We start from the raw sequence: 126,679 nt of genomic DNA, 5'->3' as shown, positions 1-126,679 counted from the left end.
TGAATAGATAGTTAAGAAGGTAACAAGCAGGATATGACAACACTACACATAAGACAATCTTAAATGTAAAAAATCTCATCAAATTCACAACACTTGTTATATGAAATCGAAGTATAATGGTTCAAATAGAACTATAATAAGCTCCCTGCCTTTAAATATATCTCTAAGATTGGCTCCTCGACTAATAATATAAATGTCAAATGTCAGGCTCCCTACCTGAAAATATATCTTAAATATAGGATCCCCCGACTAGTAATAACAACATCAACGTCAAGCTCCCCGCTTGTAAGTAAAAAACCAATGATAGGCTCCTTGACTAAAGATAAGTCATAGTGCACCAAAATTAACACCTAATCTTGTTAGCTGTAGTATTCTCAGAAACTATTTTCCCAAAACATTCAAAATTTAAATTCACAATTTGTTTTCATAGAAAAACATCCCCACTAACTTCTCTATCATTTTCCCATCTCAAATCAAACTAATGATTTAACAATGAAGCAATAATATCCAAACCATAGAGTTTCCAAAATCCATAATTTGATAACCTCAATTTTCTAAATCACCATACCGTAACAGATTATGCATTTGTATTTATAACAAAACATATTATCATGTCCCTTAAAAAATATATTTCAAGTAAATAGCTTCATAAACATTCACTTTGTCTTCTCTAAAAAAAAATCATTCACTTAGTGACATAAAGAGGTACAATAACAAATGAATCATGTAAAATAAGAATTTTGAGAAATAGTTTAGGACTTGTTACAGTCCCCATATTTACTCACAGACTTCCTAAGATGATAGAGTTGAGGTCAACAGCCGAGACGGGTGAGGTGTACGCGAACAATCTAGTGTATTATAAAATTAAATTAGAATCCCAAAGAAAAAAATAACTATAACATTTCTAAATTTAAACATGTCCACAGATACAATTCTCACTTTCACTATTTAGAATATCATGTATCCATAATTTTTTGGGTCCATGTGTTGCATTTCTGACTTTTCTGATTCATCTTTGAAGCTTTGGGTTTGGCTGCTATGGTTTTTCATTGTCCCCGCATTCCTTCCCGACTTCCCGTGACTAATTTTTCCACCATTCGTTCCAATCGAGCAATAAGTCTCTCTTGTGGGTTAAATCGGGACTCAAAACGTGCTTCACAACCTTCACTATTATGAAGGATGCGGTTGGCTGGAATCTTTTGATAAGTAGTTTTTCAATACATTTTAAATGGGTTGCCAAATATTTTTTTATGGTTTTTAATAGTTAGAAAAATAATTGTCACATCGTTATTTAATTAATAGAAACTCAATCAAAAGAACAAAAACCAAAATAACAAATAGATTAAGCATCAATGTCAGTCATAAAAATTTAAAAACTAAAAAAAAAAAGTTGGTGCAAGTTGAAGGACTATAAACATAATGTTGTAAAATATTTTTCTTTTTCCATTAAAGTGTAGTTTGGTGCTTTGCATATGCACTGTTAGCGGAACCTAAGCCGCACTATTAACCAAACCTGATAGAACTAAAACGTGCAGTTGTGCTATATCTTGAAGATGCACGGAGAAAAAGACATGCATGGTAGAAGACAATGAAAATAAATGATACTGAGTAAATGGCTTTTGATCAATTGTTAGAATATATATGTTCAATATATGATTCTACTTCAAATAAAACCATTTATATATTTCAATGATTCAAACACAAGCTACTTGAAAACTCAAAACTATAGTGTTAGATTTCATCTTAAAATCAATTGACACTAAGTGAAGTTGTCCTATAGATATATAAGTTGCATCCCAAAAACTGAAGCAAGCGATATAGGACTTCCTAACATTTAGAAAAATCAAAGGAAGGTTGAAGTCCTCTTACTCAAGAATTGAGCAATGACTAACGATACTATACATTTAAAAACTATATCAATGTAATAATCATAATCCATGCGTACAAATATCAAAAACCCATAAAAAATACCAAGCTTGCAATATAGGACAAAGCCAAAAAAGAGAACTAAAATTAAATAAAACATAAGAAAATCTAGATAAATTTTGGGGAAATCCATATAGCACCTATGTTATAAAATGTCCAAACAAATATTTATAAATTGCAGCACTTCTTAGAGCCTCAAGCCAGCCAATGTGACTACTTATCAAAGTTGCTACTCTAGCTGAATTGCTATAGCACTAGCTAGGTACCAGCCATTTTAATCAATTACATCGAGTTACTTTCATGGTACTCAATTTTTTGATACAGTGCAGTTGCAACTGCAACATGGCATGGTCTACTAATTGGTTTCTTTCTCTTTCCTCTTATTTCACGTCGTTCTAGCTTATAGCAATTCTTTGAACCTTTTGTTTATGACTTGAGGCTGCTTTGGCTCAAGAACCAAAATGCATATTTAGGCAGGTTCAACAAATAGTGTATCCTGTGTCATTCACTGGTTAGTCAATTGCAAATATTGAAAAAGGCAGAGGAAATTAATCCCTCCACGCAGCTAAATGTTCCATCAAAAGACATCTTCAAATTAAGGAAAATTAAATAATAATGTGAAATGATATTAATATCATACTCACCCCTGGAAAAATTGCCCCTAAAAAGTGATATTTGCTGCTAGTAGTAGATAAGATTATAGTCTGTGGAGGGAGTTCAATTTTTGCACACTGCATAAATATATATGTAATTTTAAAATGATTCTTATATATTATAACATTCATTTATATGCCGCTAAATAAATTTATTCCATTAATAGTTCAATTTTTGTAACATAAGAAAATCAATTTCTATATATATGACTCACCAGATTTTTACTCTTTAAACGATCGTATAAGTTGAGATGATTGAAATGAGTTATGTGAAAGAACACATAATCAATAGGTCCACCAAGAATCCTAAATTTAAAATGTTATTAAAATATTTATAAGATTTTTTCATAAAAGCAAATGTTAATTAAGAAGACAGCAATAACATTATGTATCATAAAATTACTTCATTGTATAGTTAACCGCATTTGTGGGTAAGAAGAGGACAATCTCCAGCCTAGGCCCCCATTCAGCAGTAAGCCTGCAGTAACCAACAAAAATCAATAATTGAGTTAGGGAAAAAATGTCACTAACGGGATCACTCATGCCCAAATTTTTAGATTGAACGCACAATAATATAGTTCAACACTTATTACCTAGCAACCACTACTAACACCCAAGGGTTAAAAAAAAATGATAAAACAATCTCACTAATAGATACTCTCACACAAGTGATTATATGCCCCCACTCTAACTTTCTTCTCTGGCTCTGATCGGTGATTCATCTTTTTCACGTGAGCCCTTTATATAATAAAGGTTCATGGCTCTATTCACGAATGAGACTTAGTGAATCTTAATTATCTCATCTCTTTACCTACCTTTCATTATAGTACGCAAGTTCTCGAAGAGTTTAGGTACATTTTACCACGTCTTCGAATGTACCTCTTAACTTTCCACTACTGCATTTATTTCTAAAATTGAATTATTCTCTCAACAAATTAGTGTTTAAACAATTACTCCAGCAAAGAGTCTTGTAAAGTAGTATTCTAAATTAAAGAATATTATACATTTTTTAAGTTAATTAACATGTTTTAAATAACTATTTTTTATATGCTATTTGTTCTTTTTCATTTTCATTTTTATCCTTAGCTTTGGCAAATGTTTATTTTTGTAATTAACACACAGCACAGTTAATAATATTTTCGGATTTCAATATAGATTCACTTACGTGACAGGTGATGTTGGTTTCCTCACAACCTGTTTCACAAGGAAAAAAGAGGGAGAAATTTCAGGTACTTAGTAGTCAATCTCATAATTGTTATAATGCCAAAAAAAAAAAAACTCATATAGCAAATAGACATTTAAGCCAAGAAATATTTCTAGCTTCAACAATAAATTAAGATATCATACCCTTGCTTGAGTAAGGGAATCGTCATTCAAGTGAATTCTTTCAACCAAACTTCCCTACAAGCACAATAGAATATAATTATATCGTAAAAGCATCTCTATAAATCATATAAACTAATATTACCAAATTTAATATTAATTAAAGTAATATAGATTTCTAACAACATATTTACCTAATCATATATTTAAGTGCTATATGGTAGGACACAAATTGCATACAATATAACGTTTAAGGCTGAGATTTTTTAGATGAAGTTTAATTATAATAATAGTTCAAAAATATATATATACACAATGTGGTTTGATGGAAATAACGATTTGTTTCTTTTGACGAACTATTTTTTGTAACATTTATCAATTCCCTATATTTAATAATGATAACAAAATCCAAAATTAATAAATCTACATCTTATAGAGGACATCACATAACATGTTGCTTCTTACTAAACTATCAATAAATTTAATATATAAAATTTTACTTAAGCATCGGTGATAATATATAAGTATGAAAGAATAATTAAGCAACTATATTGAAATAAATATTTATTAACATGTACATGCCTGATATTTATTTATCTTAATATGGTTGGAAAGAAATCTTATCTATGTCATATCACAATCACAATCTAATTCTTTTTAGATATTTATATTTATATTTAGTTAAACCATGTTGGATGTGCAATGCTATAATTTGAAAATCACTAAAAGTATAATGCAATCAGGATTGAACTGAAAGTCATGGGAAAATTAACTATACCTTTAGAAGATACACAAGAAAACAATTAATTGGAAAGAAAATAGTACATAAGGACATGTTTGGATATTAAGTATGAGTGGTTTTGAGATCGCTGCTCTAGTGGAAAAAATTATATGTTTCAGGAGAAAAGCTCTCAAAAACTATCAAAAGAACTTTTAACATTTATTCAAACAGGTTATAAACAGGTTAAACATGCATACATAGTTAATGTTAACCGTGTCTGCACAAATCTTGTAATCCAAAGAAATGTAAAGGCAGAGATGGTTTAGGGTTTATCACTTCAATTGTTTGTTTTTCTTATGTAATTTTAAATAGGACTTCAATCAAAGAACTGGAAAGTCATTTTGTATTTTGTAACACACACATATATATATAAAGGACATAATGGATATATATACATTATGTTTTAGAAATTATCAGAATAATGAGACAAGTTAGTTAGTTTACCTCCCAGGCATGCACAAAGTTTGGAAAGTCTGAGAGAGGTGGTGGGCGAAGCCAAAATTTTCCTTGATTATGCTGAGGCATCATTGCAGGTATACCTTGTGGACCAATCCCAGTCATTAGGTATGGAATGTACCTTGGAAATTGTTGGTAACTACTGTTGCTGCTACTGTCGTAGGGAAGCATTGGGAAGCTTGATTTTGATGAACATGATTGAAACTGAGTCAATGGGTTTCCTGTTGTATTTGGAAACACAGAATTACCAAATGAAGTGCCAATTTGAGGAGGATCTTGTGGATCAGTAGTTGCTAACCTAACTGTTGTGCTAGCACCAGCAACAACACTAGCATTAACAGTACTAGTGCCAATTTGAGGAGGATCTTGTGGATCAGTAGTTGCTAACCTAACTGTTGTGCTAGCACCAGCAACAACACTAGCATTAACAGTACTAGTGCAACCAATACCACCAACACTAGCACTAGCACTAGCACCAACACTTGTACAACCATAAGGATGCACTGGGAAACTTGGTGATTGAAATTGAGTGAATGCTTCAGATACAACTACCCCAGCTGCAGGTGGAATTGAAATGTTCATTTCCTCTAATGAATTTGAGGTCAAGAGAGTAGTTGAATTTCTGTCATTGGTTACACTATGTGCTAGCCCCTCCACTGCTTTAAGGACTTCCAAGGAAATATCATCTAAAGGAATTTGCTCATTGTTCTCTTCCAATTTCAAAATATCATCGTCATTACATAGCCGTGCCATTAAATCATCATAGATATTCTTTGGCTCAGAGTTGGTGGGAGAAGGAACATATATCTCATTCATTGTTGCTTGTGGGATAAGCGGGTATAGGCTACTTTCAGCCTCCTGAACACAAAAAGTATATGAAAAATAAATGACCAATGCCCAAAATAGATTGAAAATGCAGTAAAAGAATTATAACTCCTTGAAGGTGAAAGAGGAAAAAACACCAGCTGGAATTAATTATTCTCTAAAGTATAATATGTTGTTTTTGGTTTCTTAAAATATTAAAAAATATTAGTTGTAGTCCCTATAAAAAAAATTAATATGCTTTTTGTTTTTACATTTAGTAAAAGTGGTGTAGTTTTAGTCCTTCATCAGGAACTGATGAGGACATGTTCAAGAACAAGGGCAAGGATCCATTTGAAGGACTTGGAGGACCTATGACAAGGGCTAGAGCAAGGAAAGCCAAGGAAGCTCTTCAACAAGTGCTGTCCATACTATTTGAATACAAGCCCAAGTTTCAAGGAGAAAAGTCCAAGGTTGTGAGTTGTATCATGGCCCAAATGGAGGAGGACTAAATGACACCACTTTGTCTCAATTTTAGAGTGTTTAGTTTGTCTAAATAATGGCTCAATCCTTGTAAAGTTGGCTGACCAAAAATATGTTTTGGGTTAATCAATTAAAAGGGCTTTAGTTAGGTTTAGTTCAAGTTGTAATTAGGGCCCAATTGGCAACCTAGGCATCAGCCTTTTGGGAGACCAAATGGTGGCTGACTTGTTGGCTGTTGGGGGTGACTTTTGGTTGCCACAATTTCAGTTACACTCAGCCATTAAGTTTTTTTTTAATTCCCTAGGTTAATGGCATTAAGTTATTTTAATTCTAGGTTAGTGGGTCATTACTAAAATCTGTTGTAAAGTTTCTATATAAGCTGAACCATTTTATCAATAAACACAAGTTGAGTTTTATTCAGAAAATTAGAGTTTATCTCTTTTATCTTAGTGAGAGTGATTCTCCTAAATTCTTGAGTGATTCAAGAACACCTTGACTGTATCAAAGAACTTTCACAACCTTTGTGTGTTGCCCTCGCTGGAAAGAGTGATTCTTTCCTTCCTTTCATCATCACCCTTGTTCTTTCAAACCACAATTCCAAAAAATCCACCTCTGCCCAGAATTATCTCGTGACCATAACTCCCATTTTACGCACTCAAATTAAGTGATTCTTGAGCCTAAATTGAATTTCAAAACGAGACCTTTCACCTCGTTTTGGAATCACCTCATTTGGAGCCCTATAGCTTCAGTTATTGTCATTTCTATATTTCTGTCCAGCCACCACTTAACCTACGTTTTACCATCCCATTCATCCATTTTATGCCAAGAACCACCTTATTAAGACCCACGAAATTAGCCACCTTATTTTCCATCCTTTCCTTAATCAATTTCCGCATTTTCCATCAAGGTTTAATCCTAGACGATCCTAAGTCAGCCCTTGTGCCATGTGGGTTCATATCAGGAACTAATTAAAACCACATGTTGATGAAACGTATTAAATTTTTATATTTAAGAACTATAATTATCCTTTTGAAATATTTTGAAGGTTCAAAAAAACATACTTTACCTTTATTCTACTAAATAAACTTTAAATTTTAGAAAGCAGAAATACGTACAGGTCTAACATTTTGGATACCCTCCATGGCTTGCTCTTCAACGATCATGCTACTACCCGAGATTAGGTCCTCTGAAAATATTAAACAAAAAGAAAATATAAACAGCAGGAAAAAATTGCCAAGTAGTAATGATGTGATACAGGGGAAACAGATATTAAATATAAAAATAAAAATCCATAATTTCAATACTAATAAATCATAAATAAATAAATAAAAAGTAACTTTTGATCTTTTTACAGAAGAATGTTATTACTACATTATTTATAGCTACATTCATAATTATTAAATCATTCTCCTCTATATGAGTATATGTACTACAAAAGAAACAAACTAATAAGAGGGTTTTTTCAGAATAAAGGAGCAATCAAAGTTATTTTACCATGGAAAGATGATCAGAAGAAAAGTAGAAAAAAATTTGATGACAAACACACATATTAAGAGATAGAGAGAGAGAGAGAGAACCTTGAAAATCGATGGGGAAAGGTATGGGAAATGTAGTTTCAGTCATTATCTTGCTTGATTCTAGACTCCTTTTTGAGGGTGAATCCATTGTTCCTTTATTTTTTGTAAGAGAGATTGATTGTGTGCTTAGCTTCTTAAAATTTCTTGAGAGTAAATCAGTAAACTGATGAATTCTAAGTCGGTGTTGGGACTTGGGAGTGTTTACCATCAGAGAAACGTTATATAAAGTAGTGACATCAACTTCTTAATTGTTCTGTAAAAAAAGTTAATAAAGTGTAACTAACTTGAGGATTCTGATGCTGTGCAACCGAAGCTTTTTTCAATTTCTTTACCTCTCTCTACTATTACTTCATTTCTCATCAGTTACTTGATTTGCTACCTAACAAAATTTCATTAATAAGTGCACAAGTTGCATGGGAGTTATGAGTAGATTATAGGATTATTTTGTTGCTTTTATTAACCCTTCAATAATAAATGTGAGTGAGGTGGGGTAAGGGTAACATAGTATTATCCTAATTTCATTTATTTTCTCAATTTCCATAATAAACTAAATAAGGGGAGAAGGAATTTTAATATTATTTCTTCTCAATTTACACTTTATTTTCTATCAAACCAAACAATTAAAAAAATCCACCATATTTTATTTTTTTTTTAGGAAAAAAACTTGTATCATTTCATTCATAATAAAAAAATCAATAATACAAGTAGAAATGGAATCAAATAAACGATGACAAGAAAAAAACAATCTCAACTCTCTTACAAGACATGAGCGACATGATAAAACTACATATTATCTACATCTCTCATTTTCATTTTTCTACTGTTTCATATTTCCATTCACCTTATTTTTTTTCCTTTTATTAATTAATATTTTTGTTTTAAAAATTTTGGGGTGCATAAACAGTTGAGTTCAGAGAGAGTCTAATTTAAAATTTTATTTTGAGAGTCGCACATTAGGGGAAAAAAATTATTTTGAGAGTCACACATCAAGAAAAAAAAAAGTTATTCATATATACATGTCAACTATCACTCATGGTATTGTCATGTGTGATTTACGTGTATAATGTCAACTATCATCTAGGCAAATATCATATCACATAAGCACGAAAGTTAATTTTTTAAAAAAAATTAATGATGTGACTAAAGTAATAGCCAAATTATCTTTTCACGAACACAAATGACATTCTTATACTTTTAAACACCGAAATGATCATAAATTACACTTTTAAATATCAAAGTGATAATTTACTCTTGTAATTATTATAAAGTTACTAAATATTTTCCAATGAAAATTAAATATAAACACGATATCCATAGTTGATAGTCTATACATGTTAGAACGTTTTATAAAAAGAATTAATATTGACACGTGACCTTCTCCATAATTGTAAATAATTCATTCTTTGTTAATTTTTAAATTTTAAATTAAAAATTGATTTACATGTGTATCTCTTATTATGATTTATCATTATAGTTATTTATCTAATAATATAAAATAAAATTGTGAATCCACTTACATGTTTAGATTACACGAGGCGTCTCAAGAGAGACTTTCAAGTTTCAAAACACACATGTCAACTACATACAAATTCAGATAACATTGTCATGATATGATGCTCATCAATGTTTAACTCGGTTAAAAACCTTCTTTTTTTCTACACAATTTCGTCATTAATAATATACTATAAATTGAATAACCAGTCAGTACTATAACCATATGAGGAAATAATCAATCAGCATTAATAAGAAATTATTTCAAATCAATCTGCATAAAGAATTAAAAATAGAATATACAATTTGATTAGTTGAATACATAAATGTATATAATAAGTATAATTTAAATATATATGTATAATTTCATTAATATATAAACTTAAATATATGTAATTAAGGTAATTGTTCTTGATTTTGCTCTTAATCAAGGTAATTCTCTTGATTTCGATAAAACTCAAACTAAAAAACTGTGTTGTCTATATATTATAGATGATGGGTTTAAAGCTTGCTCCCAGGCTCTCTTTAGTATGTGGCCTTGCAGATGTCACAGGAACAATCTTTATTAGGCTTTTGTAGTCTTCTTTTTTCCTTCACCTTTGTGTCTGTATATGTATTTCTTACTCAAAAGAATTTAAAAGAAATGTCTGACATCAAAGAAATGGTTGACTACTTATTACCATTTCATATATAAGATTTTCTTATTTTACTGAAATGCCAGATATGTATGTCCATACAGTGCTCAAATTTTACTATAAGATCATCATGTCAAAGGATTATTAAATAAAACCAATTTTTAATTATAAAAATCAATTTGATGTTTATACACTAATTAAAATGTTGACAACTAAAAAATAATCTGAAAAGAAATGTGTTTTCAACAAGCTCTTTAAATAAGATTTTAATTTTGTGGTATTTTATGCTTATGATTATATTTTTTTGAAAGATATTTAAATGAGATTTTAGTTTGATAATTATTATATTTTAACTAATAGTATATATTTACCAATTTTTATATTAATTACAGTATGGGTAACAGATAAGAATACAGCCGTTTAGGTACTCAACTACTGAAAATAATACGGGTATTAAAGTTCTATCCACATGGACATGGGTTTGGGTATGAGAATTCTTTTAAAGTGCAAGTAAAGACAATAATAAATAATAATTACAAATATTATATACGTTAATCATAAATAATTTTAATACAAATTTAAAATTGATATATTTAAAATATTTTATAAAAATATTCATAAAAAAAAGATTTAGCCCGTGTCATACACAAGTCACACTGTTCTTTACAAAGTAAACAATCAATCATATTTTACAAATTAAGATTGATTAGGAATAAGATCCACACTGAAGTTATTTAATTAGGAATTAAAAATTCCTTCCACATAATGCTCACTTTTTTAGTAAAAAAATGATATTTTTTTCAAAATATTTTTATATTCATTTTCTTAATTAAGAAAAACGACATAAAAATGATTTGATTGCATTTGCACATAGCACAAAATTAAATAACTCTTCTAAGGGAGAAGTTCTTTGCATGACTCTTTCAAAAAAAAAAAAAGTTCTTTCCATAACTAAACAAAATTAACTGATATAATGTTTTGTCGTACTCGTGGACTAAACAAAACTAAACATAATATAGATTTTTATGAATGCGAACATAATATAGATGATGGGCTAATAAATTGATTATATATTTTATAATTAATACTAATTTTGTTTATGGGTTAAATTGATGTATTTTTAATGTTAATTGACTAAACTAATGTTAAACTTTCTTGAAGGAAGAAAATGGTGAAACTTTTATCCTTATAATAGAAAAAATAAGCACAATTATATATATATATATATATATATATATATATATATATATATATTAATCTTCTGTTTTGTTTCTTTTTTTCTATCCCATTTATTTTATTTTTCTACTTCTTTTCATCAAATTATTTATTACATTTTTTTTTTATCTCCCTTCCTTTCACCCTCTTTTACTCCAAAACAGTGTACACTTTTTCTAAAAGAAAAAAAAATTAGTTTACAGTGGAATTGAAAGAAATGATAAATTTATTTTTTTAAATAAACTTTGCTTGGAACATGTGAACAACCTTTCAAAAAAATTAATTAATGAAACAGAAATTCAAGTCATTTTAAATTTTTAAATATTAAAAAAAGCATTTATAGCCGACAAATATGATCTAGTTGGTAAGAATTTAGAGTCATTTCACAAGCACGTGATTTGAATCTCACTCTTGATATAATAACTATATTGATGGGATTTGAAAGTAATATTAATGTTATATTTTTTTGAATTTTGAAACATGCCGTGATTGTAATGAATTTTTTAAAAAAATTTGAAATAAAAATAAAAGAAAAGTTATGAAAACTTTAATAACTCTTTATGTTTGTCACATCATATATTTATTTTTTTTATTTATGTCAATTTTTATCATGATATTATTTACTTTTGTAGTAAAAATATCAACTTATGTATTTTAATTTATGAGTTTTGAGAATCACATAATTTTTTTAAAATAAAAAACTTGGAATGAAAATAAAAGAAAAATTAAATTGACTCTAATGAGTCACATCATGTACTTTTGCAATAAAAATATTAACTTATGTACTCTAACTTGCATTAAATGAACTCTCGGAATCAACTTACATAAACTTTTCTTTACAAAATGATGTCTCTTTTAGCTTTCGTTCTAATATCATTAACTTTTGCAATAAAGACATTGGGTTTTGTATTTTGGATACATTAAATGAGCTCCCAGAATCAGCTTATCCAAACTTTTCTTTAAAAAAAAACTTTGATTGTATTTTTTATCCCAATTTTTTAATTTGGTAAATTTACTCCAACAAATTAATTTGATATATTTTATCCTTAATTTTTAAAAAACTTACAAATTTCACTACCAATTGTTTATCAATTAATAAGCATAAAAGTTGGGGTAAAAATTTTCAAAATAAAAAATAAAAATTTAGGGGTAAAACTAAAAATAAAAAGTTGGCGCAAAATTCGCCAAAAAAATAAAAAAATAAAAAAAAGTTGGGAGTAAAATACTCAAATTAATTTATGCTAAAATATAGTTTTTGTCTCCCTATTATTTTTAATTTGTGATTTTGGTCCCCTTTTTCTAATCGAAATTTTTTTGTCTCCCACTTTAAAAAATTTACAATTTTAGTCTCCTTATTTTTTTAATTGAAACATTTCATCCACTACTTTTAAAAAATTTACAATTTTTGTCTCATTGGTCAACTTTAGACCGTTAACTATGTACATTTAGCGACATGAACTATACACACTATTTGATAAAATGTCACGAAAACATATTAATAACATTCATTCATATTTATCAAAAAAATGTAAATGTCATCAAAAAAATTTAGTAACATTTTTACTAAATGTTAGATGAAAAAATATGCTAAAAATCACATATTTAATAGTGTGTACTTAAAATAATTAATGTAATCAATTAATAAGTTTTAAAAAAGTAAATAACTATATTGTCCTTTAAAAAAATTATTTAAATCATCGGTGACACAAATCCAAGTTTTAAGACACTAATTAATTTAAAATAGGGTATTAAATAAAAAATATACAATTATGTATAAAAATAAATTATTAAATTTAAAATGTTAGTTATCAAATTGAAATTAAATATAGAATTAAATATTTAAGGAGTATTTAAATTCAAATTAAAGTCTCATTTAACCATAAAATGTCAAATATGATTTACCAAACAGAAAATTAAACATTTTAAAGATTTAATTTATGTCAAAATTATTACCACAACCACCAACATGATTGTCACCGTTACTAACCCCACCATTATGATTATCGTCGTCGTCAACATTGTCACCACTAATATGATTATCACTATTGCCGTCGTCAACGTCGGTGACAACAATGATAGTGACACTCATGTTGATGGTGACGACAATGGTCATGGGAAGGACTTGGTGGTGGTGATGATTGTATGATGATAATCTTAACTTAAATTAAATTTTTAAAATATTTAATTTTCTGTTTAGTAAATTTTATAAAAAATTTATAACTAAAATGAAATTTTAATTTGAATTTAAAATATTTTAATTTTGATCTTTGATTATAATATAACTTATGAGAATCACCATTCTCATTCTCACATAAAGGATACCTCTCATATAAAATGTCATTTTTCTCTCTATATATGTAAAGTAAATAAAATAATATATACTAATTAATAAATCTAATAATATAAGATATCATTAATTGTATATTAATCTTTTTAATAATATTTGTTGACATTTATTATAACTTAACCGAAAGAAATGTATGATAAGAATTATACCTTTTACGCTAAAAAAGAATGATATATTTATGGCTTTTTTCAATTGTTATTATTATCTGGACGGATTGTTTTTTTTATTATTTTAAGTCTTATTTATCTATCTATATTGATTATTAACATTATATTATAAACAAATTTATATATTAAAGATCATTGTTATAAAATTTTATGATTTTTAATTATTATTATGATTATATTTGATGAGTTTGTTTTTTTTTTTTTTGAGATTATTATTGTGAGTTTTGTTTGATTGTTATTGAACTTGTGAGACTAAAATATCTTTCAAAACTGTAAAAAAATATTAAGAGTTATTAATACATGTACTTCTTTCTTGTTACATTTAAAATTAAAATAAATTTTGATTTTATGTGTAAAATTAATAAATAATTTTATAAAAATTTTAACTTATTTGTTAGAAGTTAGATATTTAAATAATTAAAAGTAAAAAAAATTCTAGCCGGATGGTTTCCTATATCCATCCATTGGTACAATTATATGGAAATAATCAAAATGTAGTTAAATATAAATTGTTCGAAATATAAGTATGAGGTGAATTAAAGTATTATATTAGATAAGAATGAAAAGATTTAAGCATAATGAGGATAAAATTCATAATTTTAAGTCTTAAGATTTTGAGTTAAAATATAATATTAAAATAATTTAATTATATGATTATTCATGATCTTATCGGTATAAATCTCTATTGTCTTTATCTCTTTTTATTTATCTAACAAAATTAATTTAAGGATACAATATGGTTTGTTAAATGAGTCAATATGTAGTATATATTTTAGGAAATAGTAAAAACTAAAATAGGAATAACTAAAATGCAGTTAAATATATAATTAAATATATTTAAACAAGCTTAAGCACAAAATGTGCAAAACACAAGTCCAATATAAAATGTGCAACGACATCATGAAGCCTACCGCAAAATGCACCCGACTTGATGAATAAATAATAAATTTAAGTTGATGCATTATTGATATAAAATAAATCTTGAAAAGGGTTCTTATCAAATAATCTTGATCCCTTAAAAAAATAAAATAATCTTGATACCTTATAAGAAAATCAATAGTTAACAATAAAAACACCATCGTAAATTGTTATTATTGATATACACGCAATCTTGATCAACTATTAAGGTTATTTATTTTACTCTTTATAATGAGTTTAATGCTCATATTTATATAAATCAAAATTAATTAATTATATATATAACAAATTGAAATAACAACTTTAAAATTTTAAAACATAATAATAGGGATGCACGGATCAACACCTAGTGAGAGAAATAACAAAGAAATATAATAGGCTTTTTTTGGATTATTTAGTCCGATAGAAATAAAAGTGAATTCAAAAGAAATAATCTTACTTGGTTTAGAAAGAGAAGAAATAATAAGACTATATTACCCCTACTCCTCATAATCACATTTATTATTGAAATGGTTAATTAACATGGACATCAAATCCTCTAATCTACTCTCTCTCTCCTTACCTCACCTCACCTCTCATACCCCATCTCCCTTCAAGTAACTGATGAGAAATGAAGCAAAAGTAGAGAGAGGTAAAAAAATTGTGAAAGAAAAAAAAAAGCTCCGGTTGAAGTGCATCAGGATCCGCAAGTTAGTTTCTTTCTATTAACTTTTTCTGAAGGACAATGAAGATGTTGACGTCACTACAATAAACAAAACCCGAAGAATAAGGGAAAGGAACATGAGAGTAACGTTTCTCTGAGGTAAACACTCCCAAGTTCCAACATCAACTATAGAATTCATCAGTTTATTGTTCTACCCTCAAGAATTTTTAAGAAGCTAAGCACACAAGCAATCTCTTCTCCAAAAAGAGGAACAATGGATTCATCTTCAAAAACAAGTTTAGAATCAAGCAAGACAACGACTCAAGCTACATTTCCCATAACTTTTCCTATCGATCTTCAAGGTTCTCTATATCTAAATATGTGTGTTTGAAAAAAAAAAAATCCTTTTATTCTGATCATGTTTCCCTGGTAATTAATAGTATAACTTGTGTTGCTCCTTTAATAGAACTTTAATTAATTTGTTTCTTTTACGCGGTACATATAATGGGGAATAATTTGTTTATGGATATAGCTATAACGAATTTAGTGGTACAACTATTTTGTCAAAAGCCATCAAAGTTTCAACTAATTTTTTTTTCTGTTTATTATTTATTAATATTGAAGTTCTTGTGGATTTTTTATTTAGATTTCTGTTTCTCCTATATATCGTATTAGTGACTCACTACTAGGCAAATTCCTCTGTTGCTCATATCTTTTCTTTTTGTTTAATATTTTCAGGAGACCTATTCTCAGACCTATTCCCGACTAGTAGCATGATCATTAGGGACCAAATCATGGAAGATGTTCAAAATGTTAGACCTGTACGTCCTATCTTTTTTAAAAAAAAAATTAAAGTTGTTTCTGATAAAATAAGTGTAAAATATGATTTTGTCATTCAAAATATTTTGAAATGTTAGTTTTAGTCTGTATAAAAGCTTAACACGTTTTTAATTCCTATATTTAGTGAGAAAATACCTGTTTTTAGTCCAAAAAAAGAATTAAAATCACATCACTTTAAATAAATGTAAAAATCATGAATGTATTAAATTTTTAGAGACCAACATTCTTTACTCATAGAATAACTCAGTTATTCTTCCTCTTTTACCTTGAAGGAGTTAAAATTCTCTTACAAATATTTTCCGTCTATTCTGGGTTCATTGTTTATTTATTTTTCACAAACTTTCTGTGTTCAGGACTCTCAAAGTATCCTATTTCCGGTTATCCGGCAACAAGCAGCAACAAATGAGATGGAAGCCTATGATGATTTTATGACAAAGTTATGTAATGACATTGACAATGATATTCTTCAAATGGGAGAGGACAATTTCAAAGACCTTTTATCAGATGAGCCAATTCCTTTAGATGGTGATATTTCATTGGATGTTCTTAAAGCCATGGAAGCTGGACTAGGTCAAGAACTAGCAAATACTGATACAACAGGAAACTCACTCAATCAGTTTCAATCACCAGTTATTCCAGTGCATCCTTATTATGGTGGTGCTAGTGCAAGTTCTGGTGCTGGTGTTGATGCTAATGCTTTTGTTGCTGCTAGTGCTGGTGGTATTAATGCTAGCTTTGGTGTTGGTGTTAATGCTAGTGGTGGGAACACATCAGTTAGATTAGCAACTAACCCACAAAATCCTCTACCAGTCGGTGCTACATTTGGTAACTTCATGTTTCCTAATACAACAGGAAACACACTCACTCATTTTCAATCATGTTCATCACCACCAAGCTTCCCTGTGCTTCCTCATGCTAGTAGTAGCAGCAGTAGTCACCAACAATTTCCAAGGTTTCAATCATGTTCATCACCACCAAGCTTCCCTGTGCTTCCTCATGCTAGTAGTAGCAGCAGTAGTCACCAACAATTTCCAAGGTTTCAATCATGTTCATCACCACCTAGCTTCCCTGTGCTTCCCCATGCTAGTAGTAGCAGCAGTAGTCACCAACAATTTCCAAGGTTTCAATCATGTTCATCACCACCAAGCTTCCCTGTGCTTCCTCATGCTAGTAGTAGCAGCAGTAGTCACCAACAATTTCCAAGGTTTCAATCATGTTCATCACCAAGCTTCCCTGTGCTTCCTCATGCTAGTAGTAGTAGCAGCAGTCACCAACAATTTCCAAGGTACCTTCCGCAACAAATGACTGGGATCAATCCACAAGGTATACTTGCATCGATGCCTCAGTATAATCAGGGACATTTTTGGTTGCGTCCACCATCTCTCACGGATTTTCCAAACTTTGTGCATGCATGGGAGGTAAACTAACTTATCTCATCTATAATATATATATATCTGTGTGTGTCCAGTCAACTGGTACACGTGTTGCCCGGACACAAAACTGAGTATTTTTTTTACACTATTACTTTCTCTTTCTCAGTCAATCACTCTCTCGATCACTTTCTTATTTCTTTTAAAGCGTGCATTAGCACAGATCCCACGCTAGTTATTTCATAAATGAGCAACATAGTATATGCTGTGATAGTTTCTAAAACTTAATTGGGTGGTATTTATATCCTTGTCCTTTATATATACTAATTTATAAACTACATATATTTGTCAATTTATTTGTTACAAAATACAAAATGGCTTCCGGTTCCTTGATAGAAGTCCTATTTGAAATTACCTAAGAAAAACTGATTGAAGAGATAAGCCAGACACCATTTCTGCCTTTACATTTCTCTGCATAACAGGATCTGTACAGACATTATTATTATTATTATTATTATTATTATTATTATATATATATATATATATTATTTTCTTTCCAATTGCTTGATTTATTTTGGTCTATCATTTATTTGTGAAGAATTTATCCTATGTTGTGGCTATATATAATCTTCTAAATGTATAATTAAAGTTAAATTAGCGATCGGTTCAATCCTGATTGCACATTATACTTTTAGTGAGTTTCAAACTCTCATATGATATGATATACATAACATTAAGCACAATTCTTTCTTTCCAATCATGTTAAAGATATCTTAATAAATATTGGACTTAATATTGCAGCTTAATTATACTTTCATACATATATTTTTTTCATCAGTGTTTAAGTAAATTTTATATATTAAATTTATTGATAGTTTAGCAGTGAAGGAACATGTTATGTGATGTGCTCCATAAACTACAAATATATTAATTTTGGATTTTGTTGGATTGGTCCTACATGTACCCTATCTATCACTATTAAATACAGTACATGATCAGGTAAAAAATAGATTATATCAATAGAAATATATATTGCTTTAGTTAATATTAAATTTGGTATTATCGATTTACGTGGTTTATAGAGATGCTTTTACAAATGAATTATATTCTTTCGTGCATGCAGGGAAGTTTGGTTGGAAAAATTCACTCTTATTGCGAATTCCTTAACCAAGCAAGGGTATGATATACTTAAGTAATTTATTGCATGCCGAAGAAATCTTTCTTGACTTAAATGTCTAATTTTTTAGATGAGATATAGCATAAGCAGCTTATATTTCTATTTTTTATTTGAGCAACTTGCATTATAATAATTATGAGAATTGACTACGAAGTAGCTGCGTTTTTTTCCCTCTTTTTTCCTTGTGAAACAGGTCGTGAGGAAACCAACATCACCTGTCATGTAAGTAGATCTATATTTAAATCTTAATTTTTCTTAATTGTCCTGTGTTAATTACAAAAATAAACATTTTTGAAATGCTAATGAAAAAAATAAAAAAATATCAAAATTTATTTAAAACCTTTTAATTAACTAAAAAATATATATTTAATATTCTTTAATTTACAAAGCTAGTTAGCTAGACCCTTTGCTAGAATATATTTTAGAATTTTCACAATAAAAATCCAAAAATACACATAATTGTTTAAACTCATAATTTGTTTGGAGAACAATTCAATTTTTCAAATAAATGCACTAGTATAAAGTTAAGAGGTGCATTCTAAGAGATAGTGGGATATATCTTAATTCTTCTAGAACTATAGTAGCATAATGAAATGGTAGTGGAAAGTCAGGAGTTGCATTTCAATAAGTAGCGAGATGTATCTTAACTCTTCCAGAACTTCGGTACCATGATGAGATGAGACAATTAAGATTCTCCAAGTCTCATTCATGAATAAAGCCATGAACCTTTACTATATACAGGACTCATGTGAAAAAGACAAATCATCCCAAGCAAAGCAAGAGAAGAAAGTAAGTTGTGATCACTTGTGTGAGAGACCCTTAGAGTGATATATAATTTGGAATAAGTTATAATTCTTGTAATCATATTTGATATAGGTAAAAAATGTCAAACTACATTAATCATTGTGTTTACATTTAAAATCTTTTGGACAAGTTAGTGATATCTTTTTTCCAACATAACTACTGATTTTTGTTTGTGATTGCAGGCTTACTGCTGAGTGGTCGGAAAGGCTCAAGATCGTTCTCTTCATACCCACAAATGCTATCAACTATACAATGAAGTAAGTTTATGGCATATAATGTTATTGTTTTTTTTTTTAATTAACATTATCTTTTGTGATGAAATCTTATACATATTTAATAATGTTTGAACTTAGGATTATTGGTGGACCCATTGATTATGTGTTTTTTCACATAATTCAATTCAACAATCTTAACTTATACGACTATATGATGAGTAAAAATTTGGTGAGTCATATACATGAAAATTGATTCTCTCATAAATTTTACCATGAGAGAATCCTTTCATGTTCGTTATTGACTGAATGTATATATTTAGTTCCATATTAATGTATATTCTAACATATATATAAGAATCATTTTAACATTGCATCTTTGTGCAGTGTGCAAAAATTGAGCTTCCTTCACAAACTCTTATCTTATCTATAACCCAAAGCAAATATCATTATTTAGGAGCAATTTTTCCAGAGGTGAGTGTGGAAGTCAATATCATTTCGCATTATTATTTATTTTTCCTTAATTCCAAGTTGTGTTTTTGTTGGAACATTTAGTTAGACGTGGGAGAATTAGTTTCCTATTTTTTTTTCAATATTTGCAAGTTGACTAATCAGTGAATAACGCAGGATACGATATTTGTTGAACCTGCCTAAGTATGCATTTTGGCTTGCGGGTCAAAGCAACCCTAAGTCATGAACAAAAGGTTCAAAGAGTTGTTGTAAGCCAGAAGACCCTTCAAATAGTCAATGAACCTTAACAAATTTGTTGATGCAATGAAAAAAAATAAACATATCACATAGGGCTGATGGAAACTGTTGTTGGTGAGAACATTGCAGGAGAGAATAAGGTGTAAAGGAGAAGAGTGAAAGATAAGGAAGAAAATGGTTGGCACGTGTTGTAGCAAGGCGAGCTAGAGGCAACAACTTTGCATAAGCTGACACATTGGTTGGATTGTGGTTTTAAGAAGTGCTTTAATTTATAATTTTTTTCTTAAACATTTTATAAAATAGGTACTATGGATTTTTTCCAAAATTATTCTATGTCTAATTTTTGTTATGCTTTATTTGATTTTATTTCTCTTTATTGGCTATGTCATGTACTATCTATCTTAGCGAATAGGGTTCTGAACTTTTGGTATTTGTACATGTAGGCTATGATTATTAAGAGCTCTTCTACCTTCTTTTGATTTTTGTATAGTTTTCAATTAGCCGGTGTTTTGGATTGTTGAAACATGGAACTGGTTTGATTAGAATCATATATTCAATATATTCTTACTACAAGAAAAATGATATATGCCTACGGAGACTTTTACCTATAGACATAAATTATTGTAACTAAAAGTCAAAAAATACTTATACCTATTGTTTGTCATAGGTAAAATTTAAAGATTTGTACCTATTATTATTTGATATAAGTAAAACTCAAAATAACTTCTACTTACGATTATTTGGTGTTGGTAAAATTTTATAAAACTTACACATATGGTCCATTACTATAGATAAAATTTAAAAAGTTTCTACCTACAAATACCTACAAATACATAGTGTAGGTAAAATCCCATAAAATAAATCCATATTAAAAATTAAAAAAGTTGCACCTACGTTTGAAACGCACTCATTCTTTTCTCCCACGCACACAAGCAACGAACCAAGTTCTTCTTCCCTGTGATAAGATCGCACAAATTTTGAAACCCTAATTTACTACATTTTGTTTTGGACCTTCATCTGAATCATAAAAATCAATCGCATCGGAGCCCGTTGCGGCGGCTCGGGCTTTCTCGACGAAGGATTTCCCCTCCGTTGTTGTTCGGGTGGACAATTTTAGCTGCGTGAGGTGTTACGACAGCATTAAGATCCGCTCTAACAACGACAGAGCAGTGTGACTAAGGGAGAGAGACAAAGAGATAGCCGAACATGGTTCGAGTTCTAGACCAATGACACCAGTGGTCCAAGCCTCCGAGGTCGACGATGCTGAAGTTTGGAAAACAGAGGTTAATCTCCCCCCCCCCCCCCCCCCCCCGCCTTCCCCTCTCTGATTTGGTTTGGTGGAATGTTAAGGTTCATTCTAATTTGCGTGTGGTTGAAAAGTGAGTTTGGGTTTACTGGATGGGGATGCGGTGAGATCGTTGTTTGCGGTTCGATTAGGTGTTGCTTTGTGTGATTTCAGGGGCAGTTCGTGTGGCTTATGAACTTTACATAGCTTGCTCCCGTTTTATATAGTACAATTGTAAAGTGAACATTTGTGGTAGTTGCCCCTGCTCTATTTAAAACTAAACTTCATATTGTTCTAAGAAAATTTATCAAAGACATATGAAATCTTAGAAAGCATTTTGTAGGGAAGTTGTTTGAGATGTTTCTAACTTTGACTTCAATTTTAAATTGATAATTTGGCTACATTGTTCTTTTATTTTGACAATAAAATATCAAATGAGGATGAACAACAAATGTCTAAAAATTTGATTTATGTAGCTGCACTTTTCATTTGATAAAGCTTTGTGTTTTAACTTTTACCTCAATTACGTTGCTACTTATGTCCCTGTTTGAATTATGTATCGATGCCAATCATTCATGTCCCTATTTTTTCTTCAAGAAATTTCAAGCTATATATATGTTACTTTGTTCCCAACATGCTCTCTCAATAGAGCATGAACTATTTTTGGGCGATTTTGATATTTCACACGCATGCTGGTCCTGGGGGTTATCTCCAATATGTTGTGTACATTGTAACTTCTCTTGGATTTGTGCACTAGTCCTTTGATGTCATTGTTGATGGCATTGAGAAATGCATTATCCAGGCCCATGAAAATCTCAGCCTAGGATCAATATTTGTCAATAAGGGTAAAGGAAAAAAATTGCATACTTTTCTTCTTTCCTCCCTAGGCTCTTATGCACAAGTACAATACATGCATGCAATCCAACATCCATAACTTTCATATCAATTTATTTTACAGATGGTAGTTTTGCATATTGTTGAATCATGTTAGAAAAGATTTAGAACTACAAGAATCAATTTTAGTATTACATTTTGTGTAGTCTTTTTTAAAGTGCAAAGAAGGCTATTTTTGTGCATTATACTTAATTTTGATCAATGTGTATAATTGATCTTATTTTGTGCATTAGTGGATTCTCAATTAGTTCTCTTCTTGTTGTGATGATGAGACACCTTGTCCCTACTGATTTGACTATTGGCCATTTTTTTATGTTATCTGCAAAAGGATTAAGCTCAGTGCAGAGAAGGCTATTTTTGTTTTCATCAAAACAATCTGCCTCTAATTGGTAAGTATCCAGTCATGCCAAATGATTTTTTTTAACCTTTATAGCAATGATTTTATGTACTAAATCCCTTGTTGTTGCAACTGCATTGATGTCTACTATTTATGAAGAAAATAAGGATCAAGATGGCTTTCTTTACATGACTTACAGTGGAGAGAACACTTTCGGATCCCACTAGGCATAATGCATGTTAACTTCTGTAAATAGCTCCCACAAAATATAATTTCTCTACACCCAATTGGTTTTCAACATTGAGCTAGGTGGAATCTTAATTTATGTCAGTGTTGTGGCCAACACAAGAATATCTTTTCAAAACTTTATGAATCTTGCATTTTGAGCAAGTTTGAATCCAATTTCTCCCATAATTTGAAATTAATATATGCAACTCAACTTTTTTAGAAGCACTTTCATTTAACTCATTCATAAATAGAGGTACATAAGATAAATTCAACTTGTGAGAGAAGTTTTGCTAACTGTATCTCCTTATTTATTTTTCATTTTCTTACAAGTGCTTATTGAAAAACTTTTCCAAACTAACTTTATTAATTGTTTTCTTGTGTAAATAATGGATATTTTCGGGTGCTTGGGCCATCCGTAGTTTCTTTATTTTGGTCATTTGTCCTACGAGACTCTTTTTACATATTTGGTTTGACCGTAGTTGTTTTAAATGTTTATCAGGGGAGCTCAAGGTGGGTCTAACACGGTGTTGGTGGCTTGAGAGATTAGGAAGCAGTGCAGTCAAAAAGCATTCTATGGACTGAAATTTATTGGCAGTGAATCCAATGGCCTTGTTGTCTGGAACAAGGTGCAAAGCAATTTCAATAGTTTATTTTTAGCTGTATTTTTTTTATTTCATGAAGAGTTTTGGATTATTTGTGAAAAAATTGGGCTTCATCCTGTTGATTAATTGGACCTAAATTTAATTAGAGTGTTTTGAACCAAAAGGGTAAAATCTTCTAAATAAACTAAACTCTAAGGTTTAACAAGCTTAGCATAATGGGGTTGGGAAAAGTTAAGAGTGGGATGGTTAAAACACCCAAAACTATGAAGGTTGTTGAACTTAAAAGTGTGTTTGTCTTGTCTTTCTATTTCCCATAGTAGCATTCTAAGATGAATTTGAGCTTGCTCTTTTAATAGGCCTAAATGTCTTCTAATTAGTATGAGTGCAAGTTGTTCATTAGATGAATCAAGATGTTTAGTTGAAAGTGAAAGTTGTCCATGTACTGAAACACGTGTTACTTTGATGTTTACATAATTACTATTTTCTTACCTCTTGTCTTGCTAGCTACCGGAAAGCATAAATTACATAAAGAAGCTAAGAATACAATAGATACTTGAGCTGCAAGTGGTAAACCAGAGGCGAATTTCTCTTCTATGGTGGTGATGTTGAGCTACAATTTCTGCAAGTTCGTTGAGAAGAATAAAATTTACAAGCATAAAGACAAATTCTGCAGAAAGATCATCTCAGACGGATTGTTAACCCTCAGATACGATGCTTCAATTTGCAAATCTTGCTGGGAAAAATCTCCCCTATATCCTGTTGGTATTGTAATTTATCTATTTCACTTTCTTCTCGTAGTTATGAATTTGAATTAGGTTAATTAATTGAGTGAAAAGTGAAATCAACGTAAGATTTTGTTGTATTTAGGGATTTAATTTAATTGATTTTGTGCAAGGGAATATGAATATATAGATCTGATGATGGGGAAAGAGTGAATTCTAATTGACATTGGAAGCTCTTCACAGTATGAGAAAACTAATTGTTAATCTTATTTGCAATAATTTTGCTTTGATATGAAATTATTATGAATTAGTTCAAATGTTTCCTTCAATCAAAGGTTAAACTTGGCAGTTATGTTCCTATTGATCCTCTGCTGAAACTTTGAGCTCTTAAGCCACATTATATAGGCAACTTATATTATCAAAAAAGGTGTTTAAATATGTCAAGTTGTCAACCACATGTAGTACTTGCAAAGGCATTTTTCTCTTGAGGTAACAAGTGAAATCTTCAATGAGAAATTCTTCTGGAGGCGAGGTAAACAATTTCTAGAATGTAGAATTCTTCAGCTATTCAGTGATATATAATAAATAGTTCTAAATGTTCTTTGACACAAATAGAAAATAAATAAATTAATAAAATTGGTTTAGCTGCATAATACCAATTACCAAAGCATGTTAGTTATCAAATGCTTACTGTCCAATAAATGATTAATATTTTCTTTTTATACTATTATCCCCTTATCTTGTATCATGTGGTTATTAGCTGTTAAGTTTGGATGCAGAGCTTTCAGCTTTGTTACTATGAATTGTGTAAGAGATTCACATCAGTTGAACCAGACAATACTAGTGAGTGAGCACTTTGGAGATACACTGAATTTAAAATTTGTTACTATGAACTGTGTAAGAGATTACTGGACCTATGATTCAAAACAGGAGATTGGTTATGTTGGACTTAAGAACTAGGGAGCTACATGTTATATGAATTCTCTACTCCAAACTTTGTACCATATTTCTTATTTTTGAAAGGTTGGGCATTGTTTCTTTTATTGTGTTTTCCTTCTGAAGTTTTATGTTTTTACTAGATAGTAACAAGGAAGTTTGGGTTTGGGTCCTGGATGTCATATTTCAAAATCAATTTATAAAAAAAAGGCAATGGTCATGAAGAAGGCTAGTGCAAAGGGCCGGATCATGATGATATTGGGTTTGTTGGTGTTGTTCATTTTCCTCTTTATCTTGGTTTTCTTCAACTAGTCATTGAGAAAAACCTTGTCAATGCTCAGTTTGTACATGTAAAAAGACCTAAAGCTTCTGTGAAGATACAAGATTATTGAAAGATTCAATGTTTAAAAAATGAATGAAAGCCTCTTTGGTTTGTGAAAGGCAGTACAAAATTTTGATTATGATTAGAAGAGAAGCGATGTACTTGGAAATATCATAAGAGAATTTTGTTTTATAATAATATTAATAATAATTTGGAAACATAAAGCATCTCAATAAATAACGAGCAATGTGAGTTTTTTATTTCGTGACTTTTACCTACGATTAAAGCCTATAAGTATAAGTAAATGGTTTGTGTCTACAGTCTTTCAATGGTAGGCATAGGTTAATGACTTTTACCTACAACTGAATGTTGTAGGTACAAGTTAATATTTTTACCTACAGTTAGATGTTGTAGATATAAGTTAATGACTTTTACCTACGCGCTTTGTGAATTGTAGGAATCATATACAATGATAATTAAATATAATTGTAGGTTAAAGAAAATCTGTAGATAAAAATTCTACTGACAGACTATAATCTGTCACTGTACGTCCCCTCAAAGTTGACGGCCAAAATATCCGTAGGACAAAGTCTTTATTACATTTACCTACACATTTTTAACATCTAGTGATAGTTTTTATCCGTAAGCATAAATCATTTTTCTTATAGTGTCTAACAAAATAAATTGATGAACCCATTTAATCAGCATCACCATGGAAGTCAAACATAACTTTATTTTCATTTTCGTCTACCATGCATGTCTTTTTCTTAGTGCAACTTCAAAATGAAGCACAACCACACGTTTTCATAATTTATCGGCCTTTCATTTATTCTTTCTTGTACTCAACGCCAACACACCCACATCAAACACTCGAAAAAAGCTTGAGATTATCCCACTTGTCCTCCATTGGGTAGCTTCAGGAACCCATAAATTTGAAGAGAGAAGAGAGAGATGTTACGGTAACCTTCTAGTTAGTTTCAAGACAATGCATAAACATAGAATCCGATGATTGTACCTATGATGATCCGATTTGTTCAGAGAGTGGTTTCTCTTTGAGGATCTGTGTTTAATGTTATGGGCTTGGTGATTTGGATCTTACATTGGTCCAATTTTCTACACCAAAATATAAAATCTTTAGTTTTATCTTTAGAAATAGTTTAATTTTTATATATTCATGTATCAAAAAATTAATAAATTTATCATGCATATTAATTTATAATTAAATAATAATATAAAAATTCTTTACTCTATAAATATATAAAAAAATATTTCATTTAGAATTTAATTATAATACATTGATATCCTCTTATACTTTATTATGTATGTAAAAAGTTTATACTCATTGTACATTAAAATTAAACTCATGTTTTTACGGGACATCAGTATAACTAAAATAAATAAATTAGTTCTTGTTTTAGAGTAAAATAATTTTCTCTATAACTTTAAAATAATTTTAAAGTATTTCCTAAAATAAGTGTAATAAGAGTATGTTTCAAATTTATTTTTTATTTTGAATATTTTTATAAAAGGTAAAAAAATAGGGGGGAGATCATTCAAACTAAATAAAAATAATTAATATTTTTATAAATAGTTGTAAAAACAAACATTTTTCAAATTATAAATATAATAAAAATGTTTAATTACATTTTGAGCCTTAATTGCATTTTGTGGTAAAGCCATTGATTATGTGTTCTTCCACATAACTCATTTCAACATCCTCGGCTCGTATTGTTGTATGATAAGCAAAAAATTTGATAAGTCATATATGGGAATATTCTCATGTTAAATTTTAACAAAATATTTTTTACCTACTGTTGGCTAAATGGATACATCTTTGTGCAGTGTGCAAGCATTGAGCTCTCGTCATAAACTGCACTTAAATGTGTTTTCTAGTATATAAAAATCATGTAAATGTTACATCTTTGTGCAGTGTGCAAGCATTGAGCTCTCTTCATAAACTGCACTCTTAACTACAACCGACAACAAATATTACTTGTTAGAAACAATTTTTTCAGGGGTTCATATGATGCTAATATCATTTCATATTATTATTATTATTCTTAAATTTCAAGTTGTCTGTTGATTGAACATTTAGCTAGACATGGGGATTTAATTTCCTGTGTTTTATTCAATATTCACAATTTGTCTAATTAGTGAAAGACACATGATACAATATTTGTTGAACTTGTCGAAGTATGCATCGTGGCTCTCGAGCCAAAGCCGTCATGAACAAAAGGTTTAAAGAGCTGTTGTAAGCCAAAAGGACACGAAATCAGAGGAAAGAGAAAGATGTTATAGAGGGGGGAAATGAAAGCAAGGGAAGAAAATGGTTTCCACATGGTGCTATAGCAAGACGAACTAGTAGTAGCAAGGCTTGTGGCTCTAAGAATTCGTCTAATTTATAAAATTTTGTTTGGACAATTTATAACAGGCACTATGGTTTCTTTTTCTTTCAAAATTTATCTAAATCTGGTTATGTTGTGTTTGATTTTAGCTCTCTTACTTTGATGTCATATACTGTCAATTCAAGCAAATATGTGTGATATTTTTATGGGTTTTTGTTATTTGTACAAATAGATTAAGATTATGGCATTAAGGTTTTTAAGTAGTATCGTAGTCATTGCTCGATTCTTGAGAAGGAGCACCTCTAACTCTGATTTTTTGTACAGTTTCCTGTTCACTTATGTTTTGACTTTAGAGGTTATGTTTGACACAACTTAATCTTGACTTATAAGTTACTAAGTTAAAGTAAAAGAGCTTAAAATAAAAAGTAAAAATTGTTTGTTAACTTTTATTTTTTTATCTTAAAACCAAATTAGCACATATAATGATAAAAAAAATAGTACATATAATAATCTTCATAGTTCATACACCATACATCTTCTCAGATTTTATTTTGTTTCTTATGTGCAATTTACGGTTGTGGTTCCAAAGTTTCCGCGTTTCCAATTTTTCATGTATTTTTTTTACCAGAGGTTTTGGCTTTGGGTGAAGATCTTAGAGACAAAGAGCATGGAATGCTGGGGCACTATTGAAAACAAAACAAAGTAAAGTGAAATATGCTGTAACAAGAATCGAAGAGAGTCGTTAACAAAATAAGCTCCGCTTAAGCTTTGTAAAAGCTACTCTGACCAACTTTTTCTAAAAGCTACTTTTTATAAAATTTACACTATAAAATAAGTCACTTAAAATTTAAGAACTTTTTTGTAAATATTGTTTGGGAATGCTTCTTTTAAGGAAAAAAGAAACTGAAATTAAGTTGGGCCAAACACACCCTGAATCATTGAAAAATATGGGATCGGTTTGTTTGAATTAGAATAATGCTATTGCCATATATTCAACAAATTGCAAGAAAAAAAATTGATCAGAACCCTCACATCAAAAAAAAAAATTGATCAGAACCCATTTAATGGCCATGGCAGTCAAACATTAATCATTTATGTTCATATTCCTCTACTATGCATGGTTTTTCTTAGTGTATCTTCAAAATGAAGCACAGACGCAAATTTGAGTTTTATCAGATTGAGTTAATAGTGAGGCTTTTAAGACCTTTCAAAAGTATATGTAAAGCGGCAAATTACTCATTGTTAAAGGAAAAATCTTCTATTATACAGAAATCACTGTCAATGGCACTAGAAACAATTGTCTCCAATTAACTTTATTAATCAAATGTAGAAAGCCTCTAACTTGGAGGACTACATCAAAAAGTAAAAAAACAATGATTCAAAACCGGGAGGAGTCCTCTAACTCATTCAATCTCTCATCCTTCTTCCTCTTCAATTCAGCCTCATAATCTCTCAGCCTTTCATTCATTTTCTCCTGTACTCAACACAAGTATACCCACATCAAACACTTGAAAAAAGAAACAATCTTTGAAGAGAAGGGAAAAAGGGTTTCAGATTATGCTACCAACCCTCGACTGGGTAATTCAAAAACCCATAAATTTGAAGAGACAGAACAAGCAATTGAGAAGAGAGTGATGCTATGCTAACCTTGTAGTTAGTTTCAAGGCGGTGCATGACATAGAATCCAAGGATGCCTCCAAAGATTGTACCAGCCATGATCCGAATGTAGCCCCATTTCTGAGAAGCAGTTCTCATCATCATTGTTCCACACTTGATTAGTTCATAGAATGGTTTCAGGATCTGCGTTAAAGGCTATCATGGGCTTACTGATTTGTGACAATTATACTTAATGTATTCTAACAAAACATGGAAAGGCCTGTAATGATGTTTATAAAGAGATGAAGGACTTGATTGAATTGTAGAGTTTCAAATTGGGATCAAGTATTGATGATGTAGATGTAAATTTGTGATACTACATGGCATTCTCAATCAAAATTTTATTCTGTCATACATATGTGACTGTTTTACTTACAGTATAGTCTAAAGGGACATAAAAATCTAACTTAGGAACAATGAATTGAATGAAACAAGTGAGTAATAATGTTGAAAGTTCAAATTGCAGAGAGCCAGAGATAGATATAGATACCTGGCAGAGAATGTGAAACGCAATGAGGACGAGAGAGGCGCTTGCAGAGATAGATACCAAACAACTGCGAACCCTAGCAGAGATCTATATGAATAAAGTAATTTTCTTTAGTAAGGAACAGAATTCAATTTGCTGCATCAGGAATTGTAGCAAGGGATAACAGAGTGAGTGGTCAAAGAGAGAGAGAGGAATGGACTGCGACGGAAGTGCAGCGGAGGACGGAGAACTAAAGATGCGAGACTGCGATGAAAGGGTAGACGGAGAACTAAAGATGCGAGACTGCGATGAAAGGGTAGCGAGTCTGGTTCAGGATTTTGATTATTAAATTAATTTTATTATACAAAGTAAATGAATAAATAAATAAAAATATCTAAAATAGTTAAAATTTTAAATGAAACTGAGCTAACAACTGCTCATAAGTTTGGTTCCGGTCGAATACCAGTAAAAAATATAAGTTTGTATTAGAGTCAAGCTATGAACTCAACTCATTTCTACACGTTTTTTTTTTTCTGAATTCTCATTTAGTGTCAACTATCCCTACTCTAATTTTATTTATTATGTTTTAATATTTAATCTTCTATACTTTTGTAGATTTAATTTATTGTTTTAAATATACTATAGCAATGTGTGTGCGCGCACGAATTTATGCATAACATAACTCCATATGTAAGAGAGACTACATCATTAACATCTATCAGCATGATATTACACGTCCAATTATTATCTTATCTTTATTATCACGTGTTACAGATCATATTTGATGATATTAAAGCCTATATCTTCAACATGTAAGAAATATAATGACTTCAATGATTATTATGAAATCTTCTCATCATAGATCAGGCTAATATAAATATTATTTAAATTATTTGGGTTTGTCATTACCATCATGAACTAATGCTCATAATATGTCTGACGAAGGGAGAAGGAGGCAGAGGTACAGGAGAGAAGGTAGGTAGGTATACCGTTGAGGGGTGCAAGAAGCAATGGCCCGCATGTTAAACTCGGGGGCCCATATAGAAAGATGTGGTTTCTGCGTCTGCGAATGAGAAAGAGGACGATAAAGGTGGAACCAAACAAACAAACAAAACGAACGAAGACAGCGAAGGAGCTACGCTGCGAGATTTAGAAATTGAATCCCTAATTTCGAGGTTCCGACTCCTGTGGAGTGATCATATAGCGAATTTTGTGTTAGCGAATCAATTTGCAGAGTAAGGAATAAGGATGGGAAAAAACCAAGCCTACAAAGCTATGCAGAGAGCCAGGCTCGGCGGCGCCTCCGCCGGCCCCGACGAGGTTGAAGACGGCATGGTTTGTACCCTTTCATACTAACCCTAACCCTAACCCTAACCCTAACATTTTCTCATTTCATTTCATATCCCCTATTCTCTGTCTTCTCACGGATCTCCCTTCGCGCTACGTAACCCCCAAAACATTTCCAATGAAGAGTTTCGCACGTGATTATAATAAAAGTGTTCGTGCTGGATTTTACACTCTTGGACTGTGTTTGGCACGCAATTTACGGTATTCTGGAATTGATTTTCATCGCTAACACTTGACAATCTCAAAATTACATCAATTTGTGAGTTGCCGGATGGTGCGCCTCAATCTCAATTTCAAAACTTTGCTAGCTCATATTATATTGGGAACTCTTTGATTTTAAAGCATCGTTCCTCAACACGAAGTTTAGGATTTTCTACTTTAGTGTGATGTCTAAAAGCAAGCATTGGAAAAAGATAACTTGTGCAGCCATACATTAAGCTCAAGCTTGAATCAAAAGTTGTAGCACTTTTTCCTGATCTTTTATTTTAATCTATTTTCTAAAAAATATTAGTTGTTAATGGAAGTGAACCTTTTCTATACCATGTTCAAGATTTTAAATTGCAGTTGCAGTTGCATTATTGCTGTATTACTTGATATTGTGAGAAATTGCGAAGAAATGCAACCAATGCAGTCACAACTGCGGTTGCATTGTACCCACGAGTACACTTCACAAACCTTGACTTTGCGGCTTCACGGTCTGTTTTTTAAAACCCTGATACTAAGTGAGCAATGAATTAACAATTGATACACATGGATGTTCTGTTATCCAAGAATCTTACATAACTATTATGGATGTTCTGGTGTAGAATTTCATAACTAAGGTGTATGAGTTTGTTTGAAGGGAACACTTGCAACCATGGTCTTCATAATTGGCTTCCTGTATATATTATACCATAGGATTAAAATGCTTTATAATGCTTGAATGCTGCATCGCTTTCTTTTTTACCCTGGACCAATATTGATGAGGACTGTCGCAGGTGGATGGTTCATTTCATTCACCAGAATGGCATGCAGCTCGTTTGGCTAGCCTTAACACCTCTCACACCATTACCTGGGAGGAGTACAAAATGAAGCAAAAGGTAATCTTCTGAAAACCTTGAATGCTCTTTCTCACTGTACTTCTTAATCAGAATTAATTGATTTAAAAAACATCCATTGTTTGCTGCTTAATCTTATCCAAGCTACATACTCTTTTAGCCTTTTATTATTTCAATCCATGTCATTTTTGGTTTGAATTGTGCTTCAATTATATCATTGTTTTAGCATCTATGCATTACTATCTCTGTTTATATTTTACTGTCTACTGTCTAGAACATACTCACATTACTACATGCATCCTCTTGCACCTTGCTGTGAATTTGAGGGGGTTTTGTTTTCTCATCATTCCATATGCTCTACTCTAGATTTCAGATCAGATCAGTCCTAAATCAGTAAATTGCGTCTTATCTTTGTCCCATTTTCCAAAACAATTTTGTTTATCTTTTATTTCCTTCTCATTTTCATTTCATCATGTTTTTATCATAAATTTTATTTTATCATTTAATGTTTCTAATATAGTAATTAGATTTTGTTGAACAACCCTGCAATGTTTTGTCATTTGTACATGTACAAGAAGTATTCATTTCCTCATCGTAGTGAAATGGTTATATTGTGCTCATGTGCTGATGTAAAAACTAACATTGCCTCACTGGGGAGGTTGAATTTAGTTCTTTTACTTAAAAGTGTGAAATATTTTCACAACTGAAAAACTTATTACAAATTGTTAAATATTTCTATATATTATTATGATAACATGTTTTACAGATTACAATCTTAAGAATTTTTCTTTACAAAAATAATTTTTTTTACTTAAAATTAAAATATATATAACTTGAAAAACATTATAAAGAAAATATAATTCATATGTGTATTTTTTTCTCCTATAAATATGATATACTATATATTTTTTCATTAGAAGTTATGTTTTTCCTCTTCTTTTTGGTTTCCTTTGTGGATTCGTCCATTTCAACAAATTAAAGGGTATGAGAATATTATATTTTTCTCTTTTGTATGGCCAAATGACAGAGTGCTTTTTTTTATATCGTAGTTGTCTTTACTATTTATTAATACATTACAGTAACCCCCTTATTAGGGATCATTGTTAGACCTGTTAACTTTTTTTAGGGAAAAATTCCAGTAACCTCCCCAAAGATGTCATATGAAACTCCCTTGCTTTTTAATTTCATACGGGCAATGGCTACCCTTTCAACACAGTTGACTTTCGGTTGTGTCTATATTAACAGTGTTAATGAACAAGGGAGGTCATTGTCATGTGATGATAAACAGTACAGATAGGCGACTGTAATGTTGAAAATAAAGAGGAAAGTCTTTGTCATTTGGCCACACCATAACTAAGAGCAAGCATCTGTAGCTAGCTTTAGTAGCCACTGGGAAAGCAATCCATTAAGGACACTTGCAATCTAGCAGCTAAGAATTTTTTATCTTTCTCATTAACTAATTAAGGGGCCATCAGGTACAATCTTATATGCTTTTTATATATGAATGTTTAAGTCACTCCCTGGTCCCCCAAAAGCTATTTCAGATCATTCTCATTCCCAAGGTAGATATTTTATTATAGCATCTTTTTGGTGTGGCTAACATTCTGGATTTGCATTCTTTCCCCAGTTTACTAGTTATTTCCTAAATATCAATGCTTGTTATTCCGTGTGTCAATTTTCTTGGGCAATAGCAGTGTTTGTTTGTTCTCTATATCATACATTTGACTTCATTTGTACTAGGAAGAAGAATTGAGAAAAGGGGAATTGGAAGCAGATGCAGATAGGATGATGAGAGAGTACAGAGCTCAACTAGATGCTGAAAGGGCTCGTAAGCTTTCCCAAGGAAGAAATCACTCTAATAGTAAGTCTAAACATGTGAAAGGTATGTCTGGTAAAGTTGCCAAAACTTGGTTTGTTCTGCTAGCACTTTTCCTGATCCCAGCTTCTAATGAGACTGCATATTCTAACTTGCAGATAAGAGGGACAAAATTTCAAAGAAGCACAGCAGCAGAAAGAGAAAGGTGCTTTTTAATTTCCAAGACATTTATGTTTTTCTGGAGATGAAATGAAAAGCTTCATGTTAAGTTTATGGTTTGGTTTGCAAATTGAATAATGGTGTAACTATCTCTTTAACTTCTGTAACTAAAAACTAGTAACTAACTGTCTTTGCAGTTCAAAAAAAAAAAAACTAACTGTCTTTGCTTTCAGTTTTCAGCAACCATGCTTTTGGACTAAATATAGTGTAGGTATAAGTTGTTTGCATTCATGTTGGAAATTTTGAGGCTTTTGTATCTTTTGTTTTAAATTTTTGAAAGGATAAAATACAAATAATACCCGGGATGTTTCAGTCATTTTCAACTTTAATGTATAAAATTTTTTTGTAACACCCCCCTCTTCCCTGAAGTTATATAAATATGAGTTTCGGTGTTCCATAGTGCTAGAAGCGAGTCAAGCAAGTTGAAAAGCTATGTGACCTTTCTTCTAAGGCTCTTACTGAGTTACTTCTCACGTGACATATAGAACCCACGCTTCAAGAAGGTTGTGTTACAAAATAATCTTGTATGAAAATTGAAAATGACTGAAACATCAAGGGGTTTGGTTGTAATATACCTTTTGTAATATCTTTTATCACCTTGAGGTTTGGACTGAAGGTTATGATGAAAATGATTATTTTTTGGTTGAAAGAAGTTGATGTCAGGTTTTACTCTTTTCTTTTTTTCCTTTGAAGTTTAAATGGATTTAATTTAAAGTATTCCTTTTCTCCCAACCATTTGCTTTACACCGATGACTATGCCTTAACATTAACTTATCTAAGTGTGAGTCTGACTCAAGTCATTGGTTAAAACCTTCAATTTATTTTGGAAGTGAATAAATCACTGTTTTTAATTGATCTGTAGCTACTGTTGGCTTGTTTATTATTTTGCATTAAACCAGCTTTATGTTAAATTACCTGACTTTGGTTTTATCTTGAATTATTGGATGAAAGATGTCAATGAGCCAAACAATGTTGATTGACACTTGGTTTATCCGTTTGTTATGAACGTAAAAAGTTTTATGCATCCTCTCATTACCTCTACTCTTGTAGCATTCAAGAAGATCTTCTGCATCTAGCTCCTCTTCGTCATCCTCAGACTCTTCCAGTAGCGATGAAGAAGAAAGAGGGTCAAGAAGATCCAAGTCCAGGTCCAAGAGATCAAAGAAGGAAAAGAAGTCCAAGTCAAGAAGCAAGGATGCTGGAAGCGCTAGTGAAGACGAGGGTCCAGTTCGCCTTTCAAGATTCTTTGGGAACGTCAAGAGTGAATAGTGCTTGAATACTTGGTTGTGTATCATAAAAAAATCATTTTATGCAAATAGTAAATTATGGCAAGCTTTACTTCTATGATCAACGTATTCTTTCTTTACAGATTTGTAATTTTGTATGTCATTTTGTATTCTCTTCTCTTTCAAAAAGATTATTTTGTCTTTGATTAATATGTGTGAGATGGAGGCGCTTTTGGGTTTTGACGTCTATAAAGTAAATAGACTGGCTGTGTACGCACTCTAGGAAAAAAAAAATAGGCAATATAGCAATAGTTTCAGTAATTTGCAATGGTTGATTACTCTATACTTGCTTCATTTTTTGTTCAAGACGTGTTTATTTGCATCGTTTTAAAAATTAGACTGGATAAGTCAATTCCACTGGTTGGATGGAAACGAATCGGGTCACTTGGTTACAGTTGAAGTATACAGGAAATTAGGGAGATAAAATAGTTGGTCAAGAATTAGTCAAACTGGAAATGATTCAACCCCAAAAGGTAACTTCAACGCCTCAAGTTTCTAACTTTGGTTCTAACAGTGTTCTCAATGACAATTTTCTATAATCAATCAACAATGTCATTGAAGGATAAATGACGACAAAAAATAAACGTTTTAAATAGAGGTTGCTCAACCACCAAACTGACTTCCATATCAATCAAGGTCTAGGCTTAAAATCACCCTAAAAGTTCAACCAGTGAAAAAAATCAGAGAACAAATAACAGATCAATTTTTTCAATCAATCTTTTCATTTGATTGCTTTTTTTTTTTAGTTTTTCTTAGTCTAACCATAAACCAGCATTCTTTTACTTCGCCGGTTAAACTTATTTTTAATTGTTAAGATAAATGTGTTAACAAAATTATACATGTAAGCAGAACAAATAACCTTTAACATGGTTATGCTTCAGAGAGAGAGAGATGACTTCAAATCCATAAAAGCACAAATTTGAGACCAAGAAAAGATTTATCAGTTGGCTGGAGCCAATGAATTGGACAATAATAATATGAAGCAAATAAGCCAATACAAATACCTTACGATTGTTCCAGTCTACCAATCATGTCTCTGATGGAAATAATTCAACTCCAAGATCATCTGGTTTCAGATGATAGATATATATACACAATGAAATCCCTTGATCTATGGACACAAACATCACACGATCCAAATCCAATGACAACAAGACTATCACTACTACTGCTGATACTCAGGGTTAAATGCTAGAGCCTCTCGGTATATCAGTTCTTTCATCTGTTCCTCCGTCAAAGCATGTTGTTCAAAGTCAAAGTTGAAGGGAGTCATGCACACTGGTTCATCACTGATGTCATGCAGAGATGTCAAGTACGGGTGCGCCAGTGCATCTTCAACTGCAAAACCAGCCAAACAAAGGAATGTAAGCACTAGTACCAAGTGCTAACCCTCAATTAACAGCATTTGGCATTTCATTTACAGGCTAATCCTGACATTTTCCAGTATTTGTCAATCATAATTGGAAATAAAAAATAATTATGGACTTGAAAGTCCGACTAGGAAGTGATGTTTCAGTTTAGCAAGGAAAGGGAGAGAATTTAATCCATTAGACTGGGTGAAGTGCAGGATAGAAATTGACATGATCAAGAGATGTCAAGAAACAACTCTGAAAGTATTGTTAGAGATCGGTTTTCTCAAAGGGATTGTCATCCACTCTTTCCTCTGTTTCAACAGTGTTGAATTCCTAAGATGAAAGGAAATTTGAATAAAAAAGAAGACAAGAAGGGAGTGCCTAGATAGAGGCTGCAGATGTGCTGTCTCTCTGTACAGAGCCTCCCAGAATTGTGTTTTCCTAAGTGTCAGATATGAAGCAAGGCTTCCTTTGGTACGCAACTTACAATTATATGCAAGAAATTGTGGGAACTTAACAACTATGCTCTAAACAAAGTCTCATTGTAGCTGAGAATTAATGAACATTTTGGTTTGTCCTTTACTTAGCAAAACTATGTAAAGTCAACCAACCACATATAAGTTGGTTCTCATTTCAATATTAAATTCTTGAAAATTTGTGTTCTAATTTCTATTCTCTTGGATTGCAAAAGCATTCAGTAGAAGAAACCTATAGATATTAGATATTGATCAATTTACAAAATTACTGTGCTTTATAAGGGTGAATTTGGTTTGTAAACCTGTTTTCTATTTTTCTTAGTAATTACAAAATGCTAAATTGTTTTCACTTCTTGATTCAAAGATTTGAAAGGATATAGTGGAAACATGTTTTCACCATTTCCTGTACAAATCCTGAAAAAAGGAAACAGTAAAATAGGGGGCAGTTTTGTAATTACTAATGAAAAAGAAAGCAGAAAACATTTTCACAAACCAAACTGGCCCTAAGTTAGCCATTTCCAAAACACTGATTGAAGCTACAAAAACTGCTACTAAATATTGAAATAGATATCATAAACTGAACTTGTAAGTTGTGACCATGCAAATACTAGTGTACAAAGCCTAACCAACTAAACAGAAGCCACACCATATTAGTCGATAAGCTTAGCCAAATGTAAGAAAAGTAATATAGGTTTGCAATGTCACACGTTGAGTGAAAAAGTTGAACAGATAAAATCATGCACAAACAATTTCTGAAAGATATATAGTATAAAAATCAATACAAATGTAGCATCTCAACAGCAAAACTAAAAGTGTGATAAGGTAGATGCAAATTGTCAACTCATGATTGATGATTTGCATAGATGACTTTTAACAAGTACTTGTGGTGTCAAAAAGCATAAAATTGTAAAGTATGCATATTGATATTATTATATCATCATTAACCACAGAACACAGAGCCTCAAGCAATGAAATCTTACCAGTAATCCTTTTTCTAGGATCAAAAGTTAACATTTTTTCAACAAGATCTATAGCTTCAGGATGGACATGTGGAAACTTTTCCTGGAAAGATTGACAGCGGTAAAGGGGTAGTTGCCTAATGTATCTCTTAGCATTTTCATTCAGGAACCCCAAATCAGCCTCTGATGGGGTGCCAATCAGCTGTAAAGTAAGAAGCATATCTGTTATATATTGATTTCAATGCAGACTGTCATCAAAGATGAACTATAGATCACAAGGTTAGAAAAAGAAAACATAGCAAAGCAAGTGCAAATTTTGGCATGAATTTCATCATTTTGGTTAAGTGTCTGACTTTACTCAAGTATGGACGTAATATATTGAAACTTAACCTGAATTATACTCCAGAATGACACTGCCATAGAATTTCAATTCGCTTTAATAATGCATTAGTTCCAAGTCTGGCAGGTTAATCATTTCAACCATAAAAACAAATGTGAATCAATAATTCTTGAACTTCTTCAAATAATGAAGACTTCTAAATAAATTACCTCCATAAGTAGACGCAACTGATGCACATGATCTCTGCCAGGAAACAAAGGCTTGCGATCCATCAGTTCCATGAAAATACAACCAACAGACCATACATCAATTGCTGCAGTGTAATCAGAAGAGTTCAACAGAAGCTCTGGTGCACGGTACCATCTTGTAACAACATATTCAGTCATAAAATCAGTTTCAGACGTGACACGAGCCAGTCCAAAATCACAAATTTTTAAGTCACAGTTGGCATTCAGGAGAAGGTTGCTAGGTTTTAAGTCCCTATGCAGAACATTGGCAGAATGTATGTACTTCAACCCACGGAGGATTTGATACAGAAAATACTGTGCCAAGAAAAAAGATTGTTGTCAAGGATAAGATTAAATAAACTCACCAAACAAAATAAAAAATGAGACAATTATCAAATCCTTTCCCCAAGTCATGAAAGATGAAACTCAAAAACTCCTCTATTACCTAGTATCTCAATTTACAGTATTAGTGCAATAGGATTAGGATGTGAGAAAAAGCACTGAGCAGATTTGGTGAAGGTGAAGGTAAAGGTAAAGACAAGAAAAGGAGCAAGTAAAAGAGAAATTTCTCCAAAGGCATCTTAATTTTATACCATCATTTTAAAAATATGTACCTGACAGTGCTCCTCTGATAATCCTTGGTTTGAACGAATAATTTGGTGAAGGTCAGTGTCCATCAACTCATATGCAATGTAAACATCATTGAATATCTCCCTTTGAGGTGGTGGCACTATATCCCTGATTGCAACCACCTAGACAATAATTAAAATAGGCAAAAAAAAATTTAAGAATTTCTCCTGATGCTCTGAAGCTGTGGCAGATCCCATCACAAAGCTATTTGGGAACCCCCTCTACCTGTATTTTTCCCCACAAAATATAAGACATATATATGATTTGTACAGGCTTTAAATGACCTAAGGATGAACACCTTTTTGTTCGTTATCGGAACTACAACAAGACAAAAAGGAGCAGCCATGCAGTAAGTGCAACGTTTTTAACCGGAATTGTAGAAAAGCACCTCCATGTCACAAATAAAACAAGTAACGCGTGTAACATGTATCTTAGGAAGCATAAATAACCAAATGCCAAATCAATTTAAGAAAATAAAAATTGCATTCATTAATTAATACAGGACAGAAATGGAAAAGAACTGCATCAAGATTCATGATAACGCAACAAACTAATAAAAAAAGTTGTGCAAGGGTATCAAACAAACCAAAAAAAAACAATTTTCCTTTCGTACACAACTCCGACATGCCCTTAAAGCGTTACGAATTACCATCCTGCAACTTGGCACCTTTGATTGCAACTTATTGTCGCTGTTAATAAGTTCATTACCAGTAAGCTAATGCAAGTATGCCACATAAAACTAATACAGGTGCAGCATTTTGATCTCGAATCACGATGTCGCCTACAATGTTTACAACCCCCCAGGCCCCCATCATTGAGCAATCATCATTCATTACCTCAAACTCAAAGTGTTTCACAGCTGAAAAGGAACAAACAAACACACTGTACGGACCAAATGGCCATTGAATTTGAAGCCTTCACACACAAAATCAGAGGATCTAAAGTGCAACAACGGACAATTACATCACACCACACAACAGAGAAGAGATTGAGATTCAGTTCACACAAAACCAAACCAAAAAAAAATACTAGAAACGCAATCATCATCATTCATTCATCATCACTCACTAACGTTTTCATGATCCATGTGACGAAGCAGCTTGATTTCACGGAGGGTCCTCTTTGCATCAATCTTGTTATCAAACGCATTCGCAATCTTCTTGATGGCAACGTGCTCATTCGTCTCCGAGTTCAAAGCCGAGCTGTTCACACAAAAACAACACAAAAAACAACCCAAAATTTTTCCATCTTCCATTCCCAAAAAAAAAAAAAAAATAACATATTTTCCTCAAAATTTCCAAAAAAAATATGCGACAGAATCGAAAGAGAAAAAAAAAAAAAAAAAAGCGAACTTGGGGTTGGATTTGATTCGAAAAGGGGGAAAGGCAAAAAGGGTAAGCGAGTACCAAACGATGCCGTATGCGCCTTTTCCGATGGGCATGATGGGTGGCTTGTATTTGGCGGTGACTTCGAATATGTTTCCGAATATGTTGTATTGGATGAACCTGCCACCGTGGCTCAGCGTCGCCGGAATATTCTCGATCCCCATAGCCATCGCTTGCTGCGGCGGAGGCGCCGCGTCGGACATCACGGTGTCGGCCGGCGGAGCAGCTCCTCCTCCTTCCATTGCTCTGTTTGTTCTCTTCACTCTTTTAGTCTTCTGTCTAAAATTGAAAGAGAGAGAATGATAGATAATGATTATTACGATGTGTGAATGAATGAATATATTTTATTTATATGAAAAATGTTTTATGATGATGAAAGTGGTGGTGACGGTGATGCAATGAATCCGTGTTTGTTGTATATGAAAAAAATAGGATTAGAGAAGCAGAATAGGAACCTGATTTGTATGTGTTTGTAAGAGGTTTTGGTCAAACAGATCTGTACTCTCTTCTTTTTCTCTCCTAACTTCTGTAAAAACTGTATCTCTCTTCTGTCAACCTTTTTTTGTTTTATTCATTTGTTTTTTTTTTCTTCTTCTTCTTCTTAATTTTCCCCTTTTCCTTTTTCTTATATTTTTTTCTACACAGGCATTTTTTAAAAATTAACAAAGTAATCTTATTTAAGTTACAATTAAATATTTTTTTATCACTATGAAATTTTTCTCAAAAGGATCGAGTTCGGGAATGACTTGTTGGTAGCTACGGTTAACCATTGAATATGAATATTTGTTTATTATTATTGTTGTGCAATTGCAGCAATAAAATTTGAACCAGGAAATCTTGTGTAAATTATGCAAAATCCCTCACTGCTACTAGATGGATCTTATGGAGACATATAAACATCTTTTTAATAAAGATCTTTTTGAATCTTAATTTACACTACTTTATCAGAGATTAAACGTTCTTCACCTTACATCTTAATCATCAAAAAATATTCTACATGCTTATTTGGTTAAACATTGTCTTTCACCAATACTTTCCTTTTATGATTAATTTTTATTGGATGAGTTAAGGCAGGTGTTATTTAAGAAATAAAAAATTTACTAAAAATGTAATAATTAATTAATGTTTATTCTCTAATGATTAGGAGTATTTAGTAAAGTGCATTAATGCTCTTTATTTATTGTTTTTTAAAACACTCATTAGTAAAATTGTATGTTGTTTTTTTTTTTTGCATATGGTAATATTTTTTTGGTACATAATTTTATTGATTAAATATATTAAATACTTTTAAAATTTAGAAATGCTAAATGTTTTCTAAATTCAAAATATTAAATACTTTAAAATTTTAAAATATTAAATGTTTTTAAATTAAAACTTTTAAATGTTTTTAAATTTATAATTATTAAATGTTTTTAAGTTTACAATTATTAAATGTTTTTAAGTTTAAAATTGTTACTAAATGTTTTTCAACTTTAAATTATTAATTTTTTATTCTGTTTACAGTCATTAAATTTTTAATTGTTTTGTTTCAATTTAAATTGTATTAAATTTCTATTAAAAATATAAAATGATTCTGTTTTTTTTAATGTTCTTTTTTAAATTCCATAATTAATTCTACAGCAGTTAATAAATGCTTTTCGGTACCTTTTTAGAGCAAAACTTAAAAACTTTGCAGATTGGGCATTTCCATTTCCATTGTATACATTTCCTTTTGTTTTTACTTTCTTTCTAAGACTGGAAAAAAGCGGCAAAATAGATACATCATTTAAAAAAATTTCATTAACTGTTTTCGCAATTCACTCAACATTTCGGACTTTTCTTATGCTGTCATAAAAAATAGTTATTTTAATTAATATAGTTACTCTTTTAGTTATACAATGACAACTTTTTATTTATATGGTAATGTACATTATTCTAAAAATTGAATAAAAAAACATTTACTAAGAAAATTAGATAAATTAGTTGAACTTGAACATGTGTATTATTATAAATCATATTGGAAGGGTAATATTTATTTTATGAGCACTCATGATCTCCAATAAAAATTATCATTATTTTTTATAATAAATATTTCATATCAATATCATTACCCTAGCAAAAAAAATAACAAAAATATGATAATCCATTAAATGTATGTTCATTTCCATTAATTATTTAAAATTATGTTAAACTAACACCTATTGTAATTTTAGGTAAATATTTATAGCTATACTTGAATTACCATTATTTTGTCGTTGGAGAGTACTTAACAAACTTTTGAATTAGAAACTCTTTTCTATATTTTATTCCCGTGTTGTTGGAGATTGCTTAATGAACTTTTGTATAAGAAACTCCTTTATATCTCTTTATTTCAATGTATTTTTAGTTGAATTGTACCCATAATTCAAACATGCATTCTTTTTACACACAAAAGAAAAGTTTAATTAAAAAGAGTCATAAAATGAAAACACAAATATATCTTATAGGTTATTCAACTAAGATATCCCAACAATCAAATACTCATATTTATCTAATAAAAGACTTTCTCACTCGAATTTACTCAACCAATACATATATACATAATAGGTATTCGATTAAGATGTCCAATCAGACCAACTAGTAAGAGTTATGTCATGTCGATTCATATATTACGATAATAAGAACACATTATTAAAGTACATAATCACAGTTAAAGATGAATTACCTAAAATAATAATCACCCACCAAGGCTCATAAGGTCCAAGACCCACCAAAATATGTACAAATAAGTACAAGATTCTCAATGTAAACATTGTTCACTCATTTATTATTTATATTTATTGGTCTCAGCTCAAGACTTTACAATCATTAAAGTATTTTTTGCAAGCATCCCACCTTTGAAAGACGTATAAACAAACATTGATACAACATACTTTTGACGGTCAAACATGCACTTTATACTTAGTCTTATGATAAGGAATTGATTTCAAATTTAAATAATATTTACATTAAATTAAAAATTATACTAAACTTTATTGATAACTTTCTTTTAACATAAAATATTCAAACATAAAATTAGTATATTTCAAAATCAGTTTTATAAAAAAAACAATATTGCAAAATAATTACTCGAACATACACTAAGTTAGAAGAAAATGCTACAAGTACACTCTTTTAACTGAAATTTATTCAAAATTATAAATTATGTGAGTCTCACTCCTTATTTAATAATTTTATTTATAAATTTGTATTTTTTTAATCAATTTCAATAAAAATAATATATGAAAAGAAGTGTGTTGCTATTTGTTAATACTCCACAAGTGAGAATTCTTTTTTTTTTTTTAACAAATATGTAAAAGCTGCTTTGCTTGCACTGTTGTTGATTTATAAAACCAATACAATAAGTGGTTAACTGAAAGCTAAGTTTAAATATAACTTTTTTTGAAGCAAGATGAATTCACCGAGAACATTTGTTGTAGTCAATATACTCCACAAAAAAAAGATTTTTTTCTCCATAGTATTTTTTTAGAGGGCTATATAGTTTTAGATATTAAATAATCTTGATTGTTGGCATTAACTGTATCGATTTCTCTATCAAATTATTAAAATTAAATTTCTCTTCATTTTATTGTGGTATAAAAAAATTGAAAACACTCTATTTAATTTTTTGTTGTTTAAATTATATTTGAATTAATAAATTCATTGAACATCATACGGGTGTTTATAAATAACTATAAATTTTGAAAAATTTAAACACAAAAATATATTTGCATGATCATTTTTATTTCCAAATGTTAAAAAATAAAATATAGATATTTAAATTTTTTTGGGTAAAAATCATTAAAAAATTGTTGAAATGGTATTTCAATAAATATTTGCAAATGATATTTTAATTAGTTAATATTTGTTATGTGATGCGTGACGTATCACATTAACAAGTATTAACCGTTGATTACAATTAAAAATTTATCAAGGCTCGAAATGAAATCAATTCCCTTCAAAAACTTATGAAGGCTGAAAATGAAATCAATTCCCTTCAAAAACTTATCAAGGCTGAAAATGAAATCAATTCCCTTCATTCTTTTCTATATTCAGTAAAAATAGTTGAAAATTAGTTAGAAGTTTAATAACTAACCGAGAACAGAAAGTTGTTTATTTGTTGAAAGTTAATAGATAAAATTTATTAAATTAATTTATTGAATTTAGGATTAACCATGTCTAAAGGTGCGATGAGATAGAGTCACCACTAAGAACAACCCAATCTTGTTTTAAAAAATATGGTGGTATAATAGTTTTGTTATATTTTTTATGTTTTTTTATAACTAAATTAAAATTATTGTTTTATTTCAAGTTTTTTATTCAAATTAAGATGTGATATGTGATTGGTTATGTTTACAAATTCACATTGAATGAATTGTCAGGTTACGAGTTCATATTTGATTTATTTTTTTAACAAAATGAGAAACATAAGCAAAAATTCAAATTATAAAGGAATAAAACTAAATACTAGTATAATAATAAAATAAAATAAATATATGCAAGTTTTATCAAAAGTTGTTGAGACAAGTAGTTTAATACTTAAATTCCTTAACTAGATATGGAAAATTAAATTTGTTTCTAACTCATCATTATGTTATTATGTTCGTCTTATATATAGATATTTATGTTATCTAATTTTTTTTTGAGAATAAATTAAATAATAGATGATAATATTACAATAAATTGAATAAAAATGTGATATATTTTTTTGAGATTTATTAAATTTATATAATTCATTTAATATAACAAAAAAATTTATTTTTAAAACTAAATAAAATAAATATTTTAGTGATTTATTATTTTGTATATCAATAAATGATCATAAGTTGAATTCCTATTAAAACACTTTTATTTTAAAAAAAAGAAATTATTTTTAATAAAAACCATGTATCTATATTTTTATATAATATGTATTTATATTTTCAAATATTCTAGTATATAATGAAATAGTTTATAAATATAAAAGAAAATAAATATGTTTATATGATGTTATGATATAAATTTTAATTTTATTTCAATTGAACCTACAAGTTATACGCTGGTTGAATTATATGAGTTGAGAGATTGAATCATCTAATCCCAACTCAACTAGTTTTAATGAGTTAAGTAGATTAATTCCTCAAATTAAACTCAATTTAACCACCCTTTTTCCTTCATGGAATTTTTAATGTCAAATTAGTTATTTTTTTACATTAAAAGTTACGATTAAATTGGTTCTTTTTTTACGTTAAAAATTATATTAGTCATTAAATATTATAATTCAATGATAAAATAATTTTGAGGACCAAAATGAATAAATAGAGATTAGGTGCATGCTTTTTTATTATAATATTTTTTTAAATGTAACGTAACGGCCGTTTGCTTAAGATGATTATGCTTTTTTATTACAGTATTTTTTTTAAAATATAACGTAACGTACATTTAGCTTAAGATAATTTCTTAACATTTCTCTTCGTAATGTGTGCAACAATATTTTAATGAGTAATCGAACACAAGCTATATAGTATACTTCTTATTCTTCTTCTTTTTTTAAAAAGAAAGCTATAGTATACGGTCAGTTTTCCCAGAGGCTTCTAGTCTCTTTAATGTTATTCATTCACCAAAAAAACTACTATCGTAAGCTTTTTAATTAAATTAAGGCTATGCTTGGTTTTTTTTTTTCCTTGTATTAAAAGCTTAAGTGAATTGGATTTCAGAAATTTATTATGATCAGGGCAGATTTCACTGTCTTACGATTCAATAAGCATGTATTTATATATTATCTATCAATGTCATTTTGAGATATGAATTTATTTGTTATCAACTTTTGTTTGATTCTAAAGAAAGAAATAAGTTATTAAAGACGAAAATGAAGAGGATAGGCTCTAGGCATTAAATTTAATTTTTTTCCCAAAAATTTGACTTTTAGGCGAAAAAAGTTGATTTTTTAGACCGAAAAATCATTTTTCTTTGCTTTTTAGACAAAAAAAATCAATTTTTTAGGCAAAAAAATGATTTTTTTAGGTAAAAAAAATTGAGTTTGAGTTTGTACAAAACGATGAAACTTGCATGGACCCACACAATTAATTTTAGTGACATATTTGATTATTCCCAAAAATGTATTTATATATGAAAATGTTTGACTAAAACTTTAATTATGCAGGAGTGAGATTTGGATTGCTTTTGCAAATTTAAGGTGTGTTTGGTTTGTATTTTCATTTTTTGTTTTCATTTTCTGTTTTCATTTTCTGAAAACTGTGTTTATTTTCAAAAGATTTGAATTCTGAAAACATGTTTGATTTGATTTTTTGTTTTTTGTTTTCATGAAATAAAAATACTAAAAATTTATGATATATTGACTTATTGTCTTTTTGTATTTTTAAATTTGCTTAAAACTACATTCATTGTCACCGCAATTTCATTTTAACCAAAATGAGGTTTCTGTCCTCAACTGAAAATACTGAAAACGAAAATTTATTGTTTTTATTTTCTAGTTGTTTCCTGTTTTCATTTTCACTGAAAATATTTTCAGAAATCAAACCAAACACATTTTCATCACCGTTTTCTGTTTTCAGTGAAAATGAAAACAGAAAACAACCAAACCAAACACCCCCTTAATTTGCATACTTAAGTTTTACCCAAATTTAAGTTTGTAAGTTTTAACTTAAACATAAACTAAGCGTGCGTTTGGATTACAATTTAAAAAGATGAAATGTAATTGAAATTAACTTTGTAAATTGAAGTTTAATTAAAAGTAGGTTTAATGTAAGTTGATTTTTTGAGCTTCTACATCCAACATAAAAGAAAGAGAGGAATAGCTTTGGAGTAAACTTCAATTTTGATGAAAGATACATTCAATTTAATTGAAAAAATAATTTGTGAATCACATGTGTGACTTAGGTTTTTTTTAACAACCCTCTCATGTCCAGCACTTTATGGGTTTGGTGCATAAAAAACAATAATAAATGACCCCCTTTTTTTATTAATCTTAATTATGATATCATTTTAAGATTTTAGAATTTAAATTTAGGTATAATTTAACTTTATATAAATTAATTCAAAAAATGAAAATTATCCCTCATTTATATATTTTAATTGAATTTTATTTTTAACTGAACTTAGATTTTTCTCAAGAATATCCAAAGCATATATTAGTTTCATCCTTGATTTTTATCGAGGTGGGGTGATGGTGATATTTTGCGTTGTGTATCCTGTTATTGAAGATGCATTTTGATAAAACTTTTATGCTGAAATACTTTTACAACATCACTTTATCTTAAAAAATATATATTCATACCTAAAGTAAAATGTATTTTATGATTTGACGTGAATATTTATGCAAAACACTTAGATACAATACTAAAGGTACTATGGCTGATTTTCTCTAATTAAATTTGAAGTTTCACCCTAATAATATATGATGATATTTAATGCATTCTTTTATTTGCATATTACTAAGATGAAATTTTAAATTTGTTTGAGAATAGCACCAATAATCTATGATACTGTATCTAAGTTTTGTCCAATATTTATATAATATACTTGGATAAACTTTTGTGGTAAAATACTTTTACAAAATCACTTCATTTTTTTTAAAATACTGTGTAAAGTAAAATGTATTTTACGTTTATTTATATAAAAAAATGTATTTTACGTTTTGACGTAAATATTGAAGCACTTTTTTTTTCAGATAAAAAGTGTTTTAAAATTGATTGAACACAAAAGGGCACTTTTTCAACCAAATTACACTAAAGGACATGAACGTAGTGTTGACATTGTTCCCCTGAGGCCTATCCTGATAAGTTGGAAACTTGGATATTTTTTCCCACAAACGTCTGTCTTTTGAATTGTAAAATATATTGAAATAAATTTTATCTCTCGTGGTAACTTTTTTATACACACAATTAGAATCTGAATCTTAATTACTATATTTTTTAAAAAAATAATAATAATGTATTAATTATATGATTTTTTTTCGCAGTTGAGAAAATTTATTTTAAAAAAAATTAATATTCAACATTTATAACAAGAAGAAAATTTCCAGGTGACTAAGGCACGTGCCTGCACGTTAAAACATTGGCATGGAAATTGAATATTTATTTGTTTCTTACTCAATTTTCAAGCAAGATGTGGCATCATGAAAGTGTATCAAGTGGAAAAATAATTGTTTGAATTTAGAGGAATTAATAAATTATCAAGATTAGTCTCCTTTTTGAAGTATTTTAGATTATGTTTTATTTACTATTTTAGAATAATATGTTGCTGTTTGTTTGATTTATTTATTTGTTTTTACTTACATTATAAGGACCTTATTGCTAGTTTATTTTAGTGCACCGTCGGTGACCTAATATAGGCTAGCTTTGCGACACTCTCGTAGGGCATGAGCTAACGGAATATTTTAATATTTAGAATGCTTTTAGAAATTTTTATGTGAAGATTATTTATTGTGTGTCTTATTTTTCTTTTTACCACTTTAAGTAATGCTATTTTCTTTTGTTATGAAAAAAAAATACTTACTGCATTCCTTTCGTTATAAATTATAAATTAATAATATATGCATAAATCCACGTAAACACGTGAATGACAACTTATAAATTTTTATTTCTATTTCAAATTCATAAGAAAGGGTCACGCATTCATCATTCATAAATTTTTTAAATTGTTCCTTGCAAAATTGCAATTGAAGAGAAGAAGGAAGAATCAAGTATATATATATGTAATTGCATCCCCTGTTCGAGTAATATTTTCAATATGATATTTTTTTACTGGAAACATAGATTATTCAATATAATAAATATAATGACATAGGATATATGTAATTACTTAGGCAGTTAAACTATATGGAGTATTTTTTTTATATTTATTTATATTGAATAAATTCAGAATCAGTGAAGCACGTGCATCGCACTAACATTTTTCGCTAAACCCTATTTGGTTCCTTTACAATCATGTTGTCTGAGAGTGCCACCTTTATGAAAAGCAACAAGTTGTGGTTTTCGAAAATATCAATGAAATGGTTTTTTTTTTTCCTCCTATCATTTGTTTTCTAACTAAACCAAACAATCCATTAGCAATATATATATATATTTTTTTATAAAAAGCCAACCCAAACCCTTAAGTCTTAATCTATTGCACCTCGTTATTATTTAAGAAGGAAAAATGTGCTGACCCCTTATAACATCCGGTATATTCCCTTAATTTTAGTCCCTAAAATTTTTAATATAAGATGTTTTAGAAATTTAAATAAAATCTTTAAAAAAATATTATTTATTTGATTTTTTTTTAGTTTTAAAAACTAAAATGATGGTGAGATTGAATGCGGCTATCTTTTACATTCTCTGCCATGTTCTAAGTCATAAATTTAGAGACTCATTTACTCTAAATAAAAACAGTAATGCAATACTTCAATTATTTATCCAATTGGAGCAATTAATTTTCCATATTTTTCTTTTAATTGGTTTTAATTGCAGGTGAGAGACACATGACATCGATTTATTTATTTATTGATAAAGCATACAATAAATTCAGTTTAACACTATAAGAAAATCAGTTTAACACACTCCAAAAAAACAGTTTAACACTTTTCTTCATAACTATTGATGAACCAGTGGCTACAACATATTTTTCCCTTTTCTTTCTAAGTACACCCTCCTTTCATTTAAAAAAAAAAAAATCAAATTACTTAATTTTTCCTTTTCAAATCTCTTTCTCTCCCTCACACTCTCTCTATCTCTCTCATAGCAACAACACATACTCCCTCTTTTCATTGAACTCCTTCCTCCCTTCAATCTAATGTTCTTGTCTCCTTTTATACCTCTCTTGCTCCAGTGTTCCTTTTTTTCCTCCTCCAAATTCCAATGCAGTACCTTTAAGTTCCCTCTACTTTTCTTCCTTATTTTATTTTAACTTAAATATATTTTTAGTCTTTTAAATTTAGATAATTAATTTTTAATCCTTCAAAAAAATTATTTTTATTAATCCCTCAAATTTTCAAAGAAGTATTTTTAGTCTCTCTTTGTTCTTTAATACTTTATGGTGATTTTTAATTATGAAAATTTATTTTTTTAATTCATTTAAAAAATAATTTTTGCAAATTTTAAACTGTCAAAATATTTTACTTATATGATTTGGTGGACGTTTTTTACATATTCCACCAATTTTAAAGAAAAAAATAAAAACATAAATGGAGAATTGTTATGACTTTTTATATATCCTTATAGTTTTAAATTATCACGAATTACTTTAAATAAATTAAATTAAAAAAACATTTACGAGAGTATAAAATTATCACAAATTATGACATCATTAATATCTCTCATTATATATATATATATATATATATATATATATATATATATATATATATATATATATATATATATATATATATATATATCTTAAATTTGTCTAAATTTGTTGCAGCAGAGTCCCTCTTAAAGTGGTCCAGCTAAAAGAATCGGTATCTATTATATACTTTCTCCGCTTCAATGCTTCACTATTGAATAATTTTCCCTTTATATAAGATTTTTTAATGGTCTCAGTGTTTTGCTTGAAATTTTCTGGATTTTTTTTTAGTAGTACAAAAAGTACTTTTCAAAACACAAAACATTGTTTGGAAAGTATTTTTCGAAACTCAATTTATTTTTAACATTTCAAAAAATATTTTCTAGAACACAAAAGCAAAATAGTTTTCGGAATATTAACAATAAAATTGTGTTTTTGTTGGAATGTTAAAAACATAATACTGTTTCAAAAAGTGCATCCCAGACTAATAGTTATGTATCAACATTATGGATATATTTAAATCAATTGTTTGACGTTTTATTTCTTCTTCAAGGAGGACTTGGCCACAAACCAAACAAGATAATCAAACTAGAAATCCTTAAAGAGAGAACACACAAATAAAGTCCTTCTTTAATAAGGTGTGTAACATTTAATCGGAGGAGTCTTTGAATCTTGAAACATTAATTCCAATGTTCTTGGAGTGGGAAAAAATCACTACCCACTCTACAATTTTATTTCTTTCATGATAGCATCAGGGTGAAAAGTTATCTCGCAACTTTATCGACAGGATATCAATAGATTCAGTGCATTTTTTTTATCTTGAAATAAATAATTATTTTTATTAATTTTTAGAGTTTTTTAAATTAATTCTCTCACAAAAATCCTAACTATTGGAGTACAGTGACTTTTCAAGACAATGGATCCTTTTTTTTTTAGATGTTGACATAATTGATCTTAGTAAAATATAATAATTTTGGTAAAATGGATTTTATAAAATTAATTTATTTTTGGATATGATATTTTAAAAATGAATTGAAAAAAAAATAATTTTGTTTGATCAGAAAGGGAAAATTGCTACCAAAATCAATTTTATCCAATGGAAAAATTAAAAGAAAAAAATTATGATTTTTAAACACAATTCTTCTATAGGGAAAAGAGTAGTTAATTCTCCTAACTTTAACTTCTTTGAAACAAACACCATAAATTTTAGTTCTATATATATTTTTTCGTTTACTTTATTTATCTTTAGTTCTATAATTTTCAGATCAATTAGGATAAAATTAAAATTAAGGGTATCTATTTATAAAATAGATAAAGTTTTAGGAGTGTTGAGTACTCCTTTCCCTTAATTTTAAAATAAAAGGCTTTGTTTATATAAATGAAACTCATACATTCAGTATATATTTGGATTAGCATTTTCAGAATTAATTTTTGAATGAAGTTAATCTTGGTTTAAATTAATTTTAAAATAAAGTTATTTATGTTTAGATGTTTTTATTATAAAAATAAGTAAAAAAAAATTGCTTGAAGTTGTTTCAAATCAAAATTAATTTTAGACTTAAAATATTCTGAGACCAAACATTTATTAAAATCACATTAACTGAATTACCAAAAAATAAATCACATTAACTGGTACTTCAATGATTCAATAAACTGCAAAATAAAGAATAAACCTTTCAAATATAAAGTAAAACTTCACTATGCATTCTTACCTGTTTTAATTTCCAAAGTATCAACACTGTCTATAATTCGTATCAATGGCCAATAAATCATACGAAAGCAAGAGTTACAATTATAACTGTTGTGGTTCAGATTCCTTGAGATGAAGATCTACCATGTGAATGCAGGCAACACATAGGAAGGATAAGCTTCATATTTGGTTGCAAGTGATTGCACAGAAGATGAATCTGCAACTTCTCCAAAACCATGGAGTCCAAGTTCAGCAGCGTGAATCCCGCCAGTGATAAAAACGGATTTGATTCCAGCAGCATTAGCACCCTTAATATCATGGTGGAATGAATCACCCACAGCAATACACTCAGAAACATCTGTCCCAGCCATGGCAATGGCTGACTTGTAGATTATCTGACAAATCTCAATTGTTACAAATACAGTCAAGAACATGGAATATGGATGGATATGCCAATGCAACAACAGAGCTCACCAAATTTTTTAATACAAGCATAATGTGAAAAATTTATAGCTGCGGATTTGAATTATGTTGAATTTGATATTTATGAGGTAATTAGCTTAGATAATTTAAAACTGTGAATTTACTTTTGCATGTTAAGAACTTAAGATTGCATACACAATGTGCACACTAGTACTAACAAGATACAGATAACTAGAAAATCCTTGAGGGATTAGCCATGCTGCTCAATAATTTTGAAAGGTGACACTTGAATTGTGTTTACTTTAGTAAATTGACAGTTTTAGGTTAGACTTGAACTGTGGATCAGACGATGAAGTCAGTCATGGAATAAATTGACAAGTTGATAAGTGCAATACAGTCTAGGTACTAAAAGCTTAGATTACTCATAGAAGAAAACAACTATTAAGATGGAATTAATAATTCACACAGAAACAGTTCCATCACCTCATCAGGTTTGCCCATCCATTTTACTTCACCCCCAAGCTTTTCATATTTAGCTGCCAGTGTACCTAGTAAGTTAATACACAGCAAAATATTGGTATAAGGTGAAACTAGAAAGAAGGAAAAGAAGGAACGTAATCAACAAACATGTGACATGATACTAATAGAAATGCCATCTAAAGAAAACTTGTCCAGTATCTTTAGATGAAAAAGTAATACTTTTAGTTACCATTTACGCATTAACTTTTAGATTTGCTTAAAAGGAGAAAGGAGAAGATAATGCAAATTCACCAGGCATCACACGCAAGTCTCTTGCTTCAACAGTTACATAATCTGGATTGGCTACTACCATAGGAATTCCTTTAGCAGCACAAAGCTCCAATATCTTCTCCATGTCTTCAAGTTTCATTGAACGTGCAGTGCCATCGGCATTCCCCAAGGCTTCAGTACCATGAGCCAAAACAAATTCAGCTTCTTCAACATTCGCCACAACTCGCAAGTCTAAGCCCTAGATGAAGTTATTCATATGCTGTAAGATTTTGAAGCCCTTGATGTATATTATTCTCTGCAATCACCTTTACATTATATAACTCAATTATTTTATATCCATATATCTTTGCCATATTACTGCTAATTGAAAACCATTTGACTTTGATTTGGACAAAAATGAAAAAGACCTCACCGATCTCATGTTTAGGGAAAATAAAAAACATGTCAATTCTTTCAATTCCTTCAATCAGTCAAGAAGAAAGGAACCCTTTAAAAGCAGACTAAATGATACTACTATAAACCAGATCACTCCTTAAATTTACAAGAAAGCAATTACTGAAAGAATCATGCCACGTTATATTGCATAAAGCAATATTATTTAGGAAATAGTAATTAGATAAGACTCAATGAGTTGAGTTTCTCCGGTAAGTTAAAATCAACTTAATGCAATTTAACTTTTATAGAAGCTTTCTCATCCAACTTATGGGAAAAGCTCAACTCAGTTTATCTTCTTAATTTCTTCTCCTACAAAAGCTAATGAAGAAGTTTATCCTAACAGAAACAAAGTGAATATGGTTGAATATCAGAATTCAAGCTAGAATCATTGCTGCTCTACCCACCTCAAGAGATATTGCTCCCCGGCCATTCCAGGTGAAATGAATGCAAGATCTTCCCAATGTTGCAAACCAAGGATCATCTCTCCTGTTTAAGAACACAACAATTTATACATGAGGATGGAATTGATAATTGAACATGGAAAGCATATGCACATGTTGCACAAGTAAACAATTCCTCATAAGCAAAAAGTACCAAATGCAACAGAAAATTTGTAATATGATTGCAATTAAACGTAGCAAGGAAACATGAATTATGCAGTGAAGAATAGAATTAAAGTTATTGGAAGAAACTCAAAGGAAGGTAGGATCGTTCAATCAAAGTCATGTAACAATCACTATTGCTCCCACGAAAAGGAAACAAGAGAGAGATAAAAAAATGTTTTTTAGTCCTCGTACTTTCAATAAAATTTGGTATTAGTCTCAATATTTCATCTTTGCTCATTTTGGTCCCTAAACTTCAGAAGAAGAAAAAAACAATGGTTTTCGTCCCTGATCAAGGACGCGATTTTCACCATAATGAGAGACGAAAACCACTATTACTACCAAATTGATCAAAGTTAAAATTCAGCCAACTAAAACTAAGTTTCACCAAAAGTACAAGAGTGAAAGTGAAAACATATTTTTACTTCAAAAAAATAACCTTTGCAAGTACTGGTGAGTTAGTTCTCCACTAGTGATGGCTCCGAGAAAAAGAGAGGCATCAAATCCAAGACCCTTCACTTTTTCAATAGTCACTGATGAACGTCTCGAGGAGTTGCTTATGATCACCATTTTAGCACCCGTCTTAGCTATATTTTCTACTAAGAAAAGTTGAAAAAAATTAAAACAAAAGTAACATCAGTATCATAGTGGATACATAAGACATAACATAGGATGGTGTCTGTAACAAGAGAACCAAAAATTTAAAAATTTAATAATAAAAAAAAGGTTAAGTGTAGAAAGATAAAATACTTACAGGTTGAAATGGCACCGGGGTAAGGTTCTTTTCCGTCGTGGAGGACTCCGAACTGGTCCAACAACCATCCCTGCATAGTGTTTGTGACATTATTATTATTATATGATAATGTTATTTATGTTGTGTGGGTATGAAGTGTTGAAATCCTATGAGGGGGGGAAAGAAAAGAGGGACCTTGAAACGACGCGTTTCGGCGAGTTGTCGGAGACCGTTCAAGTTCTGAAACTGAAACGGACGAATCTGAGGGGGCGGAACAGAGCATTTGGGATTCATTTTTCTGTGTTTCGCTCTCAACAAACCTCTGTGATAGAAATTTTATTAGGATGGTTAATCTAACCAATCAGTTTGTATTTAATAGAATATATTATTAAAACATATGATGCTTAAGGGGGGAGAAAAATATTCTCCCTTTTTTGGATTGAATTAGATCGCTCAGATTAGGTTAACAATATTGGTAGAATATCTTATCATATATTCTGTCACTCTACTCAGATTAAATTAGACTATGTGATTAAGAATTTAAGATGTAGTACCAGTCAAATTTGATCATCTCTACTAGAGGTCAAATTTATCCTTTCATACTTGAAACAAATTGAGGAGGGGATGAAGATTAATAATGATGACTTTAACATAACAAAAACAATACTAATTTTTGTTTCATTCTTTTTCTTTGCTTTTAGGCTAACGCCTAACTCCATCTTATATATACCTTGTTTTTGTTTGTGTTTTCTAACATATCTCACTTTATTATGTTTTGAGTTTTTGATATATATTAAAAGTTTTATTTTTAATTACCGGTATATATTAGAAGAATAATTAAGGTAGTATCACACTATCACTTAAGTGAAGGTAGAAATTCAAAATAAATATTTTAATTTATCAAGAATTTAAAACAATGTTTTTTTATCAAGGACTCAAAACAAAAATTAGGTATACATAAAGGATTTGACCATGATTTTATTTTAGGCAAATGCTAATGAATAACTATTATATTTGGTAAAAACTAGTTTATAAGCACAAGATAATCTAACTTAATTGATTGAGTAAAGTGTCTGAGTATCGTAAGGTTGAAATTCTCACCCATAACAAAAAAGTTAATAGATAAGCTAGTTGAAAGCTTATAAGATAAAATATGATTTTTATTCTTATAAATATGGAAATGTTTAAGATTTGTTCGTGTAAAATTTTTAGTATATTTTGCGTCCTTATAAAATAAAAATTTGTTATTTTTTGGTCCAAAAGTAGGATCGAATAAATTCAAACCCACGATGATGGTTTTTTTACATCTATTATGCGTATAACTCATGTAAAAAAGAAATACATGTAGATTTGGATATCCAAACTTTGATCTTGGGTTTAAAAATTACACATTTTAATTTTACAATACCAAAAATATACTAAATTTTTTGCAGGGACAAATTTCGGACATTTCTATATTTACAACAACGAAAAATATATTTTAACAATCTTATAAGCTAGGAGCTATAAAGATATAAGCTTATAAAGTAATTAATTTAATTGAAAGTGTTTAATAAGATTAATGGATAAACTAGTTGACGAATATCAAAATGACATAAGATAACATAATTAATATTTCTAATATTTAAATTTATTTTTAATAATTTATGATCTTAAAAGTGGGACAATAATTTTGTATTATAAAAGAATAATAAACTAATATTGTTTTAAAATCAATTTTTTAATAAACTAATATTGTTTTAAATCAAAATTTTCCTTTTTTTAACAAAGTAGAATTAAAAGAAATAAAATTATATTTTTTTAAAATCCAATTTTTAATATTTAATTTTTTATTAATAATATTATTTAAAAAAAAAAGATAAAAATATTTTTTCTTTATAAATTTATTTTTTTTTACCAATTTTTGTTTAATGACCAAATATTTTAAATAAAGGTAAAAAAATGTATGAATTCATTAAAATAAATAGTTTAATACTAAACAAAATAATAGAAAAAAAGTTGAATTCCAACTTTCATGATAACTAAGAAAATAAATATGACATGTAGTATTTTGCAACCATGTTAAAATAAGTAAAAAGGTTTTAAAAATTGAATAAAAGGATAAAAAAAATTCAAATAAATTAGTGAGAATTATGGAAAATATCGTGTATACCATCTCGGGTTATTTTGGTGAGGAAAATATAAATTAGTAACAAATTTTGTATGAATAAAATGTTTTCAGAGACAGAGTTTGAACTTATATAATGACTAGTTTTATCTTTCCGTTGCCTTCAAACGTCTAAAAAGAAGTCGTGCGGATGACTTGGTTCAATTGTAATCGATACTTATATGATCTCTAGCAAAATCTGCGATGTGATGTGATGAAAAAACAAGGAACTGTTCCCCACCCAAACCCAGGTATTTTCTTGATTTTTTTGTTTCTTAATTTGATAAATGAGTAACTTAGAATGGTAAATGAAACCATATACCTTTGTAAACGAGGCCATTTCACTCCAAAAAAACTGTCAAGCTAAACGGTCTTATTCAATTGAACAGTGATAGTAATACAACAAGAATATCAACCAATTGTAAGTGATTACAATAGAAAGGTTAAACATGTGGAAACTATTCTGATGCAGGAGGAGGAGGAGGTGGTGGTTGCTGTTTATTAACGGACTTCCCTCTCTCTCTTAGCCTGGCCACTTCTTCTTTCATGGCTTCTTTTCTCCTCTTGCTAGCCAATACTTTAGCCTGAACACCACTCACATTCGGGTCCTTTTTCTCCGTCGGTGGTGGAGGCGGTGGACGCCTTGCCGCGCCACTTGCACTTTGCTCATCACTCAAACTCAACCCCAACATTGCCGCACCACTCAACCCCATCAATGTCCTGCATACAACAAGATTGCAATGTCAATACACCATCCATCATGTCATGTCATTACATAGCTTATTCAGTTTCTTCAATTCAATTTTGATGTAGTATAACAATAATGATAACAATCAAGGTTTTAATTTTAAATAGCGTTCCACATCCACAACCGTAATTGCAGCCTTATCAGTTGGATTTTTCCACAATTAATAATATAAAGGTTTTCTGACTCACCCAATGCAACCGCGACGGCAATTTAAAACCATGATGACAATGTAATAAAAGTTTATTAATTTCAAGAACTTCTAAATTATTATAAAGAAGAGATACCTGCGACGAAGAGAGTGGTTGTCAAGGGGAGGAGGGACTTGATCAAGATCAGAAGAGATGGAAGAGGTGTGAGATCGTTGAGATTGGTGGCCAACGCAGCACACTCTTGGAGTTGGAAAGTAACCATTTTTCCAAGAATGGAGGGGGCTCTTGCTCTTTCGGGCTCTCGGGGAGAGAGCTGTTGCAGCAGTGGCAGGAGTTGGTGTCAGCAAATGAGCCATTGGTTCCTATTCTGAAATGAAAAACAAAAACAGAAGCAACCAGGAATAGGCTATGTTTGTTGATTAGAAACAAAAAAGTTCGAGTTTTGGTGGGTTATCTCATGACACGAAATATAGGAAAGTACTGGTAACGTTAGCCTGGACAGGAACAAGGAGTGGATATTGTTTTGAATAAGAAAAGTGTGTGATCTGACTGTGGAAATTCATTGGCTCATTCCAGATAAGGTTCCATCGCTTTGCCTACGGTGGACCCTCCCCTCAGTAGGCTTTTTTGCTTTGTATCTATTGTTACACGTTTTTTTGTATTGAAACGAAGCATATGCTTTTATGGTGCCAAACCATTATTTAAAAAAGCTCATTAAAGATCAACAACCATATCCATTTTCCCGCAAGAGGACCATGAAGATGAAGAATTGAAAAGGGTACATAAATAATATTGAAGATGACGAATCAAAAATGAAATCCACCCTTTTGGCAAACTAAATAACATTAGTAATGTTGTTCCTAATAGAATAATCCTATAAATACTATCACATCAATGAATGAACTTTACATACCATAATACAACATAAATGTGAAAAAGTTTACACAATCAATCAATATAATACCCAATGTACTGAGACGTGTAATTAAACTGCTCCCAGGCTAGCCCATTTCCCAAGGTCATATGGATCAGCATAGTAATACACCTTAATTCTATTAGACAAAGATAGCCCTGCTGCCAGAGGAGAAATTCTAGTGCCAGAATCATCTTGTTCTGATGGGTCATCCGTAAAAGCTGCAACATCTCCAAGTAGTTTGAAGCAAATTCTGCGAGTTTGTATCTGGCTAGAGAAATCAAAGTACATCGGTGTTCCAGCCCTGGCCTCTGGTAATCGGTACTGACCAATGGTGACCATGCTATGGTTTTCCTGAAATCAATCAAAGACAGTAGTCAGGTTTTAGCCCATAGAAGATGAATAAAAAGGAATAATTCAGATTGCTTGTGTGTGTGTGTAGGTGTTACACATGTAATAAAAAAAACATTCATATGATTTTATTTAACAGCTTAAGTTTACAGAATAGTTGGTTCATAACACGAAAGAATTTTAGCACATTTCTATTGGCAATTGCAAGAATTTTATTTAAAGCCTTTAGTGAGCGAGAGGTTTAGAAATAAATTCTAATCGCCCCTTTCTAATAAAAAATAAAAATGGAATTTTAGCACAAAGTAGTTGGACCATGAACCCATGCATTATCTATGCCTCAAGCCGCAAAGCCCAAAGGCTCATGCACAAAGGGGTTTGTTAGACATGTAATATAAAATCATTTATATTTCTTCACCTAACAGCCTAAGATTTTGGAATTGTTGGTTTATGACAATAAATATTAGGGGCTAGAATTTAGAAAATATTTTAAAACTTAAGAATTTGAACCTTTTAGCCTTACAAAACAAAATTTTCTATGAAGTGTAACTAGGAACTAAAATACAACAATGAATGAACGATTTTTCTACTAGTTTAAATAATCAAGTACACAATGCCCTGCTAGGCAAATGGAAGTGCAATCTTTTAAACCATCAACGGGAACTTTGGACTAAAGTAGTGGAGTCTAAATATGGAGGATGGAGGGGATTGGAGGAAGTAGATAGGGCAGCCAGCCAATCGATATGGTGGAGGGACTTAAAAAGGGCTGTACGTCAATCATATCAGGGTAGGAGTATACAAGATGGATTTAGATGGAAGGTTGGTGTTGGTGATAGAATCAAATTTTGGGAGGATAGGTGGATAAGTCAGGAGGTATCATTAGCAGAAAAGTATCCTAGGCTTTACCTCATCTCATCGCAGCAACATCAGACTATTCAACAGATGGGAGAACACAAAGATCATGGGTGGGAGTGGCACTTTACATGGAGGAGAACACTGTTTGACAGTGAAATAGACTCGGCTGTCAGTTTCCTTGGAGAGGTTGAAGGAAAGACCATACAGCAACAGGGAGAAGATTATTGGGAATGGATTGGACACCCATCAGGTAATTATTCTACTCATACTGCATATCAGCTGTTATGGGAGGGGGGAGTAGCTGGAAGTAAGGAGGAAGTCTTTGAGGAATTATGGAAATTGAAGATCCCTAGTAAAATAGCTATATTTGCGTGGAGATTATTTAAAGATAGATTGCCAACAAAGAAGAATTTGCAAAGGAGACAAGTGCAGATCACGGATGCATCATGCCCTTTTTGTGGATGTATGGATGAGGAGGTTTCCCATTTATTTTTTCATTGCATAAAGATTCAACCTGTTTGGTGGGAGACTATATCCTGGATGAACATCAGCAGTGTGCTTCCATCAAACCCTAGACATCATTTTCTCCAGCATTCATTTGTGCAAGTGGAAGGTATAAGAGTCAAGAGATGGCAAAGTTGGTGGATGGCTGTAGTTTGGTCTATATGGAAGATGCGGAACAAAATTATTTTCTCCAATGAATCTTTCAATGGTAACAAGCTATTCGACAATGCAGTATTTTTAGCTTGGACCTGGCTCACAAACTTGGACAAAGATTTCAAGCTTCCCTTTAACCAATGGTCAAGTCACATCCGAGAGGGATTTTTGTATTAGCATACAATAGCTCTGAGTAGGATTTGTAGCAGATATCAGATACTTTCATATGTAGCCATACTATGGTTTCTACTCAAACTACATTAGTTTTATTTTGGAACCATGAGTATGGACCTAATCTATGTATTTAGTGCCTCTGGTACTTCTTTTCTATCAATATATTATTATTTTTGCTGATTAAAAAAAAATGCTACTCCGGGTATATAAAAGAATCAAATATGGCAGTGCTTTGTGAATTAAACCTTGATGCCTTTTATCTTATTTTAAAATTCATTTCACATATTATGGCGCAGGTGCCAAACAACCATGGCAAGAAACAAAATTAGGCGCACAAAATCAGAGCTCTTGCAAAACATAGCAATTCATCGAAGGAGAACCTCCATGGATATACCTAGGCAAGAGAAAAGTAACAGAAGAAGTATGATAATGTTCCAGTAAATACCTGGAGAACAGATACTTGAATATACAATACAGCTGGAGTGATGTATTTGTCATCCACAAGGGATGGAAAATTTTTGCTATGTGCATCCGAAAAAGGTGAATGGGTAACCCGAGGCTTGATTGCACTAAAGGCATCAAGACGAAATCCGGCAAGCAAGGGAGAAGCAGGAGACAGATACTGCTCCAGGACAAGATCATTGCCCATCAATCTTTCAGCCTCAATTGGAACCTAAAGAAAATAAGAGGCTAATCAATGTTTTTTGAGATGGAGATAACTTCAAAAACAAAAATGGTTATCACAAAAGGATTAGGCAAAAATAACATTGATTTTACCTTGAATCTATTAAGCTGTGGAGCTCTTTCCAACCACCCTGTCATGGCCATCTGGTCAGAGCTTTGTTGTGGCTTAAGATCAACTTCCTTCCTAATGGGGCTTCCAACCACTAAAATCCTCTTGGCATGAAGACAGGGTTCGCTCTCTGCAGATCCTCCAAATGAGGCCCGTCGAGTTTCTTGTGCAAAAGGGTTCTCATCCAGAGACAACAGATTAAAGTCATTTCCAATATTTATAGAACTTGAACCAGGTCGCTGAAGGCGTAAACTTATCCAAATTATGCGGCACCGAACAGAATTCTTGAAGGGAAACTTCACATGTCTAGGCACTTTATGCTCTGTTCCTGACTTTTCAGGTCCATTTAATTCTGAGGAAGCTTTAATCATAGATTGCAGATCCCATTTTCCCATTAATGATCTTTCTTCCTTGTGTATTTTGTTACTTGCCCAAATTTGCACCTGTGCCAACATAATCCTAGAGTTAAATTCTAAATTCAATGAACAATAAAAAGAAAAATAAAGTACAAAGCAAATGACAAATAGATACTTACAATAGGAGCATCAGCCATAGAGTAGCCACATGGGCTGACAATCAATATAACCCCACTAACATCAGAAATATTGCCAAGGACAATTCCAAATTCAACAGAGGAGGCAATAGATGGTGCTTTCCAATATGATAGCCGCAAACCAGAATTTAATGGAGCAATCAATGACAAAAATGGAGCAGAATCTGTTGCTGTTTCAACCTGCATTTGCATGGTTAATGGTTATAACATATATAGGTTGCAAAAATGGGACTAGACCTGCATTTGGAAGACCAAAGCCCCCCCCCCCCCCCCCCCCCCCCAATGTAGCAAAAACATCTTTTCTTTTTGCTACATCATAATTCCAACATAAATTAACCTCATAATGCTTCACTTTACATGGAATTAGTACAAACAAGAGGATAATCAAAAGCCATAACTGATTAAATCACTGATAATGGTTCAATATTCATGTTAGAAAGCTTCCAATATAACTATAGATAGGTTTACTCTGGTATTTGCTAGTCTTTTAAGTTTTTATTCTAGGCAGCATGGATTGTATTATTTATTTACTATGTTTTCTGAATATATCACTTCAAAATCATTAATTCAGCTCTATTGGTCTAACAAAATGAGACTATTGGAGATCCCACATTAGCTAGTGATATGACCAAAGATGTGCATATAAGTGGAGGGCAACCCTCACCTCACAAACTAGTTTTGAGGGGTTGAATTAGGCACAAACCCAAATTCTAAGATGGCATCAAAGTCTATCCTAACGATTGTCGTTAGGCCTATTGGGCCACCCATTATCAGGCCCTCAACGGACCACCCGCAGATGTCCAGTCCAACAAATTTCACGCTCGGGATGTCTAGTCCTAGTCCTTGGCGTGAGGAGTGTGTATTGGAGAGTCTGCATGGATTAGTGATATGGCCAAAGATGTGTACATAAGTAGAGGGCAACCCTCACCTCACGTCGGTTTTCTGGAATTGAGCTAGGCCCGAACCCAAATTCTAAGAGATCATGTAATCCTACTCAAGAATTCAGCAAAAAAAAAGTATATACACAATTCTTTCAAATTCATGGTTAAAATATGTGATTCCTTGAACAGAAACCTAAACCCTAAGTTCTTGTGTTAGTTATATGAATATCCAATGCCTTCCTTCCTTTTGCAACAACTGATTCATCAACGAATCATCAATATTAAAATCATTAGATAATGGGTATTAAACTCATCCATGCATCTGTTGATATAAGTCATATATCATGGATTAAGCACATTTTTGGTAGATGCAACAGCATGTGGCTTGATAATTCACATGAAAAATTAAAACAAAATGCAGCAGGCCCAAAATGAAATATATAAGTTAAAAAATATACCGGGTGTAAAAAACTGCCAAAAGGAAATTCAGCCAGGGATTCATATCCATTCAGTAACAACTGTACTGCTTTGCCAGCAGACTTGCTATCAGAGAACCGATTCTTTTCTAGATGGCAATCCCAAGATGATCCAATGATTTGCTTCAAAGCATTGTAAGCAGACTTTTCAACACGTTCTGTTCTTCGTAAGCTAATCAGAACCCTCACATAGTCCAAAATCAATGCATGAAGCACAACATCCTGGCAGCACCGTTTACAAATTATACCATCCCGAGCTAATAAACGATTTACAGGTAAGTCAACTTGGACCTCTCTTGAATTATATCCTATAAGCAGAAGTGCCCCCCTCCCAGCACAGCAAACTCTGCAAACCTTCCTTTCGCATTGAGAACACAAGAATACAGTTTCTGAAGCTCCAGCAGATGACATTGTGTTAGATGAATGAACTTCCTTTCTAATTTCAGCACGCACCTCGCACTTACCCCCAGAACATGTTTCCCCAATTCTGATAATATTCCAGAAATCTATTGGATTATCATCAACAGTCCCAAGACCAATAGCACCAACAATTTTATCTTCAAGAGAAGCTTCTCCAAGCAGGGCAAGATTGCTTGCAACTTTAGATAATCTTCCCATGTAAGCTTCATCGAGCAGTGTATTAGGATTTAAGGTTGCTGGATCCATTCCAACAGATAGCAGGGCTCTATCCCTTTCAGCAGCAGAAAGATTTAACTTAAGGCGTTCAATCTCAAGTTTAATGGCTTCAATGAAGTTGATTTTTCTTTGCTACAAAACATAGTCAAAATACTTCATGAATTAGATTTAAATTGAAGATATTAAAAGAACAATTACTTGTATATTCAGTTCTCAGCCAAGCCATCCCAAGGGAACAGGTGAATGATAACTATTGAATCAAGTTCAAGCAACTGATTAACCAATCACTATTAACCAGTTCCCCAACATCTTAGTTTGGCTTGACTTATCAGGAATTTTCCCATTTTTGATAAAGAAATTTTATAAGGGAGAAATCGAGAAAGTATGATTCAGAAGAAGAAAAAATCCTCTAAAACAGATGAAAAAAAGACAACATATGAAAAGAAGGAATCAATCATGCATCATGGCAGCCAAGTCTCTATCCATATGAAAAACAGAAACTCCCTTCAAATATCAATGAGTACTAGAGAGAAGCCCTAAGCACAAACCATATCTCAAAGAGGGTAAACAAGAGTTACATTTATTCAATTTTTCTCATAAATATATTAAAGTGAGGAAGACAAGGAGTGTTTCAGGCATTTTAGTCCCAAAGATTTTAAAAATCTTCTGTTAATCCCTAACTTTGCAAAATGTCATTCACTTTAAACTTTTGTGGGGCAAAACAATAGAGAAAAATAAAGTGAAAAGAACTAAAACCAATCACTTTTTCAAAGTCAGGGACTAATGGAGGGTTTTAAACTCTTAGGAACTAAAATGCCCGATCTATATAATCTTGATTCTTGAGAACTAATTTAAGGGGTTTACTTAATTAAAAAAGTAGAATGAGATTTCTTTCTTATCAAGGAAAACAATAAAAATAAAACAGTAAAATCGAACAAGCTTGTCAGTGCAATAAAACACTCCAGTCCCTCTGCAAATCTAATAGGGAAGTTCCCTTCCAGAGCTCATAAGCAGAGCACCAATAGAAAGTCACATAAAACCATATCTAACTTTCCACTCCAACCAAAAATACACCAGAGAACTACAAAATCTGCACAGCACCACAAAATATTGCCCTCCTAAGTCCTAACCTCTCCAAAACTTATAAATTAACCAATAAAAACTGCTCCAAATTCAATGGAAACACTGCATTCAAAAACACCAAAAAATTTAATCCAAACAAAAGTGACTGCATTATGATGCAAAGACAAATGTGAAAATTGGCAAATAAGATGGTGATATTTCCTACATGGAATCTGATCAAAAACAAAAAATTTGAATTCCTTTTCCATTTTGCTACCCTTTATTATTAGAGGGAGCATAGATAAAGAAAATATTATGTCATGAATTATCTTTGACGACAACAACAATAATGGAATAATTAGTATAGGCAACATTCATCATGATGAGAGAAGAATGTTTTGGGGAAAAAGAAAGTTCATATAAAATCTAGGGGTTGATCATATTGGATGGGAAAAACAATAAAATATATAATGCTTTGTCTCGACAAATTGATAACATACCAGACTTGGCCCTGCAAGAGTTTTAAGGCACTTTAAATATTGTTCAGCACTACTATCTGAATGTCTGGCATCTTCTGATGAAACTTTACCATCACTTTTGGCACTATGGCTTTCAACACTTAGGTCCAAGAAATCAAGTGGGTCACTTTCCTGGTAGACAACATTTTCAGTAACTGGTTGCGCAAGTGGGTGCGAAAGTGGGTCCTCCCCAGACAGGAGGTCAATGAAAAGGTCAGCAGAAGTGCCTCCTTGTATGGGTGGTGACACTTTTTCTGAGGATGAAGAGTTAAGTGGATTCGTATCTGAACCAGATAAAAAGGGATTAAGCTCCTCTTCAAACTTCTTGACATGCTCAACTAATCTTGTACCAGGGCCTTCATTAGTAAATATATCACTCCAAGGAAGAGAAACTCCAAGGATTTCAATCTATAGCACATCATCATACAGCAGCAATTAAAGATTTATGTAACCCAAATTTACATGCATACCTTGAAAATAGAACTAGAAGAATAGAAAACTAACTGAATAATTAATAGGCACAAGAATGAAGAGAGCATGTATGCAAGAAAAGCATTCAACCATTGGTCTGTATTAGAGTATTGTAAGAGAGCTGCAGTTATTCAACTGCAGTCTCAGGTAGCCTACTCTAGTTAGTTTGTTCTGGTAACAAGTGGAGGGAGACTACAAATTAAGTGGCATTTCTTTTGGAGCACACATCCAGATTAACATTTTCAAATTTTAATTCCAATATCTTGACATTTCAGAAGATATTTCTGCCTCATCAAATTGAAAATTGATTAGTAGAAAAAAAGGAAACAATGAAAATATGTTAGTATTATATCATTTTAGAAAGGAACGGATTTTAATTATTATTGACATACAGCCAAATTTAACACCCACAAACAACAATTCACTTAGCTAGAAAACTTTACTGCCAGTAGTTAACAAAAGGGGCAGAAAGAACCAATAAATTTTAATTTCAGTCATGAATTTTCACCCAATACATTATAACCAAGAAGCCTCCAAATGGATCTAAGTCATATTTACTAATGTCATACAAAGAGAAGGATGGATATTTACAACTAAAAATAGTTAAGTTACATGAAGAATTTCAACCTATACTTACTGATTATCAACTCACCAATTCAGTTAAATTATGCAACATTTTTGCACTGTATTGGCTTTTTTAAGTTGCAAGACAAAATAGAACATTCATGCAACCCACATTGAAAATTAAAGAAAATGCCAAAGAATATTATACTTAGTCAAGCCACAACTCATCATCAAGTTATGAAATTGTCCAAAATATCTACCTCGCCAAGTGTTAATGGTTTCCTTCCAGAAACAGTTGGATAAAAGGTTAGCGCAACTACACGAGTAAGGAAATCCCACTTTCCCTCGAGTTCCTCAAAATCATACAGTAATGATAAGGGTGATGCATCTTGGGCATGTAGACGAGAATTTGCTCCAGTTATAGCCATGTCTTCAGCATTAATTGCCCCAGGTAAGGGTATTAAAAGGTTGGTCCCACTCGCACACTGTGGTATAGAAGCACCCTGCCAATAGATGTCAGACAGATTCAGATGTAAGAACTATATATAAATATATAAATAAGCTTCATAATAAATTACCCGTCACTACAGCTACACAAATCATTGCTTCTTAAAATTAAAAAATATATTATTTTATATTGAAGCAGATATCACATTATGTAAATCATAAAGAATTTAAACAGTCAAAATAATAATTAAAAATTGAAGATGTCTTTCAAACTGTTACTGTTAGAAACTCTTATGTTTTTGCGCACAACATAATGAGCACAAGGCTTTTTCCTATTTAATAAGCATGATTAAGACCAACTCTTTCTGCAGTATTATGCATACATGAATAATATGAGTTGCAAGACATAATGAGTGCCAAATACAGACCTCTAAGACCAGTTTAAGCCCATCTAAATGGCCTCCTGTCCGTACATCAACTGTTGATGGATAAGTTGAATCATCTGCACCATGGGATATTGTGAGAAGAAGCTGACAAACATGGCAAGGTTCACCAAGATAAATAAAGATTTCAACTACATCTGCAGGTTGTGGACAAATCTGTGACAGGAAAAGGTATAAATACTTTCATAAGAAGAGATTCATAAAAACTTCAGGTAAATATTATTGATAAATTCATATATGATAGAACAGTAAAAAATATTTAACATACCCAAACTTGGCCTTTTCTTTTAAAACTCAGAAGGCTAGCCTCACCACCAGAAATAGGAAATAAGTTTGCAATTGGTTTGAGAACAAAACCGGACGGCCGAGACGGTACCTACAATGATCAGATAGCTTAGCTATTGATAACCATTTGTCTATTTCCATTGAAAACCACAAGGTTTAAAAGTGTCAACATTAAAATAATTCTACTGTATTAACTGGCATTACAACTCAAAACAGTTAGCAGACATGAATTTCAGAACCATTTTTATTTGTTTTGGGAGGTTCCTTATCCTCAAAATCAAGGGAATTATCTGTGTACAAAACAATTACCTGTTATTTTTTATTATACAGCAGTGCCTAAACTCAAATTACCTGATGACACTAATGCAAGAGCCTGTATAGCTCAATTCGATGCACCTGTAATGCCTGAAAACGTGCAAGGTGCAAAGTCTATCATGGAGATGGTGAAAAAAAAATTGGAAAAAAAATATTCGAATGTGAAGAAGATTGCATACAGGAAAATGAAAAAGACATAAGAAAAACTTTGTATAGTTGGGACATGAGGCATCCCGATGAAATCTTTAAGCTGGGATTCAAACCAAAGTCGACAAAACAGAACAATGAAGACTATTACGACTTAACCAACTTTGTACCACAAGAAATGAATATAAATCATTTAGTTCTGAGAGAAAGTTGGTTAGGTTGTAATAGTCTTCATCATTTTATTTCATGGACTTTGGTATGAATCTCAGCTTAAAGATTTCATCAAAATGCCTTGTGTCCCAAATATACAAAGCTTCTCTTATATGTCTATTCCATTTTTCCTGTATGCAACCTTTTTCACATTCGAATATTTTTTCTTCCAATTTATTTTTTCACCATCTCCATGATAGACTTTGCACCTTCCACGTTTTCGGGCATTACAGGTGCAATGAATTGGGCTATACAAGCTCTAGCATCAGTGTTATCAAGTAATTTGAGTTTAGGCACAGTCGTATAATATAAAAAAAAGCAGGTAATTATTATGTGCACAAATAATTCCCTTGATTTCGAGGACAAGGAACCTCCCAAAACAAATAAAAATTAGAGACATCGAGATGCCATATAAATTAAGTTATTCTTAAAAGAGAAAGATGTGATTCAGTAACTAACATGAAATTAATTATGAAACTGCAATTGCTAGGCACTTGATGTATGAAAAAGAAACAGAAAGCCATCACTCAGTTAACTTTGACAGTTGGCAAGTCACATACATGCAGAGGTTGAAGGGAAATTGATGGAAGATGCTTGAAAAGCCTCATTCCAAGAAACATTTCTAATTGCTTTTGACGAGAGCTATCCACAACTGCATTCTTATATCTTCTTTGCAAAGTGATTTTCACATTCTGTGCAGCAGAAAACTGTTTAAACTTTCCTCCTGTATCTTCATTGAATATGCTAAGTATTTGGCTGTGCATTGCTTTGGATCCAGTGTAAAGAGTAGCATGAATATCCCCAGCAAGTAGAAAAAGGTCAGCTAGTTGAGATACAGGAGACAAAATTGTTGATCTCTTGAACTCCTCAAATGTCATATCAAATCTCTTCCATGGTTTATCAGGACATGGATGCATCCATGTGGTGGTTCTTGTATTATGATCAATATAATATGTTTTTCCAGTCACGGCATCAGAACGCTTTTCCCACCCAGGTGGCAGTGGAGCAATATATCCACCATAATTATTATTCATTGATTGATAACCAAATGCCAGATCACTATCAAGTGATATCCCCAACCGTCTACATTGCTCCGTGAATACTTGGAGGCAACCAAAAAAACTAGCAGCATTGGTCCTATCCAGAGAATCAGCACAGTTAAAACGTACAATCCCATTTTGATTTGTTCTTAAGCAGAATGCACCTTCAAAACCATCATTGTAGATAACTTCACCTCTACAATCATTTATTCGTTGTCGTGAAGGCAAATAATCCCCTTCAGATATACCTATGGATACAGTGGGTGCTTTTAGAAGTTTCCATAACCCTTCAATTGTCATCTGTTCACCTTTTAATTTTACACTGGCATGCCAGTCATAGTTTATCAAATGGACCCGAGTATTAGGAAGCTTTCCAATTGATCTAATAAAGTTTATAGACTCCTCGAAATGTTGAACCAAAAGGGACTCAGACTTTCCTTCTCCATTGCGAAGCAAGTTAATGCATACAATGGGAACCAAAGCTTTTCGGTTTGAATTCTCACCAGCACGTATATCCAGATTACGAGCATCATATCTCTTACTCAGTCTTTCATAATACTGTACACTTCCTTTATAAGGGTCACAATCTGAAACATAAATTTCAGCTTCTGCAGCTGTGATTTTCAGTTCTGCACCCCACCAGATAGGAATAGTGCCTCTTCGCCACACATATCTGTTGAAAGGTACACTTTGACCTGCTCGTTTGGGAACCCATACAAGTTGCTCACACTCCACTTCATTTCCTGTAAAATGGAACCTAATAAACATTTGGCATGTGGCAATACTAAGGCACATGAAATGATGGTTATCAAATCAAAACAGAATATAGAGTGCATAAATGAAAGAAGCAGCAAGCAAAAGTTACACTACAATAGGAATTAGGATGAAATAAGTGATTTGGGAAATTGAATAAAGAAGATATTAATGCATGCCAACAGGAAGCAAAAAAAGGTTCTATTGAATAAATAAAAATTAGTAGAGCTACTGAAACCATAATGAACATGATGCTAGCAATCTTATAAGTCAATCACTCAATTCATTATAAGATGGAAAGTGCCTTCCAAAAAAAAAAAAAAATTATAAGATGGAAAGTCAATGATAGTTATCTTCACCGGTACTGAAACATGAATTTAGCCCCCTTGCTAAATATCGAGTACCCGGGTGTAGTCTGCTCCGACGAGCTGTAAGAGCAACAACACCTTCTAGTTGACCCGAGCTTCCAAAACTTCGATATTCTGCAAACCCCTACACATCAAGACGAAGTGAGACAACAGAATGCACATGTGATTTTACATCTTAATTGCTCTATAAATGTACTCTTTGGTACAGCACTGCTATAAGAAAATAGTTGAGCCAGAACCAGAGCCTGCAAAAGCTTGGAGGAAGAAAAGAAAACTGATAGCTAACTAAAAGAAACTAACTGACAAGACAAGACACACTAAACCATCAAGATGGTATATCAAATGTATGTCCACCTTCATGATTATCATTACCGTTGTATGGGGATTTGAATTCTAAAATGTAAACAAATATAAACACAATTTTTGCTTCCAAAAAGGCATCATTTGTCGCATTGGTCCATTAAAAGCTCTTGCCTATACAAATTGTCCAACGCAACACTGCAACAAACGCCAACTTTCAGGAAGCAAACTGTAAAACCCATTCATTTAGATCCTTTGTCATCATGACACAATAAGTCATTGGCTCATCACTCATCATCTTCGTAACAAATTTACCTCTCTCGGGAACCAATTTTCACAAACAAAAACTCTCAGCTAGCAAGGTAACACAAGTAACCAAGGTTTTAAAAGATGGTCTGCAACTGCAATTTCAGTCACAAAATCAGGGTTTTTTGAAGTGCCTATGACCACAAAGTAATCACAATTGTCAGCAGTTTTCTTCAATATCAAGGAACACGACAAAACAGTGACCATAACTGCAATTTAAAACCTTGCAAATAACGTAAATCATAAATTGCATTGGACTCCCGAATTTGGAGTATCCTACTTTCACAGGGTTCAATTCACAGGTTCAACAAGCAATTGATATTTCAGGATCAAGTTCTACTACATTCGCTCTAATCAGTTTCCTACATTAGCTATGATTGCGACAAAACAACTGCAATTTAAAATCTTGCAAGTAACATAAGTCATAAGTTGCAATTCACATAAGCAATAGCAAGTGATATTTTCCAATCAAATTATACTACATTCACTCAAATTGAAAACAGAAGAGATCACAGAACCTGCAGTAGCGTGACACAATGCCGCGGCAAGCCAACACCAACAAACGGAGTAGATAACCACGCGTTCCAAACAAACTCCTGATCCGGTTCATTCACCGGCATCCTGCTCGGAAAAGGCCGCGTAACGTCCCTCGTCTCGCAGAAGTAATGCTTCCCGTCGATATCAAGCTCCGTCAACTCCTGCACGTTCTTCACCTCCCCCTTCCCCTGCGCCACCGCATTCTGCAGCGGAATCCTGATCCACTGGCTCTCCGCCACAGTGTACACGCACCCGCCGCCGGGAAGATTCGGAACACTGGCGATGAGCCTCGTCGCAACGAGGAGCAGCGCCACGTTTCCCAGCGCGGCGTAGCCTAGAATCGCCCTCGCGAGCGTCCTGCTCTTGCTCGCGAAGCGCGATCCATTGGTGATGAAATCCAAGGCCTCGCCCTGCGATTTGAAGAGATCGAACCCTAGCTTGGCCTCGTGGCGGAGCGCCCCGGTGGTCGGATCGACGTAGATTACCTGAGTGTCGGTTCTGGTGCAGAGGCTCACGATGATGAAGACCTCGTCGGAGTCCAGCGTCACCACGATCACTGACGTGTCCCTCAAAGCACCTGAAAATTTGAACGAAAGAAGGAACGAACACGAATTAGGTTGAAAATTGGGAAGTGAAAGTGATGAAACGGAATAAGGTATGGATCCAGCATTGCTTGGCTTACCCGGTGATTCCATCGGTTTGCGGTGGTTGAATCGACGGCACGCCGCCGCTCATAAACGGAATCTGTTCCGGTGATTGATTTGATTCCGAGTTCCGACCCTTAAATTCTTCAACTGAATCAAGGTCGTGACCAACGCTGATGAGTATTCCCTCGTTTCAGGCGACCTATTTTATTTTATGATAAGGAAAAAAAAATAGATAAATATTATGGATAGATTAAAATGTAAATAAATTGTTTGATTTTTTTCGTGTATAATTGCAGTTCAAGAGTAGAACTAGAACGCTGATTTCATTTTGTTTTTGGACGACAAGCATGAATCGATCGGATAAGTAAGAAAGTTCTTCCTTCAAATACATTTAACACATTGATTTTAGACTTATGATAAATAATTTATATTATAATATAATGTTATTTAAAAAAATTATTGAAATTTAAGTTAGAACTAAAATTATTAAAATATTTTTATTTTTAATTGTTAATAATTTATTTGAAAATTTTATTGAAATTTAAGTTGAAATTAAAAATATTAAAAATGATAAATTTAAAAAATAAGAAGTTAACAAAGTTTCTAAAAACACTTTCATAAAAAAAGATAAAAAAAACACTCTAATTTAAAATAATTGTTCTAATTTATATAAAGAATGATAAATAATGAATAATGCAATCAAAAATTGATATATAATAAGATTATTACTTTTATAATAATTATTTTAAATATTATTTAAAAATGAATTTTAATCTATTGATATTATATGATTGTATAAAAAATGGTTGACACTATAAACCTTAATATATTCTCGGGCATTGCACGCATCACTATACTAATTATAAAAATTGTATAATTTATCATTATGTTTGTTAATACTAGCAAAAAAAAACCACGAACATGTATGTATCAGTATTTCTATATTTTTATTTCTTTAAGTAAAACTTTAATTTTGATTTTTCTTTAGAGTTTTTCTTTTCATACTTGAATTCTAGAATAAGAAAATGATGAAAATAAAGAAGAATGATGTTGTAAAAAAAACGAAGAGGGATTTTTAATTGCTGGAGGAAGACCTGTGACTAAAGTAAGATCCAAGAGATTTTTCAACAAGACTTTTACTATTTACACTTTCCATTTTATTAAGTACCCTTTTTCCTTCTTCTTCTTCTTTTTTATCAATCACACTTTGTTATTCTCAACAAATCTTTTGTATCTACCTTAATAATTTTTTGTACTGAATAATTTGTGAGGAACCATACAGAAAGGGTCCAAGTTGCATGTGCTAGAGTTTTCTTTGTTTGACCTCCTATTAATTGATGTAGTTTGTTTTATTAAAATGTGTTAAATGTATGACTTAATATATTTTTGAGTCCAACGTTTAATTAAAGGGATCTAATTTAGGTTTTGGGAATCACCATGTATTTATATGTTTATTGGGTCAAACCCAATAGGCAAGTTTGTTGAGTTTTTGTGTAGGACCTAACATCCATGATGGTTATATATTAGGTTATGTGTTTATTTAAAGGAATGTAGGATCTCCACTTGACTTGTATCCTCTTTGACGATTCATAATTTCATCAAATAGTTGGTAAGTAAAAGAGAAAAGATCAAGATGAAGATCTTATTCATGAAGTATACACTTGTATGCGTGCTTTCGTGAGCTCAAGTCATTATTGTTGTAAAGGATATCTTGAAGAGCTACACAATTTATGAGCATTTTGTGTGATTATTTAGGTGTTCTAAATTCTAGTATACATCATATATTCTTACAGCATGCTCTAAAAAAAATGTGGCTACAAAATATATATTAGCACAAATTGACATTCAGCATTAAGACATTTCATTCTAAGCATCAGTATGGAAGATTCCTTGCCAACAAAAATGCAAAGGCTGCATGGGTAGCAAGACAATTGCTGGATAGGTTGAAGGCAAATCCTAAAATGTTCATCAGTGAAGTAGTTAAATGATATCATTAGGACTAGGTTTTCAACTGACATTACTTCAGGCACTACATTTAAAGCTAGACAATTGGCATTGCAAATGATTGAAGGGGATGAAGACCAATAATACAATATGTTATGGCAGTATAGTAAATAGCTGACAAAAGAAGGTAAGCCAATATATGCAGAATAAGGGTGGACAAACCTAGTTTAAATGTACTTCCCAGGTTTGACAGTTTTTATGTCTGTTTTGATGGCTGTAAGAAGGCTTTTAAGCAAACATGCAGAGCTTTCATTGGGCTTTATGGGTGTCATCTTTAAAAACAAATATGGTGGAAAAGAAAAGGGTTTAGAAGTTAAAAAATAAAGAAAAATAAGAGTGACAGAAAAAAAAAGTAACTAATAATATAAGAATAGTGGAATTTTAAAAAGATAAAATTGTGTAAGAGTTTTTTTTTTTTAGCTATCCTTATATTATAAACCATACATTATTTTTATATAATTTTTTAATAATTCTGATATTTATTAAAGTCACGTGACTTCTTTTTTTTTTTTAAGTAAAAGTCATATGACTTTTCTTACATTAAATATTTATAACTTTTTTATTCTAGTTAATTTTAATTTAACTTGATTTAAAATTCAAATCTCATTACATACAAATTGGAAATACATGTTTTATTTTAAATAAATTAATTTATGATTTTATTGTAATTTTAATCATGTTCTAATTCAAAAATTATTTTTAAATTTTCACACATCATATTAGTAAATATATGATGTGCCTTTGTCTAAATAATTTATATCTATAACTTTTTCTTCAATTTTAAAAGTCACACGCACGCGCGCGCATATATATATTCTTATGTTAAAAACAAGATTTTCATTATTAAAGATAAGAAATCTACTGTTTTCTTTAATATACTTTTATTATATTTTTAAATTAAAAATTTCCATACAATATATAGTTAAATTTATTTATTTATTTATATAAATACATTTATACTTTGACAACTCTGCAAATGTGAGCCATATAAAAATGCATTTAAAAAATTAATTCTTGAATTGTTACATAATATACCAATTGTAAATTGAAATAATAACTTCAAAATTATAACATTATTACTGACACATAAAAATTATCAGTCACACCTTCTAGTTTTTTTTTTTTACAGAAATTAGTAACATCTTTAAAATAGCATTATTGAAAATTAAAATAACATTTTTTTTAAAGTCATAATTTGAAAATTAATATATTTGCTTACAATATTACAGTTTTAAATTATCTCATTAAAAAATTTCAAAAATATAAACTTATTAAGATTATTTTAATAAAACTATACTAAATTTAATTCTTAAAATTTATTTCAAGGAACCAAGGGTTATAACTAGTATAATAGTAAATGACGGAGGCTTATGTCGTTATATACAAATTACAGAGGCTTTTTTGATCAATCACAGAGGCTTTACTTATGTTTTGTTCCCTTGGTTATTTAGGAAAACGAATTAGTATTATTTATAACATTTCTAAACTGGAATTATTATTTCAGCAACAAATATATCTTGTTTCGTTTTCTAGTTCTGTCAGAGATGTTGTCTTTTTATTATGGAAAAAAAATATTTTGTCTGTTGTTTAGAGAAAAAACGATTGTCTTTTTATAACATAAATTCTTATTATTATACTTTTATATAAAATAATAAAATTCAAATAAAGAGTGTGACAGTAAAGAATAAGACGAAGGTGATAAAATTACCATAGTAGTAGAAAAAAATTGCGTGTTGTGTAGGCATGTGGGTAAGTTGGTTTGGGTCAATTTTGTCATTTATCATAGCCAAGTTGTGCCTTTGCCTTGTGAATAGTCACTTTCTTCTATTTGAAACCCATTTTTTCCCATCCACAAACGTAGGAGAGAGCAACTACTAAAGGGATAAAATATGACTACTATTAGTGATGATCAGTGATTAGTGTGATTAGTGCGTGCGATTCATTGTGTTTGTGTAGTAGTGAGTGACTTTGGGTTGGGTTTCGTCTCAACTCAACAAACGTCGTCGTTCTCCCATTTCCAATCTTTCTCCAATGGCTTCTTCTGCTTCCTTAATCAACTCGTTGACTTGCTCTTCGCCTGCACCCACTCAGCACTGTTTCGCCTTCACCCGCACCACCGCCACCGCTACCGCCACGTCACTGAGACAATTCAACAGCCACCGTCCGCCCCCACTCACCACGAGGATCTCCTCGTCGCCTTCCACCGTTGTCTGCAAAGCTGTCTCCGTTAAGCCCCAAACCGAAACCGAAGGTCTCAACATTGCTGACGATGTCACACAGGTCAGTGGAAAAAAAAATCTTTGGTTTTTTTTTGTTTTTGTGATTTCGCTTATGCGTGAGAATTCAGGGTTAATTTTTTTTTTGGCTGCTGACGTGGCGCAGCTCATAGGGAAAACGCCGATGGTTTACCTCAACAATATCGTGAAGGGTTCTGTGGCCAATATTGCTGCGAAGCTTGAGATTATGGAGCCCTGTTGTAGTGTCAAGGACAGGTGAGAAACTTCAATTCTTAAGTGGTGTGTGGTTTTTAACCGTTTTGAATGACTTTGTGTGATCCATGTCCTAGTGGCATAAGGCTTCCTTGTCGTCGTTGTTGTGGTCCTAGTGAAAAATGTTCGTGTGCATAACTTTTTAACAGTTTAGGCTATGTTTGGATAAAAGTTTGAAACGTGCTCTTGGGAATTCCAATGTACATCCATGAATTCCAAAGTAGGAATGAAGTGTGGATTGAAGTTGAGAGAACTCAAAAGTACTTTTACTTTTAAAGTAACATTTTTTCCCTTCTCTATTTGTTCATTGGAATTTGCAGAAGCACTTAGTTACTTTAGAAGTAAAAGTAATTCCTCTGGTGTCAAATATAAGAAAAAATAAATCGTGGCACACTAAGAAAGTTAGTTAACCACATTTAATTGCATCAATTTTAATTATAAAGTATTTTTTTTTCAACTTACCCTTCAAAGGAACTTGATATCAAGGATAAAAATGAGTCATTGAAACTAACACCTCAACTAAACGAAGGGTGATTTAGAGATAATAGTATTAAATAAGGTAAAATTAGTTGAAATTTTCTTATATGTGAAAAAAAATTTCTTATATTTGAGACCAGAGGGAATACTTTTGAACTTTTCAAGTGACATTTAAACATACACTTAATAGAATACACTAATGGTGGAAAACATTCTTGCACTGACATCCAATAAGAATTGACCATTTTACTATGTCATCTTATTCATTAATATTATGTAGTGATAAGATTAATTTCTATTGGATGGCTGTGCAAAATTATTTTAGACCAACAATGTAATGTATATAAATTAAACACATCTTTTAAAAACATGAAATGAACTGAAAACAATGTGTCATTTTTTGTGACCAGGGAATCTTCACCATATACTTTTTTAAACATGCTCTTTGAAATGTGGCCTGTATGTGAGGTAATTAAATTGACATTTTGCCTTTTGGGAAGATGGACCAATACCAAAGAGTGTACCGCTGACATTTCTCTTGTAATTGTTAGTGAAGATAGAAAATGAAAAAAGAAAATATTTCCTTCAACCAAATAAGCCTGAAAAGTTTCATGTGGCAAAGGCAGCTGATTTGATTTTGTTATTGATTTCTTTGCTGGTTTTTATTGTTTCTGTTGTTATTTGTTAGGCTGACTTGACAAGGATAGCTTTACAATAAGTATTGGATATTAATATGGATGTACATATAACTCTTTATATGGCACAAGTAAAAACACTTAATTATGTATCTACTATTAGGTGATAATTTCAGTTATTGTTAGGTATAAACTCAAAAATTCATTTATGTTATTTGATCACATAAATTTGCATATTGGAGGTTTATTTTTTGAGCCCGCATAAGTTATTTGGTCACATAAATTAGCTTATTGGAGGTTTATTCTGTCTCTAGTATTTTTTTTCTTTAAATGCTTTCAAATTTTCATCTTGCAGGATTGGTTTTAGTATGATAAATGATGCTGAGCAGAGAGGAGCTATAACACCTGGGAAGGTAAAAATTATAGAAAGCAGATGCAGATTTCATAGTATGTGTAATATGAGATTTCCCTATAATTCTTGCTGCATGTCAACCATGGCTAATGCAGACCACCTAAACAATTTATTGTTCGCATGGTTGGCATTTTCTATTTAGGTATCAAATGGTTTTATGGTTGATCGTTATGGACACACCAAATTTTTTAAATGTTCTTAGCAATATTGTTCTAGAGCCACACCTGTAATGCATAGCAGGCATTAATTGTAGCAGAGAATATTTTTTTGTCAGAAAATATAAATTATAGAAATAGTATCTGTACATAATTGATGTATATGGTTTATTATGTCCTTATGTATATACTCTTGGGCTACACCCTGGCACTGCAGCTCCCTGCTTGACTATAAAATAAAACTTATCATGCACCTTGTTAATCACTTATGCATATTCAAGCCAAAAAGTCGTATCACTTATCATTCTCTGTCTTTACAGGTACTATTCTCTCAAAAACGAAATAAAATCATCAATACACATGCCTTTTGTCAAGAAATTATGCTTGCATGCTTTGGAGCATGTTGTGCTTTATAATGTGACTGCATATGAGCAATTTTTTAAAATGTTGTGAAACTTTATATGCCCTAATCTGAGTTTAAGTTGGTTATATGTGTTTATTATAAACTATTTCCTGTGATCAATATGACATGTTACACAACTTTGCTTGGATATTTACAATTCCAGAAATATAACTTAGTCTGGACATTTTGGCAAGTCAAACTCTTTGCTTTGGGGTGCAATGAAGCAGTATTGTTCCTTTACTTTGATGCTGCATCTATGTTGGGACCATTATGTGGTTCTTTTGGAAAAGCACACCATGATCTTAATAGGAGCTAGTTGAATTTTGTTGTGATTTACTTTATTTCAGATTAGCTTTAGCCAAATAAATGTAATGCTGGTTCATAATTTTTTGTTATTCGATTTAACTTGTTTCTCATGTGCATTTCAGAGTATATTGGTGGAACCTACTAGTGGGAACACAGGAATTGGTCTTGCCTTTATAGCAGCTTCAAGAGGATATAAGCTAATTTTGACAATGCCTGCTTCAATGAGTTTAGAAAGACGGGTTCTTTTGAAAGCATTTGGGGCCGAGCTTGTTTTGACTGATGCAGCAAAGGGCATGAATGGAGCAGTACAAAAAGCTGAAGAAATTTTAAAAAGTACCCCCAATTCATACATGCTTCAACAATTTGATAATCCTTCAAATCCTAAGGTAAACGATAACACCTTATTCTGTGTTTAAGTGCATGAATCCTATGTTCTTGGGAATGGGAACTCATGCAGGGTGCACCATTATCTCCAGCCTCCAGGTTAGGCCCGTGTGTTGTACAACTCCACACTGGTAGTTGATACTTCTTTTACTTATCTTTAGTTGGAAGTCTTGCTTGAAACTGTAGTCACAAAGTCCACATTAATTGAAATGCAAAAGTAAATTTTCGCTTAAAGATAAATGCATTTTGCTCCCGCTAAAGGCACCAAATAACATATAAAGCCCATTGCCACCTCACTTTGTCCTCAGTCCTCCATTTTCTTATCAAGCCCATAAACTTAATTAGAAGAAAATGCTCATAGCTGTGACTATGAGAGCATAACCAAGTTTCCCAAGACATATCAACAAGCCTACTCCAAACACCAAAGCCCTTATGTATCTAACAGCTGCACAATGTATTAGGAAGTCTATAGCCATTTATGAAGTGTAGTATCCCATCACACAGACATACAACTATTCAGAGACAATATATTGTTTGGTTTGTGCAGCTGCAACATCTCATTATTGTTGATTCTAGGAGAACTGTTCCTCAAATGAATGACCTAACTTTAGAACTCTAGCTGGCAGAAACTAGGATTTCATCAATGTTGCTAGTGTTAATTCTAGTAGGAACTGTTTTTCAAAATGAATGATCTAACCTTAGAACCCTAGCTGGCGGCAATGAAGAGTTCATCAAACCCATTCTTGGGTTACTTTCTCCCAGGGGATGATGACCTTTGTAATGTTTCTCACAATAAACCATTTCAAATTACTTTCACTGTTTCACATGCACTTTAACATTGGAAAAAGCATAATTTCAAACATTTATTCACTTGCTTTTACAAACTAGTCATCTGTCAACAGTCATTTTTACTATTGATTTGATGGTATTTAGTTGTGATAAAAAAATGAGATGATTTTTTTAATATTAGCTTCTCTCTGTCTTTTCTGCCCGTGGTCTTTTAGAGGAGTTTCTTCTCTAATATGCAAAGGAACTGCTTGGTTCTTTTGATTTGATGTGCTCTGTCTCTCTCTCTCTCTTTGTGATTTCCCGTTGTGTCCTCTATTGCTCTAAGATGATTCCTGATCTTCCTTTTCAGTACTCTTTCTTTCCCTTATTGCATTCTTCTGTTTTAAGCTTTCAGCAACACCTTATCATGACAGATGGTACACACACACAAGGTTAAAGTTAGTTACAGGGTTCTCAGAAGTAACAAAGTCATCCAGGCAGTTTAACTTTTTTTGAAATTTCGTCTCCTTAGGCATTATTTTCTAAGATTGCTATAGAAAAGAAAAGGGATTGGGCGAATGATCAAATTGTGAGCCAATATTGTACACCCCCTTTGCATTTAGTTAATTTCAAATTGATTGAAATGTCCTACATAGATAGCATGGTGTGCTGCCATATGATCTGATATATGAAGTTGGATTCAACTATACAGGTTCATTATGAGACAACTGGCCCGGAGATATGGGAAGATACTAGAGGAAAGATAGATATTTTAGTTGCAGGAATTGGAACCGGTGGAACTGTTTCTGGAGCTGGCCAATTCCTAAAACAACAAAATCCGAAAATACAGGTACATCATTCTCAATGGCATTGTCAAACCTAAATTTATCTATTATCAATCAATATAATGACGTAAAGAAATGGTCCATACAATAAGTGTAAATGAATCTATATACTCAGTATACTGCTCATGTCTTATCATCTGAAGCATAATTTTGTTTGGGAAAGCTTTCTACTTTGTTGGGTTCCTTTAAGCATTTTTTCTTTATGTATCAGGTTATTGGCGTAGAGCCTCTGGAAAGCAACATACTTACAGGTGGAAAGCCAGGTACAAAAACGGAACAAGTTTCTACAAATTTCAAATCCAATATGTTAATTTTAATTTCTAAGTTATATCTTTTTTCTTGCGGAACCACAGGACCTCACAAAATTCAGGGTATTGGGGCTGGTTTTGTGCCCAGGAATTTGGATCAAGATGTGCTTGATGAAGTTATAGCGGTCTGTTCTTATGCTTTCCTGTTGTCTTCTTCTATTTGTTATAATCCAATGTTTTCTGTTGTTTCCTAAACTGAGTGTTTTAAAAATGTGTTACTAATTATTTCTAAAAGCAACTATCCGAACTTGTCAGATTTTGAAATTTGAATCATTCTGCCTGATTCTGTTGTATGGATTTCTTCTGGCCAACATGCATGTATTATTATCACGACAAGTGCTCCATGTCTACTGACCATCTGTAAACAAATTGAGTGAGAGGTGATATTTTCCCTCTTGTCATTTGCATATTGATGTTAGTCTTGAATGAAATGTCATTGCTATATCTCAATCCCCCCAATCTACTTGAAGTAGCTACTAACAGTGCCTTAATGTTGTTTTATTTCCTATGCTTGTATTTTCCTTGTCAAATAAATGTAATGAAGAGTTCATTTTTACTTTCCAATTTTGCCATGTGTATTTCCTTGAAGTTTCAGATTCTACTACCATTGTACAGCTCTGGACCCCTGTGTTAAAAAGGACTAACGAATTTTATTGCTGTATATTTTGTCTGACTATTAAAATAGGAAATAGTGTTTTTATACATTGCTGGTATCTTTTATGTTTCCTTCTGATTGTCTTGCATGCATACTTGTACTAGTTAGTTGAATTTTTCACATGAGTTAATTGTCATCTGTTCCTGAATTTTAATGATCTAATTTGTCAATTGTTTCATGGCAAGCCTTGTTGGTATTCACCTTTGTGGCTTACACACACACATGTGAATGTGGTGCACTACTATATGTTGCACATATCAGAGATTCAGAGAATACAGAATATCTTTCACGGACAGGAATGAATTATGCAAAATTGATGTTGACATTTTGCTTTTTATGTTTGCTTTACCTCTTTAAGCATTTGCTTGCTGTACTGGCCAATAATAAACATTTCTTGATACACTGGCTTCTTGTTTCTAAATTCTTGTGATTGATTCTCTTAATTCAGGACCAGTATTTGCACATTTAAAAACTGGGTTCAATTGGACTATTGTTATGCATGTGATAATGGGGACCGCCTGACCTGGATAAATATTGAATGCCTACATTTTCTTTGTCTGTATTATAATTAATCTTCCCTTTTGTTATGAATTTGGCAGATATCAAGTGATGAAGCAGTTGAAACTGCAAAGCAATTAGCACTCCAGGAAGGCTTGCTGGTTAGTCCTTTATGTTCATCTTCTCAACTGTATGCGTGATTTGAGTTTCTTAATGTGTTCTGGTGTCCATATCCTATGCACATACAATCATGCACAAGATAATGGCATTTAGCACCCTCACCATATATTAAATAAAATGTCATGTTCATGAATGATCCTTCCCACACCCTATTGTGAAGGGCATAAGAACTTGTGTTATTTAGCTTGCATGTTAGGATTTAATTTTCTTCAAATCTTGTGAGACTTCAACTCTGACACCAATGAAGAGTTTGTATATGCTGGCTTTATACTCTGCCTCTCATCTGCTCTGCTAACTTCAATTGGAAAACAGGTGGGAATTTCTTCAGGAGCTGCAGCTGCAGCTGCTTTGAAGGTTGGAAAGAGGCCTGAGAATGCAGGAAAGCTTATTGGGGTAAGATCAAAATATGCATATTGCCTACGAAAAAGATCAAAATCAATACATAATAATTGTACAAAAAATTTAATCCATTTTGGTTCTGGAATGAGATGGATCTTTGCTGAATTTATGAAAACATCATACAAATGGAGTTCTCATTTTACCAATCCGATCATATTTTAATTTTTTTCTTAGCAACCTGACCTTCAAAGCAAGGTCTAGGTTTTGGCTCTTAAGGGAAAGTGTGCAGATTATGTCTTATCCACTGGTTTATGATGTTATTTAAGTATCCAGTTGCTTGCATAGTAGCACACTGTTAATTTTCATCCATTTAGTTTATGGAAAATGATAATTAGTACAAAAAGATGTATGTACGAATCCACATGAATTTTAAATAAGGTAAGTTTATTGAATTCAGCTAATACTCTCTCTCTCTCTTGCTTGAATTGTTATCCATCACTTTGATTTGTTAATATTAAATTCATAAAAATTTGCACTGCTACATTTCGTACTAAATAGCACCTCTCTTAGTTTATACATGGTTATCTTGTCCTATTTGTTCATCTTTTCTGATTGGTGGGTTTATGTGTTAAGGACCTGGAAGGATGGGAATGAAAACTTAGCTAGATTTGTCTATAGTGCTTAGTGTGCATCCACCTAGTATTCAGGCTGGAAATGCTTTGTATTGTGTATTATGTGCTTTTGCCCTGCTATTATTATGAGCTAAGTTTCTTCTCTCTTTCCTTTCTTTTCTGGTTGGCACAACTAGCTTGAATTATATAATTTAAAGGAAATTTTTATTCTTCTTTTGGGGAAGGAGGGGTTTTTGGTATGTAGCCAGAAAAGGATCACTTCACATCCTGCAATTTTTCTTTTTCTATCTGCATAAACGTTATCATTTGTTGTTTCTGCCAATTTTACCTTTTTTGTACTTAAAAGCTTCATATAATTGTGAAATTTCAGTATTAAATTATTCTCTTACGTTTTAATGCGCAATATTGCTTGCAGGTTGTCTTCCCAAGCTTTGGTGAAAGATATTTGTCAACTATTCTTTTCCAGTCAATACGGGAAGAATGCGAGAAAATGCAACCTGAGCCATGAATTGACTTTGCTTGTTAATGTTTCATACTCATTTTCCACAAGTATCTGTATGGAATGACAGTGTCAGATGTCCATGTTATGCCCGTGTTTCTCATTTTTGACACTCAAGAAATTAGATAACTGTGTACAGGTCATTGATTTGACTTACAACACAGATTAATGACCCTTGATTGAAGAAATTTTAGATGTAATAATTATTGGCATTGATGACAACGTAGCAAATTTCTGCCTTATGTTCGCTATTAAAAAATAATTGATGAAACAGTTTATCTATTTCTTTTTGTACACTGCCTTCTCTTTGGACTCTAACCCTTTGTTTGGTTAGAGAAGAAAAGAGAGGAAATGAAAGGAAATTTTCAAAAATATTTGTGGATCTTATATCTTTTCATCAATGTGCATTATGATAATTAAAAAAAAAACTAAATATCAAACTAAAATACAAAAAAATAACTATTTACCTTGGGTGGGTGGTTTTGGACACAAAGGCATGGCAAAGAGTCAATACAATTGATGCTTAAAAAAAACAAATAGTTAATGTATGGTGTCGTTGACTTCTTGTGTTGTATTTGACTATTTGGGTAGTAGCGTTATCATTGTTGACACCTTCTACATGTCTAGGCATGTCTCCTTATGTATAAACTATACAACTATTTTAAAAATTAATATTAATCTGGATAACTATATCTCTCACACTAATTATTTATAATAAAATTCATGCGAATCACTTAATGCTATTGTTTTTTTCTTATATATAAATCCCATAGGCTATTGGTTATAATAAACCACAACTTTAGTGTAAATGTCCTAATATTTTTTCTCTTGTTTGGATAGTAAAGTATAAATATAGCGGATGTAGTTTTTGTAGACAAGTGATATATATTAAAGTAAGTTTTTTTTTTTTTGAAAAATAATATATAAAGCCTTGTGGTAGCAGACGTATTAATTTTAAAACGCACTGAAAGTTGTTTTTTTCCCTCATGATACATAAATTAAAAATATATTAAATTGTTTATTTTGTTTTGAAAAAAATTACATAAATTTAACTTTAAAACCATGTGATACCATACATAATTTTTAAAATGATGTGACTACGCACATGCCTAGATGAGTAGCGTGAACAATGGCGACTCTACACAAATATAAGCAAGGAGTCAATACAGTTAACAACATACATTAACTATTTAAAAAAAAAACACACACATAAACATCAAATGGTCAAGTAACAAATTTTTCTTTTTCTTAAAGTGCCAACTATAATTACTTTGTTGTGCCTTCTTCTTCAAAATCACTCCCCTCGGTTAAATAATTTTTTTATTATTTTAGTTTGGTAATTAGTTTTTTTATTATCATAATGGTCAAAAAGCCTCATGTTGAAATAAAAGTTAATGTAATTTTAGGTAAATTTTCACGTGTTGAATTTCACATTTAAAAATTAATTCTAAATCCATAATTAATTATGAGTTGAAGTAATTTTAAATAATTTGTGTTGAATGAATTTTAGAATTTTATTACTAGTTTACCTTTAATGATAAAAATGTTAAAATATAAATCATATCACTTTAAAATCAATCTTACAAAAATGCTTATTTAAATTTTAAAGACATTTTACTTGTCTATCATTATTAGTAACACAAATTCAACTTGTCCGAACAAATTAAAGAAAAATGAAACAAGGAAGAATGAAGAATGCCCTGTCATTTTCTAGTTGTGCCAAATAGGGTAGTCCAGCAATTCAAAAAAATAAAAAAGAAGGTTAGTGCACTGGGACAGTGTGGAACCAGCAAAATATAGACAGGCCTGGATCCTCATTTCTCATCACCATGGTAGTGACAAGAGAGAAAGATACATGATTAAGTGGAATTTGTCAGGTAGGTTTCACGTTAATCTCGTGTATTTTTCCCTCCTCACTACAGGTAATGTTTGAGAGAGATCAAAGAACAAAGTAAGGGAAGTGCAAACATTAATTTCTATGAACCTAAAACCAACAATGATTAATACTAGTAGTAATGACTTGTGTTTTTGAACAACTGATTTAAAATTTAAATATATCATTAGGAATGAAATAAATCATGATAGAAGATAAATACATGTTGATCTTATGTGCACTCATAATTAGATTAAACACTACTTTCAGTGGAGACTACTACTTAATTTGTAGTAATTCCATCATCAACAAAAAATAAAATGAAAATGAAAGCATTAAAATGTCGTGAAGCAACACAAGAACTCATTTTAATTTGTACTTGAACCAGTTGGTTGTATTTCCTCTAAAGTGAACAATGGTAAACTAAGTATTTTCACTTGTTGATGAAATCATCAGCTAATATTCAAAGTTTCAAACATCGAACGTGTGTAATTTTATCATGCATGTATATATATAATTAACACTATTGAGATTATTTATTTCACTTTTGAAAGTAAGTTGAAAACCTTAAATGAGTCAAATTCACATCACTATGTTTGGTTCACACACACACCACACAGAAAACCACAAGAACTCGTTAGTGTTTGGTTCACACATACATATATGTTTGATTCACATACAGACACTGACATAGATATAAAGAAAAAAACACAAGAACTCGTTTGTGTTTGGTTGGTGTAGCAGTCACAGTGGACTTCATGTTCGTTCGTTCGTTCACAATGCAGTAAAATACTATAAGACATTAATTGGTATCTTTTTGATAAAGATAGGACATTGAATATTTGCACTTTTTTTTTCACCCCACTATTTCTTGAGATCATAATAATTCTTATATAAGAATTGAATGGATGTGACTTAGAAACAAAAGTGCTCTTCCATTTTTCTAAAATATAAGTCACATGTCTCATGCCCAAAGCTCAAAAGCTAGGGTGACTTTTTTCTTGCTGTACAATATAAACTGAAGAATATGATCGCCAGTGGTAGAGAATCTGAGTTCTGAGGATCAGATTATGGCTAGAAGCTACTAGTTAGGTAAAGGGCATGTTCATGAAAAAGTGGACTTAGAATAATCAAACTGTGCATAAGGTAGTTTCATTTTACAAGAAAAATTGATTGTTTTATTTCATTCTCTTTTGATTGAATTGAACTTTGGGATGAGAGGAAAGACAAAAGAGAGAAGAAAAGGCAATGAAATATGACACCTGAGTCGTGACTTAATAAAAAAAAATACAAGGTGCTACCGGTATAAGAAAAGTGTTTTTTAAATCATTCTAATTATCATAATTATGACATTTGACGTATGTCAGTGGAATTCTTATGTATTTTTATAAATTTCACTTCTTTGGACTCATCATGAAATTAATCTTCGGTCGGAACTTAATTATACTTATAGTTCATCCACTTTCATAAATTTAATGTATATTGTCAATTGAACATTGAAAAAGTATAAAAATTAATATGTGAAAAATAATGGTTAATTTTTTAAGAATAATTATCTGTACGTGGTTCACTGTGAAGTGGACTCCAACAGTGCAACGCATATTATAGCTGGGGTTGGGGGGGACCATCAACCTGGTTTAATTTTCTATCATAGGTAAAAAAAAGTTTCATGTGGTCACATTATTGCTGGGGAGGTGGGTTCTGTTGATGTAAGACATATATGTTTTGTTAGGATTTGTGGTTCTGTTTGCAGGGTGGGTATTTATGTTTGTCTCAATGGCTGGTTGAGTAGGAGACTAGGAGTTATTATGACTTATGAGTATGGTTATTAAATTTTTGAATTCTTATGATTTTATGAATTTATGTAAATAAAACAAGTTAATTATTTAGGATTTTTTTAATAAACTCTTGAGTCAGGTAGTTGAATCAACTAAATTCTTATCCCCAATAAATTCCACAACGACAATAATATTTTACTATACAGTTCAAATGATTTGATATTTGATATTTGATTTTATTATTGTGATTTGATATTTGATTTTATTATACGGTTCAAATGTTAAATTATTTTTGTGGTAGAGAATATTTAGCTAAGTGTATATCTCATTAATAGATTTTTTAATATTAATTTTTCTATTATGTATTATCATGAGTTTAGAGTGAGTTTACGAAAATTTTATAAGTTTATGTAAATTTTTGAGTTTCGCAACCTTACTCATAAGAGATTTTTTTTTCATTTTGTTGTATATTAAGGTGTTAATATATAATCATTGTCCCTAATTACAAAATTTTTTAAACTAATTTACATATTTTTTAAGAAAAGTAGTTAATTTAGTTAATTATATTAAATTTATCAATTATTTATATTATAAAAAGAAAAAATAAATTTCTTAAAATATATCTTGTAATTAGACACAAAATCATGAGAGAAAAAAAGAGGAAGTATTATTTTTTTATCTTTTTTCCCATTTAATTGTTTCTTATTAATATTTAAAAATAATAATTAAATAAAATTATGTAGGAAAAAAATAATTAATATATTTAAAAATTAAAAAAAGAACAAACAAATTTCTTAAAAAAGATCTTGCAATTAGACACAAAATCATTAGAGAAAAAAAAAAAAGGAAGTAGTTTCTTTATTTTGGCCGTTTAAAAAAACAAACAAGAACTCACACAATTTGGAACCTTTGATAAATTTATTTGTAGAGTTGTCGAACTCTTTTAATGACATCTACCATAATTTTAAAGTTAACCATATATAATTAGGCACCTGTTTCATGCTCATTGCTCACACCATATTTAATTTATGACATTAATACATTTCTCCTATTTCTCTGTTTCTCTATCTATAACATAACAATTCTAACGGGACTTTGGGGGTGTTAATTCACTATTCATAGAGCAGTGATTTTTCGGTAATGTCCTTTCTGAAATTTTCTATGCATGATAACACTTTTTGTCCTATTATCCTTTTATCCTATTATTATTACTATTACAATTTATATTTCCATATTTTAATATCTATGTTTTATATAAAATATTTAATTCATTAGTGGATCAAATGCGCCGAATATTCAATATTTTGCAAGTATAATTATTAAAAGCATAAGATAAGGAAGATAGTAAAAAACTTATATACATTTTTTTAATTAAACTTGTAGTTTTCTTTAATAAATATGTATGTGTTGATTTAAGATGATTCTTTGGGAAAAAAATCTCTATTTTATAGTTTAAAAATATATTTTAAGTTAAATTAGAAAAAAATTTCATAAAAATAATAAGTATAATTTTTATTTACAACCGTTATAAAGAAATTGAAGATTTATCTGTCTATCTACTCATTATTTTTAATATAAAAGAAAATTTTTATTTTCTATTTTCAATTCATGATTACTATTTTATTTTTAAATTAATTGATAAGTTAATTTAAAAATAAGTATAATTATTACTTACATAAATTTAAAATATATAGTTAAAAACCAATAAATCCTTGGTTTGAATGCAGCTCAACTTGATATTCTTAAGTACATTTATTAAGGACATAAATAAAAAAATATAGTAAAAAATGTATTTTTTGTTTTTATTAAAATTGTAGTTCTATTTAACAATTAAAATTATACTTATCAATTGAAATTTATATTTTCCATTTCAGTTCATGATTAGTTTATTACTATGCATACTTTTAATTTAATTGATAAGTAAATTTAAAAAATAATTATAATTATTATAGACATAAATGAAAAAAAATAGTTATAAAATTTATGTATTTTTTTGTTTTAAATGAAATTTTAATTTTATTTAATAAATATGTATAATGTGTTGATTTGAGATTATTCTTTGGCAAAAAAGTATTCTCTATTTATAGTTTACAAAATGTATTTTAAGTTAAATTAAATGATTTGCTAATAAAATTAATAAGTATAATTTATTTTCAACCATTTATTTAGAAATTGAAGATTTATCTGTTTATTTACACGTTATTTTTAGTTTAACAGAAAATCTATATTTTCTATTTCAACTTCTTGATTACTGTTTTTTTTTTATTTAGTAGATACGTAAATTTAAAAAGAAGAGTACAATTATAAAAAATATAAATGAAAAAATAAATTTCAAAAAATTATGTTTTTTTAATCAAAATTATGGTTCTATTTAATAAATATTTTTAAATTTTATTTAATTGATATGTAAGTTTAAAAAATAAGTACAATTGTTAAAGGTATAAATGAAAAAACATATAGTTAACTTAAATGAAAAAAAAACATATATTTAAATTAAATTAAATAAACATATAGTTAAATTAAATTAAATAAAAAAGTACAATTGTTATAGGTATAAATGGAAAATAAGTACAATTGATTTGAGATGATTCTTTGACAATAAAAAGCTCTCTATTTATAATTTACAAAATGTATTTCAAGTTAAATAAAATGAAAAAGAAATTGTTTTTATTAAATTATAGTTCTATTTAATAAATATGTATTCGTTGATTTGGAATGATTCTTTGGCAAAAAAAATGAAAATATTCTCTATTTAAAATTTATAAAATATATTTTAAGTCAAGTTAAATGATTTGTTATAAAAAATAACAAGTACAATTTTTATTTTTACCCATTTATATATGAAGAAATTGAAGGTTAAATACCCATTACTTTTAGTTTGAAGAAAATCTTTCTATTTCCGGTTCATGATTACTATGATTATTATTTTTAGTTGAAAAAAAAAACATATAACAGTTATTTTGAGGGATATATGCACATGACAAACAAGTTTGAAGAATAAAAGTTCAAGTCATTCATCTTTGGAAGTTGTTTCCCATTGGAAAAATAAAGAAATCATTTGTTATTGTTCAAATGATTTTAAAGTAATATGGTATCATGAATTATTAAACTATTTTCTTGAAATATTAATTTCATTTCATATAGGAACCAAGATACAGTTCATACTAAAAGAAAATTTAATGGATTATGTCAAAGAGAAAGATATATACATATATATATATATAATGAACTTCTTATGTAATTGACAATGATAACATCTCCAAAACGTGTGTACTTATCAAGATTAGTATTTTTTTTCATGGACAATTATATATTTCAGTATCAAAGACTGAAAAATATGTTTTGATGTTAGCATGTGATGAAGATAATCAAATGTTATTTAATACCAAAAATAGTAAATATTAAAGAAGTAATTGACAAAATATAATGTATTTAATTTAATATATGTGATCATGTAGTTTGGATAAAAAAATTCATATGAAAACAAAAAATATGTGTATATATATATATATATATATATATATATATTGATTTATTTAGGTTTAATTTATAAAATGAAAAAGTAGCCGGACACAGCCGGGCTTGGAGACTAGTTTATGACATTCATACATTTTCCCTAATTATCTATTTATGATATTCATATATTTCCCCAAATTCTCTTTCTGGACGACGTGACGCGGTATGTTAGATTATATTGTGGTCGTGATTTTACATGTGAGAAGAATTCAACCTCAATCTTAGTCCCTTTCACATCATAGCGTTATAAAATAAGCAATTATGAAATACGTTAAGTGTCCTTGTGAAGAAATATCACGTTCTATATATCTTATGTGTTACTTTCATTCTAATTTTCAAATGAACGATTCTGCGTGACTACACTCCCACCTAATGATTCTTATTCAGATACCCATTTTTTTAATCAACATTATTATATGCTCACATGACTTTTCGCATCTCTTTGACGCTTCTAAATATGTGTAAATTTTAAATTAATAACGTGTAATTTTATTTAATAGACTAATAGTATTTGATCATCACGATCTTATGAACATATGAACCAATCAATATATTACTTTAAAAAAAAAATGAACTGATCAATATATATTCACGGAATCACGGTTAATGTAAAATTTGGTCGGTGTATGTTTAGAGAAATATTTATAAATTTGATTTTTGGTTTGTCTTAATGTTGCAAAATTAATTTTGTTTAAAATTAAATTTTAAGTGATTTTTTTAATTTATTTTAAAATTTCACAGTAAAAATTAATGCCATTTTTACCCGACTCAACAGTTACATGAAATTTTCTTTTACTAAAATCGTGTTTTGAAAATATTTTCATGTTCTTTACAAACAAAATATTTTCATGTTTAAAACAGTAGTTAAAAATGAAATCAAATGTGTGTGAAAAATTAAAATAATTCCAATGAAACTTTAAACAGGGACCTCCAGTGCCCAAATAAGTAAGACTTTTTTGTTTAATCAGCAAATAAGCAATACGTTAAATGACGTAAAATGGATCTAGAAGTTTAAGTCTAGAAAGATATTTCTTCTGTTAAATACAACAGTTTACGAATGTAATTAAATGATTAATGATAAATCTGGATCCGTTCAATGTTCAATTCGAACCTTGTATAGTAGCTAGTATAATACTAATTCCAAATTTTACTTTAATAAATTAAACATCTATCCAAATGGATAAATTAATGAAAGTCTAAATCAAACACGATTAATCAGTCACCTGGAATTGATGATTAGCGTTTTTTTAGTAAAATAAAATAAAGAAACTGTTAACCTTCGCGTGAAGGTGTGGAGAAGGATTTTTTATAAAAAAAAATAAATTTAACCACAAGTATTTTTATGGGAAATAAAGTTGTTTAGAGAAAATTTTGCTCACCTAATTTTTTAATATTTTTTTTACAAAATACAAATTTAGTAAATTAATTATTAAATTATGTGATTTTAATCATCTTTTTTTATTGAATGATTTCAATCATCTTAACAATTTTTCAATTAAATTATATATATTAGTATTTGATTTGATAACCATTATTTATTCATATTTTGAAAATATATTATATATTAATATGAAGTTAATTTATAAAATATTAGTTAATTTTTAAAATTATATGAAATTTGGTAACCTTAATCTAGCTAATTAATTAGTCATTCACCTGGAAATTGACGATTAAATTAATTAATGAAATTCTGTTTGGCTTTTTCAAAAAGAGAAAAAAAAAAGTAATTGAATGTGATATCCATAAAAGTTACTAAAATAGCGCAAATTTGACAAAATTAATTTACTCCCGAAGTGGTGAGGAATTGGTTCAATTCTTTCTTTTGAGAAGAAAAATATAAGACAGGTTATGAGAGTGAAACAAAATCAAACGCATTTACAATTTCTGTAGCTAGGCAAAAACAATGAGAAATAAGAGAGGTTAGAGTGTTAGACAAACAAGATATTGTGATAAAAAAAATGTACCAAAAAAACTATATTGTGATAAAAAGAATATTAGATGTTTTCTGGGTAAGAATATGTAGTCATATGTAATCTATATAATTTTAATGAGCTTAATTGTATATGTAAGAAATTATTTCAGTGTCATATATATATATATATATATATATATATATATATATATATATATATATATATATATATATATATATATATATAATTTTAAAAATTATTATTGTTATTATTATAAAAATCAAGTAAATTTATTATGTATGTATGTGAATTAGTGATATAATAATATAACAACTCTTTATTATGCGTCAATGCATGGATTATTATTTTTATTTTAATTATGATCTATTATTATCATTATCACCTTCTATTTTAATTAGGCATAGAGTATATAATAATCGCGATGATCTTGCATTGCATGCCGTGTTAATAAATAAATATGTTAATTATGTACTGACGTAAGATTTTTGTTAAATTGGAAAAACATGTCTATTTATGATATGCATCCTGCCTAAATATATAATTAAAAAAAATACTATTCTAACAGAAAGAATCTTACGTCGTTTTTTAGTATGAAAATCTTTCTCATTTTATTATTTTAGTTATGATAGTTATATTTTTTAAGGATACGTTGGTTATATTATTATTATCCTCTAATTTTAATTATTTTTTAATACTATAATCCTCAAATAAAAAAAAGTTTGATTCTCATGTACTCTCTGAACTAGACCAATTAGAGTTGACTTTTTAAAATAATTTTATTACAAATTTTAATAAACTAAATCTTGAATTTAAGTTTTGGACATACAATTTAAGTTAAATACTTAAAAAATTAACAAGCACACATGGATCTACTACCATTGTGTTTCAGCTTAAGTTTGAATTTTGAGTATACAATTACCTTAAATACTCACTTAGAAAAAAAAATTCTTCTTCATTATAGTCACATTTGATTTAAGTTATTTCAACTAGACATTTGATTAATAAGTTTTTAAATAATTTTTAGTATTTTTTTAAACACGATTCGAAATAATGTTTTTTAAAATATTAAATTTTAACTTCTAATTTTTATATTATTTTTTCTTTTTTTTAATATATTAATTCATTTTTTTATTACCTTTTTAAATAAATTAGAGTTTTATTTTTTTTTTCACTCATCATGTATGCCCGTTCATCACTCTCCTTTTTTTCTGCAATGTACTCATCTCGTTTTTTCTCCAACGTGCTCACTCTCCTTTTGTTCTTCAAGTAAATACTACTTTTAATTTTTAAAAAATTAATTTTATGTAAATAAAAATTACAAGACTTTAAAATTAATTAAAAAACTAAAAATATAACACCTTAAAATATAATTTTATTCATAAAATAAAGTTGATATATATATATATATATATATATATATATATATATATTCTAAATATATTTTTTCTATTATTTTATATTTTTTAACTACTTAATTCAACAGTCCATGTTATTGAATATTTATAATTTAATAAGTTAATTTTTTTAATTTTTATTAAAAACTTTTAAATTTCAACTAATTTTTTCTAAATATAATCTTAAACAAAATTATCTCAATAGAAATACAAAATTGACTTTAGTAAAAATAGTGTGGTCTATAAAAAGAAAACTCAAAAGGAATTTATGGCTGATATCAATAAACTTTAAATGACCGTACATGACGGGTATATTCTAATTTAAATTCAATAATAATAAAAAATTGTTATCGTGATCTAATCATACGTGGTGATTAGAGTAAGATGAACTGAGGAATGCATATTTATCGATTAGTTTAATTATGACGCAGCCCCTGGAAGAAGACTTGGCAATGCAAATTAGTAAATAACACGTTCCATTTTTTCTCTGTTATTTTATAGTTATAACCCGGTCACCGCCACTTTCTCCACTCTGGACTCATAGTTGCATCGAGTGATTGAAATTTTGGATCATTTTTTATAAACAAAATGTTAATACGAGGATCATTTAAAATAATTTATCAACACCAATTTTTTTATTATCGTTAATCAATGAAAATTACTTATTTGAATCATAGGTTTAATAGAACATCTCATATATACTATGATCGATTAATAGTTAAAACAGACTTATATCAATAAATTGTTTTAAAAGAGATTTATACTAATATTTTATTTATAAAAATGACCGAAAATAATTTATCACTCGGTTATATTATATATTATTTTGCTGAGTCAGGTCTTGTTCCTTAATCACAATAATGCATGTAAGTGTGTGTGGCCCTATATATATATATAGCAACCCAGCATACATATATATTTCATTCCTGCATTAATTGACTCTAGTTGATATTTTCTTTTCTCATACACCTACACATATATGGAACCGGAGCATTATTTTCCTTCTCCTTCACTATGCTTAACCAGGTAGGCCATCTATCTATGTATGTGTTAATTTGTGTAACCAAGTATGAACAAAACCTAGATAAAGTAGTATGTGTTTAATTAATACTGTTTTCTAATCAAAATTGGATTCACCTCGATAATCATGCCTAATAAACGATCAATAAGACTATTATCAAGATAAAATTCTAATTCTAATGGGAGAACAGTACTAAACAATTCTTATAAAACCATATCTAAGTTTTGTTTGTACTCGATACATATATAATACGTGTAATCAAGGTTTGCATGTTGTGTTGTTCCTTATTGTATTTGTTTTAATTAAGTGATTGGTGAATGAATGAAGGTGGTGGTCGAGGGAGACGGTGGCGGTGGTGACCGGAGGAAACAAGGGCATAGGGTTTGCATTGGTGAAGCGTCTTGCGGAGTTGGGAGTGAGTGTGGTGCTAACTGCTAGAGATAAGCAAAGAGGGGAAGCTGCAGTGGAGAATCTCCGAAAACAAGGCCTTGGTGATTATGTTCACCTTCTACTTCTTGATGTCTCTGATCCCCTTTCTGTGTCAACCTTTGCATCCTCCTTCAGAGCCAAATTCGGAGCCACCTTGGATATTCTTGTGAGTATTAATTCATTATTTTAAACTTGACATCAATTATGTGTTGATTTAAAATTAATTCAATCCCTATCATGTCACATGTGCACATGCTATGTATCTCTCAAAGTCAAAACAAATTAAAGAGATCGATCTAGTGTACGTGTTTGGAAACCAAATGAATCCAATACCAACGGACTTTTAATGAAATTAAGTTACAATAACATATATAACATAGTTACTTTCAAATTTTTGCATTAGAACACATAATTTCTCCGTTCAATGAGATTTCATTTCTAATCCAAACACACACCCCTATTGGTTGAACTACATCGTAAAAAAAATCTAATACATTAATGATTGATATGCCTTTTACAATAATACCTAATGGAAATGAAATTTAAAATTAAATTACATTATTAGATTGATCCTAGTGAATTTAACTATATGTGAATATATTGTGATAATTCAGGTGAACAATGCGGGAGTGTCCTACAATGAGTTGGACGAGAACTCAGTGGAGCACGCAGAAAGCGTCATAAAGACTAACTTCTATGGTTCCAAGTCGCTGATTGAAGCTCTTCTCCCTCTCTTTCGATTCTCTTCTTCTTCCATCACTCGTGTTCTCAACGTTAGCTCAAGGCTTGGCTCTCTCAATGTAATTCTACCTCTATTTCTTTTATTCATTACTTTATTTTACTAGCTAGGAGGGTCTATTCCAATACAAGGTATAAATACAATAGTACAACTTGGTTTTTCTATAATCTTTCTTTTAAATTCCATTTGTGTACGTCCACTTTCTTTCTACTTGGTATTTGGTTAGTTTATCTCCAAATATTTATCATTATTTAACAAATTAAGAAAGCATTACTTATTATTTTTCCAACAATATTTATTGGTATTTTGATTAAATATTTTGTAAGAAATGTATATTAGTATTATCTTGAAAGACAGAATATAAAACTGAGGGAATCTTTCTCTTTTCTCTCTCTCTTTCTTTTTATTCTTTTCTTATAAAGCTTCCTTTTGTTCACACTCATATTTCACACTGTAGAAAGAAATGTGAGACAGTCACTATCTTAGTTTCTTATAAACTTGAGTGAAAATTCAAACTCTAGCTAGACGACTCTTATATGTGTGATAGAATTTATTTTTTTTAAAAAATGATAAATAATAATGAAGTATTGGAGTGATTTGGTGTTCACATATAACTACTGCTGCTTTTTTCTTATTTCTTATTCACCTAGGAGTAATTGATCTTTCTATTTTCAGTAAAAAAAAAATGTTATTTGTCTCATGTATTATAAGTGCTCAAAAATATAAAAAAATATGTTAATAAAATATTAAAGAAAAAAGTGTTAGAGATAATGTCGCTAACATTATATTTGTATAAGCAGAAGGTAAGAAACGCGGAGATAAGAGCGATGTTAGAGCGCGAGGACTTGATGGAAGAACACATCGACGGAGTGGTGAGAGCGTTCCTCGGAGATGTGAGAAACGGAACGTGGAAGAGCCATGGCTGGCCATCGTATTGGACGGAATACGCGGTGTCGAAGCTAGCATTGAATGCCTACTCAAGAATGTTGGCAAAAAGATACTCATACGAAGGAAGTGGGTTGAGTGTGAATTGTTTTTGCCCTGGTTTCACTCAAACCGCAATGACTAAAGGCAAGGGCACGCACACCGCCGATGACGCCGCCGCACTCGCCGCCACCCTTGCCTTGCTTCCGCCGCACCTCTTGCCCACCGGAAAGTTCTTTTCGCTTGGAAAGAAGGCAACATTCCTCAACGCTACTTCTAAACTATGATCATCCACCTATAGTAGTCTACTTACGTACTTTCAACTGCACTACGTTAATTACTACGTGCCCTCTAATTAATTAATTATAATCAAGAGAAATGTTTACATTGTAACACACTCTTTATTTCCTTTATCATTAAGTTTTTTTTATAGATAAATGTTACTTGTTAATTATTAATTTTTTTTGTTAGCGGAAAGAATTAAACTTGTAATCTTTCACTTTTTTTTATCTCACAATAAACCTTGTTTATCATCAAGATTGATCAACTGGCTCGAATTATTTTAGTTTAAATAATTATATTAATTTTATGTTTTGAATATTCACTACGTTGAGAAAGAATATTTTTTTACCGCCATAAGAGTTCTAGCGGGCGACAAAAATTGCCTTAACAAAAGATGCATGTGAACCATAAAATAAAAAACACTCTTGTTTAATTATTTTTATTTATTTAACGTATAAGCTAGGTAGATAGTATTATTAACGAATATGTAAAATGTGTGTACTCGAGTTGTACCAAATACTCTAGCTAATTGGTGAAAAGTCTCCATCGAATCCATTGAAGAACTTTTGTTTAATTGTTGACGCCACCATTTTCAACTAAGTATCGAAAATAGCCTCTCAAGTAGAGCATTTCGATTAAGCATTTTAACATATTATTTTGACTAAGCGTTAAAATATTTTTTGATATTTTCACTTTAGCGAGAATTGCTAAAAAATGTTCATCACTCTCAAAATGCTTGGAAAGAATCTTTTTTGGGAACATCTATTGAGCTTTTTTTTTTTTTTTCTTTCAGCAAATTGTACTATATTATGATAGGTACAATGTGTACCATGAACATTTACAATGTATGTTAAAAGTTTTGAGCAGAACTCAATTTTGCTGCAGCGTAACCGTTCCCCACTACCCATGCAGAAACATTTCTATACATATAATTTAACTAGCATTAATTCCTCCCATGTACCCCTAAAAATTAAAAGATTTTATTTGAATGGTTATCAAGATTAAAAGGAAATATACATGATTTTTTTAAATAATCATGTAACATCTAAATAACTTTTAATCTATCTATATGTTATATGTATGTGCGGTAGATTATAGTATATAGTATATTGCACGACACTGTAGGCCACCGGAGATTGTTGGAATATGCATGCATGATTTTATACGGTTTTTTTTTTTTTAGAGTATTTTATATGGTTCGTTACAACTGCTAATCACAGGACTCAAATTAATGCGTGCTATTCATGATTAAGATTTCATATGTTGATAAATTTATATCTATGGTAGACGGTAGACTTGACTTTTGAATATATGTGCCTAATTCTACCATTTGATTATGACATATATATATAGGTGTGGTACTCGTGTTACCAAAAATATCATCCTTCCATCCATAAAGAGAAGTGAAAAATGTACTGCTACCACTCTAGAATTTCAACCTATTTATCATAGTTAAGATTCCTGTGATGATATTGAATATCTTGTAGAATCACTATCTTAAATTTAGAGTATATATGCTCCTAATTCTACCCATTTGATTATGTGATATATATACACTTATCACTTGTGTTATAAAAAAATTAACCCTTCCATTTAAAAAGTAATCTCTTTGTTTATTCCTTTTTAGTAAAAAAATCTTACTCAATTGGTTGTTTAGAGTGTTAGGTACTATGAACCTCTTAATATTATTTTTTATTCTTACATTTTTATTTTTAAGTATACAACTAAGGTATCTCTATCTAGAAGACTATTCCCTTTCCAAGGAAATTATTGAAGCTTTAAGCTGTTAGAAAGGGAAACCTGCTTTCTGACAGAAACTAATCTCCTTTTCTCTCCAAAGCAACAGTGATATGAAAAAGGTTAATTAGCTAATTGGTTGAATGTCTTTATGAGCTTATTTTGAATGTTGATGTTGATAATTAACTATGACCAGATAAACGTACAGCATGTGTTTCAACATGCATAAGTATCAAGTATGTTGTCAGTGTTGATACCTTATGGTGACAAAAAAAAAAAAAAAAGTGTTGATACCCTTTGTCTCTCGTAAAGAGTTTATGATCAAATGGTATGATATGATCATAGATTGATTGCTGAACTTTCACATGCTTTACTTTACCTACTTCACATTGAATAATGGCATATGCAGCACCACTCGATTAAAATTGGTTAAACCAAAAAAAGCCTCAAAATTTCAATTCTGGGTCCAAAAATAGTCCAAAATGTCAACGGGGGTGTTGTTCAATTACTTCCGCTCCCCCAACATTATTCAATAAGTATGTTTGACAATTATTATAAATTTACAAGAAAGGAAAAGCTATGAACCAAACAACCCAATTGCTTTGTGCAACCACTGTTTTTTCTTGTACACCTAATATTTTTTATTATTTCCAAAATTATCCCTAGCAAAGTTAATTGCCACCATGCAGAATTCAAGCATGTGACTATCAGGTTATTAATACGATACTCTAATCATCTAAACTAATAAATCAATTATGTTATAAAATAATTAATGTTGTTATATATAATACTAAAATTTTTAATATATATTTAATGCACATTTAAATTTATATAATAAATGTTGTGACAATTAATTTTGATACATTAAATATATTAGAATAAAATTAATTATGAAAATTTACATGTGCATTAAATATAAATTATAAATTAAAAAAAATTGTAAATTTTTTTTAAAAAAATTTAAAAATATGTAATCCATACATATATACAAATTGATAATCTGTATGATAATACGGATTGTCCGTAAGCTTGTGAATTACGAATTCACAAGTTTATGAATCCATAAGATTGTCAAGGGTAATTTTGGAAAAATGAAAAGTGTTGGGAGCACAAACAATTTTCTGGATGTGCAAAGCAATTCCTTTTTTGTTTTCGACTTACTGTTCTGGGTTTGAACGAAATCAATCCCTAAGCCCAAGAATATCGATGTGTACTTGGATAAAAGAAGTTATCCCTTTTTTCATTTTTTTTCTCTCTTTACACTAATGAGAGAAGGATTAACCCCTCACCCGGATTTTTCCCATTAACTGATTAGTTCAACTTGACTCACTTAAAGTTGATTTAAAAAAATAGTCAGAACCGAGCCACCGTGAATTGTGGGTTAAACGGGTTGATCTTTCAATCCACCTAAAATTTAAAAAAATAAATTTGAATAAATTAAAAAATATTAGTTAAATTAAATTTTTTAATATTCACACGTCACAACAAGATATATTATCACAAGCTAAAAGCCTAGAACTATCATATCAAAGTTTTTTAAAAAAATAGTCTTAAACAAAAACACTAAATAAAATAATGTTGAACAATATTATAAAATATTAAAAATATATTTTTGGTGAATTTTATTATATTTCTAATTAAATAAAAAAACACTTTAAAATCTAAAATAGTAATACAAAATACTAATAAGTTATTATTTTAGGTGGGTTAGGTAAATCAATATGGCACACCACGGGTTCAACCCCAATGGACTAGAAGTTTTTTAGTCAATTGTGTTTTTTTTCCCTTTTTGGATCCAATCCGACCCAAACCCAAGTCCGACCCAAACCCATGGTGTTTGGTTAGCCCCATGAGTTTAGGCCCATTTTGATGACACATTCTTTAGTACACTCCTTCAAACAAAATATCTTTAATTGGTTAAATTTTATTAAAAAGTACAAAATCATGAAAGAGAGTCATTAAATATGTTATGAGATCCACCAAATTTTCACATTTTCAATAAATTTTAACCAATGAAAGATGGTGTATTTAAAAAAGTGTGTTAGAAAATGTGCTTCTAACATTTCTCACATTAAAAAGGTTTACATACCTTTTTGGTCCTTGTAAATTAGTGTTTTTTTTTAATTTTAGTCCTTATAAATTATGTTTATTTTTCGTCTTTGCAATTGTTTAAATAATTTTTTTTTTATTGTTCAAAGTGTCACATAAAAATAACACTTAAAGGATGAAAAATAAAAATAAAACATAATTTGTAAAGACTAAAATCAAAAAAGAGTTTTTATAAAGACAAAAACAAGAAAAAAATAATAAAAAGATATTTAAGCCGACTTAAAAATAGCTACATTAAAGAAGCTTGTTCTCGTAATGTGAAATTTTACATTACAAGAATTTACTTTTGTAATGTATTAAAAAATAAAAAAGATTAAGGATATATCACAATTTTTCAAAACACATGTTTTTAAACTTTAAAGATTAGTTTCCGAAAAAAATGAACAGGAGGGTGTAAAAACAAGTGCAAATAGAATCCCCAAATAAGCTCAATAGCATAAATACAGTAATAAAAGTCCACTGGGCCATATGCCCTAATTTAAAGCCCAATCACTAAAACAATTGTCGCCGCCGCCGCCGCCGCACGAAATTAGGGTTTACCGTTCCACTTGATCATCTATAAAATGCAAGGCACCAGTAGTGTCAGTCGCATCTTCGTTTTGTGGCGTCTTCAAATTAGGGTTAGGGTTAGGGTTTTTTTGTTACAAATAAAATTCCTATTATGCTTCTGCTTTTGTGTGTGTTTGTGATTTTATAATTATTCATAATTGTGTGTTGAAAATGAAAGCCAATTTGCAGAGCAAGGGCGTCGACTATGAATGTCGCATCTTGCCTTGAAGGTTGGCGAAAACAATGACGATTCTCCGTGCCTATCAAATTTACTCTGTTTTGATGATGGCCTCGAACAAGTCGCAACATTCTTTTTATTGAGAAATTTAAAAACCTTTTCTGTTTTCTTAATCTTTACTTCTTTCATTTTTTTCAGAAATTTATTTCTTTTTTCCCTCCTGATAGATGATTGTTATTGAAGTTTCGAAGTTTTTTTTTTTAAAAAAAAATTCTTATGTTTTATGAATAGATCAATGTCAAAGCTCTTTCGATTTATGCGCTATTGTATATATTTTTTCTTTTTTCGTGTATAAAATCAATGAAACATGAAGTGAGATTCGACAAATTTCTTACTGTGGTTGTAATTTGGGATGACGAATAATTGAGATCAATAATAGATCGATTGGTATGGTGGATGATTAGGTTTTGCGAAGATTACGTTTATTAACAATTGGGCGTCACTAGCAGGCATTGGTTGTAAGTTTCTGAAAAAAGTTGTCTGATTTTGTGAATTGGTTTGCTATATCCTTTGTATTTACAATTTGGAGAACAAATTATCCTAACCATAAAAAAAGTAAATAAACATTGAGAACAGAATATAACAATGATGATTCCATTCATATTATGGTCATCTATAAAGCAGATTGGTGCTTCTGTACCAAGATTGTGTCGGAAGATGACTAAATTACTGTGTCCTCCATGCCGTTAAAACTCATGAAACTCTTGTTCATGCAGTGAAATTGGGGGATACACGTTATGTATTATAGATTATTTCCAGGTTTCATTCATATCTTTAGGTTTTAAAAATATTTATGAAACAAAATAGTTATTTAATTGTTTTTAACCTGGAGATACTAGGTTTTTTTTTTTATTTGTCATCTGACTAATTCCTTCGGCTTGGAAAGGCCCATTTTGAGGTAAAGTTGAAACTTGAATCTTAGATCTTGGTTTGGACATTAAGTTTGGAATCACTTCTGATCAATAATTTTTGGAAAATATTTTTTGATTTACCTTGAAAATAAATGGAAAACAACAGGATCAACTATGATGAGGTAATTGACAATGATATCAATATTTGTATAAAGTTAAAAGAAATAAAATGCAGTCAGCATAAAATGACTTAAAAAGATATCATAGCTACATCAAAATGAACGAAAGTTTAAACATTAAAAGGAAATTCATAAATATAAAGTTACTTGAAAAAATGCAGAAATATAAAGAATTCAAGAGTAAAAAGAAACAGAACTAATTGTACTGGAATCTGAAATTAAAGAACTTGAATACAGTTGAAAGTGAAGAAAGATGAAGGAGAAGAATGCAATTTAAAGTTTTGTAACTACTTCATTTTTTTGGACAGCCAAAATGTGGATTTCAATTAATAAATTGGCACCAGTGGTACCCAATTAGTTTACACATTGAAAAACGGGTATGTAAATTGTTGAATTGTATATCCAAAAGCAATGCAACAAGTAAGGAAGGTCATATGAGAGAAATAAAGAAAAGCATTGAATGAGTTAGATTTATACAACAATTCCAACAGACTGCTATCACATGGGGTTTCATTTGTGGCTATAGAATCTTGAAGAACTCAAGCACAACTCTTGAAGATCCATAGGTTTTGCTCTATCTATTTCTTCGTTTTGTTTTGTTATTATTAACTGAGTTTCTAAATTTCTTTGGGTTAGGATAAACTTTAATTTGAAATTTTGTTGATCAATTTCTCTTTAGAATCCTTTTTCTTGTTATGCGAATTAATTTATTGAACTCATGCTTAAGAGTTTATTTTTTTTTTTTTGTGATTGACCTTCATTAGAAAATTGATGTGATCTAAATTTTAATTTTGCAATTAGGAAATTGGGGTTTAATCATATGATTCTTGAGCCAAGGAATATGGACAAATGGTACACTTTTGTGTGAATTTCCTAAACCTAATACTTCTTTACTAATTTTGCTTGGCTAAGGAATTAGGCATCATAATTAGGAATAAAGGGTTTATTGCCCAATAGATAAAGATAAACTAAATTAGATAATGAGATGTTTATCTTATAATAAGGAGAAATTAAAAGAAAGAGATTATATTAGGAGAGGATTTTGACATCAAACTATTTCCATTAATTGAATTGTCTAATACTTTTAATCATTTTCTCAAATCAAAAGTGTAATGACAAATTGTATAGTTATTAAATTATAATATATGTGACATACTTTACTCTCATTTTTATTACTTATACAATTGGTAGACTTATCATAATCTTAATAGTATGTAGGATAGGATTGTACTTAGACGTGGCTACTCGAGTGAAAGTCTCATCCATAACATTAACTTAAAAAATCTAATTAATAAAAAATTAAAAATAACATTAATTTTTTAACAATATCTTGTGTTTCTTTTGTTTTTAAACAAAGAAATATAGTATTGTTGAGTGCTTGAATTAATCGATGCGGAGTTATTTTAAGTTTAATTATTAGTCTCGAAGAATCTTCAATATTTCGTACCAAATTAAGGAAGAAATATCGTAAATACTTCACGATAATGAATTATTGATGTTGATTGGTATAATGCTTATGTACAAGGTCGATCTCAATAGCAACAAATCATATAAACTTTGTTTCATGAGACCAAACAGCATTAACTTGCATATACAAACATAATGAACAAAAGAGGGGGAAAGAAAAACAGAACAGGATATGATGTGTAAAACAACATAGCAGTTGTTGAGGTATAAAGATATCTAAATTGGAGTTGAAGAGGGTAGGCAAGGATCACATGGATGAGAAGTCCATAACAACCCAAGAGTTTGAATATGGTGAAAGTGTTGTTCCCTCACAGCCAGCAAAGTTTGAGCAGCATGTCAATTGTCAGGATCCGAGTTGGAGGAGGCATGTATTGATTGATAGAGTGAAAAAGATCTATGGTTCTACTTTGATATTTTTATTAATTTAAGTTTTAAATAATATATTTATTTATTATTTGACAAATGTTAACCATTATTCTTAAGATATTTGTTAAGAAATTAAAAGAATTTTTTTTATTAAATACACAAAATTATATCATCTATGATTTTTTTTTTTTTACAATATCCTATGAGTTTTATAATAAATATTTTTTTTAGTTCGTTAACAAAAAATTCTTTTAGACACTAATTAACAAAAACATTATTATTTAGTCTTTTTTTACAATAGTTTTTATTTATTTCATCAATGATGCTACACTTATTCATTCACCATAAATCTATTCTTGGATAGATCCATGATTCATTGTATTAAAACACTTTTAAAAATGTCTTTAAAAAGAGGTTCATTTTTAAAATACTTAAACACATCCTAATAATTAATTATCGTATGAATTAGATTTTGGCCATTTCTATAATTTAGTCCTAAGAACTTGTAACGGAAACAGATTCGTTTATGAAAACTTCAGGACTTTTAGAAGCATAAAAAAGTCATTAAAAAAAATTAACCTAAAAACCTATTAATAAATTAGATTAAAATATAACAACTGAATTTAAAGCACTGAAGTAAAACAGGTTAAAAACAGGAAATACAACAGGTTCTTTTTGTTTGCGGGCTTCTCACATGTTAACGTAGCGTATACAAATATATGAACATAGTAACAAACCATATATTTCAGAATGATACACAACAAAATTACCTAGTAAAGCATATATTTCAGTTACCCGATGGCAAAATTGAACCAACCACAGAAGAACTAAATTTTCTTTATCATCAAAATTGCCAGAGAAAAAAAAACGTTTACTTATACTTCGACAGACATCACTACCACAGAGAAAAGCGAAACAAAAAAAAAAATACCATTTCTAATACTACAGCTGCCCCTAACTGCTTAACTTGCGAACCATGCAAGAACAACTGCTTCACCTTACAGTGACATATAACAAAGACCAAAAAAGGAGGAAAAATAAAAGATAAAAATGACAAACTGAATTTTCAACTATTCAACATTTCTCAGAACGGTATTGCCGGAAGATTTCACCATGCTCCTCCCTTGGTGCATTTAGAGTAGTACTTCCCTGTCATGAATCCAACTGAATTTAAGTGTTGACGACTCCTTGACTCTTGCTTGAGCTCTCTCCTCCAACCTTCTGATTCTTGGCGGCAGCCCGCAAATGTATTCTTGAGCCTTTCTTCCCTCGCCTGAAAGTCCAGTTAGCTGCTCCACCTTCCACCTCCCCACCAGAAACTCAAGTATGTCAGCATAGTCCTTGGCGGTGTAGACCCCAATGCGCTGCGCGACCGAAGAGTAGCTATCAAACAGGTTGTCATCACGGCCGTCATACATGAGGTGTGCTGGCATGGCAATCTTCTTCCTCATCATGTCGGCAAACGCCATAACTGTACCGTCAGGATCGACCTCAAATAGCTTTTCCACTATCTTCGTGTATGCAGTCTCATGGCGTTTCTCATCTGAGGCAATCATGCCGCAGATCTGGGCCAACTTTATATCGCCGTGCTCCTTAGCAAGCCTGGCTGTGTTTCCGTGGGATATGAAGGTTGCCCTCTCTTGAAATGAAGTGTAAATGAAACCAAGGTAGGGGCTGTTCTCGGTTCGAGGATCCTATCCATCAATTTCAATCAGTCAAGAAAGGTCAATACTCAAAAAGTGACAAAAGCAGCAGCTATGAAGAATCAATTAGTGTAATAACTTCAGAGCAACATAATAATCTATTTTAATAATGAATTTCAGGAAAGTGTCATCGTATTCTTTGAAATCTAGCCCTTCATTCTGTGAAGATCCTTCAATAGTTTAAAGACATTCATGTGAATATGAAAGTTGCTGACAGTGACACATTAATGCATCCAGAGGAATTAATCAATAAAATTTATATTTCAGGCAGTTATCCCCCCACCCTCTCAAACAAATAAAGTATCCATAAATGGGTAGCAAGAGTTTCTTTGACATTGCATGATTGTGTGATTCATTAATAAAACTACCATTGCGGAAGACCAAAATAGACTACAGTTGTATAGGATCTTACCATTCCAGACCCAATAAGGTACTGAATTGTCTTTTCAATTTGTTTCATGTCAACTCGACCACTCAAGTAAAGATATTTGTTAAGAAGATCACCGTGTCTGTTTTCTTCAGCAGTCCATGCCCTTGTCCAAATTGCCCAGGAAGTAAGGCTGGCACCTGTTTCATCACGAACTCCATCCAAAGTATTTAACATTGTTTGGTAAGTAGGCAGGGCTTCCTCTGTGATCATGTCTCCGACCAGAACAACAAAGTAATCATCTGGAAGCTCCTTTGCCCTCTCTCTCAGTTCCTTCACTTGCTCTTCAAATCCATCAGAGGAAGGATCCGGTAAAAAATCTTGTGGTTGCCAACATTTTTCAACAGGTTTAAGATGAGTCAAGATGTTCTGCTCAGCCCAATCCTCCAAAGATTTGAAAATCTCAATCTTCTGGGGAGGCATAGAGTGGGTTACTTGAACATGCACTTCTCTGGGAGGAGTGAATGGCTTCTTAATATTTTCAACCTCTCTACAAAGAAATTCAAACGACTTTTAGAGAAATAATAAAATGTTTTTAAATGATCATATGCTGGTAAATTTGATCAATAGAGTGAAAGGCATCATTGGTAGAAGCAATAACCATATAGCCCCCACATGTACAACAGTTATACACCATTACATGAACACAAAAATATCAAAAATCATAAAAATGAGAACATGCAGTTTGCACGGCATCCTATCAAACAGTAAATCAGTTTTGATGCAGCAAGATACATAACCCATGTCTATGCATTAAACTGGAGACACTCTGCTCACAACTATCAGGTATAGGGTAAGGATGAATTGAGAGGGTGGGGACCATATCTTCAATTGGGGAAATGATAACATTTTTGGTAAATAAAATTAGTTGATACCCAAGCCATACCCAGTCACATGATCACATCACTCATATCTTTATATAAAAGATTATGGTACACACCTATTATGTACCTAGCCATATACAATGTGTACCTGTACCTAGCATGTGCATGGCACAAAAAATGGAGTGCACATGCATCATTGATCAACACAAACACCAAAGTCATAAATGGACAGCTTCACAGAACGTGTCTACATCATGCCTAGGTTGCTCAAATCTTCATCCAAAAACTCAACCAACCAGCAAAACAATTTTGATGCAACAGCAAGTAACATTTTGGAGCAGTTACCAATACTTTTTATATTCTCCTCCAATAAGAGAATCACAATTAGTATAAAGTTGGCAACATTCATCAAACCAATATATGCATAAATCATAGGCTAAGAAACGAGACTCCATACTCCATATCAAATAAATCACAAGGTAATAAATACAGAACAAGTTCCAAATCTCCACGGTTGATTATACATAAATTCAATTCGAAACCGAAGAAGAAAGAAGAATCCCAACAACAACAAAAAAAGCCAAAATTTAGTGAATATGTACCAACATCAAACAATAAACCAGAAATAACAAGTCCCTTAAAACAATGGCAAGAATTCAACATGGATAGCAAAACCATTGAACAGTATAAGAATGACACAGACATGCAATATTTATTTCTTTAATTCAAAAAATCTGCAACAGTTAACAGCAGAATTGATATCACGAAACCCAATTCAATTAACCACACGTTTCTTTCACGGTGCAAACAAACATAGACAAAAAACTGAGAGCAAGTGAAATAAAAAGTTGTCGGTATTGAAGCACGATGAAACAGATTTCTCAAGTCTCAACCAAATAACAATCCATTTTCAATTCTCACCAACCCGAAGAAAAATACATGCAAACCCAAAAGGTAAAGTAAAGTAAAAAAAAAAAAAGCGATAAAACCAATGGTGTTGTGTGTATTGAGTGAAATCGAACCACCCCAACCATCAGATTACCAAATAATCCAAACAATAATTGAATATATCTTCCGAGGTTAGCATTTCTCAACAGACAAAAAATACTGAATCTTGAAGAAAAACGTCAATTTCAAAATACACGCGAGAACTAGCGCGTCGTTTGCACTGTTCCCAGCTTTCATTTCAGGCATTAGACACTCAACCACACATGAAAGACACTTTTATGAGAAAAAAGCTACAAAAAGAAAAAAAGAAATAATAATAATAATAATAATATCGCAAAAGGGTAGATCAAAGTGGTAAGTGGAGTTGAGAATCGAATTGAAAAGTTGTGAATGCGTGATTTTTGTTTAAAGAAAGAAGAAAAAGTGTTAATTAGGGGGGGATCTGAGAGTGGGACTAACTTGGAACCGGAGCGGAGGGTGGAGGCCATGCGGAACCTGGGAGATCTGAGACTGGCCATTTGGGGGAGGGAGAAGGTTTGGGTGGGGATAGGGTTCAGTCTCAGAGCCATTGATGAGTAAAGATTAAATGAATCAGAAGAAATTTTGAGGAGAGGAAAGGGAAAAACAAGAGAGTGAAGTATGTGATGTAAGGCAGAAGAAGAAGGAGGAGGAGGAGCAAGTGAGAGAGGGGAAGAAGGGACAACCACTTAATGAATGGTTTATGCGCATCAATTCGGGATTTGGGGATACATCTGTCTTTTCCCTAGCAAAAACCCTCCTCTCTTTTCTCTTAATTTACCCTATTACCCCTCACTAGCTTAATTGCACTCTTTATCATTGTTTAATTTTTGGGTTTTTAATTGGATGATTTTAGTCATTTATGTTTTAATTGTGTCCTATAAGTATCACAAATGAGTTGAAACTTAGGGGACTAAAATTACACAATTCCGATATTTGGGGGAATTAATTGTCGCAGTTGAAACATGAGGACTAAAATTGTACAATATCGATGAGTTTCTAAAAGTGTAATTACACCTTTATATTTCTCATTTGGTTAACATATTCTTTCATTCCTAATTAAAAAACTCTTTTAGGGTGTGTTTTATTTGTTAAAAAATAAGGGGTTGGATAGTATACAAACATTTGTCTAATGTTTGATTTAAAAAATAAAATAATGGACCATGGACTGGACAAATATCCAAAAACTTGTAATTCACTAAATTTCGTATAATTTTTTGTTCGGTGTCTAACAAAAGTAAACATACAATATCATCCATATTTTTTGACTTTTTCATTATCCTACACTTTTTTTCTTTTTGCCTATGCGCCTCCTTCTCTAAACCTTCCTCTCTAAATGTCATACCTTGGACATCGACGAGAACCACCTTGAGCGTCGACGAAGGGCATATGGATTGTTATTGTTCTCTTTTTACTCATTTTTTTTTCTTTTCATTGTTAATTTATTCAAATGTTTTCATCATCATCTTTCTCCTTCTGGCTATGTTTTTTTCTTTCTTTTGACCAATTTCGACGAGACCACATTGCGTCGTTGTGTCACTGTTGTCATCGTCGTGATCCTAAGGTGGTCTCACGTCCCCAGGTCCTGCGCCTTGTGGGGTTAGGAGTCATGCCTCCTTCGTGGAGGTGTCTCTCCTTTATTGCGCCTTTAGGGTGTTGCTAATGTACCTAGGATTTTATAGTAAAATTTACATTATTGTGTCCAATATATAAACACATCAAACAAGATACGCTACAAAATTACTTGTACTAACCACCAAACAATTTATAGTACAAAAAGTTATCATATGACTTAACTACTTGTTCAATGTTATTCTGTCCGTTCTGTTTTTTTAATAAATCAAATGCACCCTTAATTAATTTACGCCCCTTAAGAAACGTAAAAATAGAGATATAAATAAAAGAAAAAAAAACCCACATCAGTGAGTTTGAATCTGAAGCCTAGTGGGGAAAGCAAAAACCACTCCACTCAATCAAGTTGCAAAGATGACCACTTAAGTTGTTCAATCTTCGAGGCAACATTGTACGCAAGAATTTGGTCAAGCTCTCCTACAATGGATCAAAAACCGTTTTTGTGTTGTTCATCTTCTACATTTTGCCAAATCAGGAACCTCCAAAACCCTCGATCGGACGATACCACCACTGTCTATTGTGATTCTCAAAGTGGTGGAAAAATTTTGTTGTCTATTTTCAAAATTAGAACATTTGTGGGGTTTTTTCTTGCTTTGATTTCAATTGCAGTTTATAGGGTTTATTTGTTTCTAACTTGGGGTTTGAAAATGGAAAACAAAGAGAAAGAAAGAGAGGAACTAGAAAATTATCAGAGGTCTCATGAAGCTTTCGCCGAACCAAAGATGTATCAAATGCAACAACTTGGTAAATTAAACTCCAATTTTTTAATTCGATTTTTTTTTTTTTTGGTTTGTTGAACATGTGTTTTAGTTTCATTTAATTATTATAATTTTAAAATAATAATAACAATTAAAAATTGTCACTATATTCATTATGTGTGTAAAAATAATTCAAAAAATGAATTATTGTTTTTGATGATTTTTAATGGTCATTATGTTAAAATTATTAACTACAAAACTAAAAAAAGAATTATTTTTATTGACTTTAAAAATTTAAAGGATTAAAATAAATATTTTAAAAGATAAAAGACTAAATTGAATAAAATTGACAAACATAACAAAATAAAAGCATCTTTTAGTCTTCTTATTTTCTTCCAATGTTATGAGTGCTCTTGAGTTGTTGAGCATGTAATTGTGTTAAATAATTTAAAAGAGATAAACAAGCGTGTAGATCAATTGTTGACTCGTGAAGTTGTTTTACTTTAATCAATTATTTGTAGTTATCATATTTGACAATTGAGTAAAATTATCTTTCATGAGAAATGCGTATCATATCCAACGGAATATCATATATGATTTACATTTAAAAATCATATATGATTCACATTTAAATTTAATTAAAATGTATTAATAATGTAAACATTTTTTTATAATGTTGCTTATTTAATACTAATGATACTTGTTTAATATAATGTTTTCAACAATTTTTTTATTATTGATTTTCTATGAATTTTTATTATTGATAAAAATATATTAAAGATTATAAGTTTTATGAGTTTAATTTTTACTTAATAAATTTTATTTTATATTTTCAAATAAAATTTAATTATTAATAAAAAAACATGTTAAATAATTGATTCCTAATCTTTCTAAATTATGAAAGAATCTAGTTGATTAGTTTGATATTCAGTTTTTCTTATAAGAAGATCGAGTAAGTGACTACATGCCATGATAAGAACTCTTAAAACTTTCTTCATAATTAAAAGGTTTAACTAAATTAGTTAGATAATATGCATGAATTATTGTATATACTTTGATATTTAAGTTCGATTCGTATAGATTAAAAAAATTATTAACTTAATTGAGTGAAAGTAAAAATTAATCATGCTTTGATGTTATTTTATGAAAATAATTATAAAATTTTGATTTCAGTCCTTCTTATTGTTTGAAAATATCAATTTTGTTATTTTTTTTATGGAAACCAATTTTGTTCTTCGATATATGGTTATGAAAGAATAGTGGTTAGAACTAAAGCAGTAAAATGAATTTTTATAGGACCAAAACTATAAGAAAAGTTTTAGGAGTCCAAAACCACAAGATTTTTTTTAATATTATAGGCAAACTTTTAATTTAATAGCTATTTAATTAAACACGTTAACTCAAACTTTGATTGTATTAATAGGTTAACTACTGATTTAAACCAAACTTGAAATCAACCAAAAATAAAAATGAACTTTCAGATTAATAATCTCCTTTATTATGATTATGATAATGATAACTAAAAGGCTATAACTACTAATGGTCGAAGAATTAGTATTAAGTGATTGAAATAACTTAATCTTCTATTGTACCTCAATTGCGAAAAGTCTTATTATATAATGTTGATTGGACCTCAATTGGAAAAAGTCTTGTAATATAAATTAATGTTGGCTACTAGATTCATTAAAAAAATTAAGAGTTTATCGGTGAGATTGATATTCAAACATAAATTATTATTGATATTAAGTTTTAAATAATTTTATTAAAGTCGACAAATTTATTATAAATGATAATTTTTTATTGACTGACATAATAAAATTATTTTGATATCATCAGTACATAATTTTTTCCCTCAAATTTAAACCAATTTTATTATTGAAATATTAACATTTCGATACTGCATGTTATAATATATTCAATTATTTGTATCTTTGTATTTAAATTTTTTTCAATATAAAAATGAGTTGATATGTTTAAATATGAAAATGAGTTGATATGTAATGTAAGGATTGGAGAAAAGGCTTTCAAAGAGTCAACCTACATTAATTATTTAACTCCGTTAATTTCGAGGTTCTTCAAAGTTCAAAATCACCACTCCTCCTATGAATATACAAACTCTCTATTTAGCAATATATATTCATATAGATTTCAGCAATGCCTAAAATGTATGGAAATCACATGTGAGGTATACGCTTTTGTTATTAATTACTCCTACGTCTTAAACCAATATACTTAAAGTATTAGTTAAAAAATAAAAAAATAAAAATATTTAATATAAAAATCACAAAAAAATTATGAACCACACAATTTTACGTAATAAAATATTTATTTTTTTTAGTTTGTTTACCACTTAAAAGATTTACTACTAATAATAGTAGGAGTATATTTTTTCTATTAAAAAACACTATAAAGAATTAAATATATATTTATAACATAAATTCAATTTAAAATTAATATGAAACTTTTTTACACATAATTTTTCAATAACAAAATATCATAGATAACCTAAATGATTAATGAGTATATAAGATTCTATTAGGTTTATACCCGAGACATATATAATTGATGAACACATAAGCTTGGATGGAAAAGAAAAAGAAAAAAAGTAATATTAATTTATTATCAGAGTAAGTTGCACGTGAAAAACATTATGTTCAATTAAAAGCAATATTTTTGTCTGTCTAATTGTTATCTATTACTAATAGACATGACATGCATGTCCACTTTCCTTAATGAAAGTAGACTTCTATTTGCCATGAGGCTTTTATTGGACGGTTACTGAATTTATTCTACATGTTTTTCCACATATATGTTCCGAAACAATTATTTTTGTTACTTTTTATTTCGCATAAAAAAGTGATGTAAATGCAAGTATTGATACTTGCTAATCGAAATTAAATAATTTTATTTATATCAACTCAATATCGAAAAATATCATCAACTGGTCTATTTGATACCAAAATGTTTATTATAATCAAATTCTAAGTTCAAATATTTCTCAAGTTTAAAATGAAGTTATTAATGGAATTTCTTTAATTTTTATTCTTTACATGAAAACTAAAATTTGTAATAAGTCTGTATCCCAGAATAATAATTTTAAAATTAATTATTAAAAAATAGATAAAAAAATTGAATTTGTAGTTGATTTTTTATTTAAATATTTTTGACAATTGTTGTAAGATCTTTGTTCAATAACAATAACATTATCATTTTTTCTCAACGAAAGTCTTTCTATTCTTCAATAGAATCGTTGTAGCTTTTTAAATAAAGAAAAAATTGTATAAAGAAAAAATAATTAAAACCAACCCGATGTGTTATGACATTCTCTTTTAAATATTTGATCAAATATTAGATTCTAAAGTTGTGTATATAGAAAACATATACGGGGAAAGAAGAGATATCTTGGATTGAAAAAAAGAAGAGAAGAACTGAATTAAGCAAAGAAGCAAAATAAAATGAAAATATTAATTTTTTATTTGAGAGAAAAAATGAAAAGTTTTTAATTAGATTTTACATATAATTTTTTCCCTTTAAAGTGGGGAAAATGTTTGTTGTATTTTTTAAATAATTAAAGATTTTTTATAACATAAAAGCTATGAATAATGTTATAATAAGAAAATAATACAATAAAGTTTAAACTTGTGTTGAATTAATTTTTAACTAATGTATTTTTATTACTTATTTTCACTCGCTTAAATAAGTAAAGGAAATTTTATTTACTTATTTTGTTGTATTTTTATTCATCCATTTTTTTCTACTCTATTTTATTTTATTTTTATCCTTTTCCATTAGTTTATATTGGCATAATATGTTTTTGTTTATAAATGCACATAAACATAAGTTCTAATAAAAGTATTTACAGAAAATCTAAAGGCAATTTTATAAATATAAAATAAAAAATAAAATATTTAAAATTATAATAAAGATGTATATAATTACTTAAAATAATTTAAAATTGAAATTTGAAAAAAAAATTAAGAATGGCGTGTGTTGTTCTTTGGAGTGGAGAAAATCATGCTAACGTGTAATGAAAGCAGTACTCAACACAAAAGTGATTGGTTGAAGTAGAAGTGGATTAAGACTTTAAATGAATTTTATTCATAATAATATGATGGGTATAATTCTCTGTTTGGTTTTACGTGATGTACTTGAATAAGAGTTTGATTGGGATAAAAATAAAATGTGTATTTCAATATTTTAATTATGGTTTTTAATTACTTCTTCCTCTCCCAACTTGTATTTACGGGTCAAAAACGATTTTGGAAGACGCTTGTATAAGGTAGTTTTATAATTACAAAATTTTAGATTAATGTTTCGTTCTAACTTAGGGGAAATTGGCTAACTTTACTTTTTCTTTATAGAGGGATTATAAACAGGACAAATTTTATTTTTTTTTAAAAGTAGAGATAAAAAGATTCTATATTTCCATTAGGTTAAAATATGTTTTTGATTATTAACAAATATTAAATTTTAATGTTTGTCCGTTAATAATTTTTTTATTATTTGTGTGGAGTATTTGATAAAATAATAATTTTGTTTAAATTTTTAATAAATTAAGGATTTTTTTGTTTTTAATAAATTTTGTTGATTTTGGATTAGTTCATTTGAGAAGAGATTAATAACAAATGAATAAAATTTATTAGGAATTTAAAATAAACTTGATTAATTTATTACTGACTAAAAAATATTAAAGATAAAAATATAAAATTATTATTTCATAAAGAAAAAAAAATATTAGAAATTCAAAAAAAAATTGTTAATTTATGAAAGATTAAAATTTATTTTAACCTTCTCATTATAATGGGATGGAGGAAGCTTCTGATTACATATGATACAGAGGTTACTGAAATTTATGGGAAAATGTGTAAATAAATTGTTCTCTAAGTATTTTTCTCGTATGAACATGTGTCGAGTTATTAGAAATCCACATCAATATAAAATTTGAGCAACTACTGTATATGAATTCAACCAAAACACGCAAACTATTAGTCAGTTTTGATTTCTGGTCCATGATCATTCTGCTTTGGCTTGCCCGCTTGAAGCATATTTTGCCAGAGATTCGAATTTCACGTCATTTATTTTTTCTTTGATACCATCTTTTATGATGTGTGTTCTTCAAACGAAAATGTGCATAGTTTGTTTGTTCTTAGCAAAGATTAATAGTATTCTTAGTATCTTTCACACCTGTGCGTGATTGTGTGTCTATATATGTGTTATGTCGTTTGGAATTTGGATACTCTTTTTGCACTTCAGTTCACAGAGAAAAAGACAGAACGAATTACGTTGGCTGAGGCAAAATTAAAACGGCAAAACGGCACAAGGTTTGCTGAGTGTGGTAACTTGTATGAAACAAGTCAACAACAGTCGACAGCTTTCTAATTGTTCTTTTTTTAATCTTGGAATGACTATTTTTTCTTTTGGATTAGAAATAAATGGTCAATTTAGTCTCTAATTCTGTATCTTGTTATAATTTTAGTCCATAAAATTTTAAAAAAAATATTCATATAAGCTCATATTTTTTAGAATTTCATTTAAATTCTCGAAAGTAACTTTTGTTTCTTTCTTATTTTGGTTCTTCATAGAGGACATGAGAAATAATAATAACAAATTTAAATTTAATGACCAAAATGAGAAAAAAAGAGATTAATTTTAGAAACTTAAATAAAACTTAAAAAAATTCAGAAAGTTATATAAACTTTTCTTCAAATTTTAAGAACTAAAATACAACATACAAATTTAGGGAAAAAAAATTGCCTTTTCCTCTTTCGAAAAGATCTTTAAAACTAAGGTTGCGTTAAAAATGAAATGAACATTTCTTTCTTGCTCTTGTGCATTTATCTATGCCTGTTATGTGATGATAGTAAGTTAACTAATTGGAGGAAAGATATATAGGAGGAATTGTTAGACACATATGTGGTGGAAATTAGGTGGAAATGAGAACTAACGTGGTGATGGAACATTGTTTTTTCTTGTTCTTAACGGTGAAAAAAATAGTAAAATCATTTTATTGGAGTAAAGATGGGATTGGAAACATTAATTGAGCATGCATGGTAAAGAGAGATGGAAATGGGTCCTGTGTTTGGTTTGTAACCTTGAAAAACGAAATGGCACATGTTGTCTACAAATACTATGGATCTATAACCAAACTAAGGGGAAAGAAGATAAGAACAGAAGGCATCATGATAAATTTTGTATTTGTTATTGTTAAATACAAAACTAATCAAGAAAACTTACAAGAAAAGCTAAAAAGAAAACTAGGAAGCAATAAATGAAATTCTATGTATTGAAAATCAATTCTTAAAGTTGTACAAGTGATTATATATATATAATCAATTACAACAACAACTAACTTTCAACTAACTAACACTAAGAGCCTCCCTCAAACTAGGAATGAATATTAGACATTCCTAGTTTGAAATGTAAAAATTTAAAAGCACCAGACATTAGGGCTTTAATGTCAATCTCAATATGCTTTGTTCTTTCATGAAACACTGGATTCACAGCTATGTGAAGAGCAAATTTGTTGTCACAGTACAAAGTGGCAGGTTAGTCTATTTTGAATTCTTCCAACAGGTAGGTAAGTCATTGTAGTTCACAAATGGCATTGGCTAGTGCTCTATATTCGACTTCTGATGAGCTTCTAGATACAGTGGCTCCCTTAATATACCTAATAATTCAAATAACAACCTATTGATGAGCTGAGGTGGGAGCAACAACAAATTGGCTCAGATGTTGCACAACATAAGTGATATTTGACCTTGTATTAGTCAAGTAGATCAGCCTACCAATTAATCTTCTAAAAGAGGAAGCATCTTCCAATGAGAGAAGAGTTCCAGATTGTTATGCAGCTTAGTAGCATAATCTGATGGAGTAGATACTGGCTTACATCCAAGCATACCAGCATCATTGAGAATGTCTAAGGCATACTTCCTTTGACATAGATTGATGCCAGTAGGTTTTCTGCCTACTTCAAAACTTAAGAAGTATCTCAAGTCACCTAAATCCTTTATCTTAAAAGCATTGTCCAACAACTGTGTAATACCTTGTATTTCAATCAAATCATTGTCTGACAAAACAATATCATCCATATAAACTAATAGAGCAGTGATAATGTTGAATCCATGCTTGAGAAACAAAGAATGATCTGAAGCACACTGCCTGTACCCATGTGAGATCAGAAAGGAAGACAGCCTGGCATACCACTGTCTACTGGCTTGTTTCAGTCCATATAGGGACCTTTGCAATTTACAAACTTGCTCAGTCTTGGCTACTTGCATACCTTGAGGAAGCATCATGTACACCTCTTCATTTAAATTACCATGTAAGAAAGCATTATTCACATTAATTTCTTAAGATACCATTTATTGACAGCAGCTAAGGCCAATAAAAGTCTCACTGTGGTTAGCTTGGCTATTGGAGAAAAGGTGTCTAGGTAATCTTGCCCTTCCACTTGAGTGTAGCCTTTGGCCAGTAACCTAGCCTTATGTCTCTCCATTGACCCATCTTATCTATGCTTGATCTTATACACCCACTTACAGCCAATAACATTCTTATGTTGAGGCATATCAGTTAAAACCCAAGTATCATTAAGTTCTAAAGCCTTAATCTCTGCATTCATTGCCTCTATCCAGATAGGATCCTTAGAAGCTTCATTATAGGATTGAGGTTCAAGACTTTGTGTAATGGATAAAATGATATTGTGATAAGGAGACAATTTTCTATAGGAAAGAACAAAATTAAGAGGATAGAGACAAGTACCTGCAAAATAACTAGCTACAGTTAAAGATAGGTATGAAATATGGAAGTCTTTATACTTGCTTGGTCTGTGTCTATCTCAGAGATCTTTTGGTTATATTAGAGGACTGCGCTAAAGTCAAAGGATCAGAATCAATATTATTTGACACATGCATGATATGATCAACTGGTAATTCTAATGAGACACCATCAAATTGATCAATGGAATGAGAAGGAGGAATAGGAAGGACAGTGACAGGATCAGGTTTGTCTTAGCCAATGAATGGAAAACAATCCTCATAGAAGATCACATTCCTAGAGACAAATATGGCCTTGGTTTTAAGATCAAACATAATGAATCCTTTGGTGTTTGGCTTAAAACCCAAAAATATAGAAGTGGCAGCCCTAGGATCTAGTTTCTTTCTATTAGCTGCTAGAGTACTAGAAAAACATAAACACCCAAACACTCTTAAAGACTCAATATCATAGATTCTTCCATGTAATTTTTCATAAGGAGTATGATTATTAAGAAAGGGAGACGACATGCAATTGATAAGAATAGTAGAGTGAATCAATGCATATGACCAGAAGACAGTTGGAAGCTTTGATTGAAATAACAAAGATCGAGTCATATTGAGCATATGTTTATGTTTTCTTTCAACAATTCCATTTTGTTAGGGTGTTTTAATACAAGTAGTTTGATGCACAATACCACTATCATCATAAAATTTTCTCATGATAAACTCTGGTCCATTATCTGACCTAACTACTTTTACTTTTCTCTCAAACTGCCTTTCAACATTGGCAACAAAATTCTTTAAATGAGACTGTGTCTCAGCCTTTGAATGCATGAGAAAAACCCAAACAAACCTTAACTAATCATCTATTATAGTAAGGAAATACTTGTAACCATTTAATGAAGTTACATTACAAGGACCCAAGATATCAACATGTATAAGAGCAAAAGCACAAGAAGAATGTGATTCACTAATAAGAAATGATAATCTTTTTTATTTTGAATGATGACAGGTTTCACACACAAATTTCTTATCTAATGTAAGTATAAGATAAAATTGTTTTAATAACAACAATCTTTCTAAAGATGGATGACCAAGTCTATAGTGCCATAGATCTATAGGTTTTCTATTACATGAAAAGGTAGAAACATTGGAAATGCTAGAACTAACAAAATTAGACTTGTACTTAGACTTGAATGGAATCATCTAGAGTCTATAAAGTCCTTCCACCATATCAATTGTAGCAATCTTTTGCTGGTTCATATCCTCTATAAAACATTTATCATTCATAAATGTTAGTTTGCATGGTAAAGAGGAAACCAATTTAGACATTGAAATCAAGTTATATTGAAAGCTAGGAATGTACAAAACTTCTTCCAGGTATAAAAACTGAGTAATCTGGATTCTGCCTGCAAGGGTTGCAGTAATTGTATGGCCATAGGAAGCTTAACCATTATAGGTTTTATTTTCTTGCATAAAGAAAATAAATGTGGGAAGGTTGTGACATGATTTGTGGCTCCAGAATCAAGAATCCACTCATCTTGGCTAGTCTTGCTAACACTACAAGTAACAGATAATATACTACCTTTGTTAATAGTTGTACCAATCTGATTTATTTGTGAATTGTTTTGGACTGGAGGTTGCTGTTGCAGTAATGACATCAAGGCTTTATATTGTTGAGCAGTTAATCTTACATCTTCATTTTGTGTCTCTTGATTTCGATCTAAGGGTGAACCATCACCTTCTTCTCTTATAGTACTGACATTATTGATGTTTGGATTTTGAACCTTGTAAAGTTTGTGTCTAGGTGGGTACCCATGCTTCTTGTAACAATCATCTACGGTATGGTTAAGAAAACCACAATATGTGCAAACCTTGTTTCCTTTTACTCCTGAATTTCCTCTGCCAGGATTGCTTTGAGTTCCCTTTCCTCCTCTAGAAGCATAATTATGAGAAAAACCATTATTTCTGTAGCATCTATCAATAATGTGATTATCTTTCCCATAATAGGTACATGAAGGCCTAGAATTCAATGAATTGATGTCTGCTGCATTGATCAAACTTATGCTTCCTATTAATTCATTGCTACTGATTTGTCTTTCTTGCTGAATAGCATATGATAAAACCTTGGCTATGTTTGGCAATGGGTCCATCATCAATACATTGGATCTCACAGTATTAAATTGATCATTTAAACCTCTAAGGAACTGCATTATACAATCTTGTTGCTTTCTTTCCATCACACTAGTAAGAACATCACATACACACTTTAGATCACATGAACATATTGGATCAGGCCTGTAACTTTCCCATTCATCCCAAATAATTCTCAATTTTGTGAAGTAATCGGTAATGCTTTAATCACCTTGTTTGATAGAAGCCATTTCTTGCTACAACTCTGAAATTCTCAGTAGATCTCCTTGTGAGTATATTGACTTTAAGTCCTTCCAAATGTCTCTAGCATTATCCATCCATAAGATACTCTGTCTTATCGAGGGTGAAACCGAGTGGACAAGCCAAGAAACCACCATATTGTTGCATCTCCTCCAAGCTGCATGAAGAAGATGATTTGATGCACATTTCTAAATTGATCCATCTATGAATTTGATTTTATTTTTCGCGCTTAATGCAGTACGCATCGAACGACTCCATGAGTTGTAGTTTATCGAATCAAGAATTGGAGAAACCAATGCAATTCCAAGATTTTCACCTAGATGAAGGTAGTATGGGCTATAGACATTTAGGGATTGGTCTTATGAAGAAATCTCATTGGTCATGATGAAGAAAACGAAAAAAAAAAAGATTCAAGTTCAAGATCACAGAGTTGCACAACAGAGCACTAGTGCTTTGATACCATCATAAACCTTGTGTCTGCCATTGTTGAATGCAGAGCTAACCAAGAAAGCTTGCAAGAAAAGTTAAAAAGAAAACTAGGAAGTAATGAATGAAATTCTATGTATTGAAAATTAATTCTCAAAGTTATACAAATTGTTTTATATATATATATATATATATATATATATATATATATATATATATATATATATATATATATATATATAATCAATTACAACAACAACTAACTTCCAACTAACTAACTACCACTAGTTCCAACCAACTAAATTAATTTCCAACTAACTAACACTAAGACATCAATCCTACGTTATATTGTTATCATTTTCCATTGTTTTTCATAACACCTAATTTTGAGCCTTACCTTGTGTTATATTCTAATTCTAATTCCTATTCCTATCAGTGCCCTACCTTGTGTATCATCCTAGTGTAAGCCCAAATAGACAATGGGAAAACTCTCACCATTTAATGGGGACTAAAAGTATCTCAATAATTATTTGGGAGACCCAAGATAAAACCTCTAAGTGATCTTTTATCCTCCCTCATTTTTATTACATATATAGTATACCCCGATTTTTCAGCTCGTTGTGTGAATAACTTTATGAGATCACAAAGTTTGTGCATGATTGTTCGTTTATCAGGATATTTATCAAAATACTTTAAACTGATTTCTAATTAATTTAAAAATATAACAATCTGCACACACTACAATGTAATAAAATCAAACTCAAAGTTTTAATCACCAAATTGCATTTGCTCCTTGAATAAACCTATAAAGTACATTTACGAAGTTATATGTACTGTGTTATACATATATTACTTCAACAATATATATATATATAGAGAGAGAGAGTAGTTTATAATATAAAAATAAGAATATATATATTTATTATTAGTAGTTCAACCTATTTAAGTGGTTTAGTTTTAAAACTGCTGTCCTTTCCGTTCTCAGATCGAATGGTAGGTGAGAGATCTAACTTTTTTTAGAAGAATCTTTTACCATTAAATGAAAAAATTACATATTAAATCTTTTTATTAATATATGTGAGCTATACGGGACGAGACCCATTAGGTAGTCGACTCTAACCAACTGATCGCACACTGTGTATGCACGTTTGTAGTGGACAACTACTCAACAGTTATCAACTTGATAGTCATCATTATTATAACACAGACAGATGACAATACAAGAAAAAATAAATCTTATTTGATCTCACCATATATATTTCATACCACTATTACATCATCCAAGTTCTCAGGTATTTTATTTTTTATTTGATCTCATCAATATATATTTCATACCATTATTATCACCCAAGTTCCTTTTCAAGTATCTTATTTCTTACTAGAGGCGAAGCTTGAAACAAGGAGAAGAAAGAAAGATATTCACTTGCACGAATGAGGAATTGGGTAAAAATATAATATTTTTTTTGTCAACATATATAATCTTTTTATTACTTTATAAAAAAAACTAATAGCAATTACTACCTTAATTTACCTTTGAGCCAGCTGTCCCATTATGATTGATGATCAGCATTCACCTCATACCTTATGATATCAAATTGGACTCCTTGTGCCTCGTTAATAGCCCATGTGAAAACACTGCCATTCTGCCAATATGCTTCCACGTGTATTAACATCTTTGTCTCTGTTTTTTTTTTTTTTTTTCTGAATAAAATATAAGAAGTGGCATCTTTGTCTCTGTTTACTTACCTAATAAGATTCGGCTTGATGTATTGTCGCAAGAGGTGGTTTAGTGGTTTTGGCCTCTACAACTGGTGTTCCAACTTAACATCTTCCATTAATATTATTATTATTACTACTCTCATTTCAATAAACAAAAACAAACTAATATGTTTAGAGTTTTATTACTGAACACGTAAAACAAGAGGTTGTTGTAAGAGTGATCTCGAGTTATAACCTTGAATATGTAACTGCGTTAGGTATTAGAAAAAGAGAGTTTGTCACTAAGATGGCCTAGAAAGAGGATGCATGCATTTTAAAAACAAAAAGTTGAATGATCCTAAATCTTTTAATACTATAAAAACAGAATAATTTCATGAGATAATAATAATAATAATAATAATAGTAATAATAATAATAATAACTACTGACCCGTAGAGTTTATAAAATATTTTAAATTATTTAAAGAGATAAATATTTTTTTAAAGAATAGACGCAGTTTAATTTGTTTGGTAAAATATTAATTAGGCTAGACCAAGTCAATTCATGAGCTTTTGACAAGCCATTTTCCCTAATTGAAAACTAGAGTTACATGGAGTTCAATTATTTGTTTGTCTAAGTTCCTCTTTAATTGAAAAACATATTTAAAAAGCCTAATGATAATTATATATTTTTATATAAAACTCCAGAAAGATCATTTTAGTATTTTTCTTTTCAGAGATGGAAGAAATATCTTCC

At 30.5% G+C, this 126,679-nt stretch overlaps 10 protein-coding genes, 1 long non-coding RNA gene and 1 other non-coding gene across 15 annotated transcripts; 6 read left to right on the top strand and 6 right to left on the bottom strand.

Annotated features, from left to right (window-relative positions):
• Positions 1–2,013: 2,013 nt before the first annotated feature.
• On the bottom strand, positions 2,014–8,175 carry LOC114371116 (mediator of RNA polymerase II transcription subunit 25-like). The gene is made up of 9 exons (XM_028328540.1): positions 8,001–8,175; positions 7,539–7,609; positions 5,128–5,997; positions 3,927–3,980; positions 3,745–3,773; positions 2,983–3,057; positions 2,795–2,885; positions 2,571–2,657; positions 2,014–2,422 (listed from the first exon to the last, which is right to left on the bottom strand). Exons 1-9 carry the CDS (start codon positions 8,086–8,088, stop codon positions 2,396–2,398), a joined length of 1,392 nt encoding a protein of 463 aa, XP_028184341.1. The 5' UTR covers positions 8,089–8,175; the 3' UTR covers positions 2,014–2,395.
• A 7,416-nt stretch (positions 8,176–15,591) lies between these two features.
• On the top strand, positions 15,592–20,852 carry LOC114389328 (uncharacterized serine-rich protein C215.13-like). Of its 2 annotated transcripts, XM_028349984.1 has the most exons (9): positions 15,593–15,778; positions 16,155–16,237; positions 16,610–17,674; positions 18,750–18,803; positions 18,997–19,025; positions 19,790–19,864; positions 19,961–20,051; positions 20,207–20,293; positions 20,447–20,852. In XM_028349984.1, exons 1-9 carry the CDS (start codon positions 15,691–15,693, stop codon positions 20,471–20,473), a joined length of 1,599 nt encoding a protein of 532 aa, XP_028205785.1. In that variant the 5' UTR covers positions 15,593–15,690; the 3' UTR covers positions 20,474–20,852. The 2 variants fall into 2 exon arrangements, with proteins under 2 accessions (XP_028205778.1, XP_028205785.1); XM_028349977.1 differs by having other exon boundaries at positions 15,592–15,778; positions 20,207–20,852.
• A 552-nt stretch (positions 20,853–21,404) lies between these two features.
• On the top strand, positions 21,405–25,638 carry LOC114389324. The gene is made up of 4 exons (XR_003661747.1): positions 21,405–21,810; positions 23,035–23,095; positions 23,771–23,897; positions 24,378–25,638. It is a non-coding gene; the product is annotated as an uncharacterized LOC114389324 (long non-coding RNA).
• A 5,685-nt stretch (positions 25,639–31,323) lies between these two features.
• LOC114389315 (protein FAM133-like) lies at positions 31,324–36,206 on the top strand. Its single transcript, XM_028349958.1, has 5 exons — positions 31,324–31,655; positions 32,645–32,746; positions 34,445–34,586; positions 34,679–34,725; positions 35,790–36,206. The coding sequence occupies exons 1-5, from the start codon at positions 31,569–31,571 to the stop codon at positions 36,006–36,008; spliced, it is 597 nt and encodes a 198-aa protein (XP_028205759.1). The 5' UTR covers positions 31,324–31,568; the 3' UTR covers positions 36,009–36,206.
• A 737-nt stretch (positions 36,207–36,943) lies between these two features.
• On the bottom strand, positions 36,944–41,999 carry LOC114389299 (mitogen-activated protein kinase homolog MMK1-like). 2 transcript variants are annotated; one of them, XM_028349943.1, is made up of 7 exons: positions 41,850–41,999; positions 41,416–41,673; positions 41,082–41,211; positions 39,994–40,131; positions 39,362–39,694; positions 38,834–39,014; positions 36,944–37,363 (listed from the first exon to the last, which is right to left on the bottom strand). In XM_028349943.1, the coding sequence occupies exons 2-7, from the start codon at positions 41,634–41,636 to the stop codon at positions 37,191–37,193; spliced, it is 1,176 nt and encodes a 391-aa protein (XP_028205744.1). In that variant the 5' UTR covers positions 41,637–41,673; positions 41,850–41,999; the 3' UTR covers positions 36,944–37,190. The 2 variants fall into 2 exon arrangements, with proteins under 2 accessions (XP_028205744.1, XP_028205750.1); XM_028349949.1 differs by having other exon boundaries at positions 36,960–37,363; positions 41,416–41,669; positions 41,850–41,969.
• Positions 42,000–53,335: 11,336 nt separating this feature from the next.
• On the bottom strand, positions 53,336–56,630 carry LOC114389291 (acid sugar phosphatase-like). Its single transcript, XM_028349932.1, has 7 exons — positions 56,483–56,630; positions 56,309–56,378; positions 55,994–56,153; positions 55,357–55,438; positions 54,539–54,755; positions 54,251–54,315; positions 53,336–53,739 (listed from the first exon to the last, which is right to left on the bottom strand). The coding sequence occupies exons 1-7, from the start codon at positions 56,579–56,581 to the stop codon at positions 53,485–53,487; spliced, it is 948 nt and encodes a 315-aa protein (XP_028205733.1). The 5' UTR covers positions 56,582–56,630; the 3' UTR covers positions 53,336–53,484.
• Positions 56,631–58,772: 2,142 nt separating this feature from the next.
• LOC114389281 (myosin-5-like) lies at positions 58,773–59,839 on the bottom strand. The gene is made up of 2 exons (XM_028349921.1): positions 59,466–59,839; positions 58,773–59,153 (listed from the first exon to the last, which is right to left on the bottom strand). The coding sequence occupies exons 1-2, from the start codon at positions 59,684–59,686 to the stop codon at positions 58,892–58,894; spliced, it is 483 nt and encodes a 160-aa protein (XP_028205722.1). The 5' UTR covers positions 59,687–59,839; the 3' UTR covers positions 58,773–58,891.
• A 253-nt stretch (positions 59,840–60,092) lies between these two features.
• LOC114389270 (probable phosphoinositide phosphatase SAC9) lies at positions 60,093–74,295 on the bottom strand. The gene is made up of 13 exons (XM_028349909.1): positions 74,065–74,295; positions 73,364–73,959; positions 72,231–72,363; positions 70,639–71,861; positions 69,390–69,497; positions 69,107–69,277; positions 68,492–68,734; positions 67,179–67,604; positions 64,963–65,748; positions 63,606–63,803; positions 63,055–63,513; positions 62,723–62,950; positions 60,093–60,597 (listed from the first exon to the last, which is right to left on the bottom strand). Exons 1-13 carry the CDS (start codon positions 74,075–74,077, stop codon positions 60,316–60,318), a joined length of 4,866 nt encoding a protein of 1,621 aa, XP_028205710.1. The 5' UTR covers positions 74,078–74,295; the 3' UTR covers positions 60,093–60,315.
• Positions 74,296–77,895: 3,600 nt separating this feature from the next.
• On the top strand, positions 77,896–86,390 carry LOC114389257 (cysteine synthase-like). 2 transcript variants are annotated; one of them, XM_028349892.1, is made up of 10 exons: positions 77,896–78,313; positions 78,416–78,525; positions 79,990–80,047; positions 81,033–81,296; positions 82,775–82,912; positions 83,119–83,170; positions 83,261–83,340; positions 84,470–84,529; positions 84,861–84,941; positions 85,935–86,390. In XM_028349892.1, exons 1-10 carry the CDS (start codon positions 78,065–78,067, stop codon positions 86,025–86,027), a joined length of 1,185 nt encoding a protein of 394 aa, XP_028205693.1. In that variant the 5' UTR covers positions 77,896–78,064; the 3' UTR covers positions 86,028–86,390. The 2 variants fall into 2 exon arrangements, with proteins under 2 accessions (XP_028205693.1, XP_028205702.1); XM_028349901.1 differs by lacking the exons at positions 84,470–84,529; positions 84,861–84,941; positions 85,935–86,390 and adding an exon at positions 83,471–83,584.
• An 11,033-nt stretch (positions 86,391–97,423) lies between these two features.
• LOC114389247 ((+)-neomenthol dehydrogenase-like) lies at positions 97,424–100,077 on the top strand. The gene is made up of 4 exons (XM_028349883.1): positions 97,424–97,539; positions 97,862–98,129; positions 98,578–98,763; positions 99,503–100,077. The coding sequence occupies exons 1-4, from the start codon at positions 97,493–97,495 to the stop codon at positions 99,911–99,913; spliced, it is 912 nt and encodes a 303-aa protein (XP_028205684.1). The 5' UTR covers positions 97,424–97,492; the 3' UTR covers positions 99,914–100,077.
• Positions 100,078–104,491: 4,414 nt separating this feature from the next.
• Positions 104,492–104,613, top strand: LOC114404387. Its single transcript, XR_003664950.1, has one exon. It is a non-coding gene; the product is annotated as a small nucleolar RNA snoR86 (small nucleolar RNA).
• A 3,557-nt stretch (positions 104,614–108,170) lies between these two features.
• LOC114389239 (stearoyl-[acyl-carrier-protein] 9-desaturase, chloroplastic) lies at positions 108,171–112,031 on the bottom strand. Its single transcript, XM_028349872.1, has 3 exons — positions 111,766–112,031; positions 109,520–110,024; positions 108,171–109,098 (listed from the first exon to the last, which is right to left on the bottom strand). The coding sequence occupies exons 1-3, from the start codon at positions 111,873–111,875 to the stop codon at positions 108,538–108,540; spliced, it is 1,176 nt and encodes a 391-aa protein (XP_028205673.1). The 5' UTR covers positions 111,876–112,031; the 3' UTR covers positions 108,171–108,537.
• Positions 112,032–126,679: the final 14,648 nt, after the last annotated feature.

The sequence above is a fragment of the Glycine soja genome, chromosome 2 (genome assembly GCF_004193775.1).
Source record: "Glycine soja cultivar W05 chromosome 2, ASM419377v2, whole genome shotgun sequence".
Classification (NCBI taxonomy): domain Eukaryota; kingdom Viridiplantae; phylum Streptophyta; class Magnoliopsida; order Fabales; family Fabaceae; genus Glycine; species Glycine soja.
The sequence above is the reverse complement of the archived record's forward strand: the minus strand, read 5'-3'. Positions and strand labels throughout refer to the sequence as shown.

Excerpts from the sequence above, each read along its gene's own strand:
- LOC114389281 (XM_028349921.1), bottom strand. The coding sequence starts at position 59,686 with ATGGCTCATTTGCTGACACCAACTCCTGCCACTGCTGCAACAGCTCTC. Across the intron at positions 59,154-59,465 it reads AACCACTCTCTTCGTCGCAG|GACATTGATGGGGTTGAGTG; the intron begins GTATCTCTTCTT and ends TGTTGTATGCAG.
- LOC114389257 (XM_028349892.1), top strand. The coding sequence starts at position 78,065 with ATGGCTTCTTCTGCTTCCTTAATCAACTCGTTGACTTGCTCTTCGCCT. Across the intron at positions 78,314-78,415 it reads TTGCTGACGATGTCACACAG|CTCATAGGGAAAACGCCGAT; the intron begins GTCAGTGGAAAA and ends GACGTGGCGCAG. Across the intron at positions 82,913-83,118 it reads AACAAAATCCGAAAATACAG|GTTATTGGCGTAGAGCCTCT; the intron begins GTACATCATTCT and ends TTTATGTATCAG.
- LOC114389270 (XM_028349909.1), bottom strand. Across the intron at positions 69,498-70,638 it reads TTTCCCTTCAACCTCTGCAT|GTACCGTCTCGGCCGTCCGG; the intron begins GTATGTGACTTG and ends TGATCATTGTAG. Across the intron at positions 63,514-63,605 it reads CTATGGCTGATGCTCCTATT|GTGCAAATTTGGGCAAGTAA; the intron begins GTAAGTATCTAT and ends ATGTTGGCACAG.
- LOC114389239 (XM_028349872.1), bottom strand. The coding sequence starts at position 111,875 with ATGGCTCTGAGACTGAACCCTATCCCCACCCAAACCTTCTCCCTCCCC. Across the intron at positions 110,025-111,765 it reads ACCCTCCGCTCCGGTTCCAA|AGAGGTTGAAAATATTAAGA; the intron begins GTTAGTCCCACT and ends ATTTCTTTGTAG. Across the intron at positions 109,099-109,519 it reads ACCTTATTGGGTCTGGAATG|GATCCTCGAACCGAGAACAG; the intron begins GTAAGATCCTAT and ends ATTGATGGATAG.
- LOC114389247 (XM_028349883.1), top strand. The coding sequence starts at position 97,493 with ATGGAACCGGAGCATTATTTTCCTTCTCCTTCACTATGCTTAACCAG. Across the intron at positions 97,540-97,861 it reads CCTTCACTATGCTTAACCAG|GTGGTGGTCGAGGGAGACGG; the intron begins GTAGGCCATCTA and ends GAATGAATGAAG. Across the intron at positions 98,764-99,502 it reads CAAGGCTTGGCTCTCTCAAT|AAGGTAAGAAACGCGGAGAT; the intron begins GTAATTCTACCT and ends TTGTATAAGCAG.
- LOC114389328 (XM_028349977.1), top strand. The coding sequence starts at position 15,691 with ATGGATTCATCTTCAAAAACAAGTTTAGAATCAAGCAAGACAACGACT. Across the intron at positions 15,779-16,154 it reads TTTTCCTATCGATCTTCAAG|GAGACCTATTCTCAGACCTA; the intron begins GTTCTCTATATC and ends TAATATTTTCAG. Across the intron at positions 19,026-19,789 it reads AAACCAACATCACCTGTCAT|GCTTACTGCTGAGTGGTCGG; the intron begins GTAAGTAGATCT and ends TTGTGATTGCAG.
- LOC114389299 (XM_028349943.1), bottom strand. The coding sequence starts at position 41,636 with ATGGAAGGAGGAGGAGCTGCTCCGCCGGCCGACACCGTGATGTCCGAC. Across the intron at positions 39,695-39,993 it reads TATCAGAGGAGCACTGTCAG|TATTTTCTGTATCAAATCCT; the intron begins GTACATATTTTT and ends TTCTTGGCACAG. Across the intron at positions 39,015-39,361 it reads AGTTGCGTCTACTTATGGAG|CTGATTGGCACCCCATCAGA; the intron begins GTAATTTATTTA and ends CTTACTTTACAG.
- LOC114389315 (XM_028349958.1), top strand. The coding sequence starts at position 31,569 with ATGGGAAAAAACCAAGCCTACAAAGCTATGCAGAGAGCCAGGCTCGGC. Across the intron at positions 34,587-34,678 it reads TAAGTCTAAACATGTGAAAG|ATAAGAGGGACAAAATTTCA; the intron begins GTATGTCTGGTA and ends TCTAACTTGCAG. Across the intron at positions 34,726-35,789 it reads ACAGCAGCAGAAAGAGAAAG|CATTCAAGAAGATCTTCTGC; the intron begins GTGCTTTTTAAT and ends CTACTCTTGTAG.
- LOC114389291 (XM_028349932.1), bottom strand. The coding sequence starts at position 56,581 with ATGAATCCCAAATGCTCTGTTCCGCCCCCTCAGATTCGTCCGTTTCAG. Across the intron at positions 56,154-56,308 it reads CCCCGGTGCCATTTCAACCT|TAGAAAATATAGCTAAGACG; the intron begins GTAAGTATTTTA and ends AACTTTTCTTAG. Across the intron at positions 55,439-55,993 it reads ACTCACCAGTACTTGCAAAG|GAGAGATGATCCTTGGTTTG; the intron begins GTTATTTTTTTG and ends GTTCTTAAACAG.
- LOC114371116 (XM_028328540.1), bottom strand. The coding sequence starts at position 8,088 with ATGGATTCACCCTCAAAAAGGAGTCTAGAATCAAGCAAGATAATGACT. Across the intron at positions 3,058-3,744 it reads AAACCAACATCACCTGTCAC|GCTTACTGCTGAATGGGGGC; the intron begins GTAAGTGAATCT and ends TGGTTACTGCAG. Across the intron at positions 2,886-2,982 it reads GCGGTTAACTATACAATGAA|GATTCTTGGTGGACCTATTG; the intron begins GTAATTTTATGA and ends TTTTAAATTTAG.